The following is a 142,396-nucleotide window of genomic DNA, read 5'->3' as shown; positions in this document are numbered from 1 at the left end:
TCTTCTTTTGAAACTCAAGATAATACAAACTCCACCCTCCTACCCTTTAGCGTAGAACAGTGCATCCAATGGGGATCCTGATTATTTTGTGTTTTGCCTCACCGCAGACATACCCTCTCGGGCTGGTGGTTCATTACAATTTCTTCTGAAAGATTTTCCTCACTGTGTTAAGACAGAGAAATACCTTATTTTTTCAAAATTGTAATACAAAATGATTCAAATTTTGAGGATTTAAAAGAGCTGGCTATTTTGAGACGCTTGAAGTCAGATCTATTAAGTTCACACACTAGTTCCAAAATCTAGTGCCAGGTTGGGTTATAGCTTTATATGTTAGGTAGCTGATTGGAAGTCAGTATTTGTTGTGAATTCGAAGATAAGTCATTCATCTGTTCTTGAAATGTCTACTTTTTCAGGTGTAGCAAACTAAGTGGCCAGAGCCAACAGCTCTGGAGAGTAGACATTTGGATTCTTGCAGGAATTAAGGAAACAGTTGATCCTCATTTGCAGATTCCATATTTGCAAATTTGCCTACTCACTAAAATTTATGTGTAACCCCTAAATCAGTGTGCATGCTGCTTTCATGGATGTGTACAGAGCAACAAAAAGTTTGCGTCACCTGCCATCACACTTCCAGAAGAGTATCCGTTTCATGGTCTCTTGAGTACTATGTTCTTGATATTTTTGTACGTTTTGTGGGTGGATTTTGCTGTTTAAAATGGCCCCAAGGATAGTGCAGAAGTGTTACCTGCTGTTCCTTAGCCCAAGCAGGAAGAGATGAGCCTTTTGGAGAAAATGGGTGTTAGGGAGGCTTTTTATCAGGCATGGGTGTCATGAGTTATATGAGTTCAGTATTAATGTATGTTAAATAAGGTATCAACAGAAACACATAAAACAAGGTCATGTATTAATATGCTGGACGTGTCACAGGCTTATAGGAACCTAACCCTGTCTTTCCTCTAGGGGTGCAACAATTTGGTGCAGGTTGATTATCCCTTTTCAGAAATGCTTGGGATTTTGGAATATTCACATACACAGAATGAGATCTTGGGGATGGGACTGAAGTCTAAACACAATTTATTTCATACACGTAACAGCCTGAATGTAATTTTATACAGTATTTTCAGTAAATTTGTGCATGAAACGAAGTTTTGACTGTGACCCATCACATGAGGTCAGGTGTGGAATTTTCCACTTGTGTCATATCAGCACTCAAAAGTTTTGGGTTTTGGAGCTTTTTGGATTAGGGATGTTCAACCTGTATTTTCTAATTCAGTGTTCATGGTGATTTCTTTCTTTTTTGAGACAGAGTCTTGCTCTTCGTTGCCCGGGCTAGAGTGCAGTGGCACGATCTCGGCTCACTGCAGCCTCTGCCTCCCGGGTTCAAACGATTCTTGTGCCTCAGTCTCCCAAGTAGCTGGGATTACAGGCGTGCACCACCACGCCTGGCTAATTTTTGCATTTTTAGTAGAGACAGTTTTATCATGTTGACCCGGCTGGTCTCAAACTCCTGATCTCAGGTAATAACCCTCCTTAGCCTCCCAAAGTGTTGGGATTACAGGCGTGAGCCATGGGGCCTGGCCCATGGTGATTTTATAGAATATAACTGCTATGAGTAAAAAGAACTAACTGTAGTTGTATATGGTAAATAACGTTTATAATCCACAATGGTTTGTTTGAAACTACCTAGTTTCATAGCAGGATTTGAGATGCAAAACAGAGTAAGACAACTGACATTTTTTGGGCTACCATGTATCTTTTAAAGCATGTGTATGACTGCATCATTTGACAGTTTTGACACAAACTAATAGGTGACATTTTTCTGTGGATACTAGATGTATAATGGTTAATTGGAAACTTCTGGAATCTTTTCTCTGTTTCAATATGTATGCTAAGACTTGTACAGATGAAATAAGCTCAAGTAATGTGCCTTGTTTATAGTATGCTATCTTTGGTTTGGTTATGCGAGAGACGTTAATGGAGAGTACTTTGAAAATTGCTTATTTTTGGTTTAAAATTGTGATCCCAGATTATTCATTTAAAGCAAGTATATGACTTTTTTGTTGTTGTTGTTGTTGTTTGTTTTTTGAGACAGAGTCTTGCTCTGTTACCCAGGCTGGAGTGCAGTGGCGCGATCCCAGTTCATTGCAAGCACTGCCTCCCGAGTTCAAGCAATTCTTATGTCTCAGCCTCCCAAGTAGCTGGAATTACAGGTGCACAATACTACATCCGGCTAAAATTTTTGTATTTTTAGTAGACAGAGTTTCGCCATGTTGGCCAGGCTGGTCTTGAACTCCTGACCCCAAGTGATCTGCCTGCCTCAGTCTCTCAAAGTATTGGAACTACAGGCGTGAGCCACCACACCTGGCCGAAATCAAGTATATAACTTTGAAGAGGATCTGGATACTTAACGTTTAATGAGTGCACTAGACAAGTTGTCATGGAAGCAAAGTAAAATCCTAAGTCTGAGTTGGAAGCACCATGGGTGGAGCTGCTCAATATACTGCCTAACACAGTCCAGCTATGATAGTCTGCTTCTTGGCTCTCTGCTAGGAGACCTAGCCAGTCATAGGGACATCTTTGAGTAAACCAGTCAGGGCAGACACGCAATGCCAGTGCTACACCAACGAATTTTTTTTACTTTTTTGTATTATAGAGACAGGGTCTCACTCTTGCCCAGGCTGGAGTGCAGTGACACAATTGTAGCTCACTGTAGCCTCCAATTCCTGGGTTCAAGAGACCCTCCCACCTCGGTCTCCAAGTAGCTGAGACTACAGGCACTCACCACCTCGTCCAGCTAATTTTTTTATTTGTAGAGATGGAGGTCTTGCTCTGTTGCCCAGGCCAGCCTCAAACTCCTGGCCTCCTGAAGTACTGGGATTACAGGTGTGAGCCACTACACCTGGCCCTACACCAATGATTTTTTTTTTTTTTTTTTTTTTTTTTGAGGCGGAGTCTCGCTCTGTCGCCCAGGCTGGAGTGCAGTGGCCGGATCTCAGCTCACTGCAAGCTCCGCCTCCCAGGTTTACGCCATTCTCCCGCCTCAGACTCCCGAGTAGCTGGGACTACAGGCGCCCGCCACCTCGCCCGGCTAGATTTTTGTATTTTTTAGTAGAGACGGGGTTTCACCGTGTTAGCCAGGATGGTTTTGATCTCCTGACCTCGTGATCCGCCCGTCTCGGCCTCCTAAAGTGCTGGGATTACAGGCTTGAGCCACCGCGCCCGGCCACCAATGATTTTTTTATTTTTATTTTTTATAGAGACAGGGTCTTTGCTCTGTCACCCAGGCTGGAGTTCAGTGGCATGATCACAGCTCACTGCAGCCTCAACCTCTTGGGCTTAAGCCATCCTCCTGCCTAGCCTCCTGAGTAGCTGAGACCACAGGTACATTCCACCACATCTGGTTAATTTATTACTTTTTTAGAAATGGGGTCTTGCTCTGTTGCCCAGGTTAGTCTTGAACTCCCGATTCTCCTGCCTAGGCCACCCAAAGTGCTGGGCTTATAGGTGTCAGCCACCATGCCTGGGAATGAATTATTTGTCTTCCATTTTCTAGGCCTCGTATTGACTCTCCCTCTTCAGTAAATACAGCCTGTCTTCTAAGTTAAATTTAAGGGTTTTTAGTTACCACTTTGTATAACACTCAGATCACTTTGATACATCTCCTGTTGCTGTATCTTCTCTACCACCTAGTTTCACTTGCTAGGGAGATACATGGCAGAATTGCAGGGTAACCTAATTTTTATTTGTTACTTATTTTTTCTTGAGATGGGAGTCTTGCTCTGTCATCCAGGCTGGAGTGCAGTAGTGCAATCTAGGCTCACTGCAGCCTCCACCTCCCAGGTTTAAGCGATTCTCTTGCCGCAGCATCCGGAGTAGCTGGGACTACAGGCACGTGCCACCACACCCAGCTAATTTTTGTATTTTTAGTAGATACGGGGTTTCGCCATGTTGGCCAGGCTGGTCTTGAACTCCTGACTTCAGGTGATCCACCCGCCTTGGCCTCCCATAATGCTGTGATCACAGGCATGAGCCACTGCACCCAGTCAGGATAACCTAATTTTTAAATTTTAGATAGTATTCTTTTATTTGACCCTCAAAATCATGGCAAGTTTGCAAAATACTGTATTATCTAAAAAGGTAGAAAAACATGCAATTTATTTTCTTTGTTACAATATCCCCAGAAACAGAAACAACATGAGTTTTTCATTAGCTCTGATGTTCTTTTTGTAGAGAAAAAGCTCTACATGTTAGAATATTTGTCCTTTTCAGAAAGTTCCCACAAGATACATAATCATTGATAAGGCATACATGAGCAGCTGGATTTATGATTGGTGATGGGTTTTTGTTTCTGTACCCCACCCCAAGTGAAAAACAAATGTATGGTACATGGAATATTTTTTATTATGCTTATTTCGAATAGCCAGGTAGATGGCCAGCCTGACATTCAAAAGTATTTTATCAGCCCCTAAATGTCAATATTTCCCAAATTATTTAAATCATTAGAAGACATTTTTGCTATTAAGAATAAAAAGTTGTAATGTAAAATGGACTAAATGCCAGATTATGTGCTAAACAAGTCCTTTAAATTTTTAACAGATTTTTTTTTTTTTTTTTTTTTTTGAGATGGAGTTTCACTCTTGTTGGCCAGGCTGGGGTGCAATGGCACAATCTTGGTTCACTGCAACCACCGCCTCCCGGGTTCACACGATTCTCCTGCCTCAGCCTCCTGAGTAGCTGGGATTACAGGCGTGTGCCACCACACCCAGCAGCTAATTTTGTATTTTTAGTAGAGATGGGATTTCTCTATGTTGGTCAGGCTGGTCTCGAGCTCCCAACCTCAGGTGATCGCCTGCCTCAACCCCCCAAAGTGCTGGGACTACAGGCATGAGCACTGTGCCCAGCTTTAACATATTTTTATAAGCAAATCATTTATAAATACGGGTGACTATTCTTTACAAATCCAATTGTGACGCGCTGGTAATTTGATGGCACTGCAATTATGGCCAACAATGAAAATTGTAAAATAATTGCCTGAGGAACCAAGCTCGTGCACTAAAAAAAAAAAAAACAGGGATTCTTAGAAGAGTGTTAGAAGTATAGAGCAGTGAGTTTTTTGGAGATGGAGTCTTGCTCTGTTGCCCAGGTTGGAGTGCAGTTGTGCAATATCTGCTCACTACAACCTCCATCTCCTAGGTTCAAATGATTTTCCTGCCTCAGCCTCCCAAGTGGCTGGGACTACAGGCACCCGCCACCATGCCTGGCTAATTTTTGTATTTTTAGTAGAGACAGGGTTTCACCATGTTGCCCAGAGTAGTCTTGAACTCCTGAGCTCAGGCAGTCCAGTTATCCTGCCTCGGACTCCCAAAGTGCTAGGATTGCAGGTGTGAGTCACTGTGCCTGGCTGATAAGCCTGTTTTTTAATCAACCAATTTTAAAAAAATTTACCAGAGCCAACTCGGAATTAACATTTGTAACTGCTAATATTGAGTATATGTATGTGTTTACTTATCAAGCAAACTCTTTACTTGCCCTATCTCATTTAATTCTTAAAACCACCCTATGAAATTGGTTCAGTAATATGTTCCGATTTTGCAGATGAGGAAACTGAAGCATCAAACTGAACCGTTACTTGTCCAAGTTCACAGAGTAAGTGGGGGTGGAGCTGGGCTTTAAATTCAAGCTGACAAACAGACTCTAGAGTTCACGCTTTAGGCTTAGTGTAAACTGCCTATAAACTATAAAAAAGTAAAACTCCATAAAATCTCAGGTGCTTGGATTACCTTCAGTCTGAGAGATGGGGGATGGGGAGACACAGGTAGCAAATTTTTATGTTTATTAAAGCATGAAATATAAAGCAAAAACAAAGATGCTTTTTTTTTTTTTGAATTTAAATTTTTATTTTTTTACGGAATCTCACTCTGTCACCCAGGCTGGAGTGCAGTGGTGCGATCTCAGCTCACCACAGCCTCCACCTCCCAGGTTGAAGCATGTCTCCTGCGCCAGACTCCCAAGTAGCTGGTACTACAGGCGCATGTCACCACACCTAGCTAATTTTTGTATTTTTAGTAGAGATGGGGTTTTACCATGTTGCTCAGGCAAATCTCGAACTCCTGACCTCAAGTGATCTGCCTGCCTTGGCTTCCTAATGTACAAAGATGCTTTTTTGTTGTCATATTTTAAGGCAGTCAAAAGGAATGAGAAAGTCATTGTTTAGAAGAAAAGGAATCCTAGTGACGAGTTGTCTTGAAAGAGAAGAAAAAAGAAAGTTAAAAAACAAATAGAAGAAAAAGGAGATCTTTACCCATGCTGGGTATAAAATTTTAAATCAGGATACTTCCTTTGAGCATCTTCGACTGCCTGGGGAATATCAGACATTCCTTTAGTGGCCTTGTGATCATTTTGCTGAGCTTGTGCATATTCCTGTTCTAGGTTCTCTTAGAATTGATAAATAGACTTAATGAAAACCTTTTAATTACCATGAGTTTTTAATAGAACATGTGAAATTAATGTTCTGACCTTGTATTGCACTTCTGTGCCAATTAGGAAGATGTCTCAACCTTTTCTCAACAGTTATTAAGAAATATGTTGGATAAAACACCTATTGCTAAAGAACTTTGCAACAAATTGGGAATGTTTTCTTTCAGATAAGTAACACAGACTGCCAGTTAAGTAGCAAAGCCCAATCTAGAACTCCTGGCTCTCTGACATCAGGGTCTGTGCTGTTAACTTGTTTAATTTTGCTTTTATTTCTCTTGCTATTTATGAAGACAAGAATGTTTGATATTTTCTTTACCAATTATATTAATGAATAATAACTACTGTCATTTAAACTTAGCTTTCATCTGATCTCATGGAGATGACATAGATGTTTTGTGCCATGTGAGTGTAAACATTGATCCTGTTCCAGCTCTTTCCTTGAAGAAACAAACCAGTGGACATGGAGAGGTGGTGTTATTTATCATGTGTGAATGGAGCCAGAAGACATCTAGCATACCATAAATAAGCTCCCCTTGAAGAATTTCCTTTTAATCACATCTTTGATACATGGCAGTTTGGGAACATCACCCCTTGCCTTGCTTTGGGTTTTAAAAAAATTATTCTTTGTTTTTACTACACCCAGATTTTATGCATGATATTTTAATGGCGTTATCATTTATGTACAATTGATATGGCTTTATGATTTTTGACCAATGTTTATTTTTAATTTATTTTTCATTTTTCATTTTTTTATTTTTTTGACACGGAGTTTCACTCTTGTCGCGAGGCTGGAGTGTAGGGATGGGATCTCGGCTCACTGCAACCTCCACCTCTTGGGTTCAAGTGATTCTCCTGCCTCAGCCTCCTGAGTAGCTGGGATTACAGGCGCCCACCACCACACCCAGCTGATTTTTTGTATTTTTAGTAGAGAAGGGGTTTGTCATGTTGGGCAGGCTGGTCTCGAACTCCTGACCTCAGGTGATTGCCCGCCTCAGCCTCCCAAGGTGCTGGGATTACAGGCATGAGCCACCACCCCTGGCCTATTGTATTTTATTTTTTGAGACAGAGTCTCGCTCTCACCCAGTCGAGTGCAGTGGTGCAATCTCGGCTCACTGCAACCTCTGCCTCCCGGGTTCTAGCAATTCTCCTGCCTCAGCCTCCGAGTAGCTGGGATTACAGGCGCCTGCCACCACGCCTAGCTAATTTTTTGTGTTTTTAGTGGAGACCAGGTTTTGCCATGTTGGTCAGGCTGGTCTCAAACTCCTCAGGTGGTCTCAAACCTCAGGTGATCCACCCGCCTCGGCCTTCCAAAGTGCTAGGATTACAGGCATGAGCCACCGTGCCTGGCCCTGACCAATGTTTATATCCTGTAATCACTCATATAAAAATGTAGAACATTTCCAGTACCTCAGAGGGTTCCCTTGGGCCCCTACTCAGTTAATATTTGCCCCCTTCCCCAAAGGTAGACATTCTTCCTATGTCCTATATTTGTGGTAGCTGTTTTGAATTTCATGTAAATAAATACACACATACTGACTTGTGCTTGTCTGCTTTTGTCCAACATCATGTCTGAGATTTCTTCGTATTATATGTAGCAGTAGTTAGCTCCTGTGTTGCCGCATAGTACTCCATGTATGAATATACCACAATTTATTCCTTCTGTTGATGATGGAAACTTGGGTTTTTAGTTCTTGGCTGTTAGACAAAAAGCAAGCTTGTGACTAGGTCTCTGAATCACAATAAGGCAGCAAGCTGGATATTGTGTGCTGCAGTGATAATTGCTCTGCTAAGGCCACCAGCAATCTACAACTTGATTTATTGCGTTGAAACAAGGCCAAAAACTCCAGAGACAATGTAACATTGATAATTGCAGGACAATCAATGTTTTCATATTGATTCCCAAACAAGGGGAAAATGTCTTCAAAAGCTCTGCAAAATCAGAGCAAGTCTTAAAATGAGAACAATTACTGTCCTCATAAAATGAAATGTCTTGAAATGTATGCTATTACTACTACTTTGTGACTTCAAAACAAAGCTACATATAACTTCCTTTCTCTTAATTCACCTTTTCTCAGGTGTTAGGAAGGGGTTTTGCTATTTAAAGAAGAAAAAGACTACAACGCTAATGACAACTACAATGATAAAAACAATGACGATAATTCAGGAATTTGCATTGATACCCACCCCTGATGTTTGAATCCTAGATGGGGTGACTCCAGCAAAATGGAAAAAGCATGTAGAGCCAGGCCTATCTCTGTAGGAGCACTTAAGAGTAGGGGCATGACTGGGGTATTCTCTCTCGCTTTACTGCTTGGCACATTCAGTAAAGACTTGTTGAATGAATTCAGTAAGTACTTGAATGAATGGTTCAAACATGAGATACCATTTTTCATCAGGTTATGAATTTCTAAAATTAGAAAATGATTACTTGAGACATGGCATACTTCTTTAGTTTTCAGTGAAATAATTCAAACTTAAAATTGCAAGAATAATATTCAGAATTTTCATATATCCTTTACCCAGATTTACCAGTGTTTAACATTTTGCCACATATTGTTTTTTCCCTGCATATATATATATATACATATATTCTGAACCATTTTAGAATAGGTTGCATATATCATTTCCCTTTACCTCTTATTACTTTAAAAAATTCTTCATATATGTAATTTATAGATGGGGGTCTTGCTATGTTGTCCAGGCTGGTCTTGAACTCCTGGGCTCAAGCAGTTCTCCCACCTTGGCCTCCCAAAGTGTTGGGATTACAGGCATGAGCCACTGCGCCTGGCCTCCCTCTTCTTATTTGTGTATTTCCTGAGTACAAAGGTGTTCTCTTATATAGCTATACATCAATTATTACATTCAGAAATTTAACGTTGAAAAAATCATAAGTCTTCTTACCTCAACTTTTCCAATTGCTCTGATAATGTTCATGAAATTTTTTTCCCTCCAGTCCAGGATGATGATTTGCATTTTGTTGTTTTTTGTTTGTTTTGTTTTCTTTAGTCTGCAACTGTTCCTCAGCCTTTCAGTAGCTTTCATTAAATCAATCCTTATTTTACAAATGTTCTTCAATTTGAGTTTGTTATACATTTCCTTAAGATTAGATTTCAGCTAACTTATTCCCAACCCAAATAATGTATTTTTTCCAGTGTATCACATCCTGAGGCACATTTTGTTCCTTTCTTCCTCATTGGTGATCATTTTGATTAAGATGTTGTCTGTTTTCTCTACTGTAGAGTTACTGTTTTACCTTTTGTAACTAATTAGCAGTTACAAAGTGGAGAGACACTTTGAAACTTTAAATATTCTGTTCCTCACCAAACTTTCCCCCTAGATTTAGCATTCATTAATTATTCTTGCTTGGACCAACCTTTACGAGGATGGTTGAGAATGGTGATTTTCCAATTTCATAAGGTTGGTTGAGAATGGTGATTTTCCAATTTCATAACTCCCTTTACATGTTATCAGTTGGTATAAGGAAGGGCACCTCCCATATTGATTGATTTATCAGTATGACCTAAAGAATTCCTGTTTTATAACCAGAGTTATAATCCATTATATTCTTAGTTTGATGCTCACATTTTCTCACACTTGGCCAGTGGTAGCCCGTTCAAATTGGGTCCTGTGTGCATTTAACAATCTCCCATCATGTTTTGAACACTTTCTCACTTCTTGGCTTAACAAGATGTTCGAGATTTACTTTGTACTTCCCTTACCCCAGCCCTGGGACCAGACATTCCTCTAAGGAGTAAAAACCAAGACAAGGCTTTAGATGTGCTCATTTCAACTGATTTGACATTGCTTCTAAGCCCTTTCAGAGTTAGGAAATTTAAGAGTTATAAAAGTCCATGCTGATAAGTCTCAATCTCAATCCAACCTCCAATTTTTTTTTTTTTTTTTTTTTTTTTTTTGAGATGGAGTCTCACTCTCTCACCCAGGCTGGAGTGCAATGGTGCAATCTAGGCTCACTGCAGCCTCCGTCTCCTGGGCTCAAGCAGTTCTCGCACCTCAGCCTCCCAAGTAACTGGCACCACAGGTGTGTGCCACCATGCCTGGCTAATTTTTAATTTTTTTTTTTTTTTGTAGAGACAGGGTTTCCCCATGTTGCTCAGAGTGGTCTCAAACTACTGGGCTCAAGGGATCCTCCTGCCTCAGCCTCCCAAAATGCTGGGATTCCAGGTATGAGCCACTGTGCCTGGCCTAATTTTATTATTTATTTATTTATTTATTTATGACAGTGTCTCACTCAGTCACTCAGGCTGGAGTGCAGTAGTGTGATTACAGCTTACTGCAGCCTCAACCTCCTGGGTTCAAGCCATCCTCCCACCTCAGCCTCTGGAGTAGCTGGGACCACAGGTGTATGCCACCACGCCTGCCTAATTTTTAAAAATTTTTTGTTGAGATGGGAGTCTTACCATGTTGCGCATGCTGGTCTCAAACTCCTGGGCTTAAACAATCGACCTACCTTGGCCTCCCAAGTGCTAGGATTACAGGCGTGAGCCACTGTGCCTGGCCCAGTGTAATTTTAATCTGCATTTCTCTTACTATGAGTGAAGCTAAACATTTTTATATGTGTGTGTGTGTGTGTGTATATATATGAGCATATATATATGAGCTCATATATATATGCTTTTTTTTCTTTTTCTTTTTTTGAGACAGAGTCTGTCATGCAGGCTGGAGTGCAGTGGAGCAAACACAGCTCACTGCAGCCTCAACATTAACATCCTGGGTTCAAGCCATTCTCCCACCTCAGCCTCCCAAGTAGCTGAGACCACAGGTGTGACACACACACACATATATATGTAGACTACTTTTATATCTTTTTGAATTGTCTGTTCATGCCTTTTGGCCGTTTTGCTATTGGGTTTTTGGACTTTTTGTCCTGCTCAATTTTAAAGACAGTTTTATGTGCTGTATCAGGGGTAGTAACCATTTGTCTGTGATGTATGTCGGGAATACTTCCTCCCAATTTGTATTTTGTCTTTTAACTTTATTTACAGTGATTTTTTTTTGTCATGCAAAAGTTTTTTTATGTAGTCAAATTTATCAATCTTTCATTTCATTTAGATTTTGAGTCATAATGATAAAGACTTTTCCTACACCCATTTTATGGAGAAATTTGCCCACGTTTTCTTCCACTATTTTTAGTTTCGTTTTTTACATTTAGATCTTTGATCTATTTGGAGTTTATGCTTGTGTGAAAAGATCGTGTGAAGAATGGATCTAATTTTACCTTTTCCCAAATGGCTGTCCAGTATTTTGTTTTTCTTTCTCTTTTTCTCCCTAAGCCAGACAGATTTGGCATGTTTGGTTGTTTGAATATCATTTATTTAAAAGCCCACCTTTTCCCTGGTAACTTCTGGTACCACCTTTATCATACACTAAATTTCTGTTTGTAATTGTGTCTATTTCTGGGCTTCCTATTCTGTTTCATTAGTCTATCTATTCATGCTCCACAACGATACTCTATCATACCAGCTTTGTAATGTGGTTTAATGTCTTACAGGACTGGTATCTCCTCAGAGCCCTTCCTTCTTAGGTTTCCTAGCTATCCTCACATATTTATTTTTCTATATGATCATTTCAATTTGTCTATCTCCAGAAAAAAAAAAAAAAAACCTTTTGAGAATTATATTCGGATCACATTAAATTTATATATTGACTTAGAATTGAAATCTTTTTTTTCTTTTTGAGACTGAGCCTCTCTCCGTCGCCCAGGCTGGAGTGCAGTGGTGTGATCTCAGCTCACTGCAGCCCTCTGCCTCCCAGGTTCAAGCGATTCTCATGCCTCAGCCTCCCAAGTAGCTGGGACTACAGGCGTGTGGGCCACCATGTCCAACTAAGTTTTGTATTTTTAGTAGAGACAGAGTTTCACCAGGTTAGCCAGGATGGTCTCGATCTCCTGACCTCGTGATCCGCCCGTCTCGGCCTCCCAAAGTGCTGGGATTACAGGCTTGAGCCACCGTGCCCGGCCATTGTGCTGCTTTTTGTATGTTATTTTTATATACTGCTACATTGATTTTTTTTTTTAATTGAGTTTATTTTAGCATTTTTTCCCAGGGTCTCAGGTGTGCTATCATGTCATGTACAAATAGACATACTTTCACTTTTTCTTTTCTTCTAATTTTTATGCCTTTGGCTTTGTCTAATTGTATTGGTCAAATACCTGTTGTGTAAATACTAGTGGGCCGGGTGTGGTGGCTCACACCTGTAATCTCAGCACTTTGGGAGGCCTAGATGCACGGATCACCTGAGGTCAGGAGTTTGAGACCAGCTTGACCACCATGGTAAAACCCCGTCTCTACTAAAAATACAAAAATTAGCCGCGAGCGGTAGCAGGTACCTGTAATCTCAGCTACTTCAGAGGCTGAGGTGGGAGAATTGCTTGAACCTGGGAGGTGGAGGTTGCAGTGAGCCGAGATCCCATCACTGCACTCAGCCTGGGCAACAGAGCCAGACTCTGTCTCAATAAATAAATAAATAAATAAATAAATAAATAAATAAATAAATAAATAAAGTAGTGGAGACAGTAGGAATCTTTGTCTTGTTTCTGACCTTAGTCGAAAAGTCTTTAGTATTTCACTGTTATGTAAGATGTCAGCTTTAGGGTGGAGATATATATCTCCATATACCTACACACACACGTAATTTACATAGGAGATACGTGCATATAAATATATGTACTGATGTATATGTTTTGAATAAAGTAAAATATATGTGTATGTATGTTCATGTGTGCATATCCATTATGAATTGTGTCTTTTAGTATTAAACATGTCCTTTGACACATTTAATACCTTATTGCTAGATATGTAATGTTATGTTTTTCTTTATGTAGTACATCTTCTTTACTATTTTTCCTTTTGGTATTTAGGAACGTTTTCGTTTTTGTTCTAATTATGTTACTTTTTTTTTTTTGAGGTAGGGTCTCACTCTGTTGCCTCGGCTGGAGTGCAGTGGTGTGATTACTGCTGTCTTCAGTCTCAAATTCCCAGGCTCAAGTGATCCTCCCACTTCAGCCTCCCAAGTAGCTGAGACAACCACTTATCACCATGCTTGACTAATTTATTTTTTATATTTTGAAGAAATGAGGTCTCACTATGGTGCCCAGACTGGTCTTGAACTTTGGGACTCCAGCGACTCTCCTGCCTCAATCTCCCAAAGTGCCAGGATTGCAAGCATAAACTGCCGAGCCCAGCCCACCTGTTTTTGTTTGTTTGTTTGTTTCTAGACGGAATCTTGCTCTGTCATCCAGGCTAGAGTGCAATGGCATGATCTCTGCTCACTGCAACCTCCGCCTCCCGGGTTTAAGCAATTCTTCTGCCTCAGCCTCCCAAGTAGCTGGGATTACAGGCATGTGCCACCATGCCCGGCTAATTTTTGTATTTTTAGTACAGATGGGGTTTCACCATGTTGGCCAGGCTTGTCTTGAACTTGTGACCTCGTGATTCCCCCGCCTTGGCCTCCCAAAGTGCTGGGATTATAGGCATGAGCCACTGCATCTGGCCCTTTTTTTTTTTTTTTTTTTTTTAACTAAACCTTTTATTATCTGGTCTGTCAATTTTTTAATGGTATCAACTTACAATCTAACACTCAATGATCTTATTCTACTTTCCCTTCTCTCTCCTCTCTCCCTTCTCCTCTCAATTTTTTTTTTGTTTGTTTTGCCCTTTTCTCTTTTTATTTTGGAAACTTGCAAATGTGTACGAAAGTATATAAAATAATGTAATAAGGCCAGTGTTCCTATCACCCGCTTTCAACAACTCTCAACATTTGGTTCATTTTCTTTCATTTACATTTCCCCAATTCACATGTCCCTAGATTATTCTGAAGCAAATTTCAAACCTCATATCATTTTATCTGTAACTATTTCAAAGTATATATAAAAGATAAAGACTTTAAAATTACTGCCACAATACCATTATCCCAGTTAAAATAAATGAATAAGAATTCCTTTTTCTCTCTCTTTCTCCTTTTTTTCTGAGACAGAGTCTCACTCTGTTGCCCAGGCTGGAGTGCAGTGGCAGGATCTCAGCTCACTGCAACCTCCACCTCCTGGGTTCAAGCGATTCTCCTGCCTCTGCCTCCCAATTAGCTGAGACTACAGGCGTGTGCCTCCATGGCCAGCTAATTTTTGTATTTTTAGTAGAGACAGGGTTTTACCATGTTGGCCATGATGGTCTCAAACTCCTGACCTCAAGTGATCCGCCCGCCTCAGCGTCCCAAAGTGCTGGAATTACAGGCGTGAGCCACCGTACCCGGTCAAGAATACCTTAATATAAAATATCCAGTGAGTGTTCATACATCTCCAGTTGTTTTATAATTTTTTTACATGTTGTTTGTCTGAATTAAGGTTTAAATAAGTTCTAGTTATTTGTGTTGGTCAACATATCTCTTAAGCTTCTTTTAATTTAAAGGTTCCTGTTACTGATGACTAGGGATTCTGGGCACTTTTTTTCTTGCATATTGGCCATTCATATCTCTTATGAAGTGTCTGTTCAAGACTTTTGCCCAATTATTTTTAATTGGGTTTTTGTCTCCTCATTGCTGAGATGTGGAATTTCTTTATATGTTCTGGATACAAGTCCTTTGTCATGTACATCTGTCTTGAATATAGTCTCCCATTCTATATGTCTAATAGACAACTTACCTATTCATTCTCTTCATGGCATCTTTTGATGAGCAGAATGTTTTAATTTGGATAAAGTCCAGTGTAGTTTTTTTTTGTTTGTTTGTTTTGTTTTTTGTTTTTTTTTTTGAGACGAAGTCTCACTCCGTTGCCCAGACTGAAGTGCAGTGGCATGATCTTGGCTCACTGCAACCTCCACCTCCCGGGTTCAAGCGATTCTCCTGCTTCCGCCTCCTCTGTAGCTGGGATTACAGGCACAGACCACCGCGCCTAGCTAATTTTTATATTTTTAGTAGAGGGGGGTTTCACCATATTGGTCAGGCTGGTCTCAAACTCCTGGCCTCCAGTGATCCACCCACCCCAGCCTCCCAAAATGCTGGGATTACAGGCATGAGCCATTGCCCCCGGTCATGTTATACTGAATATTTTAAGTATATTTTATTATACTTAATTTTACTATATTTATATATTATACTTAATTATATATTATACTTAATTATACTATAATTCATTATATTAAGTATATTAACATTTTAAATTTTAACAATTTAAAATAATATTTTTAATTGTTTGGAGGTGAGGTATGAAGAGGCACCAAACAGCACAACCTTAGAGGCTAACCCAGTTACAGCATATTTTTTAAAGGTGTCTTCATTGTTTTGTTCTTGCTCTTATTTTAAAACTAATAACTCCTCTTAAAAACTAACTCAGAATTCAGCAGAAAGTAAAAGTCCTTCATAATTGAGGGGGGTGGGGGGTAAGATGGTGAGTTAGGTCTGAAGTGAAACCTAAGTCCATTGCACCTAAAGAAAGATTTTACATTTTTAAACAAATCAAAACAATCATACCCACATCCAAGCCTCCAAATCCCCTACAACAGAGTAGCAGAATCAAAATGTCTTGCTTTTGTGCTAAGCTTTTTAAAATAAATGGAATTTAATTTTTTTAATTTGAAACAATGACAAAGGCTATGGAAAAGGTGGAAACACAGTACAAAAATTTATTTTCTAAACCATTTGAGAGTTGCTAACCTAATGCATCATACCCCAAACACATGTTTATTTCTTAGAAACAAGGACGTTCTCCTCCATAACCATGAGACCGCCATGGAAACGATCAGCACCATCGAATTCTCACGCCCCACTCAAGTTCCTTGATTACTTCAATAATGTCCTCCATAGCAAAAGGATCTAGTTCAAAATCGGGAGCTACATTTCATTGTCGTGCCTAAAACATAAGAATTGCTCATTTACTTTAGAGCAGTTCTTCAGTCTATCCTTGATTTTCATGACCTTGACACTTTTGAACATTATAGACCAGTTATTCTCTAGAATATGTCAGATACCTCTTTATTATTAAACTGAAATCTGATATTCCACCAAAAACTGATATTTTTGGTGGAAATATCACAGAATTGACATTGCACTCTCCTCATTACATCCTGTCTGGTGGCCTGTGATTCTATTTTATCTCATTACCAATGGCGTTCGTTTTGAGCATTTGATTAGTTGTTATCTGCCATTGTAAAGTTGCTATTTTTCTCTTTATAATTGCTATGTTGTAGGGAGGTATTTTGAAACTATGTAAATGTTTGCTTGCCCATCAAACATTCCACTTGTTCAGTGATTTATTTGTATCTGTATGAGTTTATGGTTTCCTATCTTAGTCAATGAGTTATAATCTATTACTATCATTATTTAAAATTTTTTTTCTGTTTTCTTTGGTTCCCCAGCAGGAAACGATGACTATCATTATTAATTTTAGTGCTTAGATTGTCCCTGATGTGACTCGTGGCAGATCCTTCAAGTTGGCTTCTTTGACCTTTTGACATGTCGCTATTATTCATTTTATTGTATTTATTTATTTATTTTTCGAAATGGAGTCTCACCCTGTCACCCAGGCTGGAGTGCAGTGGTGTGATCTCAGCTCACTGCAACTTCTGCCTCCCAGGTTCAAGCGATTCTCCTGCCTCGGCCTCACCTTGTTGGCCATGCTGGTCTCGAACTCCTGACCTTGTGATCAGCCTGCCTCAGCCTCCCAAAGTGTTGGGATTACAGGTGTGAGCCACCGCACCCAGCCTACTTCCTGGCTTTATGGCACAAGATGTGCCAGTCTTGTCTAATACCCTCCCTGCCCCTGCCCTGCGGTTACCCATTTTTGCAAGAAGCCCTGGTTTCTTTTAGTGCAATATGGCATTTGGAAGCCAAGATCTGGGTGTCAGGTGTGCTCCTATACATCAGGGTGGTCACTGCACCTATGCTCCCTTTATGAACAGAACTAGGGAATATAGGAAACACATCCAACACCTACTGAATCAGTCTGCAGTGTTAACAAGATCCCTAGACGATTCGCATGCACTTTAAAGCTTTGGAAGCACTGCTCATCTACAGAGTAGACTCTGCTCTCCAAGCTAGCTATTTGAGTGTCAGCCATCGTGTTGCATGTTAGCCATCATGTTTCATTTCAGCCATCAGGAAGGAGGAGTGGAGCAAAAGAATTCACTTCCTGTTGAGTTAGGTCCCTTGAATCCCAGAAGTCTCTCAGAACACTTCTGCTAATGTCTCATTATTTAGAACTTAGTCACATGCCTACACGCAAAGGAGACAGGGAAATCTAGTGTTTTAGTTGGGGGCCATTGCCCAGCTAAATAAAATTAATGTTCCTTTTTTTTTTTTTTTTTGAGATGGAGTTTTGCTCTTGTCGCCCAGGCTGGGGTGCAGTGGCACGATCTCGGCTCACTGCAACCTCCACCTCCCGGGTTCAAGCAATTCTCGTGCCTCAAGAAGCTGGGACTCATGCATCACAAGAAGCTGGGACTACAGGCATGTGCCACCAAGCCCAGCTAATTTGTATTTTAGTAAAGATGGGGTTTCACCAAATTGGCCAGGCTGGTCTCGAACTTCTGACCTCATGTGATCCACCCCCCCTCAGCCTCCCACAGTGCTGGGATTATAGGCATGAGCCACCGCACCTGTCCTCTTTCTCTCGTTCTCTCTTTTCTTCTTTCCATGAGTGCACTGGTGCAATCATGGCTTACACCACACTTGAACTCCCAGGCTCCAGAGATCCTCCCACCTCAGCCTCCCAAGTAGCTGAGACTACAGGTACACACCACCATGCCTGGCTACTTTTTTTATTTTTTAAAGATGGCATCTTGTTGTGTTGCCCAGTCTGGTCTTGAACTTCTGGCCTCAAGTGATCCTTTCACCTCAGCCTCCCAAAAATGCTGAGATTACAGATGTGAGCCCCTGCGCCCAGCCCCAAACCCTCACTTTGATATAGACCCTATTACTATCATGCCCACCAATCCTATCTGCCTGGCCCCAAACTGGAACCAGGGCCAGAATTCAAGGAGCAATAAGGTAGAAAAGAATGTTTGGAAGGCACTGTTTCACACAGTAGCTCAGCTGGCAGACTCTGAAAACAGATTGCTCAGGTTCAAATCCCAGTGCCACCACTTATCAGCTGTGGGGTTTTCAGTAAGTGATAGCTCTTTGCAAGGGCTCAGTGTACTTGTATTAAAATGGGGATGAGGCTGGGTTCAGTGGCTCATGCCTATAATCCCAGTGCTTTGGGAGACCAAGAGGTGGGTGATGGCTTGAGCTCAGGAGTTTGAGAGCAGCCTGGGCAACATAAGGAGATCTCATGTCTACTTAACCAAAATTTTTAAAAAGTTAAAAAAAAAAAAAAAAAAAAGCCAGGCACAGTGGCTCATGCTGGTAATCTAAGCACTTTGGGAGGCTGAACCCAGTGGATCACAAGGTCAAGAGACTGAGACCATCCTGGCCAAAATGGTGAAACCCTGTCTCTACTAAAAAGACAAAAATTAGCTGGGCGTGGTGGTGTGCGCCTGCAGTCCCAGCTACTCAGGAGGCAGGAGAATCACTTGAACCCGGGAGGCAGAGGTTGTAGTGAATCGAGATTGCGCCACTGCACCCCAGCCTGGTGACAAAGTGAGACTTCATCTTTAAAAAAAAAAAAAAAAAAAAAAGAGGGGATGGGTATAGGGCTACCTCACAGGTTGTGGTGAAGATTTGATGGAAATAACTATTATGCAAAGCTCGTGGAGCACCTAGCCCACAGTGAGCTCCCATACACCTTAGTTCTTATTACTAAGCAGAGACACCATAGCAAAGATAGCACCGCCTTGGAGGTGGCTGCCAAGCCTGACGGTGGGCTCAGGCCCAGAGACCCGTTCCATAGAAAGTACAGAAACCACCAACTTGGAGGTGCCATCGATTTACTTAGTACTAAAGCATTAAGTAAAAAGCCCAGTGTTTCCACCATTTTGGAGAAGATTGAAGCCAGCTCCATTTGCCATTCTACACCTCTGTGACAGACACCCAGGACTTTCCTGTTTTGTTATTGCGTAGACAGCGTATTTTCTTTACCCGAGTTTGCTTTTTTTTTCTTGATTGCTCGAAGTATTTCCAACAGATTTTTTTTTTTTAAACAATATTTTGGAAAAAAACAAACAAGCAGGGAAACAAATTGACCTGCTAGATAGAGCATTTGACTTTGCACACATCCTCTGCAAGACAAAACCTGCAGCCACCCCTGCCCCTTTACAAGAACTTAGCAAACCCTCGCAAGTCTGCATCCGTCACTCGATACGTGAAAAGTGGCACTATCATTTTCTTAGACAAACATCCTGGCAGTTTGGCCTCTTTTACTTTGTCATTAATACAACCGGTTTGGCTGAGTACCTTAGGGAACCTTGAAAGACCAGTTCTTATTATTTTAACTTCCTCCCTGGCTTATCATTTTGGTGTATAATTTGAACATATTTGCCAATGGCCTCTAGGTACCACTGAAAGAAATACCTAAGATAAACAAAGACCATTTTTTCTTAAGATCCATGTCTCCACATGACAATGGGGAAAGATTTAAAGAATGCCAAAGAGTGCACGAATGTGTGTCTTTGTGGGTCTTTATGCAAAACTAGGACTAAATGTACAGGAGTACAGTATGACTGTAGCTCATTCTGCCACTTCCAAGGCTGGCTGAAACTATTGGAACTAATCTCTGTCCTTTTAACCTCCAACTCAAGCTGGGGCCAAGATGCCACTTCAGGGGCCAGGGAAGTGGCTGAGAAGAGTAACAGTGCCCCTACTGGCGAGTGCTTATGACAGTGAATTTGACAGTAGGAAACCTCCCCCAGGGGGCTCCTGAAGCAGCTGGAACGTGACCTTTGGTGTCTTGCCCTATGGCATATGCAAACTCATGTTTAATGGCAAATATAAATGTAGCAGTTACTACTAAGTATCTCAGGGCAGCCAGAGACTGGCCACTCTATGTTTTCCCTGCAGTGGCTGTGGTAGCTACCGCTGGGATCTGTTCAGCCGTTTTTTCCATCCTTCTTTTCCTGGTAACAGTACCACTTCTCTTCAGAAAATCTCTCCCAAACTCTACGTGAATCCAGTGAGTTTGATCAGCCACAGTACCTGATCCTGTCCATAGGGGTGAGAATGGGATCCAGCCAGGCCAAACTTAGTCCTGCATCCCTTTGGACATTGTTGAGTAAGCTAGAAAGCTGGATGTCATCCTTGACAACATCCTCTCCCTTACCTGCCATATCTAAGCTCCCAGATCTGCCAATTTTGCCTCCTGGATCTCTTTCCTGTCCATCTCCTCAATCACCCAAGTCCCAGCTGTTATTATCTAACTTCTCAGTTAGTGTCCTCCTAGCTGATGCTCTCACATTTGCTCTGGGCCACCTCCATGCAGCCTACTGCAGCTGGAGTCTTTTTTTTTTTTGAGACGGAGTTCTGCTCTTGTTGCCCAGGCTGGAGTGCAATGGCGCAATCTTGGCTCACTGCCACCTCCACCTCCCGGGTTCAAGCGATTTTCCTGTCTCAGCCTCTTGAGTAGCTGGGATTACAGGCGCTCGCCACCATGCCCAGCTAATTTTTGTATCTTTAGTAGAGGCGGGGTTTCATCATATTGGTCAGGCTGGTCTCGAACCCCTGACCTCAGGTGATCCACCTGACTTGGCCTCCCAAAGTGTTGGGATTACAGGTGTGAGTCACCATGCCCTGCCATAGAGTCATTCTTTCAAAGGACAAATATGATTGTGACACCTTACCCACTCCCAATTTTGGTCTCGGCTTCCTACGGCCTTAGGATAAATACAAAATTCCTTAATGTGGCCCATAAGCCCCATGGATTACTCCCTGCGCCTCTCCTGTCCCACCTTGTCCTGCTCTCTGCTGTTTTAGCTACTAGACATCCTTGCAGCCCCAGTTTCTGGTATTAACTAACATGCTCCTTTGTACATAGCGGTTCTTCCATCCAAAATGCCCTTTCCCTAACCCTCCACCTAGGTAATTCATCCTTTTTGTCTTAGTGCAAGCATCATTTCCTTAGGGAAGCTTTTCCCAACCTCCAGGGTCAAATCCTCCATGTACACTCTTAAAGTACCACCTATTTCCTTTGCAAAGCACTTGCCACAGTGCAGCTTCACACTTGCTGGCTAATTGATTTATGTTTGTCTCCCCAGTGATTATGAACTCCGTGGGGCTAGGCCTAGTACCATTTTTTGCTCATATTTGTTGAATGATTGGCAGTAAATGAATTGGTCCAAGAGGTGGGCATCCAACATAAATCAGGCCAACTGGAGCCTTTCCCCCAAATTTCCCAAATCAAAGTGGGAGGAGAGTTGCTCTCCTTTCCTCTGGGATCATAAGATACAAGGAGGCAGGTTCTGTGTTGCAGATGACTATCTTTCCTGCCTTATGTGCTCACCTGTCTACAAAATAAAACCTGGCAAGTAGAGAGGAGAGAAGGTCCTGCCAGGTAGGGTCCCTCATTCCATCCCCAGGTCTCTGGGCTCAGGAACTTTTCCTTCAGTTCTCCAAGCCTCCCAAGTCATTCCCAGTTGTGAAAGCCAACAGCTCTCCAGTTTAGGCAGGCTTGTTTGAGTTGGGGTTTTGTCACTCACAAAATAAAGATCTCTGGCTAAGGCAAGTTAACCCAGTGACCTGGGTCTAGAGATCCAGGACTGGAGAGACATTAGGTTAGGACATTAGGGAAAAAACTGGCCTAAAGATAAGGCAAAACTTGTATCTGATAGGCTAACTTTGCCTACTACAATTAGACTGCACAGATGCCCATTGCTATCTGCCATAGAAAAGGTGTTCATAACCTGCTGGCAAGCATTTGTGGCATGGCTGAGATATTTCATTTGAATGGTGAGTACACGTCTGCAACGAACAAGCAGCCACATGTCTAAGCAGCCATCCGGTGATGCATCACACATGCATTGTGCACCTATGAGCAACATAGATGCTACAGCAAACAGTGAATAAGCTTCAGTCCCCTGAAGAGGTTTATAGCATAGTTTGTTAGGGAGTGTGGCACAGACATAAATAGAAAGACAGAAAGTGCCCAGACCTCTGATGGAGCTCACTCCTGAAAGGCTGGTAATAACTAACATGCTGCTTTGTACATAGCGGTTCTTCCATCCAAAACGCCCTTTCCCTAACCCTCCACCTAGGTAACTCATCCTTTTTGTCTTAGTGCAAGCATCATTTCCTTGCATGAGGGGCCAGGCAGCATGCCCAGGAGCACAAACTTCGGAGCCAGGAAGACCTGGGTGTGAATGTCGGCTCTGCTGCTCACCGGGGCTTACATTGTTTCCTCTGCTGTAAAATGGGGATAATCATGCCCTTGAGGGTAATCAGGAGGATTGGCAGAGATAAAATACACAAGCTCCCCAGCAGAGGGGCATTTGGCAAATTGAAGTAAGTGTTACCATATGCCCAGGTGATACTTTGCAACCCACCTAGACAGTCCCAGGCCCAGATCATACTGTTTCACCCCCATGAAAGACATAGCTCTTGAAATCCCAGCATTAGGGATTCAGTTTGGGGTTTATGGTTTGATTGCTTGACGACCCCTGTTAAAATGTATACACACTATTTAAAAGCGCTAATACTTTTTTTTTTTTTTGGATACGGAGTTTCGCTCTTGTTGCCCAGGCTGGAGTGCAATGACGTGATCTTGGCTCACTGCAGCCTCTGCCTCCCAGGTTCAAGTGATTCTCCTGCCTCAGCCTCCCAAGTAGCTGTGATTACAGGCATGCGCCACCATGCCCGGCTAATTTTGTATTTTTAGTAGAGACTGGGTTTCACCATGTTGGTGAGGCTGGTCTTGAACTCCTGATCTCAGGTGATCCACCCACCTCGGCTTCCCAAAGTGTTGGGATTACAGGCGTGAGCCACCACTGTGCCTGGCCTAAAAGTGCGAATACTTTTATCTGTACTTTTTAATTAGTCATTGGAAGACATAGACACTTATCAAGGGTCAGTTACACTGATCAGCAAAGAGCAGAATAGGACTTGGAGAAGGAGGGAAATGATAATGGAGCCCTGCTGCATACTATGCACCGTGGATTGTGCTTCTCACATCAAATTGACCTAAGCTCTTGGTGGCCCAATTTCCACAACTAAAGACCCTAAGGACATTTAGTCAGGTATGGTGGCATGCACCTGTGGTCCCAGCTACTCAGGAGGCTGAGATAGGAGGATCGCTTGAGCCTGGAGGTCAAGGCTGCAGTGAGCCCAGATAGTGCCACTGCGCTCCTGCCTGGGTGGCAGAGTGAGACCCTGTCTTAAAAAAAAAAAAAAAAAAAAAAAGAGCACCTGTCTCATAGGATTGTTTTGATAATTAATCAAAAGCACTTGCCACAGTGCTTTAGCAAGCCAGCATTGGAGCCCAGGTGTCTGAGTGGCTAGGAAGCGCTTGAAGCCAAGGTCCATTTGGTGAGGGAACAGACAACAAAAGAGGAGAAGATCGAGCACGGTGGCTCACGCCTGTAATCTCAGCACTTTGGGAGGCTGAGGCGGGCGGATCATGAGGTCAGGAGTTCGAGACCAGCCTGGCCAACATGGTGAAACCCCATCTCTACTAACAATACAAAAATTAACCCGGCATGGTGGCACATGCTTGTAATCCCAGTTACTCCGGAGGCTGAGGTAGGAGAATCTCTTGAACCCGGGAGGCGGAGGTTGCAGTGAGCCGAGATCGCACCACTGCACTCCAGCCTGGGTGACAGAGCAAAACTCCATCTCAGAAAAATAAATAAATAAATAAATAAATAAATAAATAAATAAATAAAAGAGAAGAGAGGGCGCTAAGATACCCTTCGCCAGGAGCAGGTAAGGATGCTGTGCTAACACGACCAGGTTGTACTGCTTCACTGACTGAAAAGGCCACAGATGCAGCTGGAGCCTTTTACAGTAGTAACCTGAAAGAAAACGATGTGACCAGACCTCACTTACCTTCAAGAAATCTGTTTCTGAACTTTCACCAGTTCTGAGAATGTCACATTTCAAAGTGCTTTCTCTCCTCTTATACTTTCCAAGACCTAAGATGTGCTCTCTATCTGGATTCTAAGACAAATGAACTGAAGATAAAATGATGCAGGCAGGAAAGATACTTGGTTAAAAGATCTAAAAGCAGCGTAAACACTGGGACTTCTTATTGCAACAGTCCACAGGGGGGCATTGCATGCCAGTTCATAATTTGTGGAATTTTCCATTCCATTGCTAGACACCAGAAGATGAAAAACAACTCTTGGACATAGACAAATGACAACTCCATTATTGTCTCAATGGGGAAACTTGCTGGTCTTCATTAATTCATGCTCCTCTTTCCTCTTCTGACTAGCAAGCAAAGGGTTAATGAAAAAAAATTATAGTCACTCAGCCTGAGTCACTCCCACAGTTAGAGGAGGCTCCCCAGCTGCATCAGGGCCATCCAGGAGCTTTGACATGTGCTCGATTCCCAGGGCCTGTCGCTTGGAGAACCTGATTTAATAGGCCTGAGGTAGGAGGTTGGGGGCATGGTAGAGACTTTTTTTTTTTTTTTTTTGGTGACGGAATCTTGCTCTGTCACCCAGGCTGGAGTGCAGTGGCGCGATCTCGGCTCACTGCAAGCTCCGCCTCCCAGGTTCACACCGTTCTGCTGCCTCAGCCTCCCCAGCAGCTGGGACTACAGGCGTCCGCCGCCACACCCGGCTAATTTTTTCGTAGTTTTAGTAGAGATGGGGTTTCACCGTGTTAGCCAGGATGGTCCCGATCTCCTGACCTCGTGATCCGCCCGCCTCAGCCTCCCAAAGTGCTGGGATTACAGGCGTGAGCCACCGCGCCCGGCCTTTTTTTTTTTTTTTGTAAACAGCTTTATTGGGATACAATTCACATACCATACAATTCACCCTTCTAAAGTGTACAATTAAATGGGTTTTAGTATACCCACAAAGTTATGCCAAACAGCACCACAATCAATTTTAAAACATTTTAACCAACCCCAAAAAGAAATCCTGTGACTATTAGCTGTCACTCCCCAATCACCCTGTCTCCCCAGTATCCCCAGTCCTAGGCACCCACTCACCTTTCTTTCTTTCTTTCTTTTCTTTCTTTCTTTCTTTCTTTCTTTCTTTCTTTCTTTCTTTCTTTCTTTCTTTCTTTCTTTCTTTCTTTCTTTCTTTCTTCTTTCTTTCTTTCTTTTTCTTCTTTCTTTCTTTTTTTCTTTCTCTCTCTCTTTCTTTCTTCTTTTTCTTTCGTTCATTTGTTCTTTCTTTTCCTTCCTTCCTTTTCTTTCCTTCCTTCCTTCCTTCCTTCCTTCCTTCCTTCCTTCCTTCCTTCCTTCCTTCCTTCCTTCCTTCCTTCCTTCCTTTCTTTCTTTCCTCCATCCTTCCCTCCCTTCTTTCTGTCTTTCTCTCTCCTTCCTTCCTTCCCTCCCTCCTTCCTTCCTTCCCTCCCTCCCTCCCTCTTTCTTTCTCTCCCTTCCCTCCCTCCCTCCCTCCCTCCCTCCCTCCTTTCCTTTCCTTCCTTCCTTCCTTCCTTCCTTCCTTCCTTCCTTCCTTCCTTCCTTCCTTCCTTCCTTCCTTCCTTCCTTCTTTTTTGAAACAGAGTTTCACTCTTGTCACCCAGGCTGGAGTGCAATGGTGCAATCTCTAAAAAATTAGCCGGGCGTGGAGGTGGACGCCTGTAGTCCCAGCTGCTGGGGAGGCTGAGGCAGCAGAATGGTGTAGTTTTAGTAGAGATAGAGTTTCACCATGTTGGCCAGCTGGTCTCAAACTCCTGACCTCAGGTGATCCGCCTACCTCAGTCTCCCAAAGTGCTGGAATGATAGGCGTAAACCACTGCACCTAGCTCATCTACTTCCTGTCTCTATAGATTTATCTATCCTGCATATTTCATATAAATTGAGTCATATATTAATATTTTGTGGTCTTTTGTGACTGGCTTCTTTCACTTTCCACAATGTTTCCAGGTTCATTCATGTTGTAGTATGTATCAATATTCCATTGTTTTTGTGGATGAATAATATTCCATTGTATGGATATCCACATTTTTGATGGACATTTGGGCTCTTTCCACTTTTTGGCTATTGTTAATAATGCTGGTATGGTTATTCATGTACAAGTTTTTGTGTGAACAAGGCTTATTTTTAAAGTGCTCCCTGGTTGGGCATGGTGGCTCACACCTGTAATCCCAGCACTTTGGGAGGCTGAGGAGAGCAAATAGCCCGAGGTCAGGAGTTCAAGACTAGCCTGGTTAACATGGTGAAAACTGTCTCTACTAAAAATACAAAACTTAGCTGGGCATGGTGGCACATGCCTGTAGTTCCAGCTACTTGGGAGGCTGAGGCAAGATAATTGCTTGAACCTGGGAGCAGAGGTTGCAGTGAGCCGAGATGGTGCCACTGCACTCTAGGATGGGCGACAGAGCAAGACTCTGTCTCAAAATAAATAAAATAAAATAAAATAAAGTGCTACCCTAGGAAACTGAGGCAGGAAGATCTCTTGAGCCCAGGAGACTGAGGCTGTAGTGGGCTGTGTTCATACCACTACACTCCAATGTGGGCAACAGTGTGAGACCCTGTCTCAAAAAATAAAAATAAAATAAAGTGCTCCCCTAGGTCAGTGACTGTCAGCCAGTCTTGATTTTTTACCCCCAGAGGACATTAGGCAATGTGTGGAGATATTTTTGGTTGTCACACCTGGAGGAGGGGTGGTCCTGGCAGCAAACAGATAGCAACCATGGATGCTGCTAAACACCCTACAGTGCACAGGGCAGCCTCCACAGCAGTCATCCTGTGAAATGTCTATAGTGCCGGGGTTGAGAATCTCTGCCCCAGGTGACTCAGGTGCACAGCTAGGAGTCTGGGAAGCCCTGAGGGTCCTTATTCTCCCTTCTTCCAACTGAACCACATCTAGACAACTTCGAACCTTTCAAACCTCCGGCCTTGGCTCAGTGCAGTGGTTCATGCCTGTAATCCCAGCTTTGGGAGGCCAAGGGGGAGAATTGTTTAAGCCCAGGAGTTAGAGACCAGCCTAGGCAACATAGTGAGACCCCATCTCTACAAAAAAAAAAATCAAGAAAATTAGCCAGGTGTGGTGGTGCATGCTTGTAATCCCAGCTACTCAGGAGGCTGAGGCAGGAGGATTGCTTAAGCCCAGGAGGTTGAGGCTGCAGTGAGCTGTGATCACACCACTGCACTCCATCCTGGGTGACAGAGCATGACCCTGTCTCTCAAGGAAGGAAGGAAGGAAGGAAGGAAGGAAGGAAGGAAGGAAAGAAGGAAGGAAGGAAGGAAGGCAGGCCAGCTTTATTTTTAAAAACTCTTCCAGAGAAAGAGGGGTTCTCCCCACCTTTTTTTTTTTTTTTTTTTTTTTTTTTTGAGACAGAGTCTCACTTTGCTGCCCAGGCTGGAGTGCAGTGGCATGATCTTGGCTCACTGCAATCTCCGCCCCCCAAGTTGAAGTGATTCTCCTGCCTCAGCCTCCCCAGTAGTGGGGATTACAGGTGCCTGCCACTGCGCCCAGCTAATTTTTGTATTTTTAGTAGAGACAGGGTTTCACCATCTTGGCCAGTCTGGTCTTGAACTCCTGACCTCGTGATCCACCTGCCTTCCCCTCCCAAAGTGCTGGGATTATAGGCGTGATCCACCGCGCCCGACCGAGAACCCATATTCCTTAGAACTCTTTCCAGGGTCTGAAATTTATTGTTTATAATAAGGATTCTTAACCCAGGACTTGGGGCAGTAGGGAATTTATAAACCACCTGAAATAGTTTACAAAATTGTAGGCACATGTAAGTTTTCCTGGAGAGTGGGTCTTTATTCTAACTAGGCATGTGAGCCAGATCCTTCATGTCTTCTAAATCAATTTTCTCTTATCCTGAGTTTTCTGCAGCAACTCAGATAATTGTTATCTGATGTCAATTAATCAAGACTCTGAGCTGAAAGGGAGTCACTGTGCAGATAAGATGGAGGTTAAGCAATTAGTTTGTCCAAGGTCACCCTGTTGACTGGTGGCAGAGACTAGCCTAGACTTGTTCTCTATCTCTCACAGGGAAGGGGCCTTCAATAGAATATGGTTAGTGGTTAAGAGCAAGGGCCTTGGAGCCAGATGGCCTGGCCTGGCATCCCTGTTGTGCCACGTGTGGTTGTGTGAGCTTGGGCAACACACTTCGTTTTGTGCTTCAACTTCCTTATCTGAAAAATAGAACTAGTAGTAATAACCAACTAACATGGTTGTGAGAATTAAGTGATTCAAGTACTTAGAATGATACCTACCAACTGGAAGAGCTTTGTTAGTTTTTATTTACATGGTGCTAATCTCTATTTTTAAAAACATATGAATCATAAATGTTAAAATATAAAACAGCTGGACATGGTGGCTCATGCCTATAATCCTAGCACTTTGGGAGGCCTAGGTAGGAGGATTGCGTGATATATATCACATATATTATATATCTATCTCTCACATATATATTATATATCACATATATATGATATGATATGTATATCATATATTTTATATATGATATATAATAGATTGTATATTTTATGTATATATAACAATGCTGACATCATTCTAAATGTAATATAATTTCCCATTGTCATGTCAGTGTGACTTTTTTGGATGGCTCTGATGTTCAGTATATGATCTGTTGGATGGCAATAAGTGCTCTATAGAACAATAGCAGGGTAAATGGGGCAGGAGTGAAGGGGTGGGAGGAGGGCATGGAGGGGTTTGCATAGGATGTTCAGAAAAGGCATCTCAGAGGAGGTGACATTTTAACAGAGACCTGAAGAAAGTGAGGGATGAGCCAGGTGGCCATCAGGGGAAAGAACATCAGGCAGAGAGAACAGCCAGTGCGGAGGCCCTACAGTGGTGATGTGCTTGCTTCAGCCATGAGTCCAGAGTGACTTCCCCCAAGGAAGAGAGAGCAGGAAGAGATGAGGTCAGAAAAGGATGGGAGCAGGGTGAGTTACTACCCCATGTGAACTGCTGGAAGCTGGGTAGGAGTGATATGGCCTGGCTTATAGGAGGGGAAAAGGATAGAAGCAGAGGGACCAGTTGGAGTCTATGTTATTACTCCAGGTGAGAGAAAATGGTAGTTACACCAGGGTGGGTGTAGGAGAAGGTGAAAGGGGGTGGAATTCTGGATATATTTTAAAGGAAAGCCAACGGGCTTTGTCAATGGATGAGTTATGGAGTGTGTGAGGGAGAGAGAGAGAGAGTCCAGGGTGTCTCCAAAGCAAACAGTAGCCCCTTCTACAACACAGTTCAACTCCTGTAAATGTTAATATGTTAAGCTATATTTACACATTAAACATATTTAACTTTAAGCTCCTCGAATGCTAGACTAAGAAGCTAAACCTTCCCCAAATACTTAAGCCACCATAGGAAAGTTAATGAATTAAATGAGTAACAACAGTGATTTGCCAGTTATCTCAAACATTACAATATTATTAATAAACTTGAAAAAATGCTATTTTATTTTTCAACTTAAAATCTAATGTCTACAATTGAATACTCAATTACACATTTTACATTGGACTCCCAAGGCTAATATGTTGCATACCCTACCATGCCAAGTCCTCTTAAACATCACAAACATTGTATCATTGCAGGTGCCTATTGATAAATATTATATAGACCACTTAATTAAATGTAACACAAAAACATTGATACAGTGGATTTAACTTTATTATCTCTAAGATTAAGTCTAAGAGTTTCCTGGGGTAAAGTCACATACCTGGGAAGGAAACATTCCAGGCAAACTAGGGGGTACCTTCTATTGACTGGGCTAAGATTACTAACCAATCAGATAGTTTTGACCAGGACGCAAGTTCTGAAGGTACAGAGATCTAAGCAGAGTTTCAGGTGTTTTTGTTTTGGTTTGATTTTTTTAATGACAAGAAGGAGCAAGTTGAGCCTACAGGAAAGGATTTCTTGCTTTCCCAGAAGGTTATGGTGGGTTGGGGTTTAACAGTCCCCAAATTTAAATTGCTCAAATACTCACTGCTTAATTCTTTTGTAATTTTTGTTGACTTTATCCCCAGATTTGAGGAGACAATATTTTATAACTCCACTCAGGTTGCTTTACCACTTGATGGGATTCAACTATGAACATGGTTCTTAAACTTGGCTGCACAGTGGAATCCACAACAGAGCTCTGTAAACATTGAGGCTGGTGTCCCACCCAGAGACACTGATTTGATTGATCTAGGATGAGGTCAAGGCATTGGCATTTTAACAGCTTGCAGGTGATGCCAGTGTGCAGCCAGCTTTGAGATCTGTTGGTGGAAAGTGCTACTCTTGTTAAGTGTGAGGCCACAGCTTCCCAAGTCCTGATCATGTGGCAATTCAGGGAACTCTTTAGGGTCTTGGAGTACCTCAGGGGCCAGGGCAGGAATATTTACCAATGTTGAAATGATGCAGGATATTTTTTAATGCTGCTTTGCCAGCTGGAGACCTCCACAGTTAGCAATGTTCCCACTCACTTGGCCTGCTGGACCACACCTGGCTTGCGCTCTGGGGTGGATCCTGCAGCCTTTGCAACTGCACACGCAGCCTGCAGCAGGAGGGAACATGGGAGTGAGTGAGTGAGCATGTGGTCCAGCCGGCTGCTGCAAGCACTGGCACAGTCGTGGGCTCTGTGCAGGGCTTGAGACTCGACCAGGCATGTTGCGGTGGACTCCAACGTCTAGACAAGGGGAATGCAGTGGCACCCGAACAGGGATGCCCATGACCCTGAAGCCCTAGGGGGGCATTACAGCATGCTAATAGCTCTTTTCTCCTGCCGTCCACGGACCAATGAATGGGGGCATATTAACAGCTCTGTCAGTCCTGTTGCTCCACTCTGGCCCTAGGCTCCGGAACTAGCCCAGCCCTACCGCTGCTTCCTGCCATGTGGGGCAGCTACCCTCTGCCAGCAGAGGCCAGGAGGGTTATAGTGTTACAGACTTCTTCATATTTGTGTTTGGTGGGTCTTAAGCTCTTGTCCCACATCCAAGAAGAATGAGATTACACTGACAACTGGATGGTGAGGAGGGCAGAGAAGAGTTTTACTGAGTGACAAAACAGCTCAGTGGAGAGAAGACGTGAGGGTGGTCCCCTACCTGAAGTCAGGTGGTCTCTCTCTCAGTGTGGCTGGGTCCAGGGCTTTTACGGGCTAAGAATTGGGGAGTGCATGCTGATTGGCTTGTGAGTATGCAAAAAAGGCTAAAACAAAAGTGCCACTCAAAAGTGGGCATGACAGTGTAATAAACCAATTAGGGAAGGGCAAGTATATGTAAGTAAAATAGGTAAAGAGTGGGGATCAATCAGAGGTAAGTGTGCCAAATAGGAAGAAAGGTTCTCGATCCAGTCCATGAATTTATCTGGGACCTATGGCTAGGCTTTAAACTGTCCTCGGCTTGAAGGTGGGGTTCCACTGGGAACCCGTCCCTGTCTGCCTAGGATTTCTCTGCTTCCTGCTTCTATCCATTCATTCCTCTAGGGTTTGTTGAGTGCTAACTCTGTGCCAGCCACTCCCCAGGATACTGGAGGTACAGCAGTGGAGTAGACAAATCTCTGTCCTGTTGGAGATTGTATTCTAGAGGGTAGGCGGTTGGCAGTCAAATGAAGTCAATAGATAAGTGACAATGTAGAGAGCAGCTGTAGAGCCTAGTGGTTCAGAGCCTGGACTCAACCTGGCTGGAGTCCAAACCCTGGCTGTGTGTGACCTTGGGCAAGTTACTTAACCCCTTTTGCCTCAGTTTCCTCATTTGTTTGTTTGTTTTTTGTTTTGTTTTGTTTGAGATGGAGTCTCGCACTGTCCCCTGAGCTAGAGTGCAGTGGCACGATCTTGGCTCACTGCAACCTCTGCCTCCCAGGTTCAAGTGATTCTCCTGCCTCAGCCTCCCGAGTAGCTGAATTACAGGTGCCTGCCACCGAGCCCAGCTAATTTTTTGTATTTTTAGTAGAGATGGGGTTTCACCATGTTGTCCAGGCTGGTCTCGAACTCCTGACCTTGTGATTCACCTGCCTCGGCCTCCTAAAGTGCTGGGATTACAGGCATGAATTACTGGACCTGGCCTCCTCATCTGTAAAAAGAAGATGATGAATATACAGCATTAAGAGTGAGCACTCCAGCCTGGACAACAAGAGCGAAACTCCATCTCAAAAAAAAGAGTGAGCTCTAATATAAACGATGGACTCTGGATGATAATAATGTGTCAGTGTAGACTCATCAATTATAGCGAAAGTACCACTCTGGTGGGGGAGACTGTGGGGTGGGCAGCAAGGAGTGTATGGATGGAAATTCTCTGCACTTTACATTCAATTTTGTTGTGAACCTGAAACTGATCTAAAAAGTAAAGTTTATTAATTTTTGAATTTATTTATTTGTTTTCCCACTATATTCCCACCTGTTTTATCTCAGTATATTGACCAGACTGGTCTCAAACTCCTGGCCTCAAGCAATCCTCCCAACTTGGCCTCCCAAAGTGCTGGGATTATAGGCATGAGCCACCACACCCAGCTTATCATTTTTTTCAAAAAAGATGATAAGAACAAGCTCAGTACCAATTCATAAAGTTATTGGGAGAGAATTAGTGTTAATGCCCTTAATTAGCTGCGTATGGTGGCAAGCGCCTGCAGTCCCAGCTACTTGGGAAGTGGAGGCCAGAGTACCGCTTGAGCTCGGGAGTTCCAGGCATCTATGAGTTATGATAGTGCCTCTCTATTCCAGCCTGGGTGACAGAGTGAGATCCTGTCTCAAAAAAGAAAAAAAAAGTTAATGTACTTAAAACACAGCAATTTCAGATAAATACATACACACACACACACACATATGTATTTTGAGATGGAGTTTTGCTCTTGTCGCCTAGGTTGGAGTGCTATGGTGCGATCTTGGCTCACTGCAACCTTTGCCTCCCGGGTTCAAGTGATTTTCATGCCTCACCCTCCCGAGTAGCTAGGATTACAGTTGTGCACCACCCGCCTGATTTTATATTTTCAGTAGAGACGGGGTTTCACCATGTTGGCCAGGCTGGTCTCGAACTCCTGACCTCAGGTGATCCACCTGCCTCGGCCTCCCGAAATGCTGAGATTACAGGTATAAGCCACTGCACCTGGCCTAAATAGAAAATATTTAATAGGAAGTAACCGTTATTTTAACATAAGATACTGATAATATTTTCTTCTCCAGTTTTATTAATGAGACTATTTTGATGAAAAATCAAACTAGGTTAGGGGATAAAATAGGCAGGAATAAGAGAATAAGGGCTGGGAGGGGAAGTGAGAGGGGTTCTTTAGCTGGGTGTTTAGGGAAGGGAAGGCCTCTTTGTGCAGGTAGCAGTTATGCAGAGACCTGAAGGAAAAGAGGAATGGACTCATAAACTATCTAGGGATGAGAAAACAGCCAAAAATAAGGGCCTGAGGCAGGAGTCAGCTTGATGGGCCCAAGAAGAAGAGGGCAGCAATGCATGGCGTGGAGTGAATGGGGAATGAACCCATGGTGTCATCCAGCACTTCTGCTTGTGGATCATGATCTCACACTAGCTATGAGTCTCAAGTCTTTGTATCACTCGGTCCTGTACCAGGCCATGGAATATGCTGTACAAATGTTTATTGAATAAAGAAAAAATAATGATTAACCCGTACAACCCCTCCATCAGCAAATTAGAATATCAATATTCTAGGCTCAATTGTTCACTCCCTAGTTCCAGGCACAACCCAGCTGAAAGAAGTGATATTTACGGAGCTCTCCTAAGGCTTTGTTTTTATGAAAAAATATAGAGTTCAGCCCACAAGGAGGATGTCCAGATGGGCAATCAGTTGATGAGAACAATGCAAATCCTTTGCTTGGTTCTTCCAAGTGAGTGGATTCAATTCCCTAGAGTGCCATTATTATGTACAACTGCTTATATGCAGTCAGGGGTTACCAAAATTAGCCCTCTACTAGTATTTCCTGGGGACTGATTCAACATTCAACAGAGGAGCTTGGCTGCCCAGCCCAGCTCTCTGGCACGGCCATCTTCCACTGTGCACAGCATAGCTGGAATTCCTGCCAATCTTAGGCAGGAAGCTTTGTTATTGTTGCATCATTGATGTTGTTTAGAGGGGATCATGGCTCTCTCTTGCAGTTTTCTTGCATTTCAATGATCATTTTCTGTTTCTCTTCGTCCTTAGCAATTTGGTTTGTTGTGGACTTGTTCTGTAAGCCCTGCAGGCTATAGTAGGGAATGTTTTGTCCACAGTTTACCATTTCTTAGGTTTCTAAGTCTTTTTCTATGTTTTTTTGTTTTGTTTTGTGCATAATTGTTGCTTTAGCCTGTTCAGCTTCCCTTCTGCCTTCATGTAATAATGGCACCCCATTTTCCCTTTCGGGAGCCCCTCCCTACTCCATGTCACCTTGAGGGGCTATGTATCTTGGGGTCCTGCCTATTCTGTCTCCCTCCTTACCCCTTTCCAAAGGGTGCCCCACTAGCCAAGCTAGCCAGGAGCGCTTTCTTTCCTGGTCACCCCTTGGGTTCAGGAGTGGATTATGACCCACACTAGACCATCTGGCTCATCCTTACAAGTTGGCAAGGTGATGCCCATTAGGAGGGAATACACAGTCCTCTTCTTCTAAGACAGTGGTTCTAAAATCTAGCACTTCCTTTTTATAAACAAATACTTTATTATGCTTTTAATATACTGAAAAGTAATTCATAGATAATGTACATGTTATTTAAAACTTCAGGCAGGGTGCAGTGGCTCACACCTGTAATCCCAGCATTTTGTGGGGGGAGAATGGCTTGAAGCCAGGAGTTCAAGACCAGCCTGGGCAACCAAAAAAGACCCTGTCTATACCAAAAAAAATAAATAAGTAAATACATAAAAATCAATATGATGCTCTAACTGTAGTACGAAAGAGAAATTATGATAGCTTATAATAAAATAAATCATTTTTAAAATAGCATGTAATAAAATAATAATGCATCAATATGTAAATGCATGGTTATGCCCACACCAGAAGACACAATGAGGGAGTCGGATGCTTGTTCAAACGTGTAGAATCACCGTGAATGTGACAGCCGCAGATGAAGCCATATGCAGGTGTGCTGTGTGACACCTTCAACACCATAAGTGGCATTGCCATCGGCGATGCGGTTTCTGAAACAGTGAAATCATGAACAGCCCTTGGCAAAATTTCAAACAAAACAAAAATACAACTTTCCCTTGTTTTACACAAGGTAGTATGTATGGACAACACAATATATATTAAAACTGTTCAAGAAATACTTTATATATAAAATGGGGTTAAGTCTAGACTCAATTAATTACAAATAGGCTTTCCACCCACATAGATGTCCAGTTGGACATTATAAATTAGTGTAGGACACAGGATAATTATTTGTGTAGGACTATTCCACGCTTCACAGCAAGTCTAGCATAAAATTTAAGCAGTAGCTTTCCACTTCATTGTGACAACCAAAACCATCCCCACGAATCCCCAAAATGCTCTTCAGGGGGTGCTACTGACCTCCCCTTCCACACACGGAGAAGCACTGTTCCGGAATGAGTGGCTGTAACTGCTGGCAAACCAGAGCTACTAGTAGTCATCTTTCCCAGCTTCATGGAAGCAGCCATCTATAGAAGCAGCAAATGAAACCAACATGGAGAGGAAGGCAGAAATGAGAAGTGGTAAGAGAGAGGCAGAGCCCCGAAGGTATTATTTGAGCTCCCAGATTCATGTATGCATGATGTCAGATCACATCTGTATTTCCCAGTTCGCATGAATGTTCAATTTTCTTTTTGCTTGAGTTACATTGAGTGTAGTTTCTGACATATGCAACCAAAAATTAAATCAGACTAATACTTATTTCAAAAGGCCGCTGTACATATAATTTAACCTTTTTGTTTTGCTTCTTTAATGATATTTTTTTATTATCACAAATTTATTTTTTAGTCCTGTAAAGTAGGAATAGAAAGGGGAAGTGAACTCCAGAGTGCTGTGTCCTAGCAGGTCAGACTTAGTAAAGCCTGTGAGCACATGGCCCTACCTTTTCTTTTTCTCATGGAACTGCTACACACACACCACACGCGCGCACATACACACACACGCGCACACACGCGCGCACACACACGCACACACACACGCGCGCGCACACACACGCACACACACGCACACAGGCATATTCATGTAGGATGGCCACGTTCTCTGCTGATTAGACCAGGCATGGACAAATCAAATTCTCTTTCCCAGGAACTTCAAACCAGGGCGCTAGCAGACTGAGTCACTCTCTAAGGCTGGAACTGTTACAGGTAACATGAAAACGAGGATGGAGAAGGGCAAGAGTTATACAGTGACTATATTCTTCCAGGTTATTTTGGGAGGAAGGGAAAATGGATTAGCAGATGTGCAGAGAAAAGAGATGCAGAGAGTTTCAGAAACTTTCCAGTTTCAAGATCCATCCCTTCTCAAGACACAACTATATATATCCTGTCCTACAGTTCTTAAAAGAATCCCTGTGCACTAAATGCATTTCCCCTTTTTATTCAGGATGTCTCAGCCATGCACGGTGGCTCATGCCTGTAATCCCAGCACTGTGGGAGACTGAGTTGGGCGGATCACTTGAGTCCAAGAGTTCGAGACCAGCCTGGGCAACATGGCAAAACCCTGTCTTTACAAAAAAAAAAAAAAAAAAAAAGGATATTTCTAGTGAGTTTCTATGACAAGTGTCTAAAGAGTTCTAAGCTCACATCTCACTCCTATAGCTTCTAAGTTTTCTCCTCACATCAAATTAGATAGAATTATATCAGATTACATCATAACACCACACCGCATAGCAGGATCAGCTCCTGCAAAATTGCCTTCAAGGGGTTCGGCTCAGGGATGGGGAGGTAATGTGTTGCCTTTGGGTTTAATCAAATGTCAACATAAGAAACAACTGGAGTTGTGGTTCAAATTCAGGCTCGGACTCTCATCAGTTGTGTTTCTTTAGGTAAATTACTTCAGACTCTCTTGATCTTTAAACTTGGGACAATAATAACCACAACAGCTAACTGAGATGGTAACAAATGTGCTTAGCACAGCACCTGGGCCTAAGTCAGGGCCCAAACATTGTTTCTCCTATGTCTTCCCCTTTTCTCCTTACCACATTTCAAGAAAAGGAAAATGGGCCAGGTGTGGTGGCTCACGCCTGTAATCCCAGCACTTTGGTGAGGCTGAGGAGGGTGGATCACTTGAGGTCAGGAGTTCAAGACCAGCCTGGTCAACATAGTGAAAACCAGGATCTACTAAAAACACAAAAATTAGTTGGGCATCATGGCGCGCATCTCTAATCCCAGCAACATAGGAGGCTGAGGCAGGAGAATTGCTTGAACCCAGGAGGAGGAAGCAGAGGTTGCAGTGAGCTGAGATCGCGCCACTACACTCCAGCCTGGGTGACAAAGTGAGACTCTGTCTCAAAAAAAAAAAAAAAAACCAAAAAAGGTGGGGAGAGGGAAGGTGAACTCCAGTATTTTCAGGTTGTTTAGCTGTTAACCAGTTCTTCCCAAAGCATTAGCACAATAGGCAGTATCTTAGAATTTCAGATCTAAGATTATCTTAGAAATTCTCATAAAGTACAGAGGTTATCTAGTCCCACCCCCTCACTTGATTTTATTTTTCATTTTTAAATTTTTTATCAAGACTGTAGTTGTATACAGGTTAAAGAATCAACTAGTTCTATAAGATTTATGTAGATGAGCTCACCCCATTGTCTCCCGTTTTTCTGCATCTAGCTGATCACCCTCTATGCCACCAAACGTCATGCTTGTGATGTCACTTCTTTTCTGGAGTAGGCACCAGCAACTGATCTCCCACTGTGGAGAATGAAGATCTGCCTCCTCGTTTTGCAGATCAGAAAGTGGATATGGTTAGAGCCGGGTGATTTGTCCAAGGTCATACTGAAGCAGATAATGGAATAAGGCCAGAGACCCTGCACTTTTTAAAAGCTCCTTAGTATTTTTTTCACACTCAAGTTTGAAAGCTACTCCTAAGGCAGAGAGAGAGAGAAAGCTTTGGAGGCAAAACTGCAGGATTTAAATCTCAGCTCTGATGCTTTCTGGCTATGTTATCTTGAGCAAAACTTTTCTAAGCCTCAGTTTCTCCTTCTTTATTTTGTTTTTTTGAGACAGGGTCTCACTCTGTCACCCAGACTGGAGTGTAGTGGCGCGATCTCAGCTCACTGCAACCTCCTCTGCCTCCCAGTTTCAAGTGATTCTCGTGCCTCAGCCTCCCAAGTAATGGGGACTACAGGCGTGTGCCACCACACCCAGCTAATTTTTGTATTTTTAGTAAAAATGGGGTACACCATGTTGGCCAGGCTCCTCTTCAGCTCCTGGCCTTAAGTAATCCACCCATCCAGGCCTCCCAAAGTGCTGGGATTACAGGTGGTAGCCACCACACCTGGCCTCTCCTTCTTTAAATTGAGCACATTTTAAAGGACTTATAGAAATAAAGTGGGATGACATGGTTAAATGTTGTACAAGGATGAGTGATGATTGGGAGTTCCAGCTACAGAAACCTGGGCATGTTACTTCACTTCTCAGAGCCTGATTTTTCTCTTTAGTACCGTTGAGCAGATAATACCAACCTCATGGTGTTGTTTGTAAGATTATATGAGGTAGGATTTGTAAAGCAAAACTGAATCCTTGGTGTGGCCTGTGGGAGCCCTTGCACTCAGCAACCCCCCATGCCTCCTGCACTTTCCCTCCAGGTCACTGTGTCTCCAAGAGAACTTGAAGCTTTCCTTCCTTCCTTCCTTCCTTCCTTCCTTCCTTCCTTCCTTCCTTCCTTCCTTCCTTCCTTCCTTTCTTCCTTTCTTCCTTTCTTCCTTTCTTTCTTTCTTTCTTTCGACGGAGTTTTGCTATTGTAGCCCAGGCTGGAGTGTACTGGTGCCTGAGTGTATCTCAGCTAACTAACCTCTGCCTCCGGGGTTCAAGTGATTCTCCTGCCTCAGACTCCCAAGTAGCTCAGACTATAGGCGCCTGCCACCACACCCAGCTAATTTTTTATTTTTAGTAGAGACGGGGTTTCACCATGTTGGCCAGGCTGGTCTCAAACTCCTGGCCTCAGGTGATCCACCTGCCTCAGCCTCCCAAAGTGCTGGGATTGCAGGTGTGAACCACTGCGCCCGGCCTGAAGCTTTCTTACATTTGCTGTTTTTTTCTGACTAAACTCCCTTTGTTACTGAACAAAAGGGATTCGGTCTAGGTCCTGTTGCTCGCTGCACAGAAAACCAATCAGTGGGACAGCAGTATTGCCAGAAAATAAGGCTTTATTATATTACAGGTAGCATCAGCCAAAGAGATAGGAGCTAAGCCTCAAATATATCCCGCATTTCCAGTTAAAGCCAGGCAAGGAAGTGACATTGGCCAGCAGGCAGCAGGTAGTTGAATGAGGGTTCTAGAGTCTCACTGTAACCATGTGTAGGAAAACAGGAGTTGGGGGGATGGTAAGGAAGGGGAATGGGTCAACAGGCAGCAGGTGCATCTCACTGGGTGAATGTTCAAGTTTCTCAAGCTTCAGTTCTATGGGCATTCAGGTTGTTGGAAAATTGGGCTGGTTTCACCTTCACTCTCACCTTCTACGAGACCTCTTCATCTAGCTAATCTCAACTCATGCTTCAGACATTGATTAAATGTCCCTGGTCCAGTAAGCCTTCCTGTGCCCAGACTCAGGGCTGACTTCCCCAGAGCTGCACCCGCTGTGCACAGTCACTGCTCTGTGTTTGCCCTTCCTAGAGTGGATCACGCTTGGAATCTAATCCACTTGTGTTCTTTCTTGCTGAATGTCTGGCTTCCCCGTAAGACTGTATGAGCACAGAGACATCTACTGTGGGACCCACAGCCCATCCACAGTGCAAGACCCACTGTAGGTATCCACTATGTATTCATTCTCTCCTTTCTTGGCTGAATACCAGGTCACCTCGCTTGGCCAGCTCACTGCCAGAGCCGCCAGCTCAACCTTGCGCCTACAACTCCCTGACTAGAGATGCAGAAAAGCTGGTTGTCCCCAAGTTCATGTTTACTTAACCGAAATCAAAGTCCAATAGTTGAATAGTAAGACAAGTTCAGCAGGCAGGACATACCCAGGCACATTCTTATTTATAGTGCACCCTGGCATGGCTGAAAATGCCTTTCCTTTATTCTCCAGCCATGGAACTGTGGTTCTCATTTCTGTTGAAGAAACAAAATCTTCTTTATATGACCTTTTACTCGATAGGGTTTCCAGAGGGCCCCATTCTGACTGCTTCAGAGCTGGGGGACATCGCCGTCTTAATTCACATGGTATCCTCGCAACTGAGGAAGAGGAGCCAAAAAGAATCAAAAGCAGAAACAAAACAACTCTGAAAAAGCATTCCTCAAAAGCCCTGTGCATTCAAAAAAGGCTTGGTTGGGTAATTTCCAGTTGTACTGTCGAGAAAAGAGCTATATCTGTCTTTTAACTCTCAAATACAAAGATACTGCTCAGTGGCAATCAAATATTCCTGATTTTTGTTTATTTCTTTTTTCATTTTTATTTTGGATTTGGGGGGTACCTGTGCAGCCAATACACTGCATGATGCTGAGGTCTGGGCTTCTAATGATCCTGTCGCTCAAGTAGCAAACATGGCATCCAACAGGTAGTTTTTCAACCCCCATTCCTTTTGGAACCCCAGTGTTTGATGTTTCCACCTTCGCGTCTGTGTGGACCCAGTGTTTACCTCTCACCTACAAGTGAGAGCATGCGGTATTTTGTTTTCCGTTCCTGCATTAATTCGCTTAGGATAATGGCTTCCAGCTACATCCATGTTGCTGCAAAGAGCATTATTTTGTTCTTTTTTTTAATAGCAGAGCATTGATATTTTTTCAAAAGTCAAAAATATGTATTTTTAAATTAGGCCAAGTGTGTTATGATACTCTATTTTTGGGAACAAAAATTTCTAACACTGAGCAAATTCCTACTTCAAAATAGTTCCATTCAAGCAACAGCTGAAACAGATATTGTAGAGGGGACTTAAACATCTGGTGGGACAGTTTAGATGAGAAAGGATGGCAGTTATTCATTTTTATTTTATTTTTTTGAGATGGAGTCTCATTCTGTGGCCTAGGCTGGAGTGCAATGGTGCAAACTCGGCTCACTGCAACCTCTGCCTCCTGGGTTCAAGTGATTCTCCTGCCTCAGCCTCCTGAGTAGCTGGGATTACAGGCACCTGCCACCACACCTGGCTAATTTTTGTATTTTAGTAGAGATGGGGTTTCACCATGTTGGCCAATCTGGTCTTGAACTCCTGACCTCAAGTAATCTGCCTGCCTCCACCTCCCAATATGCTGGGATTACAGGCGTGAGCCACCATGCCTGACCCAGCATGGCAGTTATTAAGAGCTTGGGTGCTGCAAATACATGGTATATAGGGTCCAGCCCTATGGGGCTTGGCGGGTGTTCTCCCTATGTGCGGAGACAAGAGATTGTAATAAATGAAGACACAAAACAAAGATATAAAGAGAAAGCAGCTGGGCCCGGGGGACCACTACCATCAATATGTGGAGACCGGTAGTGGCCCCGAATGGCTGGGCTCGCTGATATTTACTGCATACAAGACAAGCGGGCAGGGTAAGGAGGATGAATCTTCTAAGTGCAATCTCTTAGAAGGTGAATACTCTTCTAGGGTGAAGCAAGTCACGTGATTACAGGATAGGGGGCCCTTCCTTTTTAGGTAGCCAAAGCAGAGAGAGAAGGCAGCATAAGTCAGCGTTTTCTTCTCTGCACTTATAAGAAAGATCAAGGACTTTAAGACTTTCACTATTTCTTCTACCGCTATCTACTACGAACTTCAAAGAGGAACCAGGAGTACGGGAGGAACATGAAAGTGGACAAGGAACATGACCACTGAAGCACAACATCACAGGGAGGGGGTTAGGTCTCCGATGACTGCGGGCAGGCCTGGATAATATCCAACCTCCCACAAGAAGCTGGTGGAGCAGAGTGTTCCCTGACTCCTCCAAGGAAAGGAGACTCCCTTTCGCGGTCTGCTAAGTAACGAGTGCCTTCCCAGGCACTGGTGTTACCACTTGACCAAGGAGCCCTCAAGCGGCCCTTATGCGGGTGTGACAGAGGGCTCACCTCTTGCCTTCTAGGTCACTTCTCACAATGTCCCTTCAGCACCTACCCTATACCCGCCGGTTATTCCTTGGTTATATTAGTAATACAACAAAGAGTAATATTAAAAACTAATGATTAATACTGTTTATACTAATGATTGATAATTGTTCATGATCATCTCTATATCTAATTTGTATTATGACCATTCTTATTCTAACTATTTTCTTTATTATACTGAAACTGTTTGTGCCTTCAGTCCCTTGCCTTGGCACCTAGGTACTCTTTTGCCCACAATGGTACAAGTGCCATCTCTCCCTACCCCTGCCCCTGACAGGTGTTGCTAAGTGATCATAGCAGTTTAGCACTACAGTTGAGAATACCAGCTCTAGAATCACACTGTCTGGGTTCATATCCTGGTTCTGTCATGTAACAGCTGCATAACCTTGGGCAGTTTTCTCAATCATGCAGTTCTTCAGTTAGCTCATCAATAAAGGGAGGAGCAGAAGAGTGCCTACTACATATCATGAGGTTAAATGATTTAATATGGCCACGCACGGTGGCTCATGCCTGTAATCCTAGCACTCTTGGAGGCCAAGGCAGGTGGATCACTTGAGGCCAAGAGTTCAAGACCAGACAACATGGCAAAACCCCGTCTCTACTAAAAATACAAAAATTAGCTGGACATGGTGGTGCATGTCTGTAATCCCAGCTACTCCGGAGGCTAAGGCACAAGAATTGCTTGAACCTGGAAGGCAGAGGTTGCAGTGAGCCAAGATCATGCCACTGCACTCCAGCCTGGGCAAGAGAGCAAGATTCTGTCTCAAACTAAAACAAAAACAAAACAGGGGCTGGATGCAGTTGGCTCACACCTGTAATCCCAGCACTTTGGGAGGCTGAGGCAAGAGGATCTCTAGAGCCCAGGAGTTTGAGACCAGCCTGAGCAAAATAGTTAGACCTTGTTTCTACAAAATTTTTTAAAAAATTGGCCATGTGTGGTGGTGCATATTATAGTCCCAGCTCCTTGGGAGGCCGAGGTGAGAGGATGACATGAGCCCAGGGGGCTGAGGCCGCAGTGAACCATAATCCTGCCTGGGTGACAGAGTGAGACCCTATCTAGATTAAAAAAAACAAAAACAAAAACAAAGCCCCCAAAAACGATATTAGCTATCATTATTTCCCACTAACCTTATTCTTTTTAACACAGGGCCTCAGGTGTTCACTACCTGAATCAGTCAACACTCAGTTCTAGCCTTATTGGCTATCCCTGGTTTTGATGGACTTTTTTGATCCTCTTGCATTTATGAGAATTTATGATTCTATAACTTTCTAATCCTCTGAACCTCTCTGGCCCTTAGTGTTTTTTTTGTCAGTAATACGGAACTTATAATATCTACCTGCTTTTCTGGTAGGTAGGATTGTTGTGAAGATTGAATGTTCATCAAAATGCTCCTAAAAACTATATGGTATGAGGAAGATATAAAGGGGTGATCCATGCTGCATTAGCGCGAGCGTGTGTTTGCCAGGGCTTGGTCTGCCGGCAGAACCCGATACTGAGTAGAACCTCTCAAAGCAGCCCTTTTACAAATATTATTCAGATTTATGATTTTAGAGTAAATGCCTTCGTGAGCTCATTCTGTGGCTGATCATTGGGGTCTGTGGAGAGGAGGGATTCAGAGCAAAGACTCTGGAGTTTGACAGGCCCAGGCCAGGCTGCTAGGAGAGGCCCGGCCAGGCTGCTAGGAGAGGCCAGGCCAGTGTTAGTGGGGAAGGCTGAAGAGAGGAGCTTTCTGGGCATCAAGTTTGATCCCTACAGAACCTTCTTCCGTCGGGTCAGGGACCCCTGCCACTTGAGTTAGAGCCCAGTGCTGAGTGACATTGCAGGACCTGGTTTGACCTCTTGTGTAAGACACAATTATTTAGTATCACTCTGAACAGCAGGCATGGGTAAAACATTGTGTTTACAGGAAACAGCATACGTTAGTGGCTAATAACTCAAATGAAGTAAGTTTAACATAAATAATAAAAATTGCTGCAAAGAGTTTAGGCTTAGAGAGCCTGGATTCAACTTCTTTCTGGCCCTGCCACTTTTAAACGGTGTGACTGGGACAAGCTGACCTCTTTTTGCTTTAGTTTTTTAATCTGAAAATTGGCATTCTACTATTATTATTACAGCTAATACCATTAGCTAATCTGTGGGTAGGTGTGAAGATTGAACAAAGTAGTTTAGGTAAAATGGTTCTCTGGAAGATGGTAAGTGCTCAAAGAAAGGTAAGTAATAATCATAATAACTGATACATAATTTAAACAAAATCATTTCCACTGTTGTAATTTACTTTCAGCCGAAGAGTGATCTTAATTATATTTTCATTCTTTTATCCTCCTGTAGTTCCTAAATCATTTTTCTATCTATTGTTAATCCTTCTATTGTCATCTTTTTCATTATATGGGAGAAATGATACAGCAGAGTTGTCAGTAGATCAAAGAGTTTGTCTCATTTTACCTATGAAAGCAGAATAAGGAGAGAAAGGAAAAGGATTATTAAGTGAAAATTTAAAAAAGCTCTAAAACTGTATGTGTTGAAAGACCTCATTTTGAGGGTGGGGGGTAACTTATAAAGCCAGAGTTAAAAAGACTGGAAAGATATAAGCTAAAATTGTACCCAATGTTTGCCAAAAGATCCAAACCAAAACACAAATAGTAATTACTATTTGTCTTGGGGTTGGGGAAGCTTTTTACTCTCTTCTTTTGGTTTATCTGTGTTTTCTAAATTTTATACAATGAATGGATATTGCTTTTTCAAAAAGAACACTTAAAAAATAGTTCTGATATCTACGGAGTTGCTACCTTTGTTCAGAAAAGCAGGAAACATTCTCATTACTTGTGACCAATAAAGATAGCCATCTGTAAGCAAGCAAAAATAATTAAAATGCCTCAAACCGAATATCTTAGATATCTGTCTCTGAGACCTGTACGTGGGACAGCCTCAGGCATCTCCTGCTGTGCTCCTTGACCCTGAATGAAAAGAACAGTGATGTCCCCCGACGCCTTTTTTTTTTTTTTTTTTTTTGAGATGGAGTCTTGCTCTGTCGCCCAGGCTGGAGAGTGGAGAGTCTGGAGTGCAGTGGCGCTATCTTGGCTCCTGCAACCTCTGCCTTCCGGGTTCAAGTGATTCTCCTGCCTCAGCCTCTCGAGTAGCTAGGATTACAGGTGCCCACCACCAGGCCCGGCTAATTTTTATAGTTTTAGTAGAAATGGGGTTTCACCATGTTGGCCAGTCTGGTCTTGAACTCCTGACCTCAGGTGATCCACCCACCTCGGCCTCCCAAAGTGCTGGGATTACAGGCATGAGCCATTGTGCCCGGCCAGCCCCCATGCCTTCTTATGTCTCTTACTTAATTATTGATCTTGCTTTGTAATCCATATGTGAATCCCACATGAATCTAAGTTCTTCTTAAATCAACATATTTCCCGCCTTTACAATGCAGTTGGAAGCAACTGTATTAAAATTTGAATTCCCCCAAGCCTAGCAGCCAGTGGGCACAGAGTAGGTCCCACCAGGAGTGATCAAACAGCAGTCATTGGTTCACCCCCAAGCGAGACCTTGACTCATCTCAAAGAAGCTCTTGAAAAGTATGGTGATCCTGGAAACATCTCGTGTGTGCTTACACAAAGTCCACGTTGGCCATGCCCCCACTGTTGTCCTAGTGTCTCACAGGTCACTGAAGAGCCTGGGCACTTGAGTTTCAAATTCTGGCTGTGGGACTTACCAGCTGTGCAACTTTGGGCAAGATACTTAACCTCTCTGATCTCAGTTTCCTTGTCAGTAAATTGCATACAGTAGTACCTATTTCATAGGGTTGTTGTGCGGATCAAGTGAAGTAATATTGTAAAGTGCCTGAATAGTGTCTGACACATGGGACGTACCCACTGCATGTTTACTATGCTCTTTAATACTGGCTAATGCCTCTACAGCAGCATTTGAGCATCCACTCTGTGTCGCTCAACAGGTTCCTAGCAGCACAAGAAATAAACTTCCATTCTACGAATGAATGAAAAAGACTTTGAATAAAATCCCAGGCAATGTTTCACAGACTGCAGTTTTGTCCCTGCAAGCTGCTTGGATGAGATTCTAACGCAGCTTCCCAGGGAGGCATTTCTCCAACAGTAGCCTCCATCTCCTAGACAGCATGCTGGAGCCAAAATTGCAGCCTTCAGAATCTTCAGAGCTGTGAGGGACTCTGACCATGGTGGGTTTTACTCACTCTCAAGTAGTTTTCACACTTGGGAAGCATTAGCATCCCGATGCCCAGGCTATCCTCCAAAAAACAATTAAATCAGGATCCCTGAAGTTGGAACCCAGACATCAGCATTTTTTAAAAGCTTCCCAGATGATTCCTATGGTCAGTCCAGGCTGGGCTGAGCTGACCTGCCAAGGTCTAAACAAAATGGAAAGTATTTGTAATTTTTCACAGTGGTAATAAATCACAGGGGACCATTTTTTAAGGATTTTCTTTGTTGTTGTTATTTTTATTTTTATTTTTTTGAGATGGAGTCTACCTTTGTCACCCGGGCTGGAATGCAGTGGGGCCATCTTAGCTTACTGCAACCTCTGACTCCCAAGTTCAAGGGATTCTCCTGCCTCAGCCTCCCAAGTAGCTAGGACTACAGGCGCCCGCCAACATGCCTGGCTAATTTTTTTGTATTTTTAGTAGAGACGGGGTTTCACCATGTTGGCCAGGCTGGTCTTGAACGCCTGACCTCAGGTGATCCACCTGCCCCGGCCTCCCAAAGTGCTGGGATTACAGGCGTGAGCCACTGCGCCCGGCCATGGTGACCAGTGTTACTACTGAAAACCATCAGCAGATGTTAATTTCGTAAACTGACAGGAATGAAGGGCAGAAAAAGCTCAGGTATGAGACCCTCAAGACACCAAAGCCGTAAGGTATTTATTCTCTTGCCTGTGTGAAAGACGCTTGGTTTTGAGGGGTTCTGGGTAGTAGTGCTTGTGTCCTGGTATTTTACAGAGCTTTATGGGAACGGTGCCTTCCATCTACAGACATCCACCTTACTCTCCATAGAATCCCCCCGGAGTCCAAAGAGAAGACCAAGCTGGGTGAGCCTCACATCTCTGAAGTGGCCCTGCTCTCTCAGGTCTTCTGGGGTCTCACTGGGGAGAGCTGATAGACGGAAGGTAAATAACTGGCCTCCAGCGGTGCTGAAGGCTTCCCAACAGGAAGCCAGGCCCGGAATCCTGGAGCAGGGTAGCTGCGGAGAGTCCCAGAGGAGCTGGGGCTGGCTCAGGGGAGGCCACCAGGGAGGGTCAGTAGGGGAATGTCCCTGGGGAAGCTCCTTCCGCTCACCGTGCTTCTGTTTCTTCAAATATAAAATAGGTATAATAGTGCCTCTTTCAAGGTCACTGTGAGTTAGTACAGAATATGAAAAGTGGGTAGTGCTTGGCCCTGAGAAAATCTTCCAAGGGTTAGCTGTACTTACTAATATTACGGAAAGGAGCGATGATGATTTAGACTTTTCTACACCTTGGCTGAAATTTTCCTCAATAACATTCTCATCACCTTTGAGAGGCAGAAAACTCTTTTCCATTGTAGCTTTTGGGTAATGCTTTGAGTGGTCCTTAGAACTCTGATGGTCAAGATTTGTTTTATGTTATCATCATGATTGACATCCACGTGACAGCAATAGCATGTGTTCACTTTTATCTCACTTCTTGGAGAAAGGTCATCTGTCTTGTATCATTCTCATTAAAACCACTCATCTTTCCACACACACAAAAAAGGCTGTGCTGCCCTTTGGGACAGTTGCCAAAGTGGGTGCTTGCTCCCAGCCCCCTGTGGGGATAGGTCAGGCTCAGAAAGGACATATGGACCAGGCTCCCAGGAGACCAATGTGCCAGCCAGCCTCTGACTCATTAAGGTGCCACGGGGATGGGCATCTTTCTGTGAGACAATATTCCTGTCTGGGCTCTGCAGAGCACCACCCCCTTCCTGGTATTCTCAGGAACCCGAATGACTAATCAGAGGCTGTTTGGTGAGCATCGGTTCGAAGCAGAGAAAACTGGATGATCTTGAATGAAATTTTACCCTGGCTGTACAGAGCTTGCTGAACTTTTCCTGCACCCATACCGGGGATTAGAATCCCCATCTACAAGATGTACCTCCTCCTCCTGTGGACGGACCTTGGAGCAGCCTTGGCTTATTGGGAGCCTTTTCCTAGGCAGTCCACCTACTCCTCAGGACCCTGAGTATTTCACATCCTTTTCCAGACACTCACAGGATAATGGCATTGGTTAGAGTATGGGTCTAATTGCACTTGGCTCCCAAAGAAGTCTTCCGGTTGCCTTGGTCATACCTGGCAGGCTTTGACCAAGACTCAAGATCATGAGTCCACTTCATTCCTCACCTCTGGGCCTTCACCAGGTGACTGCACCCTCTCCCGTGACCCTGATCTTGACCTGTATTCCCAATCCCCGTCTTGTCCCTCCACTTCAGATTGGCTCCCAAGCCCTCCAGCTGGACCTCCTTCCTACACATCCAAGCACAGTCTGGACTCCACAGCTACACCTGCTGCCTCCCCAAATGAGGTCCCCTTGGCCAGCAAGCCTGTTCCACCCAAACCCAGAGGCAGCCTCGGGGCTCCCTTCCCTCCCTTTTCTTTCTTTCTTTTTTCCTTTTTTTTTTTTTTTTTTTTTTTTTGAGTTGGAGTTTCGCTCTTGTTGCTCAGGCTGGAGTGCAATGGTGCGATCTCGGCTCATCTCAACCCCCGCCTCCCGGGTTCAAGCACTTCTTCTGCCTCAGCCTCCTGAGTAGCTGGGATTACAGGCAAGCACCACCACACTCTGCTAATTTTGTGTTTTTAGTAGAGACGGGGTTTCTCCATCTTGGTCAGGCTGGTCTTGAACTCTCGACCTCAGGTGATCCGCCTGCTTTGGCCTCCCAAAGTGCTGGGATTATGGGTGTGAGGCACTGTGCCCAGCCTCTCCCCCTTTTCTTTACTTGCCATGCCTGATTAATCCAAGTCTTGTGTCACTTTCCCTCCTCATTTTTTTTTTTTTTACAATACATTTTAACAAAATATTAATTTACTGTAAGGTACAATATCCAATGGCATGCCGTCTTTCTGTGTAAGCTTCATTAGCATAGTGAATGACTGTCGAATGCTTGCTCTTGCACCTGTATTTCTTCAGAATTCAATGCCTGGTTCAGTTTTTCCATACTTCTCATTGCCGGACTGGGACAGAGCAGGCTCACATCTGGAAATCATTGTCGGCAACAACTATTACACATGAAGAGAAGATCTAAGAGAAAGGAAATGAAAACCACCAGAATGTGGATCAAGTACAAGTAGCCAAACTTTGCAATGCATTGTGAAAGGATCCCAAAGTGGTTTAGGGTCAACAAATCGTTAAAGCCTAAATGGTTATCTTTTGGCTTTTTGAGGACGGGAGCCATTTCTAGCTAATTACACAGTTTGTGCTTTGATCTTAAATTTTTTATTTGTTTGTTTGTTTGTTTTTGAGACAGAGTCTCACTCTGTCGCCCAGGCTGGAGTGCAGTGGCGTTATCTCGGCTCACTGCAACCTCTGCCTCCCAGGTTCAAGAGATTCTCTTGCCTCGGTCTCCCGAGTAGCTGGGATTACAGGCACCCACCACCACACCTGGCTAATTTTTGTATTTTTAGTAGAGACAGGGTTTCACCATGTTGGACTAGGCTGGTCTCAAACTCCTGACCTCAGGTGATCTGCGTGCCTTGGCCTCCCAAAGTGCTGGGATTACAGGTGTGAGCCACCGTGTCTGGCTGTTTTTATTTATTTATTTTTCAGAGCAGAAGTGGAAGTTTCTTTAAAAGCTTTAGAACAGTAAGGAAAGAAAAAAAGGAAGGAAAGTACACTTGGAAGAGGGGCAAGCGGGTGACTTGAGAGACCAAGCATGCTTCTTAAATATTTTAAAATCCATCCTTTTTGACACCGCCCTAGCCTAGGCCTCTGTCTTCTGTTGACAGACATTCCTGAGACATTAGCCCCTGCGATGTGAACAGGTACAATGTAGAACAGACTCCCAGTTTCCTTGCTGCAGACCTCTCAGAGCCTTCCGTACACTAAAGCACTTTGTGAACATCCTCTCAGAGCCCTCCATACACTAAAGCACTTTGTGAACATCCTCTCAGAGCCCTCCGTACACTAAAGCACTTTGTGAACATCCTCTCAGAGCCCTCCGTACACTAAAGCACTTTGTGAACATCCTCTCAGAGCCCTCCGTACACTAAAGCACTTTGTGAACATCCAAGTGGGGCTATTACAGATGATGCCACCCAGGCCTCCCACCCAGTTTTTGAGGAGCACTTTACAAAACTCATATTCTACAATCTTTTCTGTCAAAAAACTTCCTTGCTGGTCTGACCGCCTCTAGTTATGCGACAGCCCCCTCATTGCCTGCACACTGGCCACAGTGATCTCCATGTAGAACACATGCTGTCCATACCTTCTTCCATAGGTAGCTCTTCTTCATCTACAGGTAAACTCCAAGCTTCTTGGCCCAGCAGCTGCAACCTTCAAAAGATCAGGCTGCCTCCCTCCCCAGCCTCACTGTCCACTTCTTAGGCCTCACCTATACTTCTCCATAACAACAAACTCCTGCTGATAAAGACACACTCGAGACTAGGTAATTTATAAAGAAAAAGAGGTTTAATGGACTTACAGTTCCACGTGGCTGGGGAGGCCTCACAATCATGGCAGAAGGCAGAAGGTGAAAGGCACTTCTTACATGGTGGCAGACAAGAGAGAATGAGCCAAGCGAAAAGGGGGTTCCCCTTATAAAACTATCTGATCTCGTGAGAGGTATTCACTACCACGAGAACAGTATGGGGTAAACCCCCATGATTCAGTTATCTCCCACAGGATCCCTCCCACAACATGTGAGAATTACGGGAGCTGCAATTCAAGATGAGATTTGGGTGGGGACACAGCCAAACCATATCTCCTGGCTTTTTGTTTTTGTTTCCTTTAATTATCCCAGGTCTTTGCTGTGTTGCCTTCCTAAAATGCTCTTACCAGTTAACTCTTCCTGAATAATCTCTCTCAAACATCACCTTCTCCAGAAAGCCTTTCCCTCCCCGCTCCTCCTTTGTGCCTGCTGGGTCAATGTCCCTCCTGTGTGCTGTTGTGGCTGACTGGACGTCACCGTGCCCCGTCCCCAAGGTGCTGGTATTTAGCAGTTTTTGAGTATTGTCTGCCTCCTCTTACTAGGCAGTGAGGCAGACAATACTCTGGCAGCTGGCCCCACTTGCTGTTTCATTTTTTTTTTTTTTTTTTTGAGACAGATTCTCACTCTGTCGCTCAGGCCGAAGTGCAATGGCACAATCTCAGCTCATGCAACCTCCACCTCCTGGGTTCAAGTGATTTTCCTGTCTCAGCCTCCCTGACAGCTGGGCTTACAGATGTGTACTACCACGCTTGGCTAATTTTTGTATTTTTAGTAGAGACAGGGTTTCACCATGTTGGCCAGGCTGGTCTCGAACTCCTGACCTCAAGTGATCCCCATGCCTTGGCCTCCCAAAGTGCTGGGATTACAGGCATGAGCCACCACACCCGGCCCTATCTGTACTTTTTCCATCTTCATCTTTCAATTCCCACATTGAATGTGGTGCCTGCACAGAGGCCCTGGAAGGGATGTGTGCTTCTCAGCAGCACATTCCCAGGTGCCCTGGGGTGGGGGTCACTTCTGCCATGGCTCGATTCCCAGCAGTGTCATTTCCATAGAATGGTATTTTCCTGATGTCATCCCTCAAATCTGGAGACTCTGGATTTTCCAGAGTTCCTCACATGAGTAAGTACAAACTGAAAAGTTATTTTTGTTTGGATGAGTGATTAGGAGCGAGGGCTTTGGAGACTTTCCAGGCAGCCTGGATTTGAACCTTGACTCTTCTCTTACAAACTGTGTGACTTCGGGTGAGTTATTGATTTCCCTCCACCTCAGTTTCATCTCCTATAAAGCAGGGATAACAATCACACCAAAGACCAGGGCAGTGGCTCACGTCTGTAATCCCAGCACTTTGGGAGGCTGAGGTGGGAGGAGCACTTGAGACCAAGGGATTAGAGACTGGCCTGAGTGACATGGGCAAAACCCCATCTCTACCAAAAAAATAAAAAAATTAGCCGGGTGTGATGGTGCACCCCTGTAGTCCCAGCTACTTGGGAGGCTGAGGTGGGAGGATCACCTGAGCCTAGGGAGGTCAAGGCTGCAGTGAGCCATGATCATGCCACTCCACTCCAGCCTGGGCAACAGAGCAAGACCCTGATTCAAAAACAAAAACAAAAACAAAACCAACCAAGTTCAGATGGTTGTTGCAAGCATTAAATGAGTTTGTGCATGTTACACAGAGTTACGTCTGGCCCAGAGTGCTGTGTAGGGTTAGCCAGTCTTGTTACTACATTCAGGACACTGTTCCTCAGATTGCAGGTCTCCTTTCCTCTGAGCTGCTCTTTCTCTGTTCCATTCTCCTCCCAGATGCACACATGGCCAGGGGCTCAGCCCTCTGTTCTCTGGCATGAGGCTGACTGTGGCCACAGCATCAGTGTAGGTTTTTCTCATGGCTGCATAACAAAGTGCCTCAAACGGATGGCTTACAACCACAGAAATGAGTTCTCTCGTAGTTCTGGAGGTTGGAAGTCTGAAATCAAAGTGTCGGCAGAGCCATGCTCCCTCTGAAGGCTCTAGGCTGACTCCTTCCTTGTTCTCCTGAGCTTCTGGTGGCCTGAGGCGCTCCTTGGCTTCTGGAAGCAGAACTCCAGCTTTGCCTCCATGTTCACGTGGCCTTCACCTCTGTGTCTCTGTATTTCCTCTTCTGTGCCTTATAAGGACATGCTAATTGGATATAGAGCTGCCCTAATCCAGTAGGATCTCATCTTGAGCCTTACCTTGATGACGTCTGCCAAGACCCTATTTCTAAATCAGGACACTATTCAACCAACTACAGCGAGTCTCTGAGTTTAGATGTTCTGGGCCAGAAAATCCTCCAGGAACCATGGACATTTTAGAACCACTAGTGTGATTTTGTAGTTCTCCTATGTATCATATAATTTTGTATATTTCCTCAAATTCCAAAAGACCCTAGAACACTCAACACAGACCAATACAGGTAAAGACAGAGAAAGACACACATCCCAAGCCATCCAGCTTTACCTTTCTGACTCACTGGTCTGAACCCCAAGAGAGTGAGGAGGAGGTGGGCAGATGAAGAAAGATACACAGGATGTGAAGCCTTAACTCTGCATACCCCACCTTCCAGCTCCTCTCCCTTTCTGTGTTTGCTCAATATAGGTGTCCACCAACCAGGAATCTCTTCCATGTTTGCTCAAGACCGTTTTTTTCATATGGCAACAGTTTTGACTGTTGGGATGATGTGCCTAACACCTGGGCTATAAGAAAAGATTCAGCAAAGGAACCCATAATGCACATTGGCTGAGGTGTAGAGCACCAGCCATTAGGATCCACCTTGCTGGTTCCCTCGTGGACCCTACTGCCCTCCCCATCCCAGAGGCCCAAGGGTGTGAAGGACTCAGGAGAGGTGGAAAGTTGCACAACAAGACAGAGCCATACCTCATTATCCATACCTCCAAAACAGTGTGGGTACCAGATATCAAAGAGCCAAAAAGATTACACACCAAGTAGATGAGAGGCAACATGCAAATAATGCCTAAAGTTTTAAAAGTAGGAAATAGTGTACTTGTTCTGTAACACTATGGACCACACTATAGAAATTGCCTCTTTTTAAACAAGCTTAGGCTCCATGAGGTTAGGGGACTGAGGCTGCCATGTCTAACAGCCTCACTGCAGCACCTGGCCCATAAGAAGCACTCAATGAATACTCCCTGAATGAAGAAATATTAAGCTTTTATTGAGTGCTGAACCTGCGCCAGGCACAGAGTAAATTAAAATACCCCTTGGAAACAATATAGAATTGATTCAGAAATTGAGCACCATAAACGTTTATTTCAAACTCCATTAGGAATTAAAAACTTGTGGGCCGAGCGCGGTGGCTCACGCCTGTAATCCCAACCCTTTGGGAGGCCAAGGCGGACGGATCAAGAGGTCAGGAGATCGAGACCATCCTGGCTAGCACAGAGAAACCCCATCTCTACTAAAAACACAAAAAATTAGCCGGGCGTGGTGGCGGATGCCTGTAGTTCCAGCTACTTGGGAGGCTGAGGCAGGAGAATGGCGTGAACCTGGGAGGCAGAGCTTGCAGTGAGCCAAGATCACGCCACTGCACGCCAGCGTGAGTGACTGAGCAAGACACCATCTCAAAAAAAAAAAAAAAAACAAAAACATTAAAAACTTCTGAAGGGTGCACTTGTCAAGTCATGGTACAGATTTCCCCAGACACCCCTGAAAAGCAGCTTCACAGAGCACAGGCTCTAGAGGCAGACCATTTACTTCACATCCCCACTCTACCACTCACAAATTCTGCAACTCAGATGAAGTTTCTTCATTGCTCTATGCTTCAGTTTCCCCATCTGTGAAATGAGAATAACATCAGTACTTACTTCAGGCAATTGTGAGAATTAAATGACTTCATTCATGTAAAGTGTTCAGAGCAGCGCCTCCAATCGTGTAAGCTACCATTATTATACTTATCTCTTGGTTATGTTTGAAGATTGTCTTGCAGTGTGGAGTACACAGAAGGAGCTCAATAATGTTCACTGACTGAATGACTGAATGGCTACAGCAGAGGTCAGGTGTGTAAGAGGACAGTGACTTACACAGAGGCCTGTCCTGTTCCAGTTCAACTCCCAGGGGGCACTTAGTGAAGGGAAGGGAACGGCCCTGTGTGGATATCGCCATGAGGTGAAGCCAGAGTCCAGGCCATTCACTGGAGCAAGAAAGTTCCAGGAAGGCTAGGGCCACTTCTCGGTCTAACTAAAATGCTCTGCTTTGCCCTGAAGATCAGACCAGATTCCGGAGCTGCCCTGATCAGCCTTTGCCCCAAGAGGCACTCAGGAATGCCCCTGGCCTTGGTATAGGGAGGCCTTTCAGATCAGAGATGGCCTATGGGCAGGAGAAATACCCTGAGGCCCATCTATCATGGAGTGAAAATTCCCTTGAAGTGAGTAGAGTTATTAACATGATTTCATAAGAAGGAACTGCAGCTTAAACAGGGCACTAATTTCACACCTGTAATCTCAGCACTTTGGGAGGCTGAGGTGGGTGGATCACCTGAGGTCAGGAGTTCGAGTCCAGCCTAATCAACATGGAGAAACCCTGTCTCTATTAAAAAATACAAAATTAGCCAGGTGTGGTGGCATATGCCTGTAATCCCAGCTACTCACGAGGCTGAGGCAGGATAATCACTTGAACCCGGGAGGGAGAGGTTGTGGCGAGCTGAGATTGCACCATTGCACTCCAGCCTGGGCAACAAGAGCAAAACTCTGTCTCAAAAAAAAAAAAAAAAAAAAAAAAAAAAGACCACTAATTTGCCCAAGACCTCTCAACTAGAAGCCACTAAGCCGGGACACGAATTCCTCTTACCATTCTCTTAACTCCTACATGATATTGCTTCCCTCACTTAATGGCCCTATGTCTCGATTCCCTTTTCTATAAGACCAGAATTGTCAATCGCTCCTAGCCCAAGGTGATTGTGAAAATTAAATGACATAGCATATGTCAGGTCCTGGCACACAGCAAGCACACAGGAGGCACTGGTGTTTGTCAGGCATCGCTTCCCCTTCCCAGACATGCAGCTCTTACCCAGAGATGACTGGCATTTGAAAGAACTTCCAATGATCCTGATGAAGGCCTGCAGTAAATGACTCAGACCCATGAAAAAGATGCCCTGTGAGCTTGGACAAGTTCTTCCTCCCCCTGGGCGTGTTTCGTCCATGGTAGGTTGTCCTCTGTTTACCTGGAAGAGTTATGGGTGGATTAAGGGAGAGAGGGAAGAATGGAGTTAGCCCAGGGCTTGCTACAGAACAGGTTGGCGAGAGCTGCAACATCTCTGTGCTCATTGATCACGGCGAGGTGGGAGGAATTCTAGTCTCATTCAACTAAAATAAGAGAATTAGGAAGATTATTTTCCACAACAACTAAAAATGAGAGACTGTTGAAAGAACTTGCACTGGGTAGTCCAGAGAACCAAGTGTTTACGTGAATGCCCCTGTCTAAAAATGAGGGCTGCTCAAGGATCAAGAGAGACCCAAGCCATTTCCATTTTGGGGGGCTTCTGCTATTTTAAGGGGAAAAAGCAAGATTGAAAGAATAACACTAAAGCAGGGTTGCATATATTGCTGAATGTCTTGTGTTACATTTAACAAATGTCAATACAAAAAACTGACCAAACATAACCCTGCTAATCATAAGGCAGTTACCAGATCTATGTAATTCCAGAAATCTTAATTAGTGCACTGCAGGCAGTGTTGGCAGGTAATGGAACTCAAACTGTTTTCAAGCCCTTCGCGGGCCTGCTTGGAGAAAATGCCAACAGTGGCCGATGTCCGGGGTGGGGGTGGCCGTGGATGCGCCCCAGCCCCAGTCGCCACCTATTCCGGGACCGAGCGGCGGGGCTGGATGGGGCGGGCACTGGGAGGCGGCGTGTCCCTGCCCCGGCCCCACCTGTGGATGCCCCGGGCCGGGGAGAGCGGGCGACGGGGTTCGCCCTGAGTCGCCTGGCAGACCCAGCTGCGTCCGCTGCTGCTGAGCTCAGAGCTGCGCACCGCGCCGCCGCCGCAGGTCGGGTTTCCAGCGCTGCTCCCAGGCCACCGCCCAGCCATGAAGATGCATTTCTGTATTCCGGTGTCCCAGCAGCGGTCCGACGCGCTAGGGGGCCGCTACGTGGTGCGCCCAGGGCCGGGGTCAGGCTGGGCAGGGAGGGGGCCGGTGACCATGCTCACCTATCCCTCGGCTTACCCGGGACGGGGTGTCTGTGTTTGCAGCTGTACTCCGTGTACCTGGACGGGTTCCTCTTCTGCAGGGTGCGCTACAGCCAGCTGCACGATTGGAACGAACAGGTGAGCAGGTTGGAGGCGGGTACGAGCCCATCCACTGAGACAGGTGGAGAAAGTTGTCCCCAAAGCGCTCTGTTCCTCTGACTCTGGCAAGACACTGGGCCTTTCAGGGCCTCGGGCTTCCTATCGGGCTTCCTATTGTGAAACAGGGTCGTGGTAAAGATGAACTGAATTGCTTGGCATACAGTTGGATGAATGCACGCTGCGGCTCCTGGTGGCCTACAGCTGTGAGATGAGGGAACGGGGCGTAGGTGATTCTCCCAAGCCCCTCGCAGCCCCGCTAGCCCGGCCTGGCAGGGCGCTGGGGCTATGCTGAGCCCCATTTCAGTGCCCGCTGTTCCCCAGGACAATGTTTCCCTCCAAAATGAGCAAACTGGGTCCAGATCAAGGCCTAGAGTCTTTGGAGTCTTGTACATGGGTATTTAATCTCCTTTGTCTCAAGAGTTTCTTAAGTTTGCCCCCTTTAAAAAGGTGTGTCACTAGTTTTGTTTTCGAATGGCCATGAGGCTTCAAGTACTGGCAGGCTGGGAACCAGGGAACATGACTTACCAAGCTAGCTAGGATTGTTTCTCACCCTGCTGTCTCGACAGTATTTTCTCTGGGAGGCAGACTGATTTATTAGTCTGCTCTAATGGGTTTCGTTGTTCTTATAAGGAGGTGTTATAAGTCTTCAAAATGGATTAGAGAAGTAAATGAAAGTTTAGACATAAGCTTTACCCTCCTCCTCCACTCTCCCATGAATAGTGCTTTTTTTGTTTGTTTTAGATTTTAGATTATAAAGAGCACATACCTAACATTAAAAACAAAAGTATAGCCCAGGCACCTTGACTCATACTTATAATACTAATACTTCGGGAGACTGAGGCAGGAGGATTACTTGAGTCCCAGAGTTTGAGACCAGCCTGGGCAACATAGCCGAGACCTTGTCTTTATCAAAAAAAAAAAAAAAAAAAAAAAAAGAAAGAAATAGAGAAAACAGAAAAAACTTGCCCAGAGGCAACAACTATTAATTTTTTTTGAGAGAGAGAGAGTTTTTTCAGACAGTCTCTGGGTTTCTAGTGAGTTAGATATGCCATGTTTCATTTAACCATCTTCTGTTGACCGACAGCTTAGTTTGTTCTTTCTGCTATTGAAATTGTCACTGTAGCAAGCCTTCTTGCTCATACATCATAGTGCATTGGAAAGTCCATTTTCAAGGTGAGATTAAGTATCTTTGAAGTCAACCAAGAGCAGTTGTAATGTGGTTACTAGTTAATTTGAGTGGTCATCTTTGTGTTACTAGTGCTGTGACCCAGTAGGTCCTTTGGAACGATTGTTAAATGATTGAATGAAGAATGGCATAGATTCAGACCTCCAGAAGATAAGAAGCTACTTGTAACTGAAACACATGGGGAATTGTGAGGACTGCAGAGGCAGGGATCTCAGAGGAAGAGAAATAATGGGTGTCTTAGGCATTGGCAGGGGGAGGCAGAGTATCCTCTCCTACCCTCCTCCGTCTTCCTGCAGCTTGAGGTGGGGAAGGGAAGCGAGCAGAGCAGGAGGCAGCAAGACAGCCTGTGACTGATCAACTGCATCCTGGCTGATCGCCTCACCTCTCCTCTGGCCTTCAATTTTCTCATCAGAAATAATAAGCAAATAGGTCCTTATGGGTGTCCGCCTCACAGTGTGCTTGTGAAGATTAGGGGCCAGCTGTTCGTAGAGCCTGGTACATAATGTATGCTCAGCAAACATTTGTGGACTCAGAGGCTTCAAGCATTCCTGAATCCGGCCCTCCTTACCCAACAGACTTGGGAAAATGCTTATTTTCAGGAGAACTCAGATGAACCAAATCCTGGCAGGTCCAGAAGCAGAGGCATAGAGTGAGTAACTTTTATTCTTGATCTTCTATTTGGTAAGATATGAAGTAGAAATTGTCTGTTATTTACTATGGGGGCCTTTAAATAAATATTGAATTACCATGGCTTAGTACCCTCAATAGGGTATACAATAGATTTTAATAAAATAGATTTTAATAAATATTTCCTATTTGTCCTAGATTTCTCAAAATCCTAAAATGGAAATTTCTTTGTCTAGTTTCAAACTTCCATATATCTTATATCAATATTTATCATTTTCCCCCTTTCTATACAAACTACTACATTTTTAAAGAAACTATTTAGATCTTAGATGGCTGGTGGTATTTATAATCAATATGAAACAATAACAAGTAATTACTGTGTGCTGAGTTTGGTACCAAACACTTTACCTGTAATAGCTTAATTTTTACAATAGCCTTATGAGCTAGCATTAGAATTAGTCCAATTTAACAGATGAAGAAACAGAGGCACAATTTTCCCAAAGTCATATTGTTACTGTTGGAGGCAGGATTTGATTCCCAGAACCTGCTCTGACCTATTACATTAATGTGGTTTCTTTCTAAAGTTGATAAAATAAATCGTATTAGTAAAACAATGAGTCAAATGACTAAGTCCTAAACTAACATACTTTTACTATATTTTGGAATCATGTAACGTAATAAAATTCCCCAACTTCATGAATTCAGTGTAATGAATTTCGGTAAATGTATACAATTACCACCACCATGATCAAGGTTAAAAATTTTTTTTTGCCTCACTCTAAAAGTCCCTTGTCCTTGAAGGAAACCAAAATACTTTATCCCAAAATGTACTACTATGACATATTTCAAGATGGCTGTGTAGAGAGCTGGAAATATCAGAATAGCTGAAAAGCTACCTTTTGTGGAGGAGATTTGCACCTGTAGAGAGAATTTGTATTGATGCAGCCAGGCTTTCTCTGAAGTCCTCTCTTGTTCAGATTTAGGACATAATCACAGACAGTCTGACACTTTTAAACGTCTGAAAGAAATGTTTACCAACTATTCTCTCTGAGAGCTGCTACCTGTGGGTTTCCTCTGTATACTAAGACCACCTTTGCTAGCCAGTTCTCTCCTCTTCTTCCCGTGACCTGTCTTGCCACCATAACCTGATTTGCCACCATAGCCTGTTTTTGGCCATGCTCTAAGCCCTGCTTTTTTTCTGTAATCTCAAGATGGTATAAAACCATCAACCATCTGGTCATTTCTTTGAGTTCTTATATTTTGTAAGACTCCTGCGCATGTTAGTAAATTTGTATGCCTTTTCTCCTATGAATCTGCCTTTTGTCAGTTGATTTTGCAGTGAAGTTTCAGAGGATGAAGGGGAAGTTTGCCCTTGGCCCCAACATTCTTTTTGCTCTCAATCCCCTTCACTCAGCCCTGACCGCAGGCCTCCAACATCCACTCTCTGTCACGAGAGCTCCAGACACAGGATTTTGTTCCAGCAAGTCCCCAGTGAGGTCAGCAGTTCAATCACCATCATCACTCTCATTTTATAGGTAAAGAGTCTGAGGCTGGGTATGGTGTTTCACACCTGCAATCCCAGCACTTTGGGAGGTTAAGGTGGGTGGACTGCCTGAGCTCGGGAGTTCAAGACCAGCCTGGGAAACATGGCAAAACCCTGTCTCTACCAAAAATACAAAAAATTAGCTAGGCATGGTGGTGCTCCTGTAATCCCAGCTGTTCAGGAGCCTAGAGTGGGAGGATTGCTTAAGCCTGGGAGGTGGAGGTTGCAGTGAGCCCAGATTGTGCCACTGCACTCCAACCTGGGTGACAGAGTGAGACCCTGTTTCAAACAAACAAACAAACAAACAAACAAACAAACAAACAAAACAGGAAGAGTCTCAGTAGGGTCGCTAGGTTTAGCAAATTCTAATACAAAGTCCCCCAGTTAAATTTAAATTACAAGTCAACAACAAACATTTTTTTTTAGAATGTCCCATGCACCACTTGATACATATTTAATTGAGCATCCTGTATTTTATCTGACTACCCGAAGTCTGAGACTGAAAGGTTGGGTGACCTCTCCCAGATACTTCTCAGCTAGTTTTTATTTCTCCTATTCAGTGCAGGATGTGAAACAGCTCAGAATTCTTAATCTGATTTAACACAGAGCACTGTCAAAAACAAAATAGTAGAAAGGTCCCATCTGTGCGTGTGTTTGGGGAATATGAGTTTATTTCCAGTTTATTTTCTGGGAAGTTCTGCATCCTGATAGGATAGTTTTCATCTATAGAATTAACTGATTATTTGCTTAAGAAATATTTACCAGGTTTCTATTATATGCCATGCATTCTGTTAAATTACGACTATTACTGTAGCATGTGTGATCTTTGGCTTTAAGAATTGGGCTTATATTTTGCATGTTGGATAACGAGATTGAGGGGCAGTACCTGGCACAGGTGAGGTGGCCTCTACTCCATCTCAGCCAGGGTATGTGGAGAGCTAATGCATAAAAACTGGACCTGCGTTGGCCAGGAGCAGTGGCTCACACCTGGAATCCCAGCATTTTGGGAAGCCAAGGTGAGTGGATCACTTCAGCTCAAGAGTTTGAGACCAGCCTGGGCAACACGGTAAAAGCCTGTCTCTACTAAAATACGAAAAATTAAGCCAGGTGTGGTGGCAGGTGCCTATAATCCCAGCTACTTGGGAGCTACTTGGGAGGATGAGAATTGCTTGAACCCAGAAGGCACAGATTGCAGTGAGCTGAGATCTCACCACCACTGCATTCGAGGCTGGGCAACAGAGGGAGACTCCGTCTCAAAACAAAAACAAAAAGGAAAAACTGGATCTCGGGAAGAGGTGGGTGTGTTTCCATGGGCTCTGCTGTGACCTGCACCCCCTGTCATCCTCACCTGCAGCCTTGTCCGCAGTGAGGCTCCCTCAGGCTCTGGCAGCTTGACCCTGTGTGCTCAGTGCTGCCGGTCTTCGTGCTGTGTGAACTGGCTGGCCCCACCTTTTCCTGTGCCTTTAGATAAACAAAACCAGTTTGATTTATGCTCCTGCTCTTGCCGGCACCACCCTGCCCAAATAGATTTAAAGAAATCTGTGAGGGAAGCATTAAATCAGCTCATTTCGACCAAGTTACAGATGAGGCCATCTTGTGAGAATGATATGGGGCTCTGTGAACAGTGATATGGGGCTCCGTTTCTTTGTACTCTGCCAGCATCAGACATGGCAATGGGGACAAGTTGGGAAAGCTTGCAAAGGACCCGTCAGCAGGAGGGGAGGGCTGTGCAGCCTGTATGCGCTGGTTCAGTTGTCCTCCCTGCCAAGTGCTGACCCAACCTGGGTGCTTCCCCTCTGACCTAACCTGATCTCCTCTTTCCCTACCCATACCTCCTGTTCCTATCAGGCTGGCTCACTCTTTGTCTCTGACCGGCTCACTTCCTCTACAGGGGATGACTCCTGGTTTCAGTCTATCTGTCAAGGGAGCAATCGTTTCTCAAAACCCACCTCAGTCCCATCTCCTCTAGGAAGTCCCCCTTGACTGCATGAGATGCCTTTCTCGGATTGCTGTGCCACCTCATGTTTCAACCTTGTCATGTTCCTTCCTCTTTTTGTGTGTATATTTTGTCTTCCCCGATTATTTACAAGCAAAATGCAAATATTTGAGTGAAGGGACAGAATGAAGGCTTGTGGGTATGGAACACCCAGCGTGGAATTCTGCCTTAGTTGTTGCTCAGCAGAGATTTGGTGGAAAAGGTGATGGTGGTGGTGATGACAGCAGTGAGAAGACTGACTCCATCTTCTGCCAGTCATTAGCTTGGATGTCCTAGTTTTAAGTCACTTCATCTCCCTGAGTCTGGGGTTGCTCCTGCTCAAGGTGGAATTTGACAATGTTCATGGTGCTGAGGATCTATCTACCTCGTAGTACTGTTTTGAGGAACAAATGGGATAATATGCAAGCTCTAGGCCATGCTCTTAGGTGCTGGATGCCACCACCACCCAGACTCTGAGCTGTGGCCCTTTATCTAGTGAATTTGGGTTTTTAACTACAAGGGGACTTGGAGAGGTGGGATGAATGAGTTGACTTAGAAACAGACACCGTTTGTGTCTGTAATTCTACTTGTCCCTGGCCATCACCATTTTGGCATAGGTATGGCGGGGGCAGGTGTGTGGATGCAGTAAGGTGGGGGAAGTAGGTGACATTTTCAACTGACCTGTAAAGGCCTCTTCATGTTAAAAGGCAGACCTGTACGAAGAGGAAGTTGGTACAGGAGATTGTTTTGGAATTTTTTTTGTGTGTTTTGTTTTTTTTTGTTTTGTTTTGAGACAGAGTCTCGCTCTTTCACCTAGGCTGCAGTGAAGTGGTGCGATCTCCGCTCACTGCAACCTCCACCCTTGCCAGGTTCAAGTGATTCTCCTGCCTCAGCCTCCTGGGTACCTGGTACAGGTGCCCGCCACCACACCTAGCTAATTTTTGTATTTTTAGTAGAGATGGGGTTTTACCATGTTGGCCAGGCTGGTCTTGAACTCCTGACCTCAGGTGATCTGCCCGCCTCAGCCTCCCAAAGTGCTAGGATTACAGGCATGAGCCAACGCCCGGCCTGTTCTGGGGTTTATGAAAATATTTGTCAGATAACAGTCTTAAAAAAACCCCACAATACCCCAAACAAACAAAAACACCACATAATAAAAGAGCAGAAGAGGTATGTTTTCCTTTTGATCTCTTTAAATAGGTTTTTGAAAGACAGATAGGGCTGAACTGTAGTACCAGATAATTCTCAGTACGCTGGTGGTTTTGATAGCTCAACTGTGCACCAAGACCCATAGAATAGGTCCTCTTTTGGTGGCGTTGAATTTGGATTTGATTGTTAACTTTTTGGCACATTTAACTACTCAGTTTCTTTTATGTTCATTGTCCCCCTTAGATCAGTATCAGAGAAGGGAGGCGAAAGATTCCTTGACAAGTCAGCTCAGGTTGTAAAAACCTGCTGGGAGGGTTTCTGCTCTGTGATAGGTATTAGAACCTTAATCCTTGTTGATTTTTCCCCAGAACTTGGCCTCAGAGCTTCCCCAAGATACTGCCTTGTAGATGGATAACTCAGGCAGCCCTGTTCATTCAAGGCTGCTGTCATTAGAACTGATTCGGGAGCATCTGCGACATTAACAAACACATGCCAATGAAGACAATTGCCTTTTCAAGATCACTTCATCAGTTAGCCAAGAAATAATTGTACACAAAGAAGTCAAATTTTTGCTTCTATTTAATGGAATTAGCAGAGATGGGTGCATCAATTCCAGGTTGTTTCAGCAGCACTGCCTGGGATAACGCTCCAACTGGGATGCCTTTTGACAGTTTCTGGAAGGGCAGAAAAATTTCCTTGAGTTTAAAAGAAACAGGATTGTCACTATAATATTTTATACTAGGTTTAATCATACTCTAGCCTGGGCCACAGGAGTCTCAAAAAAAAAATTATTCTAGGTTTAGATGAGAGATTGCAAACTTAAATGGCTGCAGGCAAGTTTTATATATATAATTTTTTTTTTTTTGTTTTGTTTTCTTGAGACAAAGTGTCACTCCTGTGGCCCAGGCCGGAGTGCAGTGGTGTGATCTCAGCTCACTGTAGCCTTAGCATTGACATCTCCAGCTAAGGTTATTGTCCCATCTCAACCTCCTGAGTAGCTGGGACTACAGGCACATGCCACCACACCGGGCTTAATTTTTTGTATTTTTAGTAGAGACAACATCTTGCCATGTTACCTAGGCTGGTCTTAAACTCATGGGCTCAAGCAATCTGCCTGCCTAGGCCTCCCAAAGTGTTGGGATTACAGGCATGAGCCACCACAGCCAACTGGCAAGTACTTTAAATGAGAGATGAGGATCAAGTGAACAACAGTGGAGAGTGGTGGGAACGGCTTAGGTCCCCTCACCAGACAGTTGCCTGAGTATGAACCCATTGATTGCAGATCTCAGTTTTCAAGAGAAGCCAGAACATCAGTTTTTTTTTTTTTAAATAAACTTTATTTTTTGAAACAGTTTTAGTTAACAGAGAAGATAGGACAGAGGGTTTCCATATAATCCACAGTTTCCTCTATTATTAAGGTTTTATATTAATATGGTACATTCATTACAATTAACAAATCAGTATTGATACATTCTTATTAACTACAATCTATAACTTTTCAGACGTCCTTAGTGTTTACTCAATGTCCTATTTCTCTTCCAGGACCCCGGCCAGGGTACCATGTTACATTGAGTTGTTAGGTCTCCTTAAGTTCCTCTTGACTGTGACAGTTTCTTAGATTTTCCTTATGTTTAATGACCTTGATAATTTTAAGGAGTACTTGTCAGAGATTTTGTAGAATATCTTTCTTGGAATTTGTCTTACATTTTTCACATGATTAGATGGGGGTTACAGGTTAGGGGGATGAAGACCCCAGAGATAAAGTACCACTCTAATCACATCGTATCAAGGGTACCTGCTATCATCTGACTTACACTCTTGATGTTGATCTTCTTCACCTGGGTGAGGTAGTATTTGTCAGGTTTCTCCACTGTAAAGTTCCTCTTTGTCTTCTCTTTCCATAGCATCCTCTTTGGAAGGAAGTCACTATGTGCAGCCCACACTGAGAGTGGGGATTTATGCTCCCCCTCCTTGAGGAGTATCTATAGAAATTATCTGATATGGCCCGGTGTGGTGCCTCAGGCCTGTAATCCCAACACTTTAGGAGGCTGAGGTGGGCAGATCACTTGAGGTCAGGAGTTCAAGATCAGCCTGACCAACATGGAGAAATCCCATCTCTACTAAAAATACAAAATTAGCCAGGCGTGGTGGTGCATGCCTGTAATACCAGCTACTTGGGAGGCTAAGGCAGGAGAATCGCTTGAACCCAGGAGGCAGAGGTTGCAGTGAGCCGAGATCGCGCCATTGCACTGTGGCCTGGGCAACAAGAGCAAGACTCCATCTCCAAAAAAAAGAAAGAAAAAGAAATTATCTGATGTTCTTCTACACAAGAGATTTGTCTAGTTGCTCCTATTTAATAACAAGTCTATAAGGACTCATGGATATTCACTTTATACTTTGGGTTATATTTCACTACTACTTGGTTGGTCAAATGATTCCATCTTGGCCCATGGAAGCCCTTTCATTTTGCTCCTTTGTCTCTGAGGTACTCCCATTCGTGACTTGTTTTTTTCATTTGTTTTGAATATTTCCTTACTTTCTGGAGCTACAAGATACTCCAGGCCCATCTTGTATATTTCCTGCCTCAGTCCTAGAAATCAGCCATTTCTCCATAGATCCTTGGTTGCATTTATTGTAGAATGGTATTGGAAATTAAGATCTGGGCACTAGATATATTCATTGCTACTGGAGTGTTGTTGCATCTATGTCCTCTCAGCTGACAGAGCAAGGAAATATATGTGTGTATACTAACCCATGTATACGGACATATGAACAAATATTTCTATATGTAATCATCTGTATCTATATTAAACTAAACATGTGGTCATACTAATTTATTCAACTCTAGTGCATTACCACATGGACCATTCTAGCCTCTTTCCCTTATGTGTAAACTCCCACTACAACAGTTGGAAACCTGACTCCCACCATCTGCCATTCATTTACTTGTTTGATTCTGTATACACATGTAGGAGTATACCGCTCTTAACCTATACTCCTGTGGGAAACAGCTTTATCAGCCAGAGTCCAATGCCTGTGTACAGTTAGCTTCTTTGCCTTCAGTTTACAGACTCCACTCATTTAAAGCGACATAGGTCAGCGCTTTGTTTCTCACCACGTTCAGTGAACCGGTTTCATACATTTGTAACGTAGTTTTATCACATTCTACATTCCATCCTCAGATTCCCTTAACCTCCTAAATTATTTCTAAAAATATTTGCAAACATGAAGCTTCTGTTGTAAACTTCAGAAAACATGAAGTTCTGTTGTACTTTTGACTAATGCATAGTGTCATGCATCCACAATTCTAGTTTCATATAGACGAATTTTATTGCCCTAAAAAACCCCATGTGTTTCAGCTATTCAGTACCTCCCTGCCCCAAAACTTGGTGGCTGTTGATCTTTTTATAAAGTCTCTGTACTTTTGCCTTTTCCAGAATGTCATATAAATGAAATCATATAGTATATAGCTTTTCCAGACTGACTTCTGTCACTTAGCAATGTTTATTTACATTTCATTCATGTCTTTTGTGTTTTGATAGCTTATTTCATTTTATTTCTGAATAACATTTCATTGTGTGGATATATCACAATTTGCTTATCCATTCACAGATTGGAGGACATCTTTGTTGTTTAAGTTTTGGGGATTATGAATAAAGTTGCCATAAACATTTGGGGGTTATGAATAAAGTTGCCGTAAACATTTTGTATGGACAGTTTTCAAATCAGTTGGGTATTTATTGCTGGATTATAGAGTAAGACTATGTTTAGCTTTGTAAGAAATTGCCAAACTGTCTTTCAAAGTGGTTGTAATATTCTGTATTCTCTTCGAGATACAAGTTTTTAAAATTTTAAATCACACAAATAACTGCTGTTACCAAATTCCAGTTATCTAAAAATCAAACAACCAACCACCAAAAAAATGAACCAGGGGGCCAGGTGTGGTGGTTCACACCTGTAATACCAGCACTTTGGGAGGCCAAGGCAGACAGATCATGAGGTCAGGAGATTGAGACCATCCTGGCTAACATGGTGAAACCCCGTCTCTACTAAAAATACAAAAAAAATTAGCCAGGCGTGGTGGTGGGTGCCTGTAGTCCCAGTTACTTGGGAGGCTGAGGCAGGAGAATGGCGTGAACCCAGGAGAAAGAGCTTGTAGTGAGCTGAGACTGCGCCACTGCACTCCAGCCTGAGCGACAGAGCGAGACTTGGTCTCAAAAAAAAAAAAAGAAAAAAAAGCATGTTTTGCCCACAGGCAGGCAGTTAATAACCGCTCCAGATGTTAGACCAATGTTTTTCAATACAACTTTTGTGCTGATGGAAATGCTGTATATCTGCTTTGCCCAACTGAATAGCAAATTACAATATTTCAAGTGGCTATTAAGCATTTGAGATGTAGCTAGCAAGACTGAAGCTTGAATTTAAAAATTTTGTATTATTTTAATTAGGTTCAAATTTACTCACAGGTGGCTAATGCCTATCATATTAGATGGCACAGTCCTGAGTCATTGTAAAAATTTTGGGTTTACTTGATTGAGTTGAGAAGTTGAGGAGGATTTTGAGCAAGACAGTGGAATGATCTGACTTACTTTTCTTATTTTAAGAGATGATAGAGTCTTGCTCTGTTGCCCAGGCTGGAGGGCAGTGGCTATCATAGTGCATCACAGCCTTGACCTCCTGGGATCAAGCAACCCTCCTGCCTCAGCCTCCCAAGTAGCTGGGACTACAGGTGCGCATTACTGCACCTGGCTGACTTACATTTTAAAAGTATCACTTTAGGCTGGGTGCAGTGGCTCGCACCTGTAATCCCAGCACTTTGGGAGGCCGAGGCAGCCAGATCACCTGAGGTCAGGAGTTCGAGACCAGTCTGGCCAACGTGGCAAAACCCCTCTCTACTAAAAATACAGAATTAGCTGGGCGTGATGGTGCACGCCTGTAGTCCCAACTACTTGGGAGACTGAGGCAGGAGAATCGCTTGAACCCAGGAGGTGGAGGTTGCAGTGAGCCAAGATCATGCCACTGCACTCCAGCCTGGGCAACAGAGCAAGACTCTGTCTCAATAAAATAAAATAAAATAAAATAAAAATAAAGTATCACTTTAGATGCTATGTTAGGAATAGGCTGAAGGAGTCATGGGTAGAAGCAGAGAGACTTGTTGGAAGTCTACTGCAATAATCTAGAAAAGAGATGACAGTGGCTTGGACCAGGGTGATGGTAGGGGGCATGGAGGGAAGTCATCAGATTCTTGACTTTTTTGAAGTTAGGGCCTATCTATGCAAGGTAAATATTTGCCAAATACTCACTGTATTTGTGACAAAGGCCATGGAATTAAAAATCCTTACTGTTTGCAGCCTCATTTTTCTTATTCCATCTTTCATTTTCTTTAAGCCACTGAGTATGGTAATAGTAAGATTTCCGCCCTCCTGCTCTAGAGGTACCATGTTAAAACCTGATTGGGTTTCTGAGTGGTTTCCTTTGTCTTATTTTCAGGAGAATGATTCTGTGCCTTACCTTCAAGCTGCCACTACAAGTGTAGGGCGGGAATAAAGATGCACACTTTTTGTTCTTAATTTTAAATAATTTTTTATGCATCCACTTTTTAGGTTCCATAAAAATAATTACTACCATGGTCACGGGTCATATATGAGTAAGTGGGAGAGAAGGGCCTGGCTGATTTCTACTTGGAATCATATGTCAGCATTATTGGAATTCTGTAACCAGCACTGGTCCAATAGAAACATAATGTGTGTCTCTCGGCTGGGTGCGGCGGGCTCACGCCTGTAATCTCAGCACTTTGGGAGGCAGAGGCGGGCGGATCACCTAAGGTCGAGAGTTCAAGACCAGCCTGGCCAACATGGAGAAACACTGTATCTACTAAAAATACAAAATTAGCCTGGCCTGGTGGCACATGCCTGTAATCCCAGCTACTCAGGAAGCTGAGGCAGGAGAATTGCTCAAATCCGGGAGGTGGAGGTTGCAGTAAGCCGAGATCGAGCCATTGCGCTCCAACCTGGGCAACAAGAGTAAAACTCCATCTCAAAAAAAAAAAAAAAGAAAGAAAGAAAGAAAGAAAGAAAGAAAGAAAGAAAGAAAGAAAAGAAAGAAAGAAAGAAAGAAAGAAAGAAAGAAAGAGAAAGAAGGAAAGAAAGAGAAAGAAGGAAAGAAAGAAAGAAAGAGAAAGAAGGAAGAAGAGTCACCTATGTAATTTAAAATTTTCTAATAGGCACGTTAAAAAGAGTAAAAGGAAACAGATGGAATTAATTTTAATAATATATTTTATTTAATTCAGTGTATCCAAAATATTATCATTTCAACATGTAATCAATATAAAAATTATCAGTGAGATATTTTACACTCTCTCTTCTTTGAAATTTGGAATGCATGTTATACCTACAACACATCTCAATCCAAACTAGCCACGTTCAGGTGCTCATTCACCACAGGTGGCTGGTGGCTACTGCATTAGGTAACACAGCTGTAAGCATCTGTCAAGTTCGGATTTGGTGGAGGTAGGGTTGAGGAATTTAATTCCCATTGTCATTGACATCACAGACACTATTGTGGAATGAATCAAGATAATATAGTATGATGTGAGCAGTGGCTAGTCTTGTAAAACAAATGAAAGATAAACATACATCTCAGCTCTACGAAACTTAGACTGGAGCTGCCAGTCTGTGATATGTCTAGTAACATCTCCAGAATATATACTGAAATAAATTCCTCCTTAAGAAAATCAAATTGTCCTCTTTTCCCCCTTTGAGCCACCAGGAAGGCTTAACTTGAAATAAAATGCTGGGATGGGACTTGCCCTAGAGGAGGCTTTAGTAATCTCATCAACCCTGAACTGGTAGGTCACCTGCCTAACTGTGTTTCCTGGATCTTTCAGCTAAGGCGGGTCTTTGGAAATTGCCTGCCACCCTTCCCGCCAAAGTACTATTTGGCAATGACCACAGCTATGGCTGATGAGAGGAGGAACCAACTGGAACAATACTTGCAAAATGGTATGTATTTGCAGGGTTTTTTAAAAAACAGATTTATTGCAATGTAAGTTAAATGCCACAAAATTCACCTGCTAAAGTGTACAAGTCAATTCTTTTACAATATATTTATGTAATTAGTTGTGTGACCATTATCATAATCTAATTTTAGAATATTGTCATCACCTCCGAAAGAAACCTCATACCCATTGGCAATCATGTCCTCTTTCCCTCCCCCACCAGGCCCTGGCAACTACTACTGTAATTTTTATCTCTAAAGATTTGCCTATTCTGGACATTTCATATATAAGGGATCATATAATATGTGTTCTTTGTATTTGGCTTTAAAAATACTTTTTTTTTTTTTTTTTTTAAAGAGATGACGTCTGGCTGGGCATGGTTTCTCACACCTGTAATCTCAGCACTTTGGGAGGCTGAGGCAGGAGGATCACTTGAGGCCAGGAGTTTAAGACCAGCCTGAGCAACATAGAGAGAACCTGTCTCTAAACAAAATTTTAAAAATTAGTCAGGTATGGTGGTGCGTGCCTATAATCCCAGCTACTCAGGAAGCTGAGGTGGGAGGATTGCTTGAGCACAGGAGGCTGAGGCTGCAGTGAGCCATGATTGCTCCACTGCACTCCAGCCTGGGTGACACAGCAAGACAGTGAGTCTAAAAAAGATTAAAAACAAACAAACGAAAAATAAATGAGGTCTCACTATGTTGCTCAGGCTGATCTCAAATTCCTGGGCTCAAGTGATCCTCCCGCCTCAGCTTCCTAAAGTGTTAGGATTACAGGTGTGAGCCACCACACCCAACTTAAATATCTCAGCAGTTATATACTTGCTGATTTTATTTTATTTTTGGAGACAGGATCTTTCCCTGTTGTCCAGGCTGGAGTGCAGTGGCACAATCATGGCTCACTATAGCCTCGATGTCCTGGGGTCAAGCAATCCTCCCACCACAGCTTCCCAAGAATCTGGGACTATATATGCAACACACCATGCCTGGCCAATTAAAAAAAATTTTTTTTTTATAGAGATGGAGTCTCACTATATTGCCCAGGCTGGTCTCAAACTCCTGGCCTTAAGCAATCCTCCCATGTCAGCCTCCCAAAGTGCTGGAATTACAGATATGAGCCACTGCACCCAGCCAGTATTTATTTATTTATTTATTTATTTATTTATTTATTTATTTATGACAGAGTCTTGCTCTATCGCCCAGGCTGGAGTGCAGTGGTGTGATCTTGGCTCACTGCAACCTCTGCCTACCAGGTTCAAGTGATTCTCCTGCCTCAGCCTCTCAAGTAGCTGGGATTACAGGTGCTTGCCACCATGCTCAGCTAATTTTTGTATTTTTTTTAGTGGAGATGGGGTTTCACCATGTTGGCCAGGCTGGTCTCCAGCTCCTGACCTCAAATGATCCGCCCACTTCAGCTTCCCAAAGTACTGGGATTACAGGGGTGAGCCACCATGCCTGGCCTACTTTATGTATTGATATAATAATGTTCAATGTATTGAAATCAGGAAACAACATTGATACAATGATGTTCAATGTATCAAAACCAGGAAACAACATTGATACAATAATTTATCTAGAGACCTTATTCAAACTTCAACAATTAGGCTAGGCATGGTAGCTCATGCCTGTAATTCCAGCACTTTGGGAGGTTAAGGCAGGAGGATCCCTTAAGCCCAGGAGTTCAAGGCCAGCCTGGGCAATATAACAAGACCCTGTCTGTACCAAAAAATAAAAAATAAACAAAAATTAGCTGGGTGTAGTGGCACGTGCCTGCACCTACTTGGAAGGCTGAGGTGGGAGGATTGCTTGAGCCCAGGAGTTTCAGGCTGCAGTAAACTCTGATCTTGCCACTGCAGTCCCTCCTGGGCAACAGAGAAAGACCCTGTCTCAAAAAATAAAATAAAGTCAGCAAACATAAAACTGCTGAGACATTTAGGCTGGGAGTGGTGGCTCACACCTGTAATCCCAACACTCTGGGAAGCTGAGGCAGGAGGATCACTTGAGCCCAGGAATTTGAGACCAACGTGGGCAACATAGATCTCGTCTCTTTTTTTTATTTTAGAGTCACTGTCTTTCTGTGTCACCCTGGAGACAGGCTGGAGTGCGGTGGTGCAGTCACAGCTCACTGCAGTCTTGACCTCCTGAGCTATGATTTGAGCAACTGCACTCCAGCTTGGGTGACAGATGGAGACCCTGTCTCTAAAAACAAATAAATAAAACATCACCAACTATTATACTAATGTCCTTCGTAGCTCAAGAAAAAAGATTTTCTCCTGTATGTTGACTTTTTTCTCTTAAAATATATATCTTAGAGGTCCGTCTACATCAGCAGTCATAGATTTATCTCATTATTTTTCATGGCTGCATCTTTTTCTTAAACATAGTACGTAAAAATTCTAGAAGCCATCTATTTCCTATTAACTTTTTTTTTTTTGGTCATGGGACCATACTTCTTTTTAGACCTACCGAATGAGCTCTTTCAAAGTTCAAGTTCAAAATGTAATATCTTTTGAATTTTCATTCTCCCTTGGTTTGTTTTCTCATGTCTTAGCAAAATGCTCCTTTAATACCTGGCCTTTTTACAAGTGATCACACTGCTTAAGGTTTTGCTTTTCCAGGACTGGTCTTTATTCTTATCAGAATGACTTGTGTACCCTCTTTGACAAGGTCAGGTAAGAAGACAGTACGGCTTCGCCTCATGACTCAGAGCACAGGTTCTAGAATCAGACCCAGTGTCAAATCCCACTTTAGTTCCTTACCAGCTGTGTGACCTTGGGCAAGATACCTACCTTCTCTGAGCCTCTGTTTTTTTGATCCGTGAAATAGAAATAATTTACCTCAGAGTTTGTCATGAAGATTAGATAAGTTAAAATATACAAAGTTTTAGCCTAGTACTGGTACTTAATAGTCATGCAGTAAATACCAGTTGGGTGAATACCTTTTTCAGCAGCTTTCCTCATTCCCAATAATTTATGCTGATGAATATAGCTATTTATAGTTTGACTATATGCCCCATTGCGGAAAATAATGCAAGGGCTTCCCCCTCCTCCACCCCGGGCATTACCCCTCAGAAAAGACAGAATGATTTTTATAAATAGTTTCTCGTGTTGCAGGGACTTTCTCTCTTTGTTTATTTTGCAAAACATGATGTCTTTTGGGAAAGGCACAGCCTGCAATGAAGTCAGTGATAAAAAATGCTGGTAGAGAATGTTTGATGAAATTAGTAAAACAGGCCGGGCATGGTGGCACATGCCTGCAATCCCAGCAACTTGAGAGAATGAGGCAGGAAATTGCTTGAACCCGGGAGGCGGAGGTTGCAGTGAGCTGAGATCACGCCATTGCACTCCAGCCTGGGTGACAGAGCAAGACTCCATCTCAAAAAAAAAAAAAAAAAAAAAAAAAAAAAAAAAAAAAAAAAAAAGGAAAACAGTAATGAAAACAGAAGGAAGAAAGAAATTTGGCAGCATCTAGTAAGTATGTAACACAGGATATAGGAGGGGATCTGTGGCAAGGGGGGTGAACCAGGAGGAACCAGGCTGGGCCATACTTTGTGGGTTTGCAGTTCTCATGGGGGTGTGTCTGCCCCATCTGCTCTGCCCATATCTCCTGGCTATTTGTGTCAGGAGCTTTAAAACTAAGGGTGAAAATGTTTTTGTTAAGTATAGAAGAATGAAATATTTTAAATCTCTCTGGCTGCCTTGTCATTGGTTTTTTTTTTTTGGTAACATCTTGAGAACTCCTATCACTCAAAGGGGTGCTCTTGGCCGGGCACTGTGGCTCACACCTGTAATCCCAGCATTTTGGGAGGCCGAGTCAGGCAGATCACCTGAGTTTGGGCATTTGAGACTAGCCTGGCCAACATGATGAAACCCCATCTCTACGAAAAACACAAAAATTAGCCAGGCGTGGTGGCGGGTGCCTGTAACCCCAGCTACTTTGGAGGTTGAGGCAAGAGAATCACCTTAACCCAGGAGGCGGACATTGCAGTGAGCCAAGATCATGTCACTACACTCCAGCCTGGGGGACTGGGTGAGACTCCAAAGAGGTGCTCTCAATCGATGTTTCTTGGTTGAATTAAATTTTCAAATTACCCTGTGTCTTGTTAGTCTGGGAGTCTAGATGTAGGTTTTAAGATCTTTCTGATTCTTCATATAAACTTCATTATCATCCTGGTAGGACAACAAAATGGATGTTGAGTAGTATGGGTGTGTATAAATAAAGTGAGATGCCTGGGAACACTGTCACCCTGGATGGGTGTCATGAGTTCCTGTTGTTAAGGCTGCCTGTAGGAGGCAACCTTTGGGGATTTTCCTGTATATGAAAGGTTTCAACATTCATCACTTCAGGGAGGAGACAGAGCACTGGCAAGGCATGAGCGATCTCTGGAGGACACAAAAATTAATAGGCAAGGCCCAGCCCAGCCCATGCTAACCTGGCTCACCGTCCATGTTTTTCAGTTACCATGGACCCAAACGTGTTGAGAAGTGATGTCTTCGTTGAGTTTTTAAAACTGGCACAGCTGGTAAGCTTGCTCTTCTTTAATGGGGCCATCATTCCTCTGCAGGACACTCTTCATGAACCATGTGTGCAGGTACACACACATGTGTGCACTGGCCACAGCCCCACAGAGCCTGGACTTGGGCAAAATATATTCATTTCAAGTCAATTGGGGGATGGTTCCTATTTTGTCCTTTTGGAGGTTTAGACTTTAGATGGAAAGTGAAGTGTGTCACTTGACCTTTGGCTCATTTTATTAAGTAGATCCCTTTTTCTGTAGCCTAAGAATCATACATCTCAAAACAGGGTATGAAGAAGAGGACCTTCGAGTATGGTACGAGAACTACACCCTTTATCATTAAGGGTTCCCATAACATGTCTCTGACCCTGCTTCTGTAGCTGAGATTTCCAAGTGGGCCACCGTGAAGACATCAGGAAAGCAGGCCGTGCCGCTATTCCTTGTGTATTCTCTACTTCTACCTTTATTGTAAATGAATCATGGAGAAAATTCAACATGAACAGAATGACATACAGCAACTCCCTTTCCTTTGTTGATCTAAAGAATCATGGGTCACTTGCTCCCTAGGCTGAAACTGTTAAGTACATTTGTTCAGAACAACACTCATTCTAATGGCACATAAAGAAACATTGTTATGCCTGTATGTATGAGCTTGGCTGGAAAAGCACTGAAAGAATTGATGTTCTGCAGTAATACGATACTAGTTAACTGGATCCTTAGCCAGGGGAGGAAGGATCGGATTTGCAAAAACTGAAACACATTTCATTCGTTTATTTACTCATTTATAAAATAAAATCCTATTGGGTTCTCAGAACAGTCTCATGTAGACAGGGGTTCAAATATGTTGGGATATTTACTGGCCCACTCAACCTGAGAAATGGCCCTAGAGCCTTCTGTTCTGTAGTGGTTCATATTTTCACATTTGTATGATGGTTTGTATATACACATACTTTCTTATTCTTTGAAAAGTTTGTTGTGGAAATGGTGATGATAGTAAAATTCAAATAGCACAAGTGTATATAATGAAAAGTAACTTTTCTTCCCTTATGATTCCCCTCCTTAGTGACAACTGTTGTTTATAGTCTAATAGTTTACAGTGCTCTTTTGCTATACATACTTGCACATATATAAGCATGCATATATATACATACATGCACGTATATATACATACATGCACACACACAACCATGTGTCACTTAACAATATGGATTCGTTCTGACACATGCATCATTAGGCGATTTTGTCGTTGTGTGAACACCATGGAGTGTACTTACACAGACCTAGACAGTAGAGCCTACTGCCCCTAGGCTACAAACCTGTATACTACGTTACAGTACTTCATACTGTAGACAACTGTAACACCATGGTATTTTTGTATCTAGACATAGAAAAGGCATGGTAAAAATATGGTACTATCATCTTATGGGACCACTGTCATATGTGCAGTTTGCTGTTCACCAAAATGTCATTAAGGGGTACATGACTATACGCGTGCACACACACACACACACATTTTATTTTATAAACAAGTGCACACTCAACACACTTTTTGAACTTGCTTTTTAATGGCTGGGTGCTGTGGCTCACGTCTGTAATCCCAGCACTTTGGGAGGCTGAGGTGGGCAGATCAGCTGAGGTCAGGAGTTCGAGACCAGTCTGGCCAATGTGGTGAACCCCTGTCTCTACAAAAATAAAAATTCAGCCGGTTGTGGTGGCTCACGCCTACAATCCCAGCTACTTGGGAGGCTGAGACAGAATTGCTTGAACCCGGGAGGTGGAGGTTACAGTGAGCTGAGATCGTGCCACTGCAATCCAGCCTGGGTGACAGAGCAAGACTCTGTCCCGAAAAAAAATTTTTTTTAAATTGACCTTGCTGTTTAAAACCTATGTTTTGCAGATCATTCTATATCTGCACATATGATGGTAACTTGACTTTAGTTCAGTCACCTTTTGGGGGTGTATTATGGGTTTTGCTTTCCGTCATTCATGGGATCATTCAGTGTTTCTGAGCTTTGTCTTATATATCCTTGTTTGTTTGTTTTTCAGACGGAGTTTCGCTCTTGTTGCCCAGGCTAGGGTGCAGTGGCATGATCTCGGCTCACCGCAACCTCCACGTTCCGGGTTCAAGTGATTCTATTGCCTCAGCCTCCCAAGTAGCTGGGATTAAAGGCATGAGCCACCACGCCCAGCTAATTTTTGTATTTTTAGTAGAGACAGGATTTTTACCATGTTGGTCAGGCTGGTCTTGAACTCCTGACCTTGTGATCTTCCTGCCTCAGCCTCCCAAAGGGCTGGGATTACAGGCATGAGCCACCCTGCCCAGCCAGTTTTGTATATCTTATTTTCCTGATAATTTGAAAGGTTTTATACCGGCTTTTAGTTCTTCAATATTTTGCCTTTGTGACTTCATACAAAAGCCTTATACCTCTAGCTGTGTTTTTCAGTGCCTCTTTTTACTTTTTCTAACACAATTTTCACTTTTGTAATGGCTTTATTTTCCTCTTCCATTTCTTCCATGAACTTTGCCAGCTCACTTTTATATCTTTTTGTTATCTTATTTCTTGAGGCTTTTATCTCTTCTTTGAGGTCTTCCTTCAGAAACACCTTCTTTTTATTAACGCATCCATCATTTTCATCTGCTTAATGATGCAATTTTTTGGGTATATGTTTTTTGCCTTTCATTGGTCACATTTCTTTCCTCCTTTCTTGCAGGATTTTTGCATAGGTCTTTTGCCAGTTATCTTGAGGTCATCAATCAGCTTTGAAAGGGGCTGCTGTTGTGAGCTAGCTGTTTGCTGACACAGTATTGGGGAGGGGGCCTGAGTTGAATTCATCGAATCTGTTGTATTTCCAGTTCTTGTTTCTTGTTTCTGAGCACTTTCTTATGAACACTCTACCCTAAGGCCTGAGCAGACTGTCTAGCAGCAAAGCTTTAAACCACAGCTCCTCATACCATGATCTAGCCTTCTAATATTTTGATTGACTAAGATCAACATCCCCTGACCTGGTTTAGGGGTTAAGAGTTCAGGCTAAGTAGTGAGATGGCCTCGATTCAAATTTTGGCTACCCTACTTTTGATTTATATGACTTGGGTCAATTTACTTAGGCTTTTTGTGCCACAGTTTCCCCATCTGTAAAATGGGGAGAAGAGCTCCTGTCTCTTGGGGTTGCTTTGAGGATTAAATTAACTGATGCCCTAAAAACATATCATCTGGCATAATGTTAATAGATACGAGGTAGTCACTCCCTCCGCCTCCTGGGTTCAAGCGATTCTCCTGTCTCAGCCTCCCGAGTTGCTGGGACTACAGGTGCATGCCACCACGCCCGGCTAATTTTCGTGTTTTTAGTAGAGATGGGGTTTCTCCATGTTGGTCAGGCTGGTCTTGAACTTCTGACCTCAGGTGATCTACCCATCTCGGCCTTCTAAAGTGCTGGGATTATAGGTGTGAGCCACCACGCCTGGCCAAGACATAGGTTTTAAAAAGCAAAATCTTAATGCCAGTCCCTTTTCTTTCCCCAGCCATGCTGAGAGATTGCCTTTTGCAAAGATGGAGTGTCTGTATATCTCTTCAGCATCCCTGCCACTAGGTGGTGTCCAATGGGGCCCGGAGTATGGCTCCCAGACAGGCTGAGCACCACGTGATTAACTGCTTTCAGGCAGCTTATGCATTGCTTGAGTTCTGCAGCACTTTGAGACTTCTAATTCCCTCCTTCCTGACCAGGTTCAATTTTCACTGCACTTGGCAGCCCTTCTGAAAACCTCAGGCTATTTGTAAGTTTCTTCAAGGATGCTTTCCTTTTCATTGTTTTCTGTCTGCCTCTAAAGACAGGTCAGGACAGAGGTAACAGTCACTTCCCAGAGCCTCAACACGTTTTAAAATACGTGCTCCTTTTGAGTTGAATTGAGTTGAATTTAACAACTGGAGAAATCTTTTAATTTTTCAAGGAGATCAGTGCGCTTTGTTGCTATTCTGCTCGGAGGCAGAGGAATGTCTAACAGCCATGGTGCCCATCCAGGAAAATCCATATGCAGATTCACCAGGCTCAAAACCTCATCACTTGCAATGATGGGCCACTGTCATCTCTCTACAAGGGAAATGGGAAACATTCTTAAGAATGTTCCTCTGCCTCAGAGCAGAATAGCAACAAAGCACATATTTTAAAACGTGTTAAGGCAGCCCATGTATTGGCAGATTTTGAGGTTTCTTTAAAATGAATGTGTTTTTGTTAGTTTTCTAGTATGAATTGTGTTTTTTCATTCCTGCTGCATCATAGATCAGTATGGCAGCTGGGCCAAGTGCATGGCAAGTGGCTCACACCTGTAATCCCAGAACTTTGGGGGAGAATTCCTTGAGGCCAGGAGTTGAAGACCAGCCTGGGCAACATAATGAGACTCTGTCTCTACAAAAAAATAATAATAAGAGATATTTAGATGGGGGCAGTGGCATGTGTCTATAGCCCCAGCTACTCTGGAGGCTGAGGCAGGAGGATTGCTTGAGTCCAGAGCTTTGAGGCTGCAGTGGGCTGCGATCAACCCACTGTACTCAAGCCTGCGCAACAGAGCAAGACCCTGACTCAAAACAAACAAAAAAAAGATAGCAGCTTATTTAATGCTTTGTTTTTTATACAAGCCAATTCTACCAGGTTGACTTTTCCCTCCAATTGGTTTTTGTATTGCTTTTACATTTCATTAATTTTGTAAGTAATACATTAAAACATTCTAGTAAAATTCAAATATCATGAATAGAGCCAAATTATTCTTTGATTTCCACTCTAAACTTGTTTGATCTGTTTTGTGGTTGCTTTGATCTTGTCACACAAAGATCTTTTGATGCCATCAATTCTCCTCTTTATTATATTGCCCTGAAATGTTTGTTTACTTACCAAAGCAAAATGTGCTTATAGTTAGGAAAATGAAATAGATACAATGGATGGAATAAAAGTTAAAAATCTAAAAATAACAGTGAGATAGTGCTAAAAAGGATTATAACACTCCCCTGTCCTCCAGAGGCAATGACTTTCAAATCTTACAGCTTTTTCTTCAGATATTTAAAAATATGGAGGCTAATTATATATATATATATATATATATATATATATATCTTTTTCTTCATTTTATTTTTTCTAGATACAGGATCTCACTATGTTGCCCAGGACTCCATCTCCTGGGCTCAAGTGATCCTTCCTCCTCAGCTTCTCCAGGAGCTGGGATTATAGGTATATGCCATAGCACCCAGCTATTATTCTTCAATTTTTAAACCCTATCCACTGACTGTGATGGGGGTGAGGATTTCAGCTTTCTTATGTCACTTCTTCTATTCTTCCCTTCTCCCCAACTTTAATTTTAAAAAATTAAGTCCTTAATTTTGAATAATTTAAAAATTTTTACTTTTAAATTTTAAAATTTAAAATTAATTTTAAAAAATTAAGTCCTGTCACCACATCCCCTGGCACCCCCACCAACTGGAGTTAAAACTGAATCACTTAAAAGAAAAAAAATATGCTTAGTTGTCTCAAAACATATGACTAACTCCTTCCATTATATAGCAGTGCTCAAGACAGAATTTTCCCCATAGTCAAGCACATCAGGTTCTTTCCCTTAGAGATGATCTCCCCAAAGTCTCTAAGTTTCTGTTGTTTGCTGGTGAGTAGGAGCCGGTAGAGAAGGGGAAGTGGAAGATGGCAGTATGCAGGAGGGACCTTGATAATCAGTGGCTCCAAGTCCTTCTGGAAGGAGAACCGCACAAGGTCTGGGATCAGGTGGAGGAAGGGCACATTTTAAATTGAGTGTAGGACAAAGAAAGATAGGGCAAGGCTACAGGCAGGGTCTAAGGCTGGACGGTGAGTGGAAGTCGAGTAAGTTCCCATCTTGCTGTTTTCTCTGTGACTAATAGGAAGTGAGGTTAGCTGGTGGGAATGAGGGAGGAGAGTGTGGCTGGAGTCTTGGGGAAAGTGGATGAGGTTGAAGATGAATGTGAGTCAGAATTCCACTGGGTGCGGCAACTGTTTGGTTTTCTGTTCTCCACCAAATCCCATGTTGAATTGTAGTTCCCAGTGTTGGAGGTGGAGCCTGGCAGGAGGTGATTGGATCATGGGTGGTTTCTCATGAATGGTTTAGCACTATCCCCTTGTTGCTGTTCTCGTGACGGTGAGTGAGTTCTCACGAGATCTGGTTGTTTAACAGCGTGTGGCACCTTCACCCACCCTTGCTCCTGCTCCAGCCATGTAAGACATGCCTGCTTGCCCTTCACATTCCACCAGGATTATAAGCTTCCTGAGGCCTTCCCAGAAACTGAGTAGCTGACAGCATCACGCTTCCTGTACAGCTTGCAGAACAGTGAGCCAATTAAACCTCTTTTCTATATAAAAATTACCGCATCTCAGGTATTTCTTTATAGCAATGTGAGAACAGAGTAATACAAACCAGTAGGGTGTGACAGAAGGAGGAAGGAAAGTGAGTGCAGTTGCCAACCTATTTGTCCATCCTGGCCAATGGCTGCGGGTCGGGTGGCTCTTTAACCTCTTGCCTCCCTTGATGTGCAGGTTCTCTACTGAGAGGAGATTACGTCAGCCAAAGCCAGTGCTGCGACGTCAAAACAGAACATTGGAGGCTTTAACCTTAATATTCTCTTCTTACATATCTGTAGGATAAGTATGCAGTCATGGGCTATAGAGGGAAGTTCATATATCAACACTCCATTTTTAAATGTCCCCATTTAATTTATTATATGTGTGTGTATATATGTGTGTATATATATATTTTTTTATTTTTATTTTAAGAGGGAGTCTTGCTCTGTCGCCCAGGCTGGAGTGCAGTGGTGCAATCTCAGCTCACTGCAACCTCCGCCTCCTGGGTTCAAGCAATTCTCCTGCCTCAGCCTCAAGTAGCTGAGATTACAGGCATGTGCCACCACGCCCAGCTAATTTCTGTATTTTACTAGAGACAGGGTTTCACCACGCTGGCCAGGCTGGTCTCAAACTCCTGACCTCGAATGACCTGCCCACCTCAGCCTCCCAAAGTGCTGGGATTACAGGTGTGAGTCACCGCGCCTGGCAAATGCCCCATTTTGGACACTACTATGCTAGTTATTTTTCTTTTCTCACTTGGATTATTTTGAGAAATATGGAACCAAGATTATTAAATGTCTGTTTGTACAGGGCACTCTTCAAGATAAATTCACCACATAATCCTACTCTGAAGGAGCTTACCTTCTAGGCAGCCATCTAACCTGGCTTTAAACTAATTAAGCGTAAAAAAAAAAGCCAAGAACATTCTACAACTAAGCATTTACAGTAGAGAAGGTAGAACTCAACTACTTCCAATTAGTCAGGTGATTTTCATTGTCAAGGCCAAAATCACAAAAGAGAAATTTGTTTATTTAACTCACAGGTCATGGAAGGTTGGCTGGCTCCCACTTCTCACCCCTACCCCAAACCCTGCTCTTCTGTACATTGACTTTATTCTCACACAGCTTCCCTCCATTTGCTTTAAGATTAGCAGCCTCAGCTGAAGGCGAGGACCTTGCCCTTCCTTCCTCCTTCCAAGGGAGTGAGAATTGCGCTGAGCGTCGAAACTTGGAGGACGTGCAATCAGGAGGAGGAAAGGCAGTAACGGGCAGTGGGTCACCAATTCCTCTTATCCTGACCAATGACAAAGAGTCGGGTGACCTATGAATAATGTTAGGATGGTGGAGGGTTTTAAGCAAGAAAGGGACATTTTTAGGTTTGCATTTAAAAAATATATCTCAGGCTGCCGTGTGAGGACTGCTTGGGAGGGGAGGAGAACAGAAGCAAGGAGACTTGTAAGGAGCTCATTGAAGTGGGGAGTCTAGGGCAGAGGGGATGTTAGCTGGGCCAAGGTGCTGGTGGTGAGATGGAGATGGACTCAAGAGATCATTTAAGATGGGAAATATGGAGGTCTCAGAATCTGACTGGATATGAGTGTTGAAACACCTTTCTGAATCTTTCTTTGACTTCGTTATTTTTACCTGTTGCCAGTAAGTCAAATGTTAACTCTCTTCTACATGGAGAGAGGCAGCTTAACACATGGTAGCTTAGAGCTAGGGCAGCCGTAGAGCTTATCCAAACTGGGATGCTTTTGAGAGTGAAAAGAGGACTGCAGCTCTCACATTGGGGTGCCAGGCTTCTGGGCCAGCTGGGGGAGAGGTTTACACTGTTTAGAACCTAAAGTCACATGGAGCTGGCCTTGAGTTTTGCCTCTGTCATCAACTAGCAGTGTGTCCTTGGAGAAGTTATCTTTTTGGTTTTTGTTTTTTTTGAGATGGAGTCTTGCTCTGTCACCCAGGTTTGAGTGCAGTGGTGCAATCTCAGCTCACTGTAACCTCCACCTCCCAGGTTCAAGCAGTTCTCCTGCCTCAGCCTCCCAAGTAGCTGGGATTATAGGTACCCACCACCCCACCACCACACCCGGCTAATTTTTTTAAAAATGTATTTAATTTTTTATTTTTCTTTTAGTAGATATAAGGTTTCACCATGTTGGCCAAGCTGGTCTCAAACTCCTGACCTCAGGTGATCCACCCACTTCAGCCTCCCAAAGTGCTGGGATTACAGGCATGAGCCACCGTGCTCGGCCTGGGCAAGTTATTTAACCTTTGTGAACCTTTACTTCATCTGAAAAAATAATGGGATTAGTCAGTGTATATGCCTCATGGATTGTTGTGAGAATTAAGTGAGCTCCTATATGTGAAACAATGAGCCCAATGATCAGAATCACGATCTAATAAAATATTTGTGTATAATAAATATATAGATATTTTATCCATAAACGATGTGCTGTATACACAGGTTCTTATATATGTAGATATAACACACAAATTATATTGCTTTTTTTGTACTAATTCTTTGAATGTAGAAGAGAGCAGATTTTCTCTTCTAAAGAACTTAGATTCAGAATCATAGAAATTTAGTAATTGTAAGCATGTGGTGGGGAGGAATTAAAATGTAAAGTCAAAACTTGCCCTTTGATAATGAAATGATGAAAAATAAGCCTGTTGCTAATGTGATCAGCCTTTTGGGGTCACTGAGCAATGTGATTGAGTTGCTGGGGCTCCCCAGGTCCCTGTGAAGCCTGCAGCATCTGTTGTGTCTGAAAGGTCCAGGGGGCTGAGGAAAGGGGAGCTGTTGCCCGTGGTGGGGACAGGGTCTCACCTGGTCAGCTGACCCGAGCTCCAACTTTGTGGTCCCCCAGTAATCTCCTGATTGGTCATTTGGATCTTCCCTTTTACATCCTGACACCTGGAAGGTGATGGGATCAATTGTACCCCAAACCTCAGCATCATGCAATAAATCCATGTAACAAAATGGCAAGTGTACCCCTTGATCCTAAAAAAAAAGTTGAAATTATTTTAAACATGATACAGAATGTGTGCAATGGGTATCAGATTTTCGCACCACAAATTCAGGTGTATACCATAAATGTCTTAGTCTAAAAAAAAAGGAGGTTACTTTCCCGCCACTGCCACCTGCACTGTGTGACTAGTATTCCGGCTTATATAGCAGTCTCCAAACACAGAAGATGATGTGACTGCTTTCTCCATTTTCCTGGAGATGTTACATGACCAGTACCATTCTGAATGCCTAGGAGAGAAGTTAATTTATTATGTGCTGTGGATGCCTTGGGGCATTAGAGTTGAATCCTCTCAGGGAATCTGGAATGAGAAAGGCTGTGATCTCAATCAGTCAGAGACGAAGCAGGTCTGTGGACTGACAGCATCACCTTCAGGAGATGCCAAGGAACCATCTACCGCCAGATCGCTGCCCTGCGAGGCCCCAAGTGGGCAGCCGCTGGCCTTTCTGGACCCTGCCTCCTCCTGGGGTCCTCCCTCTCCCTATAGCAGCTGGAGTAGCAACTCAGCCCGTGCTTCCCTGAACTCTGATGGCCTAGCAATGTCTCCAGCTCCATCCTGAGAATGTCACAAGTCCCCAGATTTGTTCCTGCTTCTAGTACACCTCCTTCCCCTTGCAGGATGCTTAAGCCCACAGAGCTGTGTCCAACTGGGGCTGCTCCTTCAGCTGGAAACTCACTCACTGGATGGCAACTCACTTCCCTTCACTGGCCTCACAGTTTGTGCAGCTGAGATTTTTGCTATAGCAAAATCATAAATTACTGCATATTTGGTGGGTATAATAAAAAACCAATTTGATCTTTGTCCTCAGTTCCTGGCACAGAGCTCCTAGGAATTTCCTTAGTGTTAGGACTGCCTTTTGTTATCCATAGCAAGCACCTTTCAGCATTGCCTGAGTTTATGCTGATGAGATGATTCTTGGCTGAGGGACTCCGAGGTAGCATCAGGATGCGGACTGGTCACCTGAAAGACCGCGGCATGATTACTTTCAGCCCCCACCGGCCAACCCTCGGCCTCTGGGGAAGGGAGAGTGGCCGGAGGTTGAGTTTAGTCACCAGTGGCCCATGATTTAATCAATTATGCCTATGTCATGGACCTCCATAAGAAACCCCTAAGCAATGGGGTTTGAGGAGCTTCATAATGGCACCTCCAAAAACAACCCCGCTAAGCAATGGGGTTTGAAGAGCTTCCCGGTTGGTGAGCACGTGGCCGTGCTGGGAGGGTGGGGCACCCAAAGAGAGCATGGAAACCCCACCCACACCTTGCTCTGTGCATCTCCTCCCTTTGGCTGTTTCTGAGTTGTAGCCTTTACAATAAGCCAGTAATAGTAAGTACACCGTTTTCCTTCACTTTGTGAGTTGTTCTAGCAAACTGTCAAACCTGAGAGGGGGTCATGGAAACCAGAATTTGCAGGCAGCTGGGAAGAAATGTGGGTGACTTGGGCCCCATATTTGCTGCTGGCATGTGAAGGGGGTAGTCTTGTGAAGCTGAGCCCTTAAACTTGTGGGATTTGATGCTAACTCCAAGTAAAGCCTGTTAGAATCGAATTGAATTGTTGGACAGCCGTTGTGATGTTCAAGAATTGGAGAATTGGTTGTTACATGGAAACACCTTCCCCCTGCCCCCACCCACAATTAGTGTCAGAAAGAATCAGGGATATGGGCTTTAGAGATGCTTGGAAATACTGAAAACTGGGCAAGTTAATTCTGAGACTGTCAAGGATGTGGACTTTATCAAAAGCTGTTTTCTCCAATATAGATACTCAGTTGTTTACTTGGAAATTCTTTAAGTTTCATGTTACTTCTTTGCCTTGTCTCTGCTATACTCCGCAAAACAACCCTCCCAATCTCTGTACTTGGCTCTTGGGAGCTTTGGGTACAATATGCTAGAAGAGCACCAAAAAAGGAAGCTGTGGATTTTTCCCTTGCTCCAATGGTGCAGCTTTAAAAAATGGTGTGGAGGCCGAGTGCGGTGGCTCAGGCCTGTAGTCCCAACATTTTGGGAGGCCGAGGAGGGTGGATCACCTGAGGTCAGGAGTTTGAGACCAGCCTGGCCAACACAGTAAAACCCCATCTCTACTAAAAATATAAAAATTAGCTGGATGTGGTGGTAGGTGCCTGTGATCCCAGCTACTCAGGAGGCTGAGGCAGGAGAATCGCTTGAACCTGGGAGGCAGAGGTTGCAGTGAGCTGAGATCACACCACTGCACTCCAGCCTGGGCAATGGTGTGAGACTCCACCTCCAAAAAAAAAAAATGGTGTGGAAATTTATTTTGCTTTTCTTTTACTTATAGAATACATTTGACATCACCCCCAAGAAAGCTTATCTGGACATATTTCTGCCCAATGAAGAGAGTATTAAAATCGAAATTATAACATCAGACACTGCTGAAAGAGTCCTAGAGGTAAGCTTTGTTTAAACTCCAGCTCCTGAACTGAATCTAGGGATTGTTCTGTTTGGAAAGCAGAGAGTGGGATACAGCTGCCTTCCAGGAGCTTCTGGCCTGTTGTTTTACTCTGTGGATGATTATCTGCAGAGGTACTGGCATTTCCTGGGAGAACAACCAAGGAACTGGAGACACAGCCAATCCTCCAGGGCCTCTTTGATTTCACCCTCCCTGGGGGCACCAATTTTCCAGAGATCTCTTGGAAGGCTCCTGGCACTTCCTTGGAACTTAGCCAGGAATGTGGCCTGGAAATATGTAAAATGCTTTATTATTGGGTGTCCCATCGTTGGGAGCAGGAAGGAAAGTGGGGCTTGGCAGAGTCTGAAACAGGTCATACCTAGGTGTGCGGGTGACACTTCCTGGCAGAGGGTGACAGGGGAGTTCTTGAAGGTTCCTATTCTCCCATAGGGAAAATTCTTGAAACCACTGCTCTGTCAGGGCTAATTCTGGGTGCAGAGGGCCCAGACGTGAGTTGTAGTCCACTCTCTGAGGACCGACAGGACAAGACCCAGAAGGCTTCATCCTTCTTCAGCAGCTCTGCCTCCCAGACCCCTTTTCCATCTGCTAAGCGGGGCTGCAGAGGGAGGGCTGTCTCCTCACACCCATATCCTGCTCCCCCGGGGTCAGCTCCCAGGCCGTTTTCATCTGGAAGGTTTTAGCTCTAATCCTCCAGAGAAACACACAAGAGAAAATATAAAGTTATAAACATGAAGAAGAGTCAGAAAGTTTCTAGTACTCTTCAAAGGACAGAAAGTTCTTGTTTTTGGGTTATGGCGTCTGACCCTTTCTGAGCTGAGAAATGGAAGTCCTCCCATTTTGGCTGCTAGCTCTTCCGGCCTGCCTTGACTTAACCTATTCCTGTATCTCCAGCTTCTCTCATATTCATCGCCTCTCCGTTTCCTCCTCTCCATCCTACATCCCAACCGTAGTTCCAGCCTTTATCGTTTCGCAGCTAGACCTCTACTGCTGCCCCTAAACTAATCTCCCTGCTTCCAGTCTTGCTAATCTTCTGTATCAATTTCCAGCATTGTCTTTCTAAAAAGTATCAAAGGTCCTTGATGCTTGAGGAAGTTTGTATCCCAAACACAAAAACCTCAATTGCCCAGGATCTAGAAGTGGGAGACCGACTCATAAATGAAGGAGGAGTAGGAAGGCAGTGATAGAGTCGGAGCCACAGACTGCATGTGTCTAGGGCCAGGCAGGTAGGTCAGGGGCAGCTGCAGGATCAGAGATAATTTGGAAATGGATGGAATTGTTCAGAACAGGAGAGAGCACCTCCCTTGCCCAAAGACATTATCATTGACTTCTTTTTTCACACACTGGGCTTGCTGACCAAACTAGACATGCCTGCAGCTGAAGGTGGTGGTAGTGGTAGTTTGGGGTCTTCTATCTTCTGGGTTTAGAATGAGTCCTGGATTCAAATTACAGTCATGTGCCACATAATAATGATGTTTCTGTCAACATTGGACTGCATATACAATGATGGTCCCGTAAGTTTATGATACAATATTTTACTGTACTTTCTCTATGTCTAGATATGTTTTGGCCGGGCACGGTGGCTCATGCCTGCAATCCCAGCACTTTGGGAGGCCGAGGCGGGCAGATTATAAGGTCAGGAGATTGAGACCATCCTGGCTAACATGGCGAAACCCCGTTTCTACTAAAAAATACAAAAAAATTTAGACAGGCGTGGTGGTGGGCGCCTGTAGTCCCAGCTACTCAGGAGGCTGAGGCAGGAGAATGGCATGAACCCGGGAGGCGGAGCTTGCGGTGAGCCGAAATCATGCCACTGTACTCCAGCCTGGGCCACAGAGCAAGACTCCAACTCCAATAATAATAATAATAACAATAGATATGTTTAGATACACCAATATTACAGTTGCCTACAGTATTTAGTACAGTAACATGCCTACTATACTACTATAAACCTGGGCTAACAGGCTTGTAGCCGAGGAACAACAGGCCATACCATCTAGCCTAGGCATATAGTAGGCAATGCCATTTAGATTTGTGTAAGTTCACTTCGTGGTGTTCACACAACAACAAAATCACCTGACGATGCATTTCTCAGACTGTATTCCTGTCATTAAGCAACACACAACTGTGCAGTGCTGCTGTGTAAGGACTGTGTGAATTTGGGTAAGTTACTTTACAGACAATGTCCAAGTAAATAATTATAGAAATAGTTCACGTTCCTGAGACAATGGCAGTTGTGTTTATTGATCATTATTGGTGTTGGTATTGATATTGATATTGGAGGGAGTGCTGAATAGCATTCTGTGGTACTATCTATTTTGTCCGTTTCCCTGGAAACTAATAGCATACATTTGATGAGGTATATTCGCAGTCAGAAAAATGTGCTTCCTCTCTTCCAATCACGTTGGCTTGTGAGAAATTCAGACCCAAGACACTGACATCATCAGACCAGATAAGTTGAACTGGAGGTTCTACCCTAGAAGTGGTAGTTTCCGTAACAGGTGAAGTGATCACTTGGCCAGCGACAGGTGTGAATTTCCTTCCAAGAGCTGGGAAATTCTCTAGCTTGCATAAAACCGTAATTTAAGTTTTGTAAGTAAAAATCACCTTCTGCATCTTCTCCAGCACACTTGCTGCCATTCTCACTTTGCTTCCCCAGGTTTGCCTTACCCACAGCCTGCCTTTTACTTTTCAATGGTCTCTTTTTTTTGTTTGTTTTGAAATGGAGTTTCACTCTTGTCGCCTAGGCTGGAGTGCAGTGGCGCGATCTTGGCTCACTGCAACCTCCGCCTCCCAGGTTCAAGCGATTCTCCTTCCTCAGCTCCTGAGTAGCTGGGATTACAAGCACATGCCACCATGCCCAGCTAATTTTTTTTTTTTTTTTTTTTTTTTTTTTTATAGTAAAGACGGGTTTCACCATGTTGGCCGGGCTGGTTTCCAACTCCTGACCTTAGGTGATCCACTCACCTTGGCCTTCCAAAGTGCTGGGATTACAGGCATGAGCCACTGTGCTGGGCCTCAGTGGGCTCTTTAAGGGCCAGCAGCAAGCTAAAATCTAGGACTACTGTGGTGCTAGTGATAGTGTTCGTGTTTTGAATCATCATTAACATTTGCTAAGAGGAAAAATATTGTTATGTGTTTTTTTGCTGATGCTCACTCTTCCCAAAAGAAGGTGTTTATATTTATGTCTTTATGAATGTGAAAAGCTTCTTCATTCTCCTTTTGTCCCCATGCCTTTCCTCTATCTGCCTTGGCATGTAAGCTTCTTGTTTTCCCTAAATTAGACAGAAAAGAAGGAAATCTAATTTGAGTGGACCTGGGTCAGGTTTACTCTGGGAAAGATGTCTTTACTATGCTGTCACCTACCACACACTCACCCACTGCATTTGGCTTTTGGTCGTTTTGCAACCCAAAGCATGGGGGAAAGAGAGAGACAGAAAGAAGGGGAAAGGGAATTACTTTGAAAGTGGTGAAGCTATTCCTGAGCTGCTCTTTATTTTCAAAGCTATGCTGAGAACACCCACTCATACCAGCCACCTAATCAGACTGCTTCCTGGGGGTAATTTATGTATCTCCGACAAGAGAAGGCCCCTGTGAGCCTGGTATTTGTACAACTGCTACCTAGAGAACTGGGAGCCGTGGGTAAAGCAGCTCTCGAGGGCAGTACTTGGAGGCGACTCCTTGAGTGTTACAGAGGTGATTTAGTGAGTTAAGACCAGGAGTATAAAGAAATTACTCGAGAGCCCAGTGTTAAAGAGGGAGGTAGCCTGTGGTCATGTAGAAGTTTCTGCTAAGGGAGCATGAGTAGATGTCCAATGCTGTGAGGTGACACCTGATAGGCTGATGGCAAAAATGAAGCTACTGGTGTTGAAATGAAAGCTGTTTGATACAAAAGTCAAAGAGGAATGTGAAGGAAGGCAACCTGTGCCTGGGATCTGAGATTTTTTTGCAAACATCATAGTAAATGACAGTTGACCATCGCAGGAAACATCAAGGTGGAGCAGGCCTGGCGTGCCAAAGGTGGGCAGTAGCATGTGCATGTTTGTATGCCAGCCAAGCGGCGGGGAGTGATCCTTTTCCAAATAGCTGGTAATGCAGCCCACAGGAAGGTAAATTAGTGTGCAGGCTCCAGGGACAGACATCACAGAAGGACAGATGTTCATGGAGCACGGCTGCTGCCCTCCAGGGGAAAATAAAGACCAAGACGATCGGGGAGCCTGTCCGCATCTGAGATGGGATGACCAACCTCAACTGCGACCAGCCTCTGTCCACTGTGGTGGGACTGATTTTTATTTTCTTTATTCTAATTTTTTGTGTTTTAAAATTTTCTAAAATGGATACTGTTTTTGGATTCCAAAAAGCTTTCTTTGAGTATTCACTAACCCATGCCAGCACTTTTAATTGCTGTGTACCGGCCATTTCCAAGTCTGCATGTCACAGTTACGATGCATGGTGGGCACACCTAACTTTTCCCCTTCTGCTTGTTTCTGGTTAAAGGTGGCATCACACAAAATTGGACTGTGTCGGGAGCTCTTGGGCTACTTCGGCCTCTTTCTCATTCGGTTTGGCAAGGAGGGCAAGCTCTCTGGTAAGAAGGAAGGAACAAATGAATCAGCTAGGAGATGGGGTGGACAGGTGTGAGCAGGGGCTTGATGCCGGACTCACAGCTGAGGGACTGGCCACCCACCGGGCTATGATCCCTACTACTGTTCTCAGTCACTGGGTTAAGGGTTTGGGGAATGGGAGGTTGCGTCCTTGTTAGGGGAGAGTGGAGGCAAACCACTCATACCTTGGGTGGTCCAGTAACTGCACTTGTGCACCCCCAGCCCTAATTCTGACCCCCCTCCCCTTTACTCCAGACCTGGGCCTGACCACTGACCCCCCCGCCTGCACCCTTTCCTGTGAATGGAGTGCTAGACTCCGGGGGTCAGGACGCCCCACCACAACATCACTTTTCCTTGTTAAGGAATATTTGTGGATGATATCAATGAGTTATTAGATACCTTTTATAAAGCGTAATGAGATAGTGTAAGAAGACAGTCTGATTCTCATATCTTTCGTTTTCTCTACAGTATGTTTTTAGATATTACAAGGTTTTTGTGTGAAATGGTGTCAGTTATATCAAAGTAGTTTGTAAATGTCCTCAAGAAGCCAGGGGAGGTGGTTTTGAGTTGGAAGATAAGGGGCTTGTGTAGAGGGTTGGCTGCTAGGCCCTGTGGTGAGCTGCAAAGGCGTTGGATGTCTCTGGATCTGTTTTTTCATCTGTATCACAGTGTAAAACATCCCCCCACTCAAGGGGCGGATATTTTTGAGGATCAAATGACATTTATTTTTTGAATGAACTTCAGAAAGTTAAAATTACATATAAATACAGAGGATATTCTTACTGTGATTTTATTATTTCCAATAATAAGGTTTTATTTTCTCATTTGATAGCTGCTATATATAAGCTGTCTGTGCTATTTCAGCCAGTAAGACCGGCTTTCCCCTTTCTCTAGTTGTGAAAAAATTGGCCGACTTTGAACTCCCTTTTGTTAGTCTTGGAAGTTCTGAAGTGGAAAACTGTAAGGTTGGACTCCGAAAGTGGTAAGTAGGTTCTGAAAATGACAGAGGCTTTTGAGGACATTTTGCCATTGCCCATCAAGACTTATCAGAGTCCCGTCACATCCTGCTCACAGCCTGACAGCTGGAGACCAAGAACTTAGAGAAAGTTGTAAGAAAAGCAATGAAGGCCAGGTGCTGTGTCTTATGCCTATAATCCCAGTACTTTGGGAGACCAAGGCAAGAGGATTGCTGGAGCCCAGGAGTTCAAGGTCAGCCTGGGCAACACAGCAATAACTCATCTCCACTAAAAAAAAAAAAAAAAAAAAAAAAAAAAAAATAGCCAGCTGTGGTGTTGTGCATCTGTGGTCCCAGCTATTCAGGAGGCTGAGGCAGGAGAATCACTTGAGCCCAGAAGATTGAAGCTGCAGTGAGCCAAGATTACACCACTGCACTCCAACCTGGGCAGCAGTGCAAGACCCTTTTCTCAAAAAGAAAAGAAAAGCCATGAAAATGAGAGAGGGTGAAATAAACTAGTTTCTGAATATTTGTCCTAAAGAATAGGATGTTGAGGATAACTTTCAGTAGTCTCAGGTAAATACTCGGGGCAGGGTGGGGCATGAAAATGAGGAGGGTAGTCATCTTTCTGTATCTCTACTGATAGGCAAACAAGAAAGTAAGACTTGAAAACCAGGGGCGGGGCCAGGGGACGTGGATCAAAGCAGGTAATGGTGGGAAATGGCTGGCCTTGGGTTTGCTTTGCAGTGCATCACTGACTGTATTAATGGAGGGACTTTGTTGGTGATTACAACCAAATCCGATTCATCCGTAGAAGTGTGGCATTCCCTGAAGGTGAAGGGTGGATTCAGCCAGTTTGCAGTGAATTTGAACTCTAAGTACTGGGCTTACACATGCCTAAAGGATGTGTACCAGGGCCATCCGTATTCCTAGATAGATAGCACACAAATGTCCCTCAGCAGAAAATACTGTCATTTCCTCTAGTAACACAGGGGTCTGTGGAGAACAAAATATTATAGAAAATAGCACCGAGCAGCAGGACCTTATGCACCCCCAGTCCTATAACCTGCACCTCCCAGCGTTTATTATCGTGGCCGCAGGGGATTGCTCCTTAGGCTTGCTCTCTCCCAGCCCATTTATTCTGCTATCTGAGTACAGAGGTTTTAAAGAAAAGTATTTTGAAATCTAAGAATTCCCTTGACTTTGTGATGCCTTGCTCTAGAGCTCCAGTTTGTGGCTTTGAATTGTGGAAGGATATTCCCAGCAAGGCAGTTCGTATACTGCTGTTCAGAAGCATCTTGAGGAATGGTCCAGCCCTTGAGGTGTGAAACCCTGAGAAGGGGAGAAGGACTTGGTTCCATCCAATGGTTTAGAGAACAGCTCTTCTGGAAGCTGCTTACTGTATTGAGTGGCTGAGCACAGTTGTTCCTAGAATTACAGTATGTGAATCTAAGTCGCGGCTTGTTCAGGTCTTAGCTGCATAAACCTAGCCAAGTTTGTTCAAACTCTCTAAGCCTCAGTTTATCTGTAAAATGGGAATAATAAAAATAGTGTCTACATCATAGGATTATTGTAAGGGTTATGTAAAATAGTCCCATATACTCAGTAAGTTTTGGTCATGTTTGTGACTGTTATATTGATGATATGGTGATTATAGGAAGTAAAAAAAAAAAAATCCCTGGGGCTTAGATTTTCACTCTTGTGCTCTCCTGAAAACTTGAGATCAAAGGAGAGATGACAATACTGTTTCTTATCTTGAAGCTTGAATTAGAAATTAGGCACTGCCTATGTCTTTATTAAATAGGTAAACTCTAGGTGATACATGCAAGAGAAAACATCTACCCCAAATTATAAGCCAGCATCTCAGATTCAGGCAGATTGCCTCTGTTGCTGAGAACTGGGAAGAAAGGAGGTCCCACTTCTGTTGTTACAGCTAAGGATCAGGTCCCTGGAGGGGAGATTCTGGCATAGGCTCCTGCAGGTGCCTTTCCCTCTTTCCAGAGGGAAGTCTTGTTGGGTGGGAGCTGGAAGGCTAACTCCAAAAGCTGAGTGATTCCCAGCAGGTGAAGCCTCAGTGAAGCCTGAGTGGCATCTTAAGAACTTTTCTGTCCTTAAGGAGAGATGCCTGGGTGCATCTCTCCAGTGTTGACGATATGGCTTCCTCTAGGCCAGAGGGTGCCTGTGCTGGCCTGTGGGAGCCCCAGTCTGGGATGGGTCTTTTCTCTGCACACAAGGGCCTCTGGGATATGTGGGTGCATAGTTACCTGGAATGTAAGTAGGGATGCTTCAGTTACTTCTCCCCACCCCAAAATGAAGTTGACCTTGGGGTTGGCTTAGACCACATTTATCCCTTTCCTGGTCTAAGCCAACCCCATTGGTCTAATCACCCTATTCTTCTGAGCGTAGCAACTCTGCTTACCTCTGCCTTCTGGTTGGTAGAGATCAGCCATAGGTACCCTTTCCTGACAGTTTCAGTCCCTTCTTAACATACTACTGTGCTTCTACAGTCATTAATTTCAGTTCCTCATGATTCTGGATCTGATAGGCAGACACAGAGCCCCTGCTATTTGCAAATCACTCTACCAAGATCCAGAGGGGCAACTCTGGATAGGCCCCTGGCCTTGGGGTTCTTCACAGATGGTGTCAAGAAAACTTAATCAGGGCAGCGATTGGAATAAACTCAGGGTGCAGAGGAAGCACAGTGGATGGGTGGGCTAATACAGCCTTGGGAAGTAGGGACCAGAGGAGGGGGCATTGCTTGAGGCTTGCAAAGAAAGGCCAATCAGTCAGGGGAGGAGATTGGCGAGGGCCTTGGTCTTCCAGGCAGGGGGACAGGAGAGAAAACATGGTTGGAATGTAGCATTGGTGGTGGGGTTGGTGAGAGATGGAACTGGAAATGAAAGTGGGGGTGGTCCCGGGAGGAGCCTTGAAAGCGAGCAGAATAACTATCTAACTCTGGAAACCATGAGAGTCTGAAAAGTTTCACAGGAAAGACCACTCTGGTTAGAATGTGGAGCATGAGGTTAAGGGCACAAGGCTGACACAGAAAGCCTGGGAAGGAGGCTCCCAGAGCAGCTCAGGCAACCGATGAGGGTGGCCCTGCTGCAGGGTGGTGAATATGGGGGTGGGTCCGTATGGGGCAGACGACTATGCCAGGTATTGTGCGGTGGAGAAAGGGATTCCAGGGCTTGGTGGCCAAGAGTGAGGCTGAGTATGAACAGGGATGCAGACCATTCCCCTAAAGCTTTATTTTTGTGCCTCTTTACTCTCAGAGCCCTCCAGGTAAGAGCTTACATTGTAAAGAAATTAGGAAACAAAAGAGATGGAGGGGCAGAGTGAAAGCTGGGCGAGTGGAGGTGTGGTTTTGTTAGAAAAGGGGGCCCTGGTTCATAGGGTAGAGGGCCACCACTTTCCAAAGCACTTGCCAGGTGTGTTCATGAGCCATGTCACAGGAATGAATTTCGCGCTCCTGAATTTTGCAGGTATATGGATCCATCCCTCGACTCCATGCTGATGGACTGCAGGGTGGCCCTAGATTTGCTCTACATGCAGGTGAGGGTCACCAAGAGCTCTGACAGCACCGTAGATCAAAGGCCATGTTGGCTTGGAATCACTGAAAAAAAATCTATGGTAGTTAATAATTCTACCTCCATACCTAAAATAGGCAAATTCATAGAGACAGAAAGTAGAACAGAGGTTACCAGTGGCTGCGGGGAGTGGGGAAGGAGAAGTTGTTTGATGGGTGCAAGTTTTTGTTGGGGGATGACAGAAAGTTTTAGCTCTAAATAGTGGTGACGATTATCCAACATTGTGAATGTATATAATGACTCTGAATTTTGTGAACAGTTAAAATGACAAGTTATGCTGTATATATTTTACCACGATAACAATAAAATGTAAAAAGTAGAGGAGTTTAGAGAGAGAAAAGGAACTCTATCTCTGTTTTAACAATCCCTCTCTGAATTTGCAGCTGACACAGTCATCATGAGCCTAGAAAGGCCATCCCTGATAACTTAAAGTCACACGTGATCCCTAAATCTCACTCTAGCATAGCCTTCTCGCCCCTGAGCCAACAAGCAGCCTGGGTGGGCGTGTGGCCTGCGCGGTTGCACTGGGCTCCGGGGTCAGAGAACCCATGCTTCTGGAATGATCGCTGTTATCATCTTGAAATTCTTCATTTTATTTTTATTTTTTATTAAAAAAATTAAATTTTCATTGGTACATAGTAGGTGTATATATAATGTTTATGGGTTATATGAGATATTTTGATGCAGGCATGCAGTGTGTAATAATCCCATCAGGGTAAATAAGGTATCTATTTCCTCAAGCATTTATCCTTTACGTTACAAACACCCCAATTATACTCTTTTAGTTATTTTTAAATGTAGAATTAATTTTTTTTTTTTTTACTGTAGTCATCCTGTTGTGTTAGCAAATACTAGGTCTTATTCATTCTATTTTGTTGTGCCCATTAACCAAAATTTTTAATTTTTGAACAGCATTTTCATTTTGCACTAGGTAGACCCTAAAAATTATGTAGTCGGCCCTACCTACTCCTACCCCCAGCCTCTAATAAAGTGAATTTTGAGCTTGGCTTCAGTTCTCTTCTCCTGCCTCGTGTGGTGAAGCTTCTGCCAAGTCGTGGAATGGTCAGCCCGTGCTGCCCCCCAACATACACACCCAGGTCACCAGCTGCCCCAGGTGTTCACACTCACCACACCGCCATCTTCAGAGACCTGATCTTTTCCAGGCTTGGCTTCCACAATTCTGGGAAGAAAGCTCAGAAACTTCTTTCAGTGAGTTCCCTGAGAATATCTCACAGTCTATTCTTAGGCAGCAGGCAGGGTGGTGGGTCACAGCCCTGCCCTGCTCCAACCCCTCCCAGACTTTCCGTCTCACTCAGGCTAAACCCCAAATCCCAATGTCCTTGTTCTGTTTCCTCCGTAGCATTTCTACCATCTGCCAATGTAAGTATGTGTGTGTGTTGTGTATATTTGTTTACTCTCTCCCTACTGGAATGATTTCTCCATGAAAGTGGCTATTTATTTGTTCACTGCTGCGTCCACAGAAACTGGAACTGTTCCTGGCATGATGTCGGCATTAAGCCCTGTGGTGGGCCTGGCATTGTATTAATTAAGTGCATTATGTCATTGGAGCTTCATAACAACTCTGTAAGGCAGTTGGTACCATCCACATTTTCAGGAAGAAAAACATTAGGTTTGCTGACAAAAGATTGAGTAGTGGGTTTGGATTAATAGAAGATGTAGATGAAGAAATTTAACAACACTTATTTGCAGGTGGCTTTTATTTGGCGTGATTCTAAGCTGCTACACTCGATAGCTTTTATAAACTCAGGAGAGAGAGAGAGATGGTGGGTAAGTTCTTATTTTTAATGAGCTTTTCAAGTGGAACGTTAATAAAACCTCCTGTAGTACTTTGTGTATAGAAAAAGGTCAATAGTGGATTTTGATACCCTGGCTTACCAGAGGGCGTAGAAGAGGGAAAGAAACTTAACCCATGCCTCCTTAAGTGACTTTTAGAGATCAAGACCCCAAAGCTCTTCTAAATTCTAAGAGCGTAAATCAAAATATCACTTATTAGATGTTTAATGTTCACTATTGTATTTTTATGGCTAGAATATAGCTTTGAGTTCATTCCATATTATACATTAATCAATGTATAATTATGTTCTGGTTCAGCCTGGGCACGGGGGCACACACCTGTAATCCCAGCACTTTGAGAGGCTGAGGCAGGTGGATTACTTGAGCTCAGAAGTTCAAGACCAGCCTGGGCACTATGGCAAAATCTCATCTCTACCAAAAATATAAAAGTCAGCCAGGCGTGATGGTGTGTGCCTGTGGTTCCAGCTACTCAGGAGGCTGAGGTAGGAGGATGGCTTGAACCCAGAAAGTGGAGGTCACTTGAGATGTGATCACACCATTACACTCCAGTCTGGGCAACATACCAAGAACCTGTCTCAAAAAAAAAAAAAAAAAAATCACGTTCAGTGTACTTGTGTTATATGAGTTAGAGCATAATTTTCCACTTTAAATGTTTATTGAGGCCCATCCTTGCTACTGTATCCTTGCTATTATGATACATTATTAGCTGTGTCTGGTTTGATACCACGTCCTTGGTTGAGAGTGCATCACATAATTCTAATATTGTTCCTGTGGGAAATGTCATCTTTATGGCATGTCTTTTTCTTCTCATTATGATGAGCGGTCAGAGCTTCAAGCATCATAATACATAAGACAGACTTTTTAAATCTATCTTCATTAAAGAGTTATAACCAGAGGGAAACAGATGATGGTACTTCCTCTGCTCAAAGCTAAAAAAGAAGGGGGCTTCATGGGAGGCACACTGAATTGCAATTTAAGAAATGAATTCTGTCCTTTGTTCTGCCACTGGTCCTCTCTCTGGGTGACTCTGGGCCAGCCACTGCTTCCTTCTGAACCACGACATCTCCCTGTTGAGAGGAGGTGCAACTAACATCATCTCTAAGTTTTCTGCAAACTTTAATAGACTGTCATTCAAACCTTAGCTCATTGCCTGGCAAAGTCTCCAAAAAATTGTCGTTGATGTCATAATAATCTTTATCATCACTGTTATCATCATCATCGTTATCATCATCATCATCATCATTGTTCCCTGAATCTGGGTAGAGGAGCTAAGAAGTCAAAGGTGGGTCCAAGTTCAGCAGGAGAGTCAGGACCACAATCACTGCCTCTTTTGGGAGGCCTGCCTTGGCTCTCCCCAGCAGAAAATGCCTGCCTTCCTCCCACTTCTCCCAACAGACTCTGAATGGCCAAGGGCAGACTGTCTCATTCCTTCTGTGTCCTGGGTACCTGGAATATGTGAAAGACTAAGAAGTGGCCAGGCGTGGTGGCTCACACTTGTAATCCCAGCAGTTTGAGAGGCCAAGGCAGGTGGATCACCTGAGGTCAGGAGTTCAAGACTAGCCTCGTCAACATGGTGAAACCCCGTCTCTACTAAAAATACAAAAATTAGCTGGGCATGGTGGCGCACGCCTGTAGTCTCAGCTACTCGGGAGGCTGAGGCAGGAGAATCACTTGAACCCAGGAGGCAGAAGTTGTAGTGAGCCAAGAATACATCACTGTACTCCTGCTTGAGTGACAGCATGAGACTTTGTCCAAAAAAAAAAAAAAAAAAAAGACTAAGAAGCAGTTATCCTTTAAAAAAGTTAACATGAAAAGCTCTTGAGTTCTGATAAATAATGGAACCATCATAATAAACTATTAAGGGGCACAGCTTCGATTTTCTAAAGCAGATGTGCCCAGTGATAGCCAATGAGTCAACTGAATTCCCACAGCCTGTTTCCTTTCTTCTCCTCCTCTTTTAACCTGAGTTTAAAAATGAGAGATTGCATTTAAAACTGTAAGTAAGTATAAATTTTGAAGGCTCAGTCAATTCTGGGCCTGCATTTCAGCAGGGCCATTGCTGGCCTGGACAGTAATGCAAATTAGAAAAAGGTACCCCATCCTCCAGGTGGGGCTAGCCCTGCATCGGGGCCCATGGCTTGGTGAGTGGAGGAGGGCTGACCTTTGGCTTCCTGACTACCCCATGCCCTGGTGACCTCGTCCAAGCAAATGCATCCCTCGCCCTTCTTTACCACGCGTTAGCCAGAACCAAGTGGCAAGTGCCTGCCTTTGAGAGGCATGTGACCTCCATTTCTCGCTACTGTGCCCTCGGCAGAGGATGCTAGAGCATGTGTGATCGAAGCTCAGGAAGACCATGGCTTATGTGATTTTGCTTGAGTTTTTAATTTTTAAATTTTATTATTTTTTCTTTTTTTCTATCTGCAGCACCTTTAGGATGCTTGATTTTTTAAGTTCATTTCTGCATAAGCCCCTCTCAACCAGTGTTCAGGGAACCATGTAACTGAGTAGACTTGTCTAGACTCAACTCTCATTTTCTGGACCTACTCAGAGTGAGGCACTGTATAAAATCATATTTGAGTGATGACTTGTGAACCCATAATCAGGGTCAACTCTTTTCAAAGGTAATGATATAAGGCTGGGCACAGTGGCTTACGCCTGTAATCCCAGCACTTTGGGAGGCAGAGGTGGGCAGATCACCTGAGATTAGGAGTTTGAGACCAGCCTGGCCAATGTGGTGAAACCCCATCTCTACTAAAAATACAAAAATTAGCCAGGTGTAGTGGCACACGCCTATAGTCCCAGCTACTCGGGAGGCTGGGGCGAGAGTATGGCTTGAGCCCAGGAGGCAGAGATTGCAGTGAGCTGAGATCACATCACTGCACTCCAGCCTGGGCAACAGAGTAAGGCTGTCTCAAAACAAAAACAAAAACAAAAAAAGGCCAGGTGTGGTGGTTCATGCCTGTAATCCCACAACTTTGGGAGGCCAAGACAGGCCAATCATCTGAGGTATCTGAGGTCAGGAGTTCCAGACCAGCCTGACCAACATGGTGAAACTCCATCTATACTAAAAAGACAAAGAATTAGCTGGGCATGGTGGCACACGCCTGTAATCCCAGCTACTTGGGAGACTGAAACAGGAGAATCGCTTGAACTCAGGAGGCAGAGGTTGCAGTGAGCCGAGATTATACCATTGTACTCCAGTCTGGGCAACAGGAGTGAAACTCCATCTCAAAAAAAAAAGGTAATGAAAGAAAACAATTACGTTACCTTTGCTGTAGGACATCTGCATCTCTGTGTCTGAGGATCCAGTTACTCTGACAGTGAATGACATGTCTTGGGTTAGTACTTACTGCCGTGACTCCTGTTTATCTTTACACAGCCATCCCTTCTTTTCGATATTGTTCCCCTGTGCTAACAGACCTTACTGGATTCTACCATCAAGTACAATTCAGGAAAGAAGGCAGTGTTTAGTTCTTTACACCCATGCTTTCTCGTATAGTATGTAGGTTTGGTTTGAAGAAGAACTGGCGACAAGGAGAAAGCCTTGGGGTAGGTAGCTGCCTACCTGGTAAGAATTCAGTGGCTTGGGCAAGGGTAGGAGGGCCTGCTATAGTGCCCAGACCTGGGTTTGCTCTAACTCCTGCCACTTACTCGCTGGGTCATCTTGAACATCATAACCTCTCTGAACCTCAATTTACTCATCTATAAAATGGTGGTATTGTTCCTCCCCACAGAATAGAGTAGGCCCCCCTTATCCTTGGTCTGGCTTTCTGTGGTTTCAGTTACCTGCGGTCAAGCGTGGTCTGAAAATATTAAGTGGAAAAATTTCAGAAATAAACAATTCATAAGTTTTAAATTGCACGCCATTCTACATAGTGTGATGAAATGTCTTCCTGGCCCAGAACATGACTCATCTCTTTGTCCAGTTTATTCATCCTGTCTGCATCATCCACCCATCAGTCACTCAGTAGTGATCTCAGTTATCACCGTCCTAGTATCCCAACACTTGTGTTCAAGGCCCCAGTTTTACTTAATAATGGCCCTAAAGTACAAGAGTAGCTATGCTGACATATTGTTATACTTGTTCTATTTTCTTATTAGTTATTGTTGTTCATCTCTTACTGTGCCTAATTTATAAATTAAACTTTATCATAGGTGTGTGTATGCAGGAGAAAACATAGTATATTCAGAGTTTGATATTCATGATAGTACCAGTCCATCCCTTCTGGGAGTCTTGGATAGTATCCCCCGAGGGTAAGGGGGACCACTGTTGTTGGGGAAAAAGTTAATAACAAAATCGATCTAAAGCAAGTTTTCAACAAATATTAGTTATTTTTCTTCTCCTCTCTAAACCCCATGTCCTTTTTCCCCAGCCTAAAGCAATGTTTAAGGCGTATTCAGCTTTTCATTATTCAGTGAGAGATAAAGCATAACCTGCCAATATCACTGAGGGATGTAATGGATAGGCTTATATTCAGACTAAGGTGAAAATAAGCGCCTGATAATTGGCAAAGAATTGCTGGGCATTGCCGTATGTAGGACATTGGGCAAGGCATGCTGAGATGATGGGCGCAGCGTCTTCCCTTAGGGGTTGACAGTCTAACTGAGGGACAATGGCCAGTTCTGCCCTGTCATGACAAGTCAGAGCAGCACAGGCCGAGTGTGTGCAGCTGAGGAGGTGGACAGCTGATTCCACGGCTTCCCCGGGGCCAGACTGGCTAAAAGGGGAAGGGAGCTGGGTGCCGAGAGGAGAGGGAAAGAGCACAGGAAAAGGTGCCTAGCCCAGGGAGGGTAGGCTGAGACAATAGGCTTTGTTGCTTCCACGTTTCATGTTGCTTCACCACAATCCTGACGGGCTTCCACAGGGGGCCGTTGCCTTCCAGGCGGTTTCTGCCTTTGAGCCCAGTGTCGTTCTGCTGAAGCCTGCAGTGGATTAGGAAGCAACCGAGAACCCCATTAGGGATTTAGAATTTGGGAACACCTGCTGGTGGTGGTTACCCTAGGCTGACCAGACAGGACCCAATAATATATTCAACTTTAATTTTTTTAATGTAAAATTAGTTTTTATCTTATAAAAAGTTTGCAAGTGTGGAAGAGTTCAAAAATGAAAGTAGATGTCACCCCAAATCTTAAATCAACCAGACATATAAACTATTCATTAACTTTTTGGGTATATTTATTTCATATACATTTCATGTATTTGCACATCCATTTCCTTGATTCGTAAGTATCCATATGAGGAATTCTTGTTGTTTTACATTTATTTTTTGTTGTTTTAATAAAAATTAGGGTCTACTACTAGACTCTTACTTGGTAATATGATATTTTTCATGTACATTACACACATTTCCTATGTTGTTAAATATTCTGTGTAATTTTTAATGATAGCATAGCCTATTATTTAGTTATACCCAAACTCAATTACCTCTTTTGGGGCATTTAATAATGGTACCTATGTCATAGGATGGCGGTAAGGATTGACTTTTGTTCTGAAGCAATTAGAACATTGTCTGACACACAGTAAGCACTATACATGTGTTTGCCACTATCAAGTTGAAAATGTTTCATTGTTATAAACAATAGCAGTAATTGACTTATCGATATATTTTTTCCATATCTATGTTTATGATTCAAATATACTTATTATTTGGAGTTCCTTTTTGTCAATTGCCAATACATAGCTGTTGTCCATTTTCCTGCTGGTGATGCTTACATTTTTCCTATTGCTTTTTATAAATATTAACTGTTTGGTATATATGATGCAATCATTCTCCTTGGTTTTCCATTTCATTCTTAGTTTTGTTCTTGGTGGTTTTCATGTACAGAAGTTTTATGTTTTCACATAATTATATATGACTATTTCTTCATTATGACATTTTGTTTTTATATCTTAAAAAAGATATTCCCTACCTCAAGGTCAGATAAAAATATTTACCTTTTTTTTTTTTTTTTCTAATTCTTTTATGGTCTTATACATTTAAATCTTTATCTGAAATTTATTTGATTGGGTGGTGTGGGGAAAGAGCTGATTTTATTTTCTTTTTTGCCAAGTGTTGCCAATTGTCCCCAAACTGTTGAACAATCCTTTCTTACTAATTTAAAAAATAAGGCTTATAACATGCTAAATCCCTAAATATATATCCACTTGGGTTTGTTTTTGTATCCCTTCATACAAGAGTATGTTTTTGTCAGATTGATTAATTTCTGCTAAGACTGCTAATTTTACAACTTCTGTTATTTTAAGGCAATACAGGACATTGAAAAAGAGTGGGCCAAACCCACACAGGCGCAGAGGCAGAAATTAGAAGCTTTCCAGAAAGAAGACAATCAAACAAAGGTGAATCAAATATTGCTCCAAGAGAAATCCCTTGAAAGGGAGTTAAAGAAACGTATTAGAATTGAACTGTTTCTGTAATTTATAAACCTACCAAGCACTAAAAGTGGGGCTCTTTTTTAAAAAATGAGAATATCTTCATTGATTGTTCTGAGTACAGAATTAATAAAAGCTTATGGTTTAAAGATTCCAAAAAAATACAGACGGTATATTGTGAGTCCTCTGCTAAGTTAATTAATATAGATCCTCCGCATTATTTTTAGTGACTACAGAGTATTCCATTTTATGGTTATATTATCGTTTGGCTAACCACTTTTCTGTTATTGGAAGTCAGGTTGTTTCCAGCTCTTGCTGCTATAAATCACTTTGGCAGCAAGAGCCATGAGGCCCAGGGCTGTGTCTAATTTATACATACTCTGTGTATTCACAGCACCTGGCACAGTTGCTGGCTGAAGTCCCTGAATACTGCAGCCAACACCCTCTTTCTTTGAGTATGTGTTCTATTATTCCTTAGCATATATTTCTAAACATTCATTTTTAAAGTTTCCGTAAAGGTGTTATCAACTCACATACCTCCTGCCCCCAAGCAGCGAATGTGAGTCTGACAGACAAGACGTATTTGAACAGAAGAAATGGCCTCTGTTTCGTTGTGTTGTCTTTTTAAAAATTCTTTTGACTTTGCCAATGTTCACAACTGCAACATTGATTTTCGAATGAAATACAACCAAAATTTAGAGGACTCATTTATACATAACAGAAAATAATTCTTCAAAGGTTCACTGAGATTTTTATTGATGAACTGCAAAAAGGAAAAAAGGAAAGGCACATACTGCCACAATTTAGTATCCCCTGCCACCCGCCAGCCCGGTGTTCTACCTCAGCTTTGCCACAAAGAAAGGAGCTCAGTTTTTCTCTGTGTTTGGAAATGTTGACAAGTGCAGCTTCTATTTTGATAGATAGAATATTGCTGTTACTTTGGATGCAATTACAAACTGTGTACACCACAACCAAGTCTTTGTACGTATCTGCCCTATAAACCTCTTAATTTAGTAAGAATGTTGTTCTTACCATGCTCTGCCAAAATGTGTATTTGTAGTTTTTCCACAAAATAAATTTTATCTTCTATGATAAACATTTGATCTGAATTTACCATACTATTTGTAATGATGCTATTTTTAAAAAAACTTTGCTTTGACTACATAAATTGAATGGAAAAAATTTAATTATTATTGAAATTTACTTTCTCTCAAAGCATCTGCATGTACTGATATGCAACCAACATTATTTGTGAAGTTCTTCGGCTATGGAGCAAACACATTAACAACTATATTTTATGTACAAGAAAACTTGGAATTGAAAATGAGTGAAATTAACTTAAAGAAGACTCATTTGATCTAAATCAGAGAAAGGCTGTGGTCCATGGGCCATGTTTTTTGTAAATAAAGTTTTATTGGCACACAGTTACAATCATTCATTCATGTATTGTCTAAGGCTGCTTTTGTGTTGCAGTGGCAGAGGTAAGTAGTTGCAACAGGGACCATATGTCTGTATAGCTGAAAATATTTACTAGATGGTTCTTTACATAAAAGTTTACCAATCCCTGATCAGAATGAAAATAAATTAATATAAACATATTTTCTGCAGCTGTGTATGTCAAATTGTCTTTTTTAGATACAATCTTAACTAATTTTCAAGTAGATAATCCTTGTAGCTTTCTGTCTTCTGGTGTTCATATAGTTAGTAATATCACAACACCTGTTTATCGAATGTCAAATGCCAACAGGCGTTTTATATAAGTTACTTACTCATCACCAACTTTTTTGCAAAATAGAGCTTCACTTTTCAAACACTTTCATTTCTTTTAGTTCATTGCAGCCAAGAGATTATTACAATTTTAAAGAAGTGTTATCAAACAATAAGATAAACAATTATAGATTTATACCATATCAGTTAGAAAGTGTCGTAGCAAAAGCATGACACTACTCTCTGTCTGCTCTGTGGCAAGATGACTCAGCTCCTGCCCCCAGTCACTGCACAAGTACCATGTACTCATAGCCTGTCCTTTCTGAAGTTTCTCACTGACCCAACCAAAGGCCAGCACCTTACTGCATCTCCCTAGCTGAAGCCTGGACCGTGGCACAATGAGCTGGCACATGTGGCTGGATGGGACAGTGGCTTTGAATACTCCTGCCGGCATGAGATCAGTAGTCAGCTGTCCTTTACTGCTTCTGTCTCAGCCTGTTTCACTGTATCAGAGAATGCCTCCGGAGTCTTTGTAAAGGAGGTGTGAGTTACCTTGCTTCAGGAAAGGACCACAAGTTGTCACTGGGTAGTCTTCTTTCTGATTTAGCCATGTGCTAAAGCGGGAACTGTTCTCTGCATGCACATCTCACATACCACTAGGCCAGGCCCATGGAGAAAGCTGGAAGAACAGAGTGGAAGTCACCAAACCTATACTAGCTTATTTAAATGCAATCATTAATAAAATGAAAAGCCCTGGACAGATGTTAATGAGACAGGATGCCTTGATCAGTGGTCTGACTGCAACTGTCCTCAGTTCTTACGTCACTTCAGAAACAGAGGGAAAAGTTAAATTTTAAAAGTCACATAAAAGTGTTCCCTTGGCAACTGGGGGCTTTCTGGAATTCTGTTTAGAAAGCAGACCGGCTCGTGCCCTCATTGCCATTTCTAAAATCTCTTTCTCTGGCAATTAATAACATCATCATATAAAGCAGCCTGTAGAAATGAACTACTTTTCTTCCTACATAGATCTCAGCTTAACTTTTTAAAAGCCAATATTTTAGGCCAGGCACAGTGGCTCACGTCTGTAATCCCAGCACTTTGGGATCCGAGGCAGGCGGATCACGAGGAGGTCAGGAGGTCAAGACCATCCTGGCCAACATGGTGAAACCCTGTCTCCGCTAAAAATACAAAAATTAGCTGGGCAAGGGGGCACTTGCCTGTAATCCCAGCTACTTGGGAGGCTAAGGCAGGAGAAATGTGTGAACCAGGGAGTCGGAGGTCACAGTGAGCCGAGATCGCACCGCAGCCCTCCAGCCTGGGTGATAGAGTGAGACTCCGTCGTTTTTTTTTTTGTTGTTTTTTTTTTTAAAGCCAACGTACACTTTTTTGTTTACTTGCTATTATAATCTGCTGAGACAGAATCATATCCATTCATCCATTTTATGGACTCTTTTGTTCATTCTTCATTTACTCATGGAATATTTTCATTTCCACTGTGTACCAAGCACCATAACAGGCGCAGGGACACAATGGTGAAAGAGGCAGGAATGGTCCCTTCCCTGGAAGGACACTCCAGGAATTTCCCCCAGGCTTCTGGTGAGCACCAGGGGCATTATCTCCATTTGTATGACCAAGAAGAAAAGGTGCTTTCACTGTGACTTAGTTCCATGTATTCTCCTAGAATGCCAGTAGCTTCTGACATGAGGTTTTCATCTGTTTCAAGTGGTCTTTTGCTTCTTCTTGTTTCCCTCCCACCCATCACCCTCTTTGGAGCAGTTTTTGGAGTTGGCCCGGGAGGTACAGCACTATGGATACCTGCAGCTGGATCCTTGTACCTGTGACTACCCAGAACCAGGCTCTGGAGCTGTTCTTTCTGTCGGCAATAATGAGATCAGCTGCTGCATCACCCTGCCTGACAGCCAGACCCAGGATGTCATTTTCCAGATGAGCAGGGTGAAGTGCTGGCAGGTCACTTTCCTTGTGAGTATCTTGGCACCTTGCTTTGCCCATGACTTTAAAATCCTAGTACACTTGATGACAAAGTTGACACTAGGGAGACAGGTTTACCATTTGAATCTGTACCTTGAGTGGAATGACATCTAAGCCACATTAAATATCACCTAGTGGTAAAACCTATCTGTAGTCTGATGCAGGTTCCCCACCCAGGGAATCAGAAACATCGATCTTTCCACCTTCCAGCAGCAGGCCTCCCTACTGCTTGAAGGGTGGCTGTAGTAATAACAGCAGATGGCAATAACAGCTATCATTTATTGAGCACTTACTACGGGCTCAGTGCTGACAAGGTCTCTACCCTTTAAGACTGGTACCGACTGGCAGAGCTTTTCTTACAACACCTTGGCATCATGCTTGCATTGCCAGTTCCTCGCAAGATAAACCCTCATCAGATTTATTGAGTGCCCACTTTGTACCAGGGGCTGTGCTGCACTGTCTCATCTATTATGTAATTCAGCCCGTAAGACCCCAGTGAGCTAAGTGGTGTTATCCTCTTTACACAGGAAGCTGAGGTTAACTAATAGAGGACAAAAGTTATCAGAGCATGACACCCACTTGTTAAATCGATGGAATCCCTGGGAATTTTTCAGCTGGGCTCATACTTGACCTCTCTGTGGCATTCGATACTGTCAACCATTTCTTCCTTCTCAAAAATCTCCTTTCTCCCCTACTTTTGTGGGCCACTTCTCCCTCTGAGCATTCCTGAAATGCTGGTGTTTCTGGCATTGCATTCTAGCATAATTCCTCTACATATTCTATGAAATCAATCGCCCAGATCCTTCTCAAAGGCCCAGTTTTTTCTTCCTCCGGATGCCTCCGACCAGGTGTCTCACAGACATCTCAAACTCAGCCTTTACCCAAAGCAGACGTGTCCTTTCCTCCTTATGCCTTTCATGGGGTTCTTCTGCCTGTGTTCCCTATCTTGGTCAAGGGAATTTCCACTACCACACCCTAACTGCCAAACCAGAAATCTTGAAATTATCTCTGACTTTTCTCTCTCTCTGACCCTACACATTTAAGTGCTAATGGAGGCCTATCCATTCTATACTTTGCTGTCCCTCAAAAGTCTCCCTTACCAGCCTGGGCAACATGGCAAAATCCCATCTCTACAAACTAATACAAAAATAAGCCAGGCATGGTGGTGTGCACCTGTGGTCCGCACCTGTGGTCCCAGCTACTGGGGAGGCTGAGGTGGGAGAATCCGTTGAGCATGGGAGGTAGAGGCTGCAGTGAGCTGAGATTATGCCACTGCCCTCCAACCTGGGCAACAGTGAAACTCTGTCTCAAAAAAAAAAAAGACAAAAAAAAAAATTTCCCTCTATCTCCGCACTCACAGCTTGGTCTCAACATGCCCTGTGTGGATGGATTGAACAGTTTCCTAACCTTTCTCCCTATACCACTCTTTCCTCCTAGAGGTCAGAGAAAATATTTTGTATGATCTTAGCCCTTTGAAACATATGGAAACATGATTTGTGGCCCCAGATTTGATCTATCTTGGTAAATGTTTCACATGTATCTTAAAAGAATGTGCCTTCCATTTTGGGTGGAACATTCTATAAATATCAATTGCCTTAGAGATTGGCTTGTTTTTGCTCTGCATGACTTGTTGGAAATCCATCCAGTTGCTGACTGTATCAGTAGTTTGTCTCTTTTTATTGTTGAGCAGCAGTCCATGGTCTGGTTGTTCCAAAGTTTGCTTCACCATTTACTCATTGAAGGACCTCTGGTTGTTTCTAGTTTTTAGCTATTATGAATAGAGCTACTATAAACCTTCACATACAGGTGTGTGTTTGACCATGAGTCTTCATTTTCCTGGAATAAATGCCCAGGAGTACAATTGCTGGGTCATATAGTAATTGCATGTTTACTTTTTAAAGAAACTGCCAAACTGTTTTTGAGAATGGCTATATCATTTTACATTCCCACCAGGAATGTACGAGTGAGCCAGTTTTCTGCATTCTCACCGCATTTGGTGTTGCCACTATTTTTTTTTTTTATTGTAGTAATTCTAATATATGTGTAAAGGTATTTCATTGTGACTTAAGTTTGCATTTCCCAATGGGTTATGATGCTGAATATCTTCATGTGTTTATTTGCCATCTGCATATCTTCTTTGGTAAAATGTCTTCTCATATATTTTACCCATTTTTGAATTGGATTGTTTGGCTTTTCCTGTTGAGTTTTGAGAGTTATTTATGGATTCTAGATACGTGTTCTTTGTTGGCCATCTGGTTTCCAAATATTTTCTCTTACTCTATAGTTTCGGGTTTTTTTGTTTGTTTGTTTGTTTTTGTTTTGAGACAGAGTCTCACTCTGTCACCCAGGCTGGAGTGCAGTGGTGCAATCTCAGCTCACTGCAGCCTCTGCCTCCCAGGTTCAAGGGATTCTCCTGCCTCAGCCTCCCAAGTAGCTAGGAATACAGGCATGTGCCACCAGGCCCGGCTAATATTTTGTATTTTTAGTAGAGCTGGGGTTTCACCATGTTGTCTTGGCTGGTCTCAAACTCCTGACCTCAAACAATCTGCTCATCTCGGCCTCCCAAAGTTCTGGGATTACAGGTGTGAGCCACCACACCTGGCCCACTCTATAGTTTTTCATCCTCTTAAACAAGGTCTTTTGCAGAGCAAAAATTTTTAATTTTGATTAAATCTGATTCATCAGTTTTCCTTCTTTGGATTGTGCTTTTACTGTCAAGTCCAAGAACTCTTTGATAAATCCTGTTATAGATGCTGAAGTTTTTCTATTTTTTTTTCCTTAAAGTTTTACAGTTAGGGGTTTTACATGTAAGTTCATGATCTATTTTCAGTTAATTTTTGTATGGAGTATGAGACTTAGGATAAGGTTATCAGACCAGGCGCAGTGGCTCTTGCCTATAATCCCAGTGCTTTGGGAGGCCGAGGCGGGCAGATTGCTTGAGGTCAGGCGTCTGAGAGCAGCCTGGCCAACATGGAGAAACCCTGTCTCTACTAACACTACAAAAATGAGCGGGCTGTGGTGGTGTACACCTGTAATCCCAGCTACTTGGGAGGCTGAGGCAGGAGAATCCCTTGAGTCCGGGAGGGGGAGGTTGCAGTGAGCTGAGATTACGGCACTGCACTCCAACCTGGGAGACAGAGCAAGACCCTATCTCAAAATAAAATAAAATAAAATAAAATAAAATAAAATAAAATAAAAATAAGATGGTTATTCCCCCATCCCCAACCTTTTGTTTGTTTGTTTGTTTGCTTGCTTCTGGAGATCCAGTTGCTCCAGTACCATTTGTTGAAATGACTGTCCTCAATTGAGTTATTTTTACACCTTTGTCAAAAATCAGTCAGGCATGTTTGTATGGGTCTTTTCTAGGTTCTCTGTTCTGTTTGGCTGATCTATGTGTGTATTCCCTCACCAATATCACACATGTCTTTCTTTGTAACAGCTTTATTAAGATATAATTCACATACCATACAATTCACCCATATAAAGTATACGATTCAATGGTATGGTATTTAGTATATTCACAGAGTTGTGCAGCCATCACCACAATCAATTTTAGAACACTTTATCACCTAAAAAAGAAGCCCCATACCCTTTGGTTGTCACCTTCCTGTCCCCCCAGCCCTAAAAAACCACTAATCTACTTTCTGTCTCTATAGAATAGATTTGCCTATTCTGAATATTTTATATTAATGGAATCATATAACATGTGATGCTTGTGACTAGCCTTTTACTTAGCAGGTTTCCCGGTTCATTCTTGTAGCATGTATCATCAGTACTTTATTATTTTTTATGGCCAAATAATAGTCCACTTTATGGTTATAGCATATTCTACCCATTCGTCCATTGATAGACATTTGGGTTGCTTCTATATTTTGGCTGTTATGGTTTATGCTGCTATGAACATTTGTGCACAAGTTTTTGTGTAGACATACGTTTTTATGTCTCTTGGGTATATACCTAGGAGTAGAATTATCATTGGGTCAAATGATATTCTGTGTTTAACTTTTTGAGAACTGCCAGCCTACTTTCCAAAGTGGCTACACCATTTTATATCCCCACCAGCAGTGGAGGGTTTTGATTTCTCCCCATCCTTGCCAGTACTTGTTATCAATTTTTTATTATAGCCAACCTAGTAGATAGATGTGACATGGTATCCCATTGTGATTTTATTTATCTTAGTGTTTTTTCTCTCTCTGCTTTATTTGGGGTTGTTTCTATTGCTATAGCTTTAAGATTATTGCTATTTTCTTCTGTAATGTCTAACATTGCTATTTATCCCATCCAGGGCATTTATACTTCTAGTGTTGTATTTTTCATCTCTAGAAGTTCTGTTTAGGTCTTTTTTACATCTTTCATTTCTCTCCTTATCATGCTTCTATTTTTCTCCAAATTCCTGAGTGTATGGAACATACTTTAAATAGCAGTTTCAATATTTTTGCTACTATTTCCATCATCTCTGTCATTTCCGGATCTACTTCTACTGATCGATACTTTTTTCTTTTTTCTTTTTGTTTGTTTGTTTTGATCACCTGACACTGAGTATGCACCATTGATTGATTTTTCTACTGTTTGCAGATCATATCTTCCTCCTCCTATGCATGCCAGGTAATTTTTTGTGGTATGCTAAACATTGTGAATTTTACATTGTTGAATGTTGCATTTTACTGAATTCCTTTAAAGAATATTAGATGTTATTCTGGCGTGCAGTTAAATTACTTAGGATTGGTTTTACTTTTTTTTTTTTTTTTTTTTTTAAAGAGACAGGGTCTCACTCTCTTACCCAGGCTGGAGTGCAGTGGCACAATTATGGCTCACTGCAGCCTCAACCCCGTGGGCTCAAGAGATCCTCCTGCCTCGGCCTTCCAAGTAGCTGGGACTACAAGCATGTGCCTATGCCCCGCTAATTTTCATTTTTTGCAGAAACAGGGTCTTGCTATGTTTCCCATGCTGATCTTGAACTCCTGGCCTCAAGCAGTCATCTACTCACCTTCCCAAAGTGCTGGGATTACAGGCATGAGCCCCCATGCCTGGCCAGTTTTACTTTTTTGATGCTTGCTTTTAAACTTTCTTTTCTTTTTTTATTTTTTATTTATTTATTTTTTTGAGACGGAGTCTCACTCTTGTCGCTCAGGCTGGAGTGCAGTGGTGTGATCTCTGCTCACTGCAAGCTCTGCCTCCTGGATTCAGGCCATTGTCCTGCCTCAGCCTCCCGAGTAGCTGGGACTACAGGTGCCCGCCTGCCTTAATGAAGTTGCAGAGCAGTCTTTAGGGCTAATTTAGCTCTTTATGCCTTAGCTACCATTCTTAAGACTCTACCTGACATCTTGTCTATTGTCTCTCTGCTCTGGCTGATGGGAACATGAACTCTTTCCATCCTTGTTTGTGAGCTCTTGCAATTTCCAACCTACTGCTTTCCAGATGTTCTTTCCCCAGCCTCGTGTAGGTTTACTCTATACACACACAGATCATTATTCAGCCAAAGATCTGTCAAAACCTCTCTAGAGCTCTCGCTGTGTTTAAAGCCCTAGTCTTTGGTATTCTGCACCACAAATTCCAATCTCAACTTCTTGAAACTTTTACCTTTTCTCCTCCACCCATTGAGACCCCTGGGCTCTGTTTGGGTTCCCTGTCTTTGTGTTATATCCTGGAAACCCCTTCAGGTAGTAAGCTGGGATACTTACGGGCTCACTTCATTTGGTTTTCCTTCTCTCTGGGTTAACAGTGCTGCATTATCTGTTGTTCAGTGTCTGAAAACAGCTGTTTTCCAATTCATGTTTTTGTTGTTGTTGTTGTTGTTGTTTTGGAGATGGAGTCTTACTCTGTTGCCCAGGCTGGAGTGCAGTGGCACAATCTCAGCTCACTGCAACCTTCACCTCCCAGGATCAAGCGATTATCCTGCCTCAGCCTCCTGAGTAGCTGGGATTACAGGCACCAGCCACCACACCCAGCTAATTTTTGGTGTGTTTTTAGTAGAGACAGGGTGTCACCATGTTGGCCAGGCTGGTCTCAAACTCCTGACCTCAAGTGATCTGCCCGCCTCAGCCTCCCAAATTGTTGGGATTATAGGCATGAACCACTGCACCCAGCCTCCAATTCATGTTTTAACTGATGCTACCAAACCAATATTTCTAAAATATAAATATAATTCCTGTTTTTTGGAGACAAGGTCTTGCTATGGTGCCCAGGCTGGTTTTGAACTCCTGGGCTCAAGAGATTCTCCTGCCTCCGCCTCCCAAAGTGCTGGGATTACAGGCATGAGCTACCATACCTGGCTAAAACCTCTTAAGGAAAATCTGTTGCCCTTGGGATAATGTCTGTTGCCCCCTGGGGGAAAAATATCTTTTTTCTTACCCTATTTCTTTTTTTCTGTACTGCATATGATCTGCAGGAAGGGATTCTTAGCTTATAAAACCTGTAAGAGTTAGGGCTCTTTGGTGGCAAGCAGTAGAAACCAACACATTGGACTCTAGTGGAAAACGGGATGTGTTGGAAGGATATGGAGTAACCTACAGATTCAAAGGAAAAACTGATGCAGAGGTTTTAGAAAGTTAAGAACCAAAGGAGCTCAAGCTTTCTAAGAAACAGGAACTCTATCAGTACCTACCATTTGGGTCTCTCTGACTGAAATAACATGAGAAGCAGAGAGAATTACGTGTCCAGTTGGCCTGAAATTGGGTCATATGCCACCCTCTGACTTTTCATTCCCTGACAGTCCTACACAGATAGCCAACAGTGGAAGAGGGATGGTTTTCCCAAGGGTATTTGAGACTCCATTACTAGGAAAAAGAATGATGGATGCTGCAAAACAAAAATCACAGATGTTGCCTACCAGGCTTTGAGGATCTGGTCCTAAGCCTCTTCTCATATCACCCGCCATGCCTTGGAGCCTGTGCTGCAGCGACACGCATGGTCCCTTTCAGTGTCTCCAGTATGCCTCAGGACATTTGCACTCACTAGAGTATTTCCATTTTCAAAAATCACCTCTCACCTCCCCTACACACCACCAAAATAAAACCACCACAACAAACTTGGGTAGTTTCTACCTCTGCTCTGATGGCCCTTCCAGGGAGCCTTCCTTTGCCCTCCTAGCCTGGGTTAGGTGCCCCTCCTATTTACTTCCATAGACCTGTGTTTCCTTTCTAACACTTAACTATTAATATATCAAACTGTGGTGATTTACTTTCATGGCTCCTCCATAGACTGACACCTTCTTGGAAATAGGGACAGTCTTCCTTATTTTGATATTTTGCCCAACACTTTAATGAGCTTTTTTTTTTTTTTTTTTTTTTTTTTTTTTTTTGAGATGAAGTCTCGCTCTTTTCACCCAGGCTGGAGTGCAGTGGCGTGATCTTGGCTCACTGCAAACTCCGCCTCCCCAGTTCAAGTGATTCTCCTGCCTCAGCCTCCTGACTAGCTGGGATTACAGGCGCCTGCCATCATGCCTGGCTAATTTTTGTATTTTTAGTAGAGATGGGGTTTCACCATGTTGGCCAGGCTGGTCTCAAACTCCTGACCTCAGGCAATCTGCCTGCCTCGGCTGGGATTACAGGTGTTAGCCACCACATCTGACCAATTAATGGCCATTTAAATTTACATTGAATATAAAATATTTTCCTTTGTAGGGAACTCTGCTGGATATGGATGGGCCCCAGAGAACTCTCAACCAGAACTTAGAGCTCAGATTTCAATACAGTGAGGACAGTTGCTGGCAGTGGTTTGTTATTTACACCAAACAGGTGAGTTCTTAAGGCAGATCTTGAATACCCTCTGTGCTGAAATGCTGTCTTGCTTGCTGGGGTGGACGAAGCACATGACCCTAACCCAACTAGAGCAGGACACTAGAGTATTCTATGTATTCTCGTTTTGGACTGTAATACCTTTTATTTTGTTTTATGTTTTGTTTTATTTTACTAGTCACCATGGCCTTTGTGTCAGTTAGAAATGAATTTAGTTACCAAGTAATAGAAGATTCAACCAACAGTGGCTTAGAGCAGAAGTCCATAGACTTTTTCTTAAAGGACCAGATAGTAAATATTTTAGGATTTGAGATCCATACAGTCTCTGTTGCAACTGCTCACTCTGTTAAAAGCAGCCATAGACAGTATATAAACAAGTGGGTCTGGTTATGTTCCAAATAAAACTTTATTTATAGAAACAGATGGTGATCTGGCCTTGTTTGCCAACTCCTGACTTAGGCAATATAGATTTTTATGATCTCAGTTAATAAGAATACTGAAGGTAGATGATATTATTCTCTTGACCTTTTCCAAGCAGATAAAAAGCCACTGGTTGAGTAGCCCTTATCCCAATTGCTTAGGACCAGAATTATTTCCAATTGCAGATTTTTTTTAATCTTGAAATATTTGCATATACATTCATGTAGTACATAACTTTTTGGTCAATGACAGTGTGTATATATGGCAGTGGTCCCATAAGATTATAATATAGTATTTTTACTGTACCTTTTTAATGTTTTTTTTTTTTAATGTTTCACCTTTTTCCTGTAGTACCTTTTCAATGTTTAGGTGATACACATACTTATCACTGTGTTACAATTGCCTCAGTATTTATTCAGTACAGTAGCACACTGCACAGGTTTATAGCCTAGGAGTGGGAGGCTCTATCATCTAGCTTAGGTATATAGCAGGCTCTACCATCTAGGTTTATGTAACTACACTCTATGTTGTTTGCACAATGACAAACTTGCCTAATGATGCATTTCTCAGAACATACCCCCATCATCATTAAGTGATGTATAACTGTATATAATGAGATATCTTGAGGATGGGACCCAAGTCTAAACATGATTCAATTATATTTCATATATACCTTAAACAAGTAGCCTGAAGGTAATTTTATATGATATTTTAAATAAATTTGTGCATGAAACAAAGTTTGTGGACATTGAACCATCAGAAAGCAAAGGCGTCACTACCTCAGCCACCCATGTGGACCATCTGTGGTTGTTGTTGGGCATCACCATTATTCCCGACTCTGAATTTATATGCTACTGATAAGCAATCCATTTCTTATACTTATTCACATGTGAATAATCGACAGTAGAAAATATGACATACATTAATACAGTGAAGAATTATGTGTTCAGGGTAGCTAGCTAATCAGCACAATAGCACCACCAGAATACCTGTATCAGCTGTGAAACCTGTGAAACAATAGTAACAGAATCTGTGCTGTACACCTGGATTTTGACTGTTACTAGTCACAGGAGGTCAGGTGTGGAATTTCCCACTTGTGGCATCATGTAAGTGGCTCAAAAAGTTTCACATTTTGGACTTTTGGATGAGGGGTGCTCAACCCATATCTCTCTTATCTGGAAAGCGAAAGTTTTACCCCAGAAACCTCCAGTAGACTTCCTATTGTGTTTCAATGGCCAGAACTGGATCCTATGACCACTCCTAGCTGCAAGGGAGTCTGGGAACCAAGCATCTAGCAAAGAGAAACAGGCTTTATGATTGGCTCAGAGTAAGCATGAACCATTGCCAGGGGCTGAGCATGTTATTGTCCCAAACAAAATCAGGATCTCTTAGGAAAGAAGGGGCAATGGCTGTTGGGTAGCCAACTATCCATGTCTACCATAGGCTTTTAACTAAAATTGGAGTAGAAATGCTAAAAAAGAGAACATCTAAACACCAAATCCAATTGAAAAGTCCTTTTTACTAAATTAAGCCATTTCAAATTGGAACCAAAATTGTAGATGTTCTGAAATGGAATCAAAATAGTGAAGTACTCTTTGCATCAATGTCATATTCAACTTGAGTCTCTGGTGATTAGGCTAAGTTCCATGGAACATTCTGGTTCAGAAACCAAGGCCCCTTTCAACTCTTTACTTCTAGTATAGTTGAGTCATTATATCAAAGTTCTCTGAAAACATGAAGTACTAAACCAAAATTCTAGGTTAAAGAAGTGGGTCCTTAGGTTCACCTTAAATATGAAACATCTTTAGAGAAATGGTAGACTGGTTTGCTGAGGCAAGATTGTCAGTCACTTGGAGAGACACAGAGAGATTTGGGTAGTAAAACTACCTCCCAACCTCAGAATGCTAAGTGTGGTTAAATTTTACTATGATTTTTAAATCTAGTCAGTAGCAAATGAGTTTAAACCACCATAAAGAGGTGCAATAAACATTCTTTCAAAGGATTCCTAGTAAGGTCTTATTTCCCCCGGAGTGTGAGTTTTATTGATGTACACCCAAGGGCTACTTTTTAAGAAGTTATAATTTTTATGGATATATAATAGTTGTACATACTCAAGGGCTAGTTTTGCAAAATTGGAAATGTGACTTGTGTGCTTTGCAAATACAAATGAGGGCTTGGGTCCAAATCTTTTTGAGACCTTTTAAATGAAATCTGAATCCTTAGCCAGAAGCGGTGGTTCATCCTCTAATCCCAGCACTTTGGGAGGCCAAGGCAGGCAGATCACTTGAGGTCAGGAGCTCGAGACCAGCCTGGTCAATATGGTGAAACACCATCTCTACTAAAAGAACAAAAATTATCCGGGCATGGTGGCAGGCACCTGTAATCCCAGCTACTTGGGAGGTTAAGGCAGGAGAATCCCATGAACCTGGGAGGTGAAGGTTGCAGTGAACCAAGATTACACCACTGTGCTCCAGCCTGGGTGACAGAGCAAGACTGAGTCTCAAAAAAAAAAAAAAACAAAACCACAACAACTCAATCCTATTACTTTGTCTTTTTAAAATTTTTTATTCATTTTCAATCTTTTCATATTTAACAAACCTGACAGTTTATATTAGAGTCCTGGCCTACGTACTTGTGTACATTGTATAGGTATATGGAATTGGTCTGCATCTTATTGGACACTATTAAACGTCCTACCTAGCTGCATTTTCTCAGGGTTTGTTGTTTATTTTATTATCTGGTTTTGCATAGGTTACATATATGAACATATAAACAGGGCTAGTTCTTAGCAAGACTAGGAAGTCAAAATGTTTGCACAAATGCCACATCTGTTAATTCTTTTAAAAATTGATGTCAGTCCTTTTTTCTCCTTCCCTCTTTTCCCCTTTTAAATAAAATTAATTCCTATCATGCTCTACACCACTGCAAGACACTGAAAGCTGTATGTAGCCCATTTTCCCTCTAATTCTGCTTTCCGTGTTGTCCCCTCCAAGAACTTTCTACTTGGCTACCACCCCAGACTGTGCTTTCTCTCACTGTCTCCTCCCTTCTCCTTTCCATCCTCCCCTCCAACACAGTGACCATCCCTGAACACAACACTGTGCTAAGGTCTTATAGCCTCAACGTTCATTGGCAGTTTTCCCAAACCTTAGTAGGGCCAAAGGAGAAAATAGCAAGCCAAGAATCAAGAGCAGGACAAGAGAGAAAAAGGATTAGTGGGAAAGGAGCAAATGGGAAAATCATAGGGAACCTTCAATTTTGCTCATAGTAGTGCAAAGCCTGGAATAAGGAAGCCCAACTTTTGTGTAGCAAGATGTACAACTGTGAGTGTCTTGGCACCAATGATGATTAAGCCATGAAGGATAGTGGAGGTGACCGTCAGTCTAGAACATGAGTGATTAAAGATACTAGAAAAATAAGAAAGTGGGCCGGACACAGCGGCTCACACCTGTAATCCCAGCACCTTGGGAGGCCGAGGCGGGTAGATCACTTGAGGTCAGGAGTTCAAGACCAGCCTGGCCAACATGGTGAAACCCTGTCTCTACTAAAAATACAAAAAAATTAGCTGGGCGTGGTGGCGGGCTGAGGTGGGAGAATCGCTTGAACCCAGGAGTCGGGGGCTGCAGTGAGCCCAGATCGCAGCCACAGCACTCCAGCCTGGGTGACAGAGCAAGACTCTGTCTCAGGAAAAAAAAAAGAAAGAAAGAAAGAAAGAAAAAGAAAAAGAAGAAAGTGAAGTGAAGAAAAACAGCTAACCTTTTTTTTCAGTTTAGTAAAAGCAGTAAGTTGCTAATATATTCTTTCAAACAAACGAGTTACTATTTATGCTCAGTAGAGATCTCTCAATAATTATGTATACAATGTCTAGAATTAAATATAGGATTGACCATCATCAGTTCATCTCATTATAATAATAATAATTCGTTTTTATTGTTTGTTGCTCAAAAAACATGATCTGCTTACAAAATAATAGAAAACATGGGATGCAAGGGGGTGAGTTTTAAAAGGAAAAATATTAATAGTGAGGTCCTGGACATTTTTCATTTCTTTAAAAAATTTGCTGTAAATATATCCACATAATTGAGAAAATTTATAGTTACTTCCTAACTGGATCTTAAGAAAACTTCTGGAAGTTAACGAATAAATCTGAATTCTTGAATGTGTGTTATTGGACGGCAGAGCTCAAAATCTGCCTTGTGGTGTGAGGAGGGAAGGAAGAGAGTGAAGATTTCTTCAGTTACAAGAGTTCTTTATTCCTGCATTTCTTAGGCTTTTTTGCTGAGTAGCTGCTTGAAAAAGATGATCTCAGAAAAGATGGTAAAGCTAGCTGCTAAGAATCCAGAAATGGTGAGTGCTCTCATCTGTGTATATTTTTCACTTTATGTTCCCACTATCAGCCAACAGTTGGAGACCAAGCTACACTTATGAGCTCTCTGGGCCAGCAGGTCTGGTCCTAAAGGGAGGACTCCAAACCATAGAAGTGAGCTCCTCTTCCCACTGGTAGCTCAGTGCTCAGGATGGCAGGGCAGAAAGAAGCCTGTCTTTAGAATTAAAGTCATTTTTCCAATGAGAAGTCATCTTTGGGTTACTGAGAATGCTAACCCTCGACTTTGTATTGTTTTATTTCAGCCTTCTCTGACATGGAGGCTTTCAGATTTATTATAGAAGCTACATCTTCAAGTCAGGGTCTTGAGGGGGTCTTTAACACAGTGGGGATGATCTTATTATAAGTTTGTCTCTAGAAAGAATCCATAGCTTCTTGATAATTCCATTGTGCCAAATGAAAATGCCTTTAACAGTTGGGAGGAGTAAAATAAACTCTCAAGGCTATTTTTTTTCCTTCAATATAAAATTAAACTTTATTGTTCTAGTGTACATTTATTTATTAAAGGCCTAGTAACTCATCAAAAAGGTTGGTGAGAAGGCTGTGAAAAAATTAGATTTTAAACTGTTTTAATTGCCTAGTCATCATCATGATACAAGTATGTCCCAAACAAGACAGTACAATTTTTTTTTTAAATGATTAGAAATACCAATGCCTGGGGCCAGGCACGGTGGCTCATGCCTGTAATCTCAGCACTTCAGGAGGCCGAAGTGGGGGGATCACTTGAGGTCAGGAGTTCGAGACCAGCCTGGCCAACATGGTGAACCCCTGTCTTCACTAAATATACAAAATTAGTTGGGCTTGGTGGTGTGCACCTGTAGTCCCAGCTACTGGGGAGGCTGAGGCAGGAGAATTGCTTGATCCCAGAAGACAGAGGTTGCAGTGAGCCAAGGTGACACCATTACATTCCAGCCTGGGCGACAGAGTGAGACTCCATCTTAAAAAAATAAAAAAGAAAGAAAGAAAGAAATACCAATGCCTGGTTGACATTTATAAACTTAATTCTTTTGTAGAATATTACATTAATTTTTAAAAATATAATAGAAAATATTGGGAAGTTTTTCTTTTTTTCTTTTTCTTTCTTTCTTTCTTTTTTTTTTTTTTTTGAGACAGAGTCTCTGTTGCCCAGGCTGGAGTGAGTGCAGTGGCACAATCTCCGGTCACTGCAAGCTCTGCCTCCTGGGGTCACGCCATTCTCCTGCCTCAGCCTCCTGAGTAGCTGGGACTACAGGCGCCCTCCACCACTCCTGGCTAATTTTTTGTATTTTTTTTTTTTTTAGTAGAGACGGGGCTTCACCTTGTTAGCCAGGATGGTCTCGATCTCCCGACCTCGTGATCCACCCATCTCAGCCTCCCAAAGTGCTGGGACTACAGGCATGAGTCACCGCGTCCAGCTGGGAAACTTTTCTAATGTTTTCATTTAAATTTAGTCTAAGAGGGTGGATAACATCTTTAGTTAACATTGATCTTTACTTCCCAGTTTTTTTCTAAGAAAATAGTTGTGTTTTGTAATTATTTCTCTTTCTTCTAGAACTGAACGTACCTTTTCCAAGGAAAATAAATTCACTGCCTCTTGTTGATCGAACAATTCAAAATGTACTAGAGAGTAGTAAATGAAAGCAATAAAAGAATCAAGGAAACTCTTTTTAAAACAGTAGTATAATAAAATCCAACCTCTCAGGCAGGATGGACCCTCTTAGGCTGAGATTATTGTAGGTATAAAAAAGAAGAAAGAAAAAAGTAATTAACTGAAGTAGCCTCATTAAAAGGGAGAAGTGTTCTCAAATGTGGATGAATAAAATGTAAGCTACTTGATTCAGGAAATACTTGTACAATGAGTAGCTAGAGTTAACTCAGTAAAATGGAGAAAGTAGTAATCCATTTAAAGTTTTCAAGAAAAACAACCACACTATATTCCTTAAGTTTGCACATGAGTTGAAATCCCTAATTTATCTCTGAGGTTAGCAAAATCAGCACATTAGTCAGTACCCTTGTATTGCTTTATCTAAATATTTAACACGTTTTATTTCTGGAAACTCTTTATTTTTTTTACTTATTTTGGCTCTTGGAATGAAAAGTTCAGACCTTTCATTTTGAAAATTGGGTTTCCAAGAGGATTTTGTAAGGGTAGTTTGCATTTTAATCTCGAATTTTATTTACAAAGCTCTGGGTAGAATGGAACCTGGAAGGTAGAGAGAACAGACAGTTCGGTGTTTGAACTCTTCCTGAGTTCTGGGCGCCCTCACAAGTACAGTCAATTGAAGTCATTCTGTGGCTCAAGGAAACTATATAAATGTACCATGGTGACATTCCCTTGTTTTCCAGGGAAACACACCAAGTCAAAACTGACACGTAGCACTTGTAGAAGGCTTGTATGGACTAGGACACAGAGTCTGTATTTTTCAGGGCAGGTTCTGAGTTCAAGATTTTGATCATCTTAAAGAATCTGAAGCAGGGGAGAGAACTGTAATCAAATGAGCCCCATAAATAAGGCAGATGGTCCCCAGAAGCAGATTAAATAGTGCTAGTTTTATCCTAGTAAGAAGAAATGAGGGAAAAAAGAAATGTATTGTTAACTTAGCTTAGTTAGCTTTAGGTAATGTTTCAAAGATAAAACTTGTGCTTTGTTTATGAAGACATCATTAAAATTTTGGTCAAGCAAATGCACTGAAGAATAATATAAACATACAGCCACAACAAAAATATATTAAGTTCTTAAATTATATATGTGTGTGTATATATGTGTATATATATATACACACACACATATATATACAATTTTTTTAAAGACAGGGCCTCGCTCTGTCACCCGGGCTGGAGTGCAGTGGTGCAATCATGGCTCACTGCAGCCTCAACTTCCCAGACTGAGGTGATTCTCTTACTTCGGCCTCCCAAGTAGCTGGGACCACTGGCATATGCCACCACATCCAGCTAATTTTTCATTTTTATTTATTTATTTTTTTGTAGAGATAAGGTCTCTCTATGTTTCCCAGGCTGGTCTTGAGCTCCTGAGCTCATCCCACCTCGGCTTCCCAAAGTGCTGAGATTACAGACAAGAGCCACTGTACCTGGCCCTTAAAGGCAATATTAACCATAAACCAGAAGAAAAAAAAGTGTAACGTTCTTCTTAAAGCTATGCTCCTGTACAAAAGCTTGAATCAATTTCCTTAATATTTGCTGCTCTTAATTAGAGCAGAATTATAAAGGAGTGCTTTATTTAAAAATAAAGTATATTAGTTAGAGTTAGGTTTTGCTGCATATAATAGAAAATAAAAGACAAAACAAGTGTCTTAGACACAATAAAAGTTTGTTTCTCTCTTATCTAAAAGAAGTTCAGAGGTAGGCAGTCTAGGGCTGGATGGTGGCTCCATAATATCAACACAAACCTTTCTGTTGTGCCATCTTCTGTGTGTGGCCTTCACCTCATGCTCAAAATGGCTGCCAGAACACTCATCATTACATCCACATTCTAGGCAGCAAGTATGAGGAAAATATGAAGCAGGGCTTACTTCTTCTCTTCAAGGAGGAGTTCCAGAAGTCTCACACAGAATGTCCCCTACAACCATTGGCCAGAAGATAGTCACATCACAGGCCCACGCCTAGCTGCAAGGGAGTCTGGTAAATGTAGTCTTTTAGCAGGGTGTGTTGTCTGTTCAAATAAAACTGGGTGTAATTACCAAGGAAGAAGGGCAGAATGGATAATGGAGTAAACTACCAACAATCTCTGCCATTTAGAGAATTCCAAAAGACACCAAGAAATGAAAGTCGATGTATTTTATGCAATAGATGTGTTCCTAAGGAATTTCTGAAAGTGCATTATTATTATTTTACATATTGAACCATAATCTGGATATATGAGATGTACGTCAGGAGTATGCTGGTGAATAATTTTCTAACTTAAAAAGACTTTTTTTTTTTTTTTTTTCTGACAGGCTCTGTCTCCAGGCTCGAGTGCAGGGGTGCAATCTCAGCTCACTGCAACCTCCGCCTCCCAAGTTAAAGCCATCCTCCCCACCTCAGTCTCCTAAGTAGCTGGTACTATAGTCACACACCACCATGCCTGGCTAATTTTGTATTTTTGGTAGAGACAGGGGTCTCACTATCTTGCCCAAGCTGGTGTCAAACTCCTGAGCTTGAGCTCAGCCTGTCTTGGCCTCCTGAAGTGCTGGGATTACAGGTGTGAGCTACCATGCCTGGCAAGAAACAATTTATATTTCTAATAATATATACCTAGTTTGTATATTTTTCCCTTTGATTTTCTTAAAAGTAGATCTGATCTCAAAATTAGTTTCCCTCAAAAATGGCAAAGAACAAGGTGGCTTTCTGATTTCTGATTACCTTTCACCTCTCACTCCATCCTCAACTACCATCACCAGATGTATTTTTCCCTCCATTCTTCTTTCCTTTTAGGCAAGGTGAAACTATTTAAAAGGCAACTGGCAATTTAAAAAATGTTTCTATTATATGGTGAGGAGGGGAAACACCAAGGGCAGTGGCCTCTGGTATCTGAGGAATGTTAGCCTTTTGAAGAGCTAGTCCAATATAGAAAATGGAAAAACTGTGCATGGCAGTCAGGATAATGGTATGAGCATAGCAGGAGGACACAGTTTTAGAGAATCAGGGGGAAATTACTGTGCAGGAATGAGTGATTGTGTTATTAGAAACTATTCTATTGGTTAAAAAGAAAGTGTGGGAATACTGCATTATGAGAAAAGATTTGCTTGTTTCCGCAGCTTTAGTTCCCCCTAGTATATAAAGTATTGAAGGTCTTACTGCAACAAGTCAAGGAAGCTGATTATATCAGGAATTGCTTAACATTTGTAGTGGTTCTATTTTATTTACTTTGACATAGGGGTCAGGAGGGGAAGGAAACTAGGAGAGAGAAAATTCTGAGAATTTTCCTCCAAGTTCTGTATTTCATGGCTGTAAGACTCTTTACAAACTCTAAGGTAACATTGTAAAATAATAATAATAGTAGCAAAACACATAAAACATCAGAGTGTTAATTTCTCATTTACCAAGACTTAATAACTAGTTTTTAAAAAAGTATTGAGGCTGGGCACAGTGACTCGCACTTGTAATCCCAGCACTTTGGGAGGCTGAGGCAGGTGGATAACTGGAGGTCAGGAATTTGAGACCAGCCTGGCCAACATGGTGAAACCACATCTCTACCAAAAATACAAAAATTAGATGGGCATGGTGGTGCGTACCTGTAGTCCCAGCTACTTGGGAAGCTGAGGCAAGAGAATCGTTTGAATCCAGGAGGTGGAGGTTGCAGTGAGCCAAGATTGTGCCACTGTATTCTAGCATGGGCAACACGGCAAGAGTCTGTCTCAAAATAAAATAAAATAATTGAAATAGGCTTGAATATGTGAACATTTTCATTAAGAATACTAACCTAAAGGAAGTCTTATGCATACCTCCTTAAAGCAATTGATTTTACAACAAAGTTAACCATAGTTAAAAGATAATGCTTTTTTGCAGTGTCATGTTATTTAGCCCACTTATTTTGAAATGTCTCAGTCTACATTCTCATGAGAAGAAAGCAACAATAAACAATTAATTCACTTTTTCATTCTGTCATTTATGAATGCCTGTGTGTACCATATGATGGCTAAACCTGAGGATCCAGGGTCAAAGAGCTACTATGTTGGAGGAGAAAGGCAATTAGTACAGAGATGTTGACAATTGTAGAGTGAATAAAGACTGTGCCCTGTTTGAGTTACATACCTAATGCACAGTTGTTTAATAGCAGTTCTTTTCTTTCCCATTAAGAAGAATCTAAGTACTCTTTCCCCAAAAAACCTGACTAGGTGGTGTTTACTAGGTGTGCCAGGCACTCTGCCTTTCCAGATTCACTCCCACTCTGCTCTGTGCCCTGAGAGACTGTGTACTGCAACCTTCCCCTCAGTGGGATAACTCAAGCTTGTCCAACTCACAGCGTGTGGGCTGCATGCAGCCCAGGACAGGTCTGAATGTGACCTAATGCAAATTCATAAACTTTCTTAAAACACTGAGGTTTTTTTGTGATTTTTAAAAAGCTCATTAGCTATGTTACGTGGGGACCAAGACAATTCTCTTCTTCCAGTGTGGTCCAGGAAAGCCAAAAGATTGGACATCCCTGGACAACTCATTGGGAAACCCAGCAGGAGATTGGAGGCTGGGAGAAAAGTGACAGTGGGTGTTTATTTCTCCACGCTGGAACCTGCTGGGTCTCTGTGGTTGGAATGTCCCTCTACTGAGGGCTACAGCTCCCGTCAGGCAATCTCTCTTCCTTATAGCTACAGCTACTCTCTGATTCCAGCCACAGCTGCTCCCTCGCCCCTTCAGGCCTAGAGGTGGTAAGAATCTTCTGAAAATCCCCCTCATTGCTAGCCCCTGGGGGCCCCAATATCCCTTCCTGGATTCAATGTAATCCTGCCCACACCTCCATTAAATAGTTAAACGGTTCCTTCCTAACATACTCCTCAATTACTCCAAGATTGCACCATCTGTTTCCTGCTGGTATATTGAGTTTACCTTATGTACATGAGGTATATTCAAGTGTCTTGAACTTCGCTTTGATTCTTCGTTTGATTAATGGTGCCTTTTGATTAACCAAAACCCTGCTGGGCTTTGAGTCAGCAAATGGATTGCAACCCCAAGAATTATTTCAGGATTTAGAAGGACATTTCATTTCGGGTGATGTTCTTTTAAAAGCTTTCTTCAATCACAAAATCCATAGGCAACCACTAATGTGAAACATTAAGTTTTACTTAACTTTTTGGGACTCTTATTTCTATAACATTTAGACCCTGACAAATGAAAGAGGAATGCACAGATGACAAGCAGGTGTACCTGTTGACTGGCAGCCTTTGGGAATGTTAAGAGGATTATCGTGGAAGGGAAAGTGTACTAGTTAGATTGTTTGTGTGCTTGCTTCTCTGGGCTGAGCTGACTGATATTTCACTAATCTATTTAGCAGATTGAAGTTCCGGAACAAAGCAAAAGTAAAAAATACCACATTCAACAAAGCCAGGTCTGTGAGTAAAATTATGTAATTGATATATTGTAATTTTGATAAATCTGATCTTTTTTCCTCTTTAACCAAAGTCATCCCACTTTTAATAATAAGTCATAATTCTATTTCTCAGAAGCTCCTCTATGTAGATTGGGCCAATTGGAAGGCCATCACAAAAATATAGTATTTTTATTGTAGCACCCCATAGCACTACCAAGAATTTTTACATAGAAAATTTCCAAGAGAAACACAAAATTTCCTTGGTGATTTTTTTTGTACACCCCATGCCTTTTTTTGGAGGCAACTCTCTTTCTAGTTTGTGTATGTTACATATCTAGTATATTTTGGTCTCATAGGTTTTCTGCAGTATACTCTGTATAAAGTAACTTTTAAGTTTATAAAATACTTTTTTGAGCATTTAGGTCTGCTGTGCAGATAATAAAAGAAAAAAATCACAATCAATGGCATTTTTGAGCACTCATTATTGCCAGACAGTATTCTAAGCACTTTTATGTGAATTAACACATTCCTCACAGCCCTGTAAATAAGTTGAGGAAATTAGGGCACAGAGAGGTTATGTGACTTGCCAAGGTTGCACAGCCGTCAATGATGGAAGGAAGCAGGCAGTCTGACCCTGGAACTGTGCCCTTAACTAACTGTGCCCTTACTAACTCTTCCTTTCTAAGTCCAAATCCTAGTGTAGATGAATGAAAGAAAAGTGACTTCTAAGTAGCATTTGAATGGGATTTCTTATTGCTCCAGCATCTATCACAGAGACTGGTGTGTATGTAAGCATCCTTAGTGTATATGTACAGTATTTATAAATATGTAAGTATATAAAGTCCTTTCTTGAATGAATACAGTCAGGGAAAAATAAACTAGCATAAATGCAAAGCATTCTCCTTCATAATCACAGCATTTCTGGCTCGTTGGATAGAGAGAGGAGATAGGAACTCTACTGCTTACTGGCTATGTGTTGTTAGGCAGATCCAAAACCTAACTGCACCGCACTTCCATTTCTTTATCTGTAAGATGTAGATGGTAATCACTTCATCATTTTAATGCAACCATTTTAGCAGCATGCCGACAGCATGGAGCTGTGGTTCTCAACTTTGGCTGCACATTGGAATCACCTGGGGACCTCTAAAAACCAATACTTGAGTCCCACCCTCAGAAATTGGGAATTAATTGGTCTGAGGGGCCTGGGCAATGGAATTTTTAAAAGCTCCCCAAGTGGTCCTATTATACACCCAGACTTGGAACCATTATCCTAGAACACCAGTTCTCAGTGTGTGGTCCCTGGACCAACAACATCTGTATCACGTGGATCTTATTAGAAATTCAAATTCTCAGGCCCCAAACCTACTGGATCAGCAGCTCTGGGAGAAGGCTGCAGCAATCTCTTTAACACGCCCACCAGACAAACCTGATGCATGTTCAAGTTTGAGAGCCACTGTCCTAGAACAACAGATAACACTCAGCACAACTGTGATCAGTTCAGCTGTCCTCTCAGATGAGTGGTAACTCTAATACAGGCCAACTACCTCGTGCTGTGACTAGGACCAGCAGGTCAGAAAGAGACCTAATGTCCAACTATATTGAGTTTTAATTTATTTTGCAAACCCTTATATAGACCTTATCCTGAGCCATGAACTGCTATAATTACTTTTTATGTATAACTCTTTTAATCCCAGTAAACAACCAAAGCACTGTTGTTATCCACATAGAGAACCGAAACACAGAAAGGTTAAGTCACTTGCTCAAGGTCACACAGTCAGTTAACATCAGAGCCAGTATTTGAACCCACGCAGTCTTTATTCATTGTTTAACAAATAAAATTAGTTTGTTGCTTTAACCACTCGGGAGTGAGGGCCCTCTATCAAAACAAATCCCTCATAGAAAAAAAAAATTGTAGCCCACCTGCCCATTGAGGGGCTCTGCAGCTTTTTTTCACTTTCCGCTTTCCATAACCCTGTCTTTGAGATTTCTTAAGTACTGAAGGCAAATTACTCATTAAAGATTTGCGGTAACCCTAACCTCTAAAACGTGTTAAGTGTAATATGTATATATATATATATATATTTTTTTTTTTTTTTTTTGAGTGAGACAGAGTCCCGCTCTCTCGCCCAGGCTGGAGTGTGGTGGTGTGATCTCGGCTCACTGCAACCTCTGCCTCCCAGGTTCAAGCTCAGCCTCCTGAGTAGGTGGGATTAGAGGCACATACCACCATGTCCGGCTAGTTTTTGTAGTTTTGGTAGAGACGGGGTTTCACCATGTTGGCCAGGCTAGCCTTGAACTCCTGGCCTCAAGTGATCCACCGCCTCAGCCTCCCAAAATGCTGGGATTACAGGAGTGAGCCACTGTGCCAGGACTCTTTTTTTTTTTTTTTTTTCTTGAGACGGAGTGTCACTCTGTCACCAGGCTGGAGTGCAGTGGCACAATCTCGGCTCACTGAAACCTCTGCCTCCAGGGTTCAAGTGATTCCCCTGCCTCAGCCTTCTGAGTAGCTGGGACCACAGGCGCCAGCCACCACGCCTAGCTAATTTTTTTGTATTTTAGTAGAGATGGAGTTTCACCATATTGGCCAGGATGGTCTTGATCTCCTGACCTCGTGATCCACCTGCCGCCTGCCTTGGCCTCCCAAAGTGCTGGGATTACAGGCGTGAACTACTGCGCTCGGCCGCCCAGCCTCTTTTTTAAAGTTTGTGTTTGTGTGGAATGTGCACTAAAGATTTTGGGCAAAGTTAAAAATGGAAAGTTGCATGGCTTTAAGGGGGAAAGAAGCAAGACAGGTAGAGTTAAATGTTACCTGGGTGACATCACAGGGCCCCGAAAGATGCTCAGGACACATCAAACCAGTAGGCGGCGCTCTTCTCAGCCCTAACGAGTGTTTTTACAGACCCCAAAATAAAGCTTCTACAGAATAAAACTGTTTAAAATAACCATTGCTTATACAAATATAATCTTTCTGTTGCCCTTTCAGTACTATTTTAACCTCTGTGACTTTGTTATTGTTATGGAAATGATTTCCTTTCATTTACATTTCTGACCTCTCTGTTTACTTCACAGCAGAAAGACTATTCTAGTTTTCTATCAAGAAAAAGCAAGATTAAGATAGCTAAAGATGACTGCGTTTTTGGGAACATAAAGGAAGAAGACCTCTGAAGAAAACTCTCATATTTTAAAATATCCTTGGAGGCTATCTTAAGACAGTGAAAGAACTTGGGGATTCAGGTGGGCTACCTACCATCAATGGAGGAAATTTGACCTCTTCCCATTGTTTTGGCATTAAGATAGACTGTATTCATCAAGATATTATACCACAGCACTCTATGGAAATCTCAAGATTAGAAAAAAAAGGAACCAAGTTATAGAGTTAGTTTTTATTTTATTTTTGCACTTCGTCATGACCGTATAGAGTTTGTTTTTAATGTCTCATAAATGACAAGTGGCAAATTCAAATCAACTCATATGAAGCTCATTCTATTTTTTCTCTAAAATACATGTTTATATGGCTTCATGAAGTCTTTTATGTGTTCTGGATTTACATAAATGAAAGTCTCATAAAATATCATAAATGTATTTTGGGTCAATTTCTAAAGATATGACTCTTCAACAGAGGAAAATATGGCTCTAAGAAGTGGAATCACTGAAAAAGAAACCTGGGTTTCTCTGATCTATCCACACAGAATTAGAGCAAGGAGGTGATGCAATACTGATTTGTTTCCTCACAGCAGTCTGAGCCTACCAATATGGATGTACTCAAAGTAAAAGGCTGCCCCGTTCTCTGCTTGACCATTGTTATGATTGTATTCTGTCCTTGGAGTGCTGAAAGCAGTTCAATAATCAACATGCTATTTGGAATGTTTTAATTTGGAAAGCAGCAAGGCCCTGCACCTGATATCAGATACCTTATAAGTCTCTTAGCTTTAAAAATATGTATACTTTCTCACAAGGTTTTTCCTTATCTAGCTTCATTTCTCTCATGGTAATTAATGTAATTATGTATAGAATTAAGACCACAATAAAGGAGATGATCATAGGAATCTGTATAGTGTAATTAGAAAAAGTGCAATATTCTAATGTTCTAACTGGGGTGTATACCTAATTATATAATAAATACAAAATAATTCTAGTGACTATAAAATTTGTTGATTAAAATTCCATGAATAATCTTTTTGAAATATAGAATATATTAAAAATTCTATAATATTTATAAACATATGCCTATAGCCATAACTCCTAGTGCTGGAAGTTTTTATTTTTAAATCTTAGGCTGTAGTAGGATGTTTTTGCAGAGACTCACAAATATGTCAGATCATCCTAAGTGAATGTATTAATGGACTAGGATCCTCTTCAGATTAAAATGGAAGTTTATCTACTATTTTGCCAATTTAAGAGTAGTTAAGCTCTATCTCTTTTTAATAGCAAACACCTACACAATGGAAGAGGCTATAAGAGAAAACAAGAATGCAAATAATTGTATTTGGGGTAAGAAGACACATAAATTGAACCGTATATAACTGCTGTCCTTGTAGGCCAAAAATAGTTTTATGTTGACAATTTCACGTTTTAACTTGATATATAAGAGAGTGAGTAATCCCAGACAACATGTGATTCGTATTAAAAGTGTAGTATGTGGGCTGGGCGCAGTGGCTCACTCCTGTAATCTCAGCACTTTGGGAGGCCAAGGCGGGAGGATCACTTGAGCCCAGTAGTTCAAGACCAGCCTGGGTAACATAGTGAGACCCAATATCTGTTAAAAAACAACAACAACAACAACAACAACAACATAGTGTGGACCTGCATGTCAAAGGAAGTCAGGGCCATCAGGAAAGCCCCAAGGGGAAGAGGGACTTTGAAGAAAGAGTAGATCCATGTGAGCAAAGGTGGGGGCACCCTAGAGAAAGGGAAGGATAGTTACAGACGGGAGAATAAATGTTGCATTGCAGAAAAAATGAGTAAACCTGCTCTGTGCTAGCGAAGTTTTAGGTTAAGGGAGTAGTTAGAATATAAAGCTAAGAAGTGGGATGGATCAGAAATATATGCATATCCTAATGCAGCATCTCCACAATATATGTAGAGCAGTTTATCCTTTGAGGATGACAAAAATAGAAGCATTTTATTTAATAGTTTTTTCCCCAAACATTGAGATTATCATCAGTGTCAGAATATGAGAAGAAAAATACAATTGATGACATGCATTCTACAGTATATAATTATAACATGAAGAATAAAGGAACTAGGGTAGCACCTGATAAACAAAACAAAAATTCAAACAAAATTCAAAACTTATTTTGTAAAATGATACATTTCTTACTAGTTATGTGAGAGAAGAAGGAGCTATTAGCCTTTTTCTGGGATTACTGGGCCTAGTTTTATCTAGGAATTTAGGAGTTTAAATCACTTCTGGATCAAAACACTTGATCATTGCGTAAAAAGTCAGAACTTCAGCTGCCAGAGTGAGCTCCCCAGCTGCAGGGACTGGGAGAAGATGGCGAGCGAGACCCCTTCATCACTCTGGGAGGTGAGGACCTCACCGTGTGGCAGTCCCTGCCACCGGCACAGCTGCCCCAGCACTGGAGAAGCCGTCAGCTGGTGCATGGCTTTATCAGGTAGGTGACTGTTGATATCCTTCAGTAACTGCTAATCCTAAGGGGAGTGACATGGCTTTGCCAGTTACCAGCCTTCGTCCACAGATTCACTCCTCATATCCCTGCAAAAACGGTCCCCAGGCAGCCACATTTTCTCCTGCCATGTCTATGTCCACCATCACTTCTTTCCACTTCTAGACATTCATATAAGGTTTTACTGCTGTTTATACTCCTAAAATAACTAGCATAAGCAATTTGCCCACAGGCAAACACAACTGAGTTTGAAAATTTCACACAAATCATAATGAGAATAACTATTGGGCAGAGGTGATTAAATTGTGGTCAGGCCCCACCGAGCCCCCTTGGACCTACGGAGGGAAGCATGTGCAGGTTTGATTGAAGAGCTGACAGCAGACAAACATGCTACAGGGAGTGGCAGTGCCCAGAAGAGTTCCACAATAACATGGAAATGGTTTCTAGGGGACCATGCCACCTGGGGAATGCAAGAAGGAGATACTCATGAGCAGGGAGTCTCTTTACCCCCAGGACTGATGCAGACTGTGAGGTGCTGCTGGTTTCTATAGACACTTGGACAGTGTACTGTGAACAGCTCTTGACTGACCAAGAAAGAGCTACTCTGTTTACAGAAAGCATTTTCAAAGTGAATGGACAACATCCTCCTGTTTGGAAGGCTGCTGCTTTGATCAAAGAAAGTAAAAACAGATCAGCTCACTGGGCTGAACTGCATGCTGTTTTTCTTACAGTAATGGAAGAACTGAACAGTGGTAGAAGCCCCCATGTTTGAGTTTTTACTGATTCATGGGCAGTGACCAAGGACCTGGCCATATACTCAGGCAAGAGGACAATAGAAATCTGGTCTATTAAAGGAAAGTCCATACGGGGCATAGCCCTATAGAAATTTGAGGAGTGCATTAAAGGAGAATAAGTCAATGCCCATCAGAAGAACTTCCTCCCCAGGCTGGGAAGGTGACTGGAATAGACAAGCAGCTATCTCCGTGTCCGCCCTTGTGGTCGCCACCTGGGTCCCTGAAGGGAGTGGATATAGGAATACTGCAGAGTATTCTCTGTACTGCAGAGTACAGAGATGGGCTGAATCTAAACATGTTCATTTTGCATCCTTGCAGGCACAGAATGCCAATAAGAAGAACTGTCCTGTTTGTCAGCAAGAGAGACAGAAACTGTCGATGGCTGTGGGGCAGATTGCCTGGTGGGAAGGCCCTGACCAGAGCTGGCAAGTGAGACTGATGCTGGTAGCCCTGGGGGGCTACAAATGCGTCTTGACAGGAATTAGATGCTGACTCTGGACTGGGCTTTGCTTCCTTAGTGGAAGATGAAAATGCTCAGAGCACCTTGAAAAAAAAAAAAACAAGAACTGAAGATATGCATGGATTTGTACAGACAGCTGTCATTTCTTCAGACCAAGGAACAATGTATAAGCCATAACATCCAACGATGAGCAGAGAGATACCTCCTTAGAGTAATAGTTTAGTAATAGAGAAGTAGAACAAGTATAAAACGTTGATTGTCTAGAACAGGGAGATAAAGTATGAAGGGCTGGCTTACACGCCTTCACAGGTAGGTGCTGACACTCAACATGAGTGGGACTAAAGGAGTGTCCCCGCTAGATTTTTCTGGTTTTTAATTTTTTTTTGGTTGATCTGGGGAAGAGGGGTTGGGGAGGATTCTGATAGCACTATGCAATTCTTGCCAAGAGAGGAGTACACTGGTATAATGACTATAATTTTCTCTTTCTTCCCCAAATAACCTCAATTTTTTTTCTCTCCTCTGCCTGATGCAATGATCCTAGGACCAGGGCTACAACTACAAGTGCTGGAAGCAAGGATGATTTCTAAGCAAGAAGCTGTAACTACAGTTTTAAAGTTTGTATGTGAATTCTTAAGGGGATAATGGGGGCAGATTGTGCCTTCACCCCATCTAAGAAATTGGGATCAAGAGTGAATGCAGCTATGTTCTCTGGTGGCAAAACTAGCTCACTAGTTCTGCACCTGTGTAACCTTACTCTATCTGAATGGCAGCGGACTGAGGAGGAGCCACTTGCTAGACTAGTATTTCTGCCCACCATCTAGACCAGCACAGTGGCAATTCTAATGTCCCTTCCAAAGGTGAAAATGTTTGAGTATTAATGAGAGAAGGAGAAATAGTAGCTGAGAGTAAAGAAAAAAATGGTGATTAATGGAAAGAAATTCAATATTACATTAACACCTCAAAAGAGTCTCAGAGCAAAAGATGACATGATGTCTCAGCTCGGTTATTCTAGATGCCTGAAAGGGTGAGGCTATACAGTTGCCAAGACCACTCCTGTTTTTGGCACCTGACAAGATTGAGAGGAAACCTGCAAACCTGAGTGACTTTACTCTGGGAGACATTCATACACTATGATGGACTGGACTAATTATTAATTACTACATTGGATTCTAATAATAAGGCAGTATCTTTTGAATTGTATACCCTTTTTAAAAAATTATTTTTCTGTAGAGATAGGGTCTTGCTTATTACCTAGGCTGGTCTCAAACTCCTGGGCTCAAGTGATCCTTCTATCTCTGCTTCCAAAGTGCTGGAATGACAGGCCTGAGCCACCATGCCTGGCCTGTATATTCTTTTGATGTAAGGGATCTGTGTTTGAAAACCAGAGGGTGGCCTGATAGTTTAGAGTAATCACTTAGTAATAAAGAAGTAGAACAACTAATTAGAGCATTGGTTGTTTAGAACGGAGAGATAAAAGTATGAAGGGCTGGCTTACATGCCTTCACAAGTATGTGTTCACACTCAACATGAAGGGACTGAAGGACTGTCCCCATCAGTGGTCGGTGGTGTTATGAGATATATATGTTTTCATCCATGGTTCCTTTCCTGGTTTCTAACTCCTAAAATCCCTGGGAGATATATAGATATATATGCTAACATCCTCCCCAGAACTAGGTCTCAGTCTACATCAGCATGTGGTCAGCATACAACTTGCACACATCCCTATATGAACATTTAAGCAAATTTTACATTAAACATTTCAGTTAGAAATTATCTTAAGATTACCCTCAAAGTAAATTTGAGATGAGCCTGGTGATCCTAATTGTGGAAAAAACAAGTAGGTGCCAACCTTTGGTGGTAAAACAGTGGCAAAATGATTCTAAAATACCAAACACGGGAAAACTACAAAATAAAACTCAGCAATAGAGGCAAGTCTACCTTCTCAGCTGCTGTTTTAGCTGTCCCTTGTCCTGCAGTGTGCATTCAGTGGCCCATCAGGCAGGCTGAGGGGAGTGGCTTGTGTGGACACAGGACTGTGGAAGACAGGGGAGTTCTCTCCTTCACAGGGTGGTCTCCTTCCTGTCACCCACAGTCCAAGAAAAATGTCAAAAAAGTAAGTATGATTTTCTGTTACACAAAAAAAGACATGCTGAGTTAACTTTAAAAAAGTATGGCTAGCCAATGATTTCTTACAAGGTGGCTTTTAAGCTTTCTAATTGTACTTTCTCCCCACTTTATTGAGGTATAATTATATTTTGCTCGTAAGTTACTTTATAATAGCTAACAGTTGTATTTATGAAGTAAGTGTTTGTATCACAATTTTAAGAAAAATTAGACAGCTACAGAAAAGTACATGATGTCATTGGTGGGCTTGGGTCTTTGGTCTAGCCCTAGCCCATGTATTTTTCTATAGGGCAAAGTCTTTAGCTAACCAGATAGCTTTACTTGTGTGATAGCTCGAAAGAGGTTAGACATTCTGTTGATTTAAAGGTGCTGACCTTAGTGATTTTGCACTGCTCCTGCACCAAATGTGGTTTCTTTCCCAGAAATGTGGGAACACACAGTTGGCTGTCCTTCCTAATGGGTTTTCCATCTGTCCACATGCGCTCATATATATTTGATGGGTTCCGAGTTGCAGCAGTTGTCTGGGCGGAGTTGTCAGAGCAGCAGGCTGAAACTCGTCCTGAGTTGGCTTTGCTGTGGGCATGCATGCTCTTATCCTCACTGGAAACTGATCCTGGCAGAATTTCTGGGGAGATCCTCTTTGTCATGGTGTCTAGTGTGCAGAGGAAGAGAAGATGGAAATCTACTACTATATTTGGGTCCTGATCAGGGGAAGTTCAGAATTTGATTTTCCAGAAAACAAAAATGCTGAGTAAAACAAGTGAAATGGCAGTTATTAAACTTCTTAGGTATATTGTAAAAGTCAGCTACCTGAAGGCAAATTCCGTTCCAAAATCAGCTGTTGGATTGATACCTGGGTGTTGCCTCACAATAGCTGGTAGAGCATCATGCTTTCCAGAGGCACATTGCCAACAAGTATCCCACTTACGCACAAAGAGAAAGCGATTCCACTACCATGACTTGCATAGCACCACATTAAGGAAGAAAATAGTAAGATTATAAATTAGGGCTTATTTTTAATTATTGACTGGATACAAGTCATAGTGGTTAAACCTAACATTTTTACAGGTAACTGGATTTTTACTAATCATGTAATATAAGTATTAGTTACTCTTTTGCAATTAACTATGGGTTGTTTGTGTCATAGATTCATAGATTTTTTTTAATACCCCTCCTTTTTTTAACTTCCTCTGTTTTCCCTTTTTCTTTGTCAAAATTAAAACAGGTGACAGGCATGCAGTCTGGGGGTTCACAATGAAGATAGGATGAGGAAATCTCAGCCAGTGAATTCACTGTAGAAAAATCCTAAAACCTTACTGCCCTACTGCAAACTCTTACCTGGGACTTAAAAAATCCTGTTGGGTGACTAACAAAACAAAAACACAAAAACCAACTAACTCCATTTATTTTGTTAATGTCTCTTGTAACCTGCAAGATAAACATATAAAATTCAGTTTTCAGGTCTTTGAAAAATAAAAATCAGGCCAGGCATGGTGGCTCACTTCTGTAATCCCAGCACTTTGGGAGGCTGAGGCGGGAGGATCATGAGGTCAGGAGATTGAGACCAACATGGTGAAACCCCTTCTCTACTAAAAATAGAAAAAATTAGCTGGGCATGGTGGCAGGCACCTGTAGTCCCAGCTACTCGGGAGGTTGAGGCAGGAGAATGGCTTGAACCCGGGAGGTGGAGCTTGCAGTGAGCTGAGATCGCACCACTGCACTCCAGCCTGGGCAACAGAGCAAGACTCCATCTCAAAAAATAATAATAAAATAAAATAAAATAATTTGAAGTCATTGTTAAGAGTCTTTTCTCATTCTGTTTGCCTTAAAATAAATGCATAGGCTAAGAGCAATTTGTATTACTTATCTACCTATTTGTTTTTCTTATAAAAATGTCAAGTTTCCTTTCTTGCTGGTCACAAGTTGCTATAGTTTCAATGTATGTGTCCCTCCAAATTTCATATGTTGGAGCTTAAACTCCAAAGTTATGGTACTAAAAGGTAGGGCCTTTGAGAAAATGACTAAGTTAAGAGGGCCTTCCCTCATGAATGGATTAGTGCTCTTATAAAGGAGGTTGATGGGAACACCCTAGTGCATTTTTCCCTTTCAACTTCTGCCACATGAGAACACAGCAAGAAGGCACCACCTTGGAAGCAGAGAGAAGCCTTCACCAGACACAGAATCTGCTGGTGCCTTGATCTTGGACTTCCCAGCTTCCAGAGCTGTGAGAAATCAATTTCTATTCTTTTTAAGTTATCCAGTCTGTGGTATTTTATTATAGCAGCCTAAATGGAATCAGGCAGGAGTGTATGTTCAAAAGATATGTTTGTTCAGTTGTATTTGCAGAAAATAGTTGTCAGAGTATGACTATATCCTCAAAAGTCAGAGTAGGATAGCCTCAGGCTTTACCCTGACATTGGCATCACAATTTTGTAAAGGTGGAAATGAAACCACAGGATCAGTGTTTTGAGACGAGGAGAGCAGAACTGAGGCAAAGTCTAATACAGCTCCTGGCATATGTTTCAAGATTGAGAAGGATATGTGCTTTGCTTCTGTTTCAATGATTGCCAGGAGTTTGTTTCGAGCTAATGTGAGAGTTAAGATCCCTCTAAGCCAAAGATTTCAGTTCAGTTTAAGTCTCTGGGGTAAGCTAAGTTCCATTTTAGGGTTGAAGTGAATCTTTTAACAACACAGATTGCTGGAATCCTCAAATCTCCTCATTATCTGAACTGAATGGGTATCCCAGAGACTTATGGGACCCATATGATCCCTTAACTTTACCTTTGCCCAGACTTAAGAAGCCATGAACTATCCTGGTCTCAAAGGAGTTGAAATATTACAAGATTAGAAAGGAAACTGGGGTCAGAAAGGAACTGGAGGAAAGGTAAGATGAGCCTGGACCATGAACTTTTCTAGTATTCTGTTACTTTTCCTTGCCTGCTTCTAAGCAAATTTATCAAACCATTTGCTATGATTTGAATATGTTCCTCAAAAAGCATGTGTTGGAAACTTAATTCCCAAAGCAGCAGGGCTACGGGGTGTATAGGACATGAGAGCTCCACCCTCACCTCATGGATGGATTAATGCTGCTTATAAAAGGGCTTGAGTCTTCAAGGTCCATCTCTTGCTCTCTCTCTCACCCTCTGGCCTTCCATCATGGGATGACACAGCAAGAAGGTCCTCCCCAGATGCTGGCCAGCATCTTGATATGGGACTTCCCAGCCTCCAGAATTGTATTAAAAAAAAAAGAGTATCTTTTCTTCATAAATTACCCAGTCTTGAGTATTCTGTTATAGAAACACAAAATGGACTAAGACGCCTATTGACTTCCAGAATTTCTGGTGCTTGTTCTGAAGTATAAAATAAATGACCAAATACATGGGCATCATCACTTCTTACACACTTTGGAGTTTTCATTGACTTTTTCAGTGATATTCAGCAGTGCTCTTTGGTATCATTTTTAGGAACTTTGGAATCCAAGTTCTCATATTCTAAATCCCGAGTAAGATACAGTGTTCTGCTCTCATCCTCAGCTTCACTTTCCATGGTTTTGGTTACCAATGGTCAACTGTGGTCTGAAAACAGGTAAATACACTACAATAAGATCTTCTGAGAGAGAGAGAGATTATACTCATATAATTTTTATTACAGTATATTGTTATAATTGTTCATTAATTTTTTACTGTGCCTAATTTATAAATTAAATTTTATCATAGGTATGTATGTATAAGAAAAAACATGGTACATGTAGTATTTGATACTACCTATGGCTTCAGGTATCCACTGGGGGTCTTGGAACTTATCCTCCATAGGTAAGGGGGGACTACTGTACTACTTTAAAATGCCTGATAGTCATATCTCACTACTCAGTTTGAGATCTGGTGGCCACAAGCGTAACTTTGCACCAGAAATCCCCTGTAACCCAGGTGCCCAGAGATGACAGAATCAAGATAGTCAAATTTAGGCATAATGATGGTATGGAAACTACTCATGGACTCCTAGCCTAGGGAGGAAACTCAGAAGTGACGCATAAAATATTTCTATGATTATCTGCTTGAAACGCTTAAGTGTTTAAGTTCCACAAAAGATGGGAAGCATGACAGTGCAGTGGAAGATGACCCCTCTGATCTGAACTCTACGCTTGCTTCTGCCTCTAGTTACCAAGGTACATTTAGGCAAGTTACCTAACTTACATGGTACTCAGTTATCTCATCTGCAGAATTCGTTGTAAGAGTCTACATGTGTGTTAGATTATTTTTGTGTTTTGTCAGTTTGGCTAAGTTGGGAACTACATTTTTCTAGAATCCCCTCTCCTATATGGTTCCAGTTTAGATTTAGCCCAAAGAGGACTTTGCATGAAAGTTGGGAGACAATAAGGGAATGGCTGATACCCTCTGAAGGTCTTTTTACAATCACATAGGGTGACATGCAGAGGCAGAGGTGCCTGGCAGTCTCCAGCTTGCTCTTGACACCCTCCAGTCCATATTCAGCTCTTCCTGACTGCTGGCCCTTCAGACCACCAGAACCCCAGGCCCACCACCAGATGCTTGGTGGAGGCCTCTCAGAAGCAGTAGCTACAAAGAGGCAACAGCATCCACAGACCATTCCACTAGCTTCCTCTTAGTGGCTCCACATTGGTAGGGACCCAAGCCATGCTTGGCTTCCCAGAATCATCAGACTAGTTTGTGATTTTTTATCTGATCCTTGAAAAATCCCTCCCAAACCTTCACTTTCTGCACCCCTGCTGCTGCTGTGTGAGGTGGAATTCCTGGAATAAATCTGTTATCCCATAACACAGTAGTTCTGCTTCCCTGACTGACACCAGCATTTCACTGACCACCTTTACAGGCCTTACACAGCATTTGCTTAAACGTTTGCAAAAGGTGTTTCCTTACAATCAATTCCTTAATTTTTAGAAGGGAATATTAATCAGGGAGAGGGGATTCTGGGGAATGTAGTTTCCAACTTAGTCAAACTGACATAAAACAAAAATAATCCAGCACACATATAGGCTCTTACTGCTAATTTTGTGGATGAGAAAACTGAGTACCATATGTTAGGTAACTTGCCTAAATGTACATCCCATCACATTATTTCGCTGCGTGTGTGTGTGTGTGTGTGTGTGTGTGTGTGTGACAATCTGTGTGATTCTGGCATGTTTAGGTAAGTGGAAAGAGAAATGACAGGTAGATGTTATGGCAAGGAGCTGAGATCTTTTTTTTTTTTTCTGTCCAAGGGTCCAACTGTTATCTTAGTAACTTCAGAAACTCAAGGACATCTAAGATGTTTATGCTGCAATTAACAAAAGAGATCCCTTTCTGAAAGTTTTGCTTGAATATTTTTTAGTTGTGCCAGTTGCTCTAGGAAAATATTATTCTCCTGGGCTTCAAATGTTTTCTCTAACAGTTTTGCAAATGTGTCCAGCACACAAAACACTTCGTTGTTGTTGTTTTTTTTTTTTTTTTTCTGGTTGTTTAAATGTTTAAAATTGTTGGGGAACT

The 142,396-nt window shown here is 42.7% G+C and overlaps 1 protein-coding gene across 8 annotated transcripts; it reads left to right on the top strand.

Moving 5' to 3' along the window:
• The first annotated feature begins 47,338 nt into the window (after window positions 1-47,338).
• Window positions 47,339-132,019, top strand: SNX31 (sorting nexin 31). Of its 8 annotated transcripts, none has more exons than XM_038000234.2 (14): window positions 57,069-57,350; window positions 57,449-57,523; window positions 70,911-71,025; window positions 75,478-75,542; window positions 87,195-87,305; window positions 91,821-91,911; window positions 92,822-92,909; window positions 96,365-96,434; window positions 104,529-104,621; window positions 108,138-108,341; window positions 115,973-116,086; window positions 120,776-120,853; window positions 127,855-127,908; window positions 130,963-132,019. In XM_038000234.2, exons 1-14 carry the CDS (start codon window positions 57,285-57,287, stop codon window positions 131,053-131,055), a joined length of 1,317 nt encoding a protein of 438 aa, XP_037856162.2. In that variant the 5' UTR covers window positions 57,069-57,284; the 3' UTR covers window positions 131,056-132,019. The 8 variants fall into 8 exon arrangements, with proteins under 8 accessions (XP_072874356.1, XP_072874357.1, XP_037856162.2 ...); XM_038000233.2 differs by having other exon boundaries at window positions 130,960-132,019; XM_038000232.2 differs by having other exon boundaries at window positions 127,852-127,908.
• Window positions 132,020-142,396: the final 10,377 nt, after the last annotated feature.

Source organism: Chlorocebus sabaeus, chromosome 8, assembly GCF_047675955.1.
Source record: "Chlorocebus sabaeus isolate Y175 chromosome 8, mChlSab1.0.hap1, whole genome shotgun sequence".
Taxonomy (NCBI): Eukaryota; Metazoa; Chordata; class Mammalia; order Primates; family Cercopithecidae; genus Chlorocebus; species Chlorocebus sabaeus.
The sequence above is the reverse complement of the archived record's forward strand: the minus strand, read 5'-3'. Positions and strand labels throughout refer to the sequence as shown.

Coding starts and splice junctions, on each gene's coding strand:
- SNX31 (XM_008001225.3), top strand. CDS start 57,285: ATGAAGATGCATTTCTGTATTCCGGTGTCCCAGCAGCGGTCCGACGCG. Junction 96,435..104,528: donor TAGATTTGCTCTACATGCAG/GTGAGGGTCACC, acceptor TGTTATTTTAAG/GCAATACAGGACATTGAAAA. Junction 120,854..127,851: donor CTGCTAAGAATCCAGAAATG/GTGAGTGCTCTC, acceptor TAATCTATTTAG/CAGATTGAAGTTCCGGAACA.